The sequence below is a fragment of the Gobius niger genome (assembly GCF_951799975.1).
Source record: "Gobius niger genome assembly, chromosome: 5".
NCBI classification, from domain to species: domain Eukaryota; kingdom Metazoa; phylum Chordata; class Actinopteri; order Gobiiformes; family Gobiidae; genus Gobius; species Gobius niger.
In genome coordinates this window covers 16699548-16843726 of record NC_136856.1, presented here as the reverse complement: position 1 = coordinate 16843726, position 144179 = coordinate 16699548, and the positions used below count along the sequence as shown (strand labels likewise).

Genomic DNA, 144179 nt, shown 5'->3' with positions numbered 1-144179 from the left:
GAGTACATTTTTAAGTGACAAAACTTAATTTTGACACATAAAATAAATGTAGTTTGTCTTTTATGTAGCCTTTTATGTAGCCTCTGTATTCTGCGGGAAAGAATCCATTCTCATTCTCTGTATTCAACATCAATTAACAAAATTGTATGTATTAACAATACTAGTAGTTATTATTTTTGTTGCTGTTTTATTATTATTGTTATTGTTATTATTATTATTATTGTTATTGTTATTGTTATTATTATTATTATTATTATTATTATTATTATTATTATTATTATTATTATTATTATTAGGCCCGAGCGGCCTGGCAGGGCTCGGGCCTATTGTAATTGTACGGCAGTGCGCGGAGCGCACTGAAGAAAGACGTGCGCGTAGCGCACGTCCCGAAAAGAGCGCGCAGCGCTCAAGAAACAGAGCGCGGAGCGCTCCCCATGCATTAGACAGTAATGGGGGGACTCCCGGCACCACGCCCTGTCCGGTGAAATAGGCGTGTGCCGCGAAAGCGGCACATTTGTAACTGCTCGTGTGAAAAAAGGTGAAAAATCCAGGCAAGGCGCAACATTGACAAGAAAGTAGTCGATGACGAGCGCAACGCGCTCGTCATCGACCATGGCCACTTCCCAATGCCCAAAACACTACTAGAGTGACTCAGGGCATTAAGGCCTATCCAATGATATAGGTGTTTGCCGCGAAAGCGGCATATTTGTTGTTGCTCGCATAAAAATCTGAAAAAAAAACGCATTAAGAAATATTGACAAAGAAGTGGTAAAATACGAGCGCAACGCGCTCGTATTTGACAATGAACCTCACGGGTGGGTTACTGGACGTGAGACCTTTCCGACGATATAAATATGGGCCGCCGGAGGCGGCGCTATATTGTTATTGTAAGGGTTTTTCTTATTATTAGGCCCGAGCGGCCTGGCAGGGCTCGGGCCTATTGTAATTGTACGGCAGTGCCGAAAAGAGCGCGCAGCGCTCAAGAAACAGAGCGCGGAGCGCTCCCCATGCATTAGACAGTAATGGGGGGACTCCCGGCACCCCGATCTGTCCGGTGAAATAGGCGTGTGCCGCGAAAGCGGCACATTTGTAACTGCTCGTGTGAAAAAAGGTGAAAAATCCAGGCAAGGCGCAACATTGACAAGAAAGCAGTCGATGACGAGCGCAACGCGCTCGTCATCGACCATGGCCACTTCCCAATGCCCAAAACACTACTAGAGTGACTCAGGGCATTGAGGCCTATCCAATGATATAGGTGTTTGCCGCGAAAGCGGCATATTTGTTGTTGCTCGCACAAAAATCTGAAAAAAAAAACGCATTAAGAAATATTGACAAAGAAGTGGTAAAATACGAGCGCAACGCGCTCGTATTTGACAATGAACCTCACGGGTGGGTTACTGGACGTGAGACCTTTCCGACGATATAAATATGGGCCGCCGCAGGCGGCGCTATATTGTTATTGTAAGGGTTTTTCTTATTAGGCCCGAGCGGCCTGGCAGGGCTCGGGCCTATTGTAATTGTACGGCAGTGCGCGGAGCGCACTGAAGAAAGACGTGCGCGTAGCGCACGTCCCGAAAAGAGCGCGCAGCGCTCAAGAAACAGAGCGCGCAGCGCTCCCCATGCATTAGACAGTAATAGGGGGGACCCCGGCATAACGCCCTGTCCGGTGAAATAGGCGTGTGCCGCGAAAGCGGCACATTTGTAACTGCTCGTGTGAAAAAAGGTGAAAAATCCAGTGAAGGCGCAACATTGACAAGAAAGTAGTCGATGACGAGCGCAACGCGCTCGTCATCGACCATGGCCACTTCCCAATGCCCAAAACACTACTAGAGTGACTCAGGGCATTAAGGCCTATCCAATGATATAGGTGTTTGCCGCGAAAGCGGCATATTTGTTGTTGCTCGCACAAAAATCTGAAAAAAAAACGCATTAAGAAATATTGACAAAGAAGTGGTAAAATACGAGCGCAACGCGCTCGTATTTGACAATGAACCTCACGGGTGGGTTACTGGACGTGAGACCTTTCCGACGATATAAATATGGGCCGCCGGAGGCGGCGCTATATTGTTATTGTAAGAGTTTTTCTTATTCTTATTCTTATTATTATTATTTTTCATCTATCCGTGTTTTTTTGGAATAACTCGACGAGTCGTCGACGAAAACTCACCATTTTTTGCCCAAAATTAAAAATCCCGGCGATACACAGTGTCAATGAATCCCAATAAAAAATGTTGAAAAATGGCGCGTCAGCGCCCCCTGGAAAATCAGGATTACATTGCGCCTATGGAGAGACTCGAAAATTTAAGTTCGTCGTTTTTGCCCAAAATTCAATTAGGTGAAAAGAAAAAACTTCACATCTCCAAATTTCAAAAATTCAAAAAAATGGCGCGTCAGCGCCCCCTGGAAAAACGACGTTAACATTGCGGCCTATGGCCAGACCCCCCAAAATCCCGAAAACCCCGAAAATTTTAGTTCGTCGTAGACGAAAAAAATTCGGCACAGGGATTGGTCACGTGGAACCAAACAAAAAAACATATTACGCGGTTGCTAGGCAACCAACTGTATGGCGGCCATATTGGCCAGAAGAGCGATCTGGCGCCAAAGGCGCCTTTTCGTGCCCTCGCATTTGAACGAACTCGTCCTAGGGCGTTGAACGCAGCGACTCCCCGGTCGCTCCAGATCATCTACACATGTGGGGCATTAAAAGTTATTAAAAACTTTCTAATAGGATTTCCGGTTTTGTCATGGCAACACCATGAATTTGGCGTTCGTTTTCGGCGTTCGCCGTCACCTTCAAAGAGTCATAACTCGCACATACTTTGGCCGATTTTAGTGAAACTTGAATCGATGGTCGAGTCGTCGGCCCCGGATGTTTTGATATGGGAATTTTGAAAATGGGCGCGATAGCGCCCCCTGCAGAGCACCAAATTAAAATGAATGGAGAAAAAAAGTAAACTTTGTCGTAGACAAACAAAATTTGGCACAGACGTCCGTCACGTGACTTCGAGCAAAAAGTAAATTATGGCCACGCCCATTTCCCCACCGTGTTGCCATGGCAACGACCTGATATCAAGTTTGGCGTAGCCAAACCAAAATTGGTACACACCTTCGTTGTGACGTTCCGAACGAAAAAGTACATTACGCGGTTGCTAGGCAACCCACACAAAGTCGGCCATTTTGGGAAACATTGCGTGATCTGGCGCCGAAGGCGCCGTTTCTTGCCTTTGCTCTTTTATAAACTCGACCGAGGGTGGCAGGGATGGCATAACCCCGTAGGGCGCGGCAGCGCCCCCCGGTTATTGCGGTGGCGTGCGACGGCGTGCGCCAACCGGCCAACGCTGCTCGCGAGGGCCTCTAAATGCCGCTTGCGGCTTTAATTAGGCCCGAGCGGCCTGGCAGGGCTCGGGCCTATTGTAATTGTACGGCAGTGCGCGGAGCGCACTGAAGAAAGACGTGCGCGTAGCGCACGTCCCGAAAAGAGCGCGCAGCGCTCAAGAAACAGAGCGCGGAGCGCTCCCCATGCATTAGACAGTAATGGGGGGACTCCCGGCACCACGCCCTGTCCGGTGAAATAGGCGTGTGCCGCGAAAGCGGCACATTTGTAACTGCTCGTGTGAAAAAAGGTGAAAAATCCAGGCAAGGCGCAACATTGACAAGAAAGTAGTCGATGACGAGCGCAACGCGCTCGTCATCGACCATGGCCACTTCCCAATGCCCAAAACACTACTAGAGTGACTCAGGGCATTAAGGCCTATCCAATGATATAGGTGTTTGCCGCGAAAGCGGCATATTTGTTGTTGCTCGCATAAAAATCTGAAAAAAAAACGCATTAAGAAATATTGACAAAGAAGTGGTAAAATACGAGCGCAACGCGCTCGTATTTGACAATGAACCTCACGGGTGGGTTACTGGACGTGAGACCTTTCCGACGATATAAATATGGGCCGCCGGAGGCGGCGCTATATTGTTATTGTAAGGGTTTTTCTTATTATTATTATTATTAGGCCCGAGCGGCCTGGCAGGGCTCGGGCCTATTGTAATTGTACGGCAGTGCGCGGAGCGCACTGAAGAAAGACGTGCGCGTAGCGCACGTCCCGAAAAGAGCGCGCAGCGCTCAAGAAACAGAGCGCGGAGCGCTCCCCATGCATCAGACAGTAATAGGGGGGACCCCGGCACCACGCCCTGTCCGGTGAAATTGGCGTGTGCCGCGAAAGCGGCACATTTGTAACTGCTCGCATGAAAAAAGGTGAAAAATCCAGGTCTGGCGCAACATTGACAAGAAAGTAGTCGATGACGAGCGCGTTGCGCTCGTCATCGACCATGGCCACTTCCCAATGCCCAAAACACTACTATAGTGACTCAGGGCATCGAGGCCTATCCAATGATATAGGTGTTTGCCGCGAAAGCGGCATATTTGTTGTTGCTCGCACAAAAATCTGAAAAAAAAACGCATTAAGAAATATTGACAAAGAAGTGGTAAAATACGAGCGCAACGCGCTCGTATTTGACAATGAACCTTACGGGTGGGTTACTGGACGTGAGACCTTTCCGACGATATAAATATGGGCCGCCGGAGGCGGCGCTATATTGTTATTGTAAGGGTTTTTCTTATTAGGCCCGAGCGGCCTGGCAGGGCTCGGGCCTATTGTAATTGTACGGCAGTGCGCAGAGCGCACTGATGAAAGACGTGCGCGTAGCGCACGTCCCGAAAAGAGCGCGCAGCGCTCAAGAAACAGAGCGCGGAGCGCTCCCCATGCATTAGACAGTAATGGGGGGAATCCCGGCACCACGCCCTGTCCGGTGAAATAGGCGTGTGCCGCGAAAGCGGCACATTTGTAACTGCTCGTGTGAAAAAAGGTGACAAATCCAGTGAAGGCGCAACATTGACAAGAAAGTAGTCGATGACGAGCGCAACGCGCTCGTCATCGACCATGGCCACTTTCCAATGCCCAAAACACTACTAGAGTGACTCAGGGCATCAAGGCCTATCCAATGATATAGGTGTTTGCCGCGAAAGCGGCATATTTGTTGTTGCTCGCACAAAAATCTGAAAAATTAACGCATTAAGAAATATTGACAAAGAAGTGGTAAAATACGAGCGCAACGCGCTCGTATTTGACAATGAACCTCACGGGTGGGTTACTGGACGTGAGACCTTTCCGACGATATAAATATGGGCCGCCGCAGGCGGCGCTATATTGTTATTGTAAGGGTTTTTCTTATTAGGCCCGAGCGGCCTGGCAGGGCTCGGGCCTATTGTAATTGTACGGCAGTGCGCGGAGCGCACTGAAGAAAGACGTGCGCATAGCGCACGTCCCGAAAAGAGCGCGCAGCGCTCAAGAAACAGAGCGCGGAGCGCTCCCCATGCATCAGACAGTAATAGGGGGACTCCCGGCACCACGCCCTGTCCGGTGAAATAGGCGTGTGCCGCAAAAGCGGCACATTTGTAACTGCTCGTGTGAAAAAAGGTGAAAAATCCAGGCAAGGCGCAACATTGACGAGAAAGTAGTCGATGACGAGCGCAACGCGCTCGTCATCGACCATGGCCACTCCCCAATGCCCAAAACACTACTATAGTGACTCAGGGCATCGAGACCTATCCAATGATATAGGTGTTTGCCGCGAAAGCGGCATATTTGTTGTTGCTCGCACAAAAATCTGAAAAAAAAACGCATTAAGAAATATTGACAAAGAAGTGGTAAAATACGAGCGCAACGCGCTCGTATTTGACAATGAACCTTACGGGTGGGTTACTGGACGTGAGACCTTTCCGACGATATAAATATGGGCCGCCGGAGGCGGCGCTATATTGTTATTGTAAGGGTTTTTCTTATTATTATTATTATTATTTTTCTTCTCCCCCCCAAAATCCACTTTCCCACCGATGAAAAGTCCTGAATTTTTGCCCAAAATTCAATTAGGGGAAAAAAAAAACCTCCACATCTCCAAATTTCAAAAATTCCAAAAAATGGCGCGTCAGCGCCCCCTGGAAAAACGACGTTAACATTGCGGCCTATGGCCAGACCCCCCAAAATCCCGAAAACCCCGAAAATTTTAGTTCGTCGTAGACGGAAAAAATTCGGCACAGTGATTGGTCACATGGAACCAAAAAAAAAAACATATTACGCGGTTGCTAGGCAACCATCTGTATGGCGGCCATATTGGCCAGAAGAGCGACCTGGCGCCGAAGGCGCCTTTTTGTGCCCTCGCATTTGAACGAACTCGTCCTAGGGCGTTGAACGCAGCGACTCCCCGGTCGCTCCAGATCATCTACACATGTGGGGCATTAAAAGTTATTAAAAACTTTCTAATAGGATTTCCGGTTTTGTCATGGCAACGCCATGAATTTGGCATTCGTTTTCGGCGCTCGCCGTCACCTTCGAAGAGTCATATCTCGCACAAACTGTGGCCGATTTTAGTGAAACTTGAATCGTTGGTCGAGTCGTCGGCCCCGGATGTTTTGATATGGGAATTTTGAAAATGGGCGCGATAGCGCCCCCTGCAGAGCACCAAATAAAAATGAATGGGGAAAAAAAGTAAACTTTGTCGTAGACAAAAAAAAATTGGCACAGACGTCCGTCACGTGACCCCGATCAAAAAGTAAATTATGGCCACGCCCATTTTCCCACCGTGTTGCCATGGCAACGACCCGAAATAAAGTTTGGCGTAGCCAAACCAAAATTGGTACACACCTTCGTCATGACCGTCCGAACAAAAAAGTACATTACGTGGTTGCTAGGCAACCCACACAAAGTCGGCCATTTTGGGAAATATTGCGTGATCTGGCGCCGAAGGCGCATTTCTTGCCTTTGCTCTTTTATAAACTCAACCGAGGGTGGCAGGGACAGTAGGACCATGTACGGCGCGGCAGCGCCCCCCGGTTATTGCGGTGGCGTGCGACGGCGTGCGCCAACCGGCCAACGCTGCTCGCGAGGGCCTCTAAATGCCGCTTGCGGCTTTAATTAGGCCCGAGCGGCCTGGCAGGGCTCGGGCCTATTGTAATTGTACGGCAGTGCGCGGAGCGCACTGAAGAAAGACGTGCGCGTAGCGCACGTCCCGAAAAGAGCGCGCAGCGCTCAAGAAACAGAGCGCGGAGCGCTCCCCATGCATTAGACAGTAATGGGGGACTCCCGGCACCACGCCCTGTCCGGTGAAATAGGCGTGTGCCGCGAAAGCGGCACATTTGTAACTGCTCGTGTGAAAAAAGGTGAAAAATCCAGTGAAGGCGCAACATTGACAAGAAAGTAGTCGATGACGAGCGCAACGCGCTCGTCATCGACCATGGCCACTTCCCAATGCCCAAAACACTACTAGAGTGACTCAGGGCATCGAGGCCTATCCAATGATATAGGTGTTTGCCGCGAAAGCGGCATATTTGTTGTTGCTCGCAAAAAAATCTGAAAAAAAAACGCATTAAGAAATATTGACAAAGAAGTGGTAAAATACGAGCGCAACGCGCTCGTATTTGACAATGAACCTTACGGGTGGATTACTGGACGTGAGACCTTTCCGAAAATAGGAAGATGCGCCGCCGAAGGCGGCGCCATATTGTTATTGTAAGGGTTTTTCTTATTAGGCCCGAGCGGCCTGGCAGGGCTCGGGCCTATTGTAATTGTACGGCAGTGCGCGGAGCGCACTGAAGAAAGACGTGCGCGTAGCGCACGTCCCGAAAAGAGCGCGCAGCGCTCAAGAAACAGAGCGCGGAGCGCTCCCCATGCATTAGACAGTAATGGGGGGACTCCCGGCACCACGCCCTGTCCGGTGAAATAGGCGTGTGCCGCGAAAGCGGCACATTTGTAACTGCTCGTGTGAAAAAAGGTGAAAAATCCAGTGAAGGCGCAACATTGACAAGAAAGTAGTCGATGACGAGCGCAACGCGCTCGTCATCGACCATGGCCACTTCCCCAGTGCCCAAAACAGTACTATAGTGACTCAGGGCATCGAGGCCTATCCAATGATATAGGTGTTTGCCGCGAAAGCGGCATATTTGTTGTTGCTCGCAAAAAAATCTGAAAAAAAAACGCATTAAGAAATATTGACAAAGAAGTGGTAAAATACGAGCGCAACGCGCTCGTATTTGACAATGAACCTCACGGGTGGGTTACTGGACGTGAGACCTTTCCGACGATATAAATATGGGCCGCCGCAGGCGGCGCTATATTGTTATTGTAAGAGTTTTTCTTATTCTTATTCTTATTATTATTATTTTTCATCTATCCGTGTTTTTTTGGAATAACTCGACGAGTCGTCGACGAAAACTCACCATTTTTTGCCCAAAATTAAAAATCCCGGCGATACACAGTGTCAATGAATCCCAATCAAAAATGTTGAAAAATGGCGCGTCAGCGCCCCCTGGAAAATCAGGATTACATTGCGCCTATGGAGAGACTCGAAAATTTAAGTTCGGCGTTTTTGCCCAAAATTCAATTAGGTGAAAAAAAAAACTTTCACATCTCCAAATTTGAAAAATTCAAAAAAATGGCGCGTCAGCGCCCCCTGGAAAAACAGCGTTAACATTGCGGCCTATGGCCAGACCCCCCAAAATCCCGAAAACCCCGAAAATTTTAGTTCGTCGTAGACGAAAAAAATTCGGCACAGTGATTGGTCACATGGAACCAAAAAAAAAAACATATTACGCGGTTGCTAGGCAACCATCTGTATGGCGGCCATCTTGGCCAGAAGAGCGACCTGGCGCCGAAGGCGCCTTTTCGTGCCCTCGCATTTGAACGAACTCGTCCTAGGGCGTTGAACGCAGCGACTCCCCGGTCGCTCCAGATCATCTACACATGTGGGGCATTAAAAGTTATTAAAAACTTTCTAATAGGATTCCCGGTTTTGTCATGGCAACGCCATGAATTTGGCGTTCGTTTTCGGCGTTCGCCGTCACCTTCGAAGAGTCATAACTCGCACATACTGTGGCCGATTTTAGTGAAACTTGAATCGTTGGTCGAGTCGTCGGCCCCGGATGTTGTGATATGGGAATTTTGAAAATGGGCGCGATAGCGCCCCCTGCAGAGCACCGAATAAAAATGAATAGGGAAAAAAAGTAAACTTTGTCGTAGACAAATCAAATTTGGCACAGACATCCGTCACGTGACCCCGATCAAAAAGTAAATTATGGCCACGCCCATTTTCCCACCGTGTTGCCATGGCAACGACCCGAAATAAAGTTTGGCATAGCCAAACCAAAATTGGTACACACGTGCGTCGTGACTTTCCGAACAAAAAAGTACATTACGTGGTTGCTAGGCAACCCACACAAAGTCGGCCATTTTGGGAAATATTGCGTGATCTGGCGCCGAAGGCGCCGTTTCTTGCCTTTGCTCTTTTATAAACTTGACCGAGGGTGGTAGCGTCATTTTAACAGTGTAGGGCGCGGCAGCGCCCCCCGGTTGTTGCGGTGGCGTGCGACGGCGTGCGCCAACCGGCCAACGCTGCTCGCGAGGGCCTCTAAATGCCGCTTGCGGCTTTAATTATTATTATTATTTTTCTTCTCCCCCCCAAAATCCACTTTCCCACCGACGAAAAGTCCTGAATTTTTGCCCAAAATTCAATTAGGTGAAAAAAAAAACTTTCACATCTCCAAATTTCAAAAATTCCAAAAAATGGCGCGTCAGCGCCCCCTGGAAAAACAGCGTTAACATTGCGGCCTATGGCCAGACCCCCCAAAATCCCGAAAACCCCGAAAATTTTAGTTCGTCGTAGACGAAAAAAATTCGGCACAGTGATTGGTCACATGGAACCCAACAAAAAAACATATTATGCGGTTGCTAGGCAACCAACAGTATGGCGGCCATATTGGCCAGAAGAGCGACCTGGCGCCGAAGGCGCCATTTCGTGCCCTCGCATTTGAATGAACTCGTCCTAGGGCGTTGAACGCAGCGACTCCCCGGTCGCTCCAGATCATCTACACATGTGGGGCATTAAAAGTTATTAAAAACTTTCTAATAGGATTTCCGGTTTTGTCATGGCAACGCCATGAATTTGGCGTTCGTTTTTGGCATTCGCCGTCACCTTCGAAGAGTCATAACTCGCACATACTGTGGCCGATTTGAGTGAAACTTGAATCGTTGGTCAAGTCGTCGGCCCCGGATGTTTTGATATAGGAATTTTGAAAATGGGCGCGATAGCGCCCCCTGCAGAGCACCGAATAAAAATGAATGGGGAAAAAAAGTAAACTTTGTCGTAGACAAATAAAATTTGGCACAGACATCCGTCACGTGACCCCGATCAAAAAGTAAATTATGGCCACGCCCATTTTCCCACCGTGTTGCCATGGCAACGACCCGAAATAAAGTTTGGCATAGCCAAACCAAAATTGGTACACACCTTCGTCGTGACTGTCCGAACAAAAAAGTACATTACGCGGTTGCTAGGCAACCCACACAAAGTCGGCCATTTTGGGAAATATCGCGTGATCTGGCGCTGAAGGCGCATTTCTTGCCTTTGCTATTTTATAAACTCGACCGAGGGTGGTAGCGTCATTCTAACAACGTAGGGCGCGGCAGCGCCCCCCGGTTGTTGCGGTGGCGTGCGACGGCGTGCGCCAACCGGCCAACGCTGCTCGCGAGGGCCTCTAAATGCCGCTTGCGGCTTTAATTAGGCCCGAGCGGCCTGGCAGGGCTCGGGCCTATTGTAATTGTACGGCAGTGCGCGGAGCGCACTGAAGAAAGACGTGCGCGTAGCGCACGTCCCGAAAAGAGCGCGCAGCGCTCAAGAAACAGAGCGCGGAGCGCTCCCCATGCATTAGACAGTAATGGGGGGACTCCCGGCACCACGCCCTGTCCGGTGAAATAGGCGTGTGCCGCGAAAGCGGCACATTTGTAACTGCTCGTGTGAAAAAAGGTGAAAAATCCAGGCCTGGCGCAACATTGACAAGAAAGTAGTCGATGACGAGCGCAACGCGCTCGTCATCGACCATGGCCACTTCCCAATGCCCAAAACACTACTATAGTGACTCAGGGCATCGAGGCCTATCCAATGATATAGGTGTTTGCCGCGAAAGCGGCATATTTGTAGTTGCTCGCACAAAAATCTGAAAAAAAAAAGCATTAAGAAATAATGACAAAGAAGTGGTAAAATACGAGCGCGTTGCGCTCATATTTGAAAATGAACCTCACGGGTGGATTACTGGACGTGAGACCTTTCCAACGATATAAATATGGGCCGCCGAAGGCGGCCCATATTGTTATTGTAAGGGTTTTTCTTATTATTATTATTATTATTATTTTTCCTCTCCCCCCACAAAGTGCCTTTTCCCTCTGACGAAAAGTCCTGATTTTTGGCACAAAATTCAAAAATGTTAATGGTTCAAAATTTGCTATTCCCAAATTTCAAAATTCAAAAAGATGGCGCGTTAGCGCCCCCTGGAAATCAGGATTACATTGCGCCCATAGAGAAACCCAAAAACGCAAGTTCGTCGTAGACGAAAAAAATTCGGCACAGTGATTGGTCACATGGAACCAAACAAAAAAACATATTACGCGGTTGCTAAGCAACCATCTGTATGGCGGCCATCTTGGCCAGAAGAGCGACCTGGCGCCGAAGGCGCGTTTTCGTGCCCTCGCATTTGAACGAACTCGTCCTAGGGCGTTGAACGCAGCGACTCCCCGGTCGCTCCAGATCATCTACACATGTGGGGCATTAAAAGTTATTAAAAACTTTCTAATAGGATTTCCGGTTTTGTCATGGCAACGCCATGAATTTGGCGTTCATTTTTGGCGTTCGCCGTCGCCTTCGAAGAGTCATAACTCGCACATACTTTGGCCGATTTTAGTGAAACTTGAATCGTTGGTCGAGTCGTCGGCCCCGGATGTTTTGATATGGGAATTTTGAAAATGGGCACAATAGCGCCCCCTGCAGAGCACCAAATAAAAATGAATGGAGAAAAAAAGTAAACTTTGTCGTAGACAAATAAAATTTGGCACACAATTCCGTCACGTGACCCCGATCAAAAAGTAAATTATGGCCACGCCCATTTTCCCACCGTGTTGCCATGGCAACGACCCGAAATAAAGTTTGGCGTAGCCAAACCAAAATTGGTACACACGTTCGTCGTGACGTTCCGAACAAAAAAGTACATTACGTGGTTGCTAGGCAACCCACACAAAGTCGGCCATTTTGGGAAATATTGCGTGATCTGGCGCCGAAGGCGCATTTCTTGCCTTTGCTCTTTTATAAACTCAACCGAGGGTGGCAGGGACAGCATAGCCACGTACGGCGCGGCAGCGCCCCCGGTTATTGCGGTGGCGTGCGACGGCGTGCGCCAACCGGCCAACGCTGCTCGCGAGGGCCTCTAAATGCCGCTTGCGGCTTTAATTATTATTATTATTATTATTTTTTTTTTTCTTCTCCCCCCCCGGAGGCCGTTTCGGCCACTTCCCACTGATGAAAAGTCCTGAATTTTTGCCCAAAATTCAATTAGGTGAAAAAAAAAACCTCCACATCTCCAAATTTCAAAAATTCAAAAAAATGGCGCGTCAGCGCCCCCTGGAAAAACGACGTTAACATTGCGGCCTATGGCCAGACCCCCCAAAATCCCGAAAACCCCGAAAATTTTAGTTCGTCGTAGACGAAAAAAATTCGGCACAGTGATTGGTCACATGGAACCAAAAAAAAAAGATATTACGCGGTTGCTAGGCAACCAACAGTATGGCGGCCATCTTGGCCAAAAGAGCGACCTGGCGCCGAAGGCGCCTTTTCGTGCCCTCACATTTGAACGAACTCGTCCTAGGGCGTTGAACGCAGCGACTCCCCGGTCGCTCCAGAGCATCTACACATGTGGGGCATTAAAAGTTATTAAAAACTTTCTAATAGGATTTCCGGTTTTGTCATGGCAACGCCATGAATTTGGCGTTCGTTTTTGGCGTTCGCCGTCGCCTTCGAAGAGTCATAACTCGCACAAACTGTGGCCGATTTTACCGTAACTTGAATCGTTGGTCGAGTCGTCGGCCCCGGATGTTTTGATATAGGAATTTTGAAAATGGGCGCAATAGCGCCCCCTGCAGAGCACCGAATAAAAATGAATAGGGAAAAAAAGTAAACTTTGTCGTAGACAAAAAAAATTGGGCACACACATCCGTCACGTGACCCCGATCAAAAAGTAAATTATGGCCACGCCCATTTTCCCACCGTGTTGCCATGGCAACGACCCGAAACAAAGTTTGGCATAGCCAAACCAAAATTGGTACACACCTTCGTCATGACCGTCCGAACAAAAAAGTACATTACGTGGTTGCTAGGCAACCCACACGAAGTCGGCCATTTTGGGAAATATCGCGTGATCTGGCGCCAAAGGCGCATTTCTTGCCTTTGCTCTTTTATAAACTCAACGGAGGGTGGCAGCGATAGCAAAACCACGTATGGCGCATTAGCGCCCCCCGGTTATTGCGGTGGCGTGCGACGGCGTGCGCCAACCGGCCAACGCTGCTCGCGAGGGCCTCTAAATGCCGCTTGCGGCTTTAATTATTATTATTATTTTTTTTCTTCTCCCCCCCCGGAGGCCGTTTCGGCCACTTCCCACTGATGAAAAGTCCTGAATTTTTGCCCAAAATTCAATTAGGTTAAAAAAAAAACTTTCAGATCTCCAAATTTAAAAAATTCAAAAAAATGGCGCGTCAGCGCCCCCTGGAAAAAACACGTTAACATTGCGGCCTATGGCCAGACCCCCCAAAATCCCGAAAACCCCGAAAATTTTAGTTCGTCGTAGACGAAAAAAATTCGGCACAGTGATTGGTCACATGGAACCAAAAAAAAAAAGATATTACGCGGTTGCTAGGCAACCATCTGTATGGCGGCCATCTTGGCCAAAAGAGCGACCTGGCGCCAAAGGCGCCTTTTCGTGCCCTCGCATTTGAACGAACTCGTCCTAGGGCGTTGAACGCAGCGACTCCCCGGTCGCTCCAGATCATCTACACATGTGGGGCATTAAAAGTTATTGAAAACTTTCTAATAGGATTTCCGGTTTTGTCATGGCAACGCCATGAATTTGGCGTTCGTTTTTGGCGTTCGCCGTCGCCTTCGAAGAGTCATAACTCGCACAAACTGTGGCCGATTTTACCGTAACTTGAATCGTTGGTCGAGTCGTCGGCCCCGGATGTTTTGATATGGGAATTTTGAAAATGGGCGCAATAGCGCCCCCTGCAGAGCACCGAATAAAAATGAATGGGGAAAAAAAGTAAACTTTGTCGTAGACAAAAAAAATTTGGCACAGACATCCGTCACGTGACCCCGATCAAAAAATAAATTATGGCCACGCCCATTTCCCCACCGTGTTGCCATGGCAACGACCCGAAATAAAGTTTGGCGTAGCCAAGCCAAAATTGGTACACACCTTCGTCATGACCGTCCGAACAAAAAAGTACATTACGCGGTTGCTAGGCAACCCACACAAAGTCGGCCATTTTGGGAAATATTGTGTGATCTGGCGCCGAAGGCGCCGTTTCTTGCCTTTGCTCTTTTATGAACTTGACGGAGGGTGGCAGCGACAGTGCAAACACGTAGGGCGCGGCAGCGCCCGCCGGTTATTGCGGTGGCGTGCGACGGCGTGCGCCAACCGGCCAACGCTGCTCGCGAGGGCCTCTAAATGCCGCTTGCGGCTTTAATTCTTATTATTATTATTATTATTATTTTTCCTCTCCCCCAGAAATCCACTTTCCCACCGACGAAAAGTCCTGAATTTTTGCCCAAAATTCAATTTGGTGAAAAGAAAAAACTTCACATCTCCAAATTTCAAAAATTAAAAAAAAAGGCGCGTCAGCGCCCCCTGGAAAAACGACGTTAACATTGCGGCCTATGGCCAGACCCCCCAAAATCCCGAAAAACGCGAAAATTTTAGTTCGTCGCAGACGAAAAAAATTTGGCACAGTGATTGGTCTTATGAAACCAAAAAAAAAAAGATATAACGCGGTTGCTAGGCAACCATCTGTATGGCGGCCATCTTGGCCAGAAGAGCGACCTGGCGCCGAAGGCGCCTTTTCGTGCCCTCGCATTTGAACGAACTCGTCCTAGGGCGTTGAACGCAGCGACTCCCCGGTCGCTCCAGATCATCTACACATGTGGGGCATTAAAAGTTATTAAAAACTTTCTAATAGGATTTCCGGTTTTGTCATGGCAGCGTCATGAATTTGGCGTTCGTTTTCGGCGCTCGCCGTCACCTTCGAAGAGTCATAACTCGCACATACTGTGGCCGATTTTAGTGTAACTTGAATCGTTGGTCAAGTCGTCGGCCCCGGATGTTTTGATATATGAATTTTGAAAATGGGCGCAATAGCGCCCCCTGCAGAGCACCGAATAAAAATGAATGGGGAAAAAAGGTAAACTTTGTCGTAGACAAAAAAAATTTGGCACACACATCCGTCACGTGACCCCGATCAAAAAGTAAATTATGGCCACGCCCATTTTCCCACCGTGTTACCATGGCAACGACCCAATATCAACTTTGGCATAGCCAAACCAAAATTGGTACAGATGTGCACCATGACTGTCCGAACAAAAAAGTACATTACGCGGTTGCTAGGCAACCAACCTTGGGGCGGCCATATTGGCCAGAAGAGCGACATGGCGCCGAAGGCGCCATTTCATGCCCTCGCATTTGAACGAACTCGTCCTAGGGCGTTGAACGCAGCGACTCCCCTGTCGCTCCAGATCATCTACACATGTGGGGCATTAAAAGTTATTAAAAACTTTCTAATAGGATTTCCGGTTTTGTCATGGCAACGTCATGAATTTGGCGTTCGTTTTCGGCGCTCGCCGTCACCTTCGAAGAGTCATAACTCGCACATACTGTGGCCGATTTTAGTGTAACTTGAATCGTTGGTCGAGTCGTCGGCCCCAGATGTTTTGATATAGGAATTTTGAAAATGGGCGCGATAGCGCCCCCTGCAGAGCACCGAATAAAAATGAATGAAGAAAAAAAGTGAACTTTGTCGTAGACAAACAAAATTTGGCACAGACATCCGTCACGTGACCCCGATCAAAAAAGTCAGAGTGTTGCCATGGCAACGACCTGATATCAAGTTTGGAACAGCTAAACTAAAATTGGTACACACGTGCACCATGACTGTCTGAACAAAAAAGTACACTACATGGTTACAAGGCAACCAACAGGAGGTCGGGTAAATCCTCGCATTTGAACAAACTCGTCCTAGGGCATTGAACGCAGCAACTTCCATGGTCGGTCCAGATCATCTACCTCAGTATTAAAAAATATGAACTTTGTCATAGACAGGAATAAGTTGGCACAGACATCCGTCACATGACCCCAATAAAAAAAGTAAATGATGGCCATGCCACCTTTCCCATTGTGTTGCCATGGCAACGACCTCCAAACCAACATTTGCCAATCCAACAACCCGTTGTTAAGGTTTGGCACAACCAAATCAAAATTGGTACAGACGGGTCTCGTGACAGTCTGAACAAAAAAGTATATCAAATTGTTGCTAGGCAACTAATAGGTCGGCCATTTTGGGTAAATCAACCGACCTGGCCGAAGGCACCATGTCTTGCCTTTACTCTTTAATAAACCCATCCTTGGGTGGCAGTGACATTATGACCACTCCACATCATCCATGCAAAAAGATGATGGTGAGTGGTCTCCCAGCCTCCGAGAGTAAACAAAACTAAAAAATAACGTTTGTCGTAGACAAATGAAACTTGGCACAGACATGATGGACAATTATGGTCACGCCCCATCCCTGAATAAGTTGCCATGGTAACATCCCAAAATCTAAGTCAAGTTTGGTGCAAGCAATTATATCAGAGGCATCCTGTCATTTGCCTTGATTTCTGCTGTCAAGAAGAAATCAGGAACTGTCCATGGTGCTGAATGCTGACAGACATTTAAGCTACAAATGTGAGCGCTGTCCAGTTCAGCACCACAAGACAATGTGGTGTATTTGTTTCCCAGATTGTTCATATAACATCTTAATTTGAAATCTTTACATTGCAATAATAAAAACACAACAAATAACATGAAAATGTGCTGATATGCGCCAACCCGTCCAGACCTGAAATTATTGAAATATGGCTCAAAACCAAGGAGAATCTAATAATCGTTCTAAAAATTGTGCAAATAACGTGGCTGTTTTCCTGGACATAACCAGGAGTAAAGAAACACATCACTGCATTGGCACATTGCTTAAATAATACAAATTCTGATATTTCGGAGCCAATACACATCTTTAGAGTAACAACACAGGATTCAATGAATGGCATTATTTTCTATGTAAAGGATTGATTAAATAAAGGCTTAAAATTCCCACATAACTGAATTAACCCTGTATGTTCCAGACCATAGCTTGACTTTTTTTTTTATCTGGACCTCAGTTAAATTTAATTCAGGACCCCTGACATAAACTAATGATCATTTAGCTTTACACCTTCAACAAAACAGTTAAAAAAGGAGGAAAAACATGAGCAAAATTACACAGACACATATCTTTTTATAGATTTATTTACTTATCATTCAGGTAATGAATTGAAATACAGCACATGAAAAAATAAAGAAAAGACACACATTATATAGTTTTCATAGCAATATTTAATTAAAAAAAAAGTATGAATTAGAAAACAAACACAAAGATACATTGATTGCAAATAACTTTTAATTTTGGTTTTAACAAAATAAATCACCCAAACAATATGAACTATATACATCTAAATTGTAAATACATGTAAATTGGAAAATGGAACGAGATTTAAGTAAAACACTAAAGAGAACAAAATTTAGTTGATTATTTTATACACCTAAGAAACATCAATAGTAATCAATTAAAGTCTTTTAGAACACCATATTTAATCAAAGTATTTTTTTTTACAGTAGATTACAATTAATTTAAATTAGAACAATTATAATTACGGTTACTATTATATACTATTGAAACTTATTACAACTATTATTTCTAGTATAGCTATTATTATAAGAACTATTATTATTATTTTTATTATTACTACTATAACTATTATTATTATTTTATTAACGTGTTAAAATTTAGTATTAGATTAACCTAAATGTTTTATTGAACTAATTTATCCCTCTCTAAGCTAACCTTGAGCAACAGTGGCGAGGAAAAACTCCCTTTAACGGCCAGAAACCTCGGACAGACCCCGGCTCAAGGTAGGTCGTCTGTCTCGACCAAGGACAGACCAAAGGGTCTAAAGCTGGACCAAAGAAGGACCACATAGAAGAAAGGAAACAGAGAAAGGACTGAAGAAGACTAAAGAGTCTAAATGGAGCCAGAAAAAGAAGAAAGGACAACATTGAATCAGGAACAAACAAACAAACATCAGACCAAAGGGTCAAAGCCGACCCATCCAGACCAAAGAGTCTAAATAGGGCCACACTAAAGAGGAAATAAATAGATCTAATAAGACCAACACAAACACCCCACCAGACCAACACAAACACCTCACCAGACCAAAACAGCACCACACCAGACCAACACAAACACCACACCAGACCAACACAGCACCACACCAGACCAACACAAACACCACACCAGACCAACACAAACACCCCACCAGACCAACACAAACACCACACCAGACCAACACAAACACCACACCAGACCAACACAAACACCACACCAGACCAACACAAATACCACACCAGACCAACACAAACACCCCACCAGACCAACACAAACACCCCACCAGACCAACACAAACACCACACCAGACCAACACAACACCCCACCAGACCAACACAAACACCACACCAGACCAACAAAAGCACCACACCTAACTAACAAAAGCACCACACCTAACTAACAAAAGCACCACACCAGACCAACAAAAGCACCACACCTAACTAACAAAAGCACCACACCAGACCAACACAACACCCCACCAGACCAACACAGCACCACACCAGACAAACACAACACCCCACCAGACCAACACAACACCCACCAGACCAACACAAACACCACACCAGACCAACACAACACCCCACCAGACCAACACAACACCCACCAGACCAACACAACACCCCACCAGACCAACACAACACCCACCAGACCAACACAAGCACCACACCAGACCAACACAACACCCCACCAGACCAACACAACACCCACCAGACCAACACAACACCCCACCAGACCAACACAACACCCACCAGACCAACACAAACACCACACCAGACCAACACAAACACCCCACCAGACCAACACAAGCACCACACCAGACCAACACAAACACCACACCAGACCAACACAAACACCCCACCAGACCAACACAAGCACCACACCAGACCAACACAAACACCACACCAGACCAACACAAACACTACACCAGACCAACACAAACACCCCACCAGACCAACACAAGCACCACACCAGACCAACACAAGCACCACACCAGACCAACACAAGCACCACACCAGACCAACACAAGCACCTCACCAGACCAACACAAACACCACACCAGACCAACACAAGCACCTCACCAGACCAACACAAACACCACACCAGACCAACACAAGCACCTCACCAGACCAACACAAGCACCCCACCAGACCAATACAAACACCACACCAGACCAACACAAACACCACACCAGACCAACACAACACCCCACCAGGCCAACACAACACCCCACCAGGCCAACACAAGCACTACACCAATCTAACACAAGCACCACGCCAGACCAACACAAGCACCCCACCAGACCAACACAAGCACCCCACCAGACCAACACAACACCACACCAGACCAACACAACACCCCACCAGACCAACACAACATCCCACCAGACCAACACAACACCACACCAGACCAACACAACACCCCACCAGACCAACACAAGCACCACACCAGACCAACACAAACACCCCACCAGACCAACACAAACACCCCACCAGACCAACACAAACACCCCACCAGACCAACACAAACACCCCACTAGACCAACACAAACACCCCACCAGACCAACACAAACACCCCACTAGACCAACACAAACACCCCACCAGGCCAACACAAGCACTACCCCAATCTAACACAAGCACCACGCCAGACCAACACAAGCACCCCACCAGACCAACACAAGCACCCCACCAGACCAACACAACACCACACCAGACCAACACAAACACCCCACCAGACCAACACAAACACCCCACTAGACCAACACAAACACCCCACCAGACCAACACAAACACCCCACTAGACCAACACAAACACCCCACTAGACCAACACAAACACCCCACTAGACCAACACAAACACCCCACCAGACCAACACAAACACCCCACTAGACCAACACAAACACCCCACCAGACCAACACAAACACCCCACCAGACCAACACAAACACCCCACCAGACCAACACAAACACCCCACCAGACCAACACAAACACCCCACCAGACCAACACAAACACCCCACCAGGCCAACACAAGCACTACCCCAATCTAACACAAGCACCACGCCAGACCAACACAAGCACCCCACCAGACCAACACAAGCACCCCACCAGACCAACACAACACCACACCAGACCAACACAACACCCCACCAGACCAACACAACACCCCACCAGACCAACACAACACCACACCAGACCAACACAACACCACACCAGACCAACACAACACCCCACCAGACCAACACAAACACCCCACCAGACCAACACAACACCCCACCAGACCAACACAAGCACCCCACCAGACCAACACAACACCCCACCAGACCAACACAACACCCCACCAGACCAACACAACACCCCACCAGACCAACACAAGCACCCCACCAGACCAACACAAACACCCCACTAGACCAACACAAACACCCCACCAGACCAACACAAACACCCCACCAGACCAACACAAACACCCCACCAGACCAACACAAACACCCCACTAGACCAACACAAACACCCCACCAGACCAACACAAACACCCCACCAGACCAACACAAACACCCCACTAGACCAACACAAACACCCCACCAGACCAACACAAACACCCGACTAGACCAACACAAACACCCCACCAGACCAACACAAACACCCGACTAGACCAACACAAACACCCCACCAGACCAACACAAACACCCCACTAGACCAACACAAACACCCCACCAGACCAACACAAACACCCGACTAGACCAACACAAACACCCCACCAGACCAACACAAACACCCGACTAGACCAACACAAACACCACACCAGACCAACACAACACCCCACCAGACCAACACAACACCCCACCAGACCAACACAACACCACACCAGACCAACACAACACCCCACCAGACCATCACAACACCCCACCAGACCAACACAAACACCCCACCAGGCCAACACAAGCACTACACCAATCTAGCACAAGCACCACGCCAGACCAACACAAGCACTACACCAGACCAACACAAGCACTACACCAATCTAACACAAGCACTACACCAGACCAACACAAGCACCACGCCAGACCAACACAAGCACTACACCAGACCAACACAAGCACTACACCAATCTAACACAAGCACCACGCCAGACCAACACAAGCACCACAGTAGACCAACACAAGCACCACAGTAGACCAACACAAGCACTACACCAATCTAACACAAGCACCATGCCAGACCATAACACAAGCACTACACCAATCTAACACAAGCACCACGCCAGACCAACACAAGCACTACACCAGACCAACACAAGCACTACACCAATCTAACACAAGCACCACGCCAGACCAACACAAGCACTACACCAATCTAACACAAGCACAACGCCGGACCAACACAAGCACTACACCAATCTAACACAAGCACAACGCCAGACCAACACAAGCACTACACCAATCTAACACAAGCACCACGCCAGACCAACACAAGCACCACAGTAGACCAAAAGAACTACACCTGACCAAAAAAGCACTAAACTAGACTAACAGAAGCACCACACCAGGACGAAACAAGCATCAGATCAAACCAAAACAAAAACCAGACCAAAAGGAAGCACTACACCAGACCAAAAGGAAGCACTACACCAGACTAAAAGAAGCCCTACACCAGAATAAAAGAAGCACTTCACCAGACCAAAAGGAAGCACTACACCAGACTAAAAGAAGCACAACACGAGAATAAAAGAAGCACTACACCAGACCAAAACCAGGACCAGACCAGACTACACCAGAATAAAAGAACTACACCAGACCAAAACAAGCACCAGACTAGACAAAAAGCACTACACCAGACCAGAAGCAGAACACAACAGCAGACCAAAACAAGCATTACACAAAACGAGCATTACACCAAAACTACTCTAACCCTGATCAAATCAAACCAACCATAATCCTCATTGTAATAAAAATTGTCCATAATCGGCAAAATCTAGATAACATCACCTTCAAAGCACCAAACTCCAAAGGCTTTCACATGATAATGTATAAAAATGATGGTATATAAACATGATAATTATAAACATGATAATGAATAAACATGATAATGTAATCAATATCTACTACTCAAACATCACCATGCGTGATAATGAAAAAACATGATTATGAAAAAACATGATAATGTAATCAGTACCTACTAATCAAACATGATCATGCATGATAATACACAAACATGATAATGTATTAAGGCTCATTCATACTTCACAAGATGCAAGAACTTCTTGTTCTTGCACCCTGAGCTGCAGAACAAAATGATGTCATTATTGCCTTGTCGCCGTGGAACTGTCCTCAGTTAGAAAACATTTCCATGGTTTCAAGGCAAAAGTGATTTCATTTAGTTCTGCAGCTCAGAGTGCAAGAACAAGGAGTTCTTGCCTCTTGTGAAGTATGAATGAGCCTTTACACATGATAATGTATCAGTATCTACTACTCCAACATGATCACGCATGATAATGTATAAACATGATAATAAATAAACATGATAATGAATAAACATGATGATGTAATCAGTATCTACTAATCAAACATGATCATGCATGATAATGTATAAACATGATGTATAAAGGCTCATTCATACTTCACAAGACGCAAGAACTTATTGTTTTTGCACCCGTAAGCTGCAGTACAAAATGATGTCATTATTGCCTTGCAACCGTGGAACTGTCCTCAGTTAGAAAACATTTCCATGGTTGCAAGGCAAAAGTGACTTCATTTTGTTCTGCAGCTCAGAGTGCAAGAACAAGAAGTTCTTGTGTCTTGAGAAGTATAAATGAGCCCTTAGACATAATCAGTATCTACTACTCAAACATGATCATGTATGATAATGAACAAACATGATTATGTAATCAGTGACTACTACTCAAACATGATCATGCAGGAAAATGTATAAACATGATAATGAATAAACATGATTATGTAATCAATATCTACAACTCAAACATGATCTTGCATGATAATGTATAAACATGATTATGTATAAACATGATAATATAATCAATATCTACAACTCAAACATCATGCATGACCAACAGCAACACATAATCTAGTCAGTCAAATACTTAAAAGAACAGGCAATCCCTTCGTGATCAGAGAAATATGTTGGCACAACTACAGAGTGAACTTCAAACTGTGTTGTTTTGACATATATATGGTCAATTAGGGTCCCTCTCTCGGTTGTAGGAGAGTCAACATACTGAATATAGCCTCTATCAAGCATCAATTTGGACAATTTGGAAGATTTCAGTATGTCCTCATTAAAGTCTCCAACAATAACAATGGTTCCGCTCTTAGACTGCAGCCAATTAAATAGCCTCTTCAGGTTTTTGATGAACAAAGACATGGCATAAGATGGGGGACGATAAATCACAACAACTAAAATATTGAAAGCCTGATTATTATATGCTATACATTCCAAATCAAAATGAGGTACTGTGACATCATAAGCCCCATTTACATCACAGTACACGCCAACTCCCCCATGTTGTTGGCCACATAACTCTACAAGTGCTGGATTGGTGCTACTATTGTAACTATCACTACGGGACCGACTATGAAATAGGAAATTATCTATTTGCACCGTGTCTAAACACGAGTCAGCACTTAGCCATGTCTCTGTCACAGCAATGCAGTTAGGCCGCCAAAGCTGTGTGCACCGTGTCAAATCGGACACATGCCTACTTAAACCTTGAACATTCATCAAAAACAACACAAAAAAGGGTTCATTGTAGATGGGCCGAGACACACTTTCTGTCAAGAAGGGAGGCATAAAATGTAGAGCAAATTTAACCTGATCATTGCAATAAATGGCTTTTTCTTTGAAGTCTTGGATGGTGAGACCAGACAGGGTTCTTACTCTACTTAATGCTACATATGCTTGACCAGCAGAATCAATTTGATCAAGGGACACAACTGCGTTATCAACAGAAATGCCTTGGACCTTATGAACAGTACAGGCCCACGCAAGTCTAAGTGGAAACTGACGCCGAATGCCACCTTGATTGTTTGCACGTTCCTCCTCCGGTTCAATACGTGTACATCCAGCTAGATCAGGGGACGGGTGTCTATAACGTTGCCTTTTTTGAGAACCAGCAACGCTATCATCAAACAAAATGTAAACTGCTACTGGGAATGTTCTACCTGACCAAATAATGTCTGTAATTGTACCGCATATGCCATTAACAAGGCCATCATTAACGTCTATATTTTTACATAGCATAATGCGTGCTCCGTTACCCAAAAATACCTCCTCTGGCAAGCATGTATGCTCGGTATTTAACAGAGGGGTCATTCTATCCTCCAATTTCCCTGTTTTCTTATTGCGACTATAATCCTTTGCAACTATCTTTACAAAATCTGGGCAGGTTTCACAAAGTTTCTGGTGATTAAAGTCGTCAACTTGCCTATTTCTGGAATAAATATGCAAAGCCTCAGACTCTTCCCCGGTTTCACAAAGTTTTAACAATTCAATATCTGAATTTAGCAGGGATGTAGTCCTAGATCGTGTTCTCAAACGGTTCAGCAATTGGGCAAAATCCTCATCTTTCTGACGCATGATCGTCGTCAATTCCACAAATGAGAATTTTGCCCACAAGTCTGAACTGTCTCCATCTCTATAGAGGGCTGTATCTTTAATTGGCCTTAACTGATAAAAATCCCCTACAGCTATTACACAAATATTACCAAACCGGGAAGAGTCACCTGATTGTTTGATTTGTGTCAGTCTACTGTCAATATATAGCATTAAATTATGGCCGACCATGGAAATCTCATCAATAATCAAAATCTGTAAATCCCTAAATCTGACACGGACAGTATTTGCCTTGTCTTCTAATAATGTTTTGACTGGCTTTGTTGGGGGGACTGGAATGTGAAGAGTATTATGGATAGTAGCTGCTTTTAAATTGTATGCTGCTACCCCTGTTGGTGCGGTAAGTAGGATGCTGATGCCATCAGGATCCCGGCACAAAGGTGCCAGCAACCTGGTCGCTTCATACTGTATTGCTCTAATCAGGTGACTCTTCCCGGTTCCCGCCCCACCCGTAATGAATACATGAAATGGCTCTGGTTTGGTACCCGCTACTTTGTTCAAACACCATGCCCGGATTTTGTAAAAAATGGCCATTTGCTGTTCATTTAATGAACGGACTAAAGCTAAACCCTCTTGCCTACTAAGGATATTATTTTGTCTTTCTATATGGGCTATTTCCTCGTGGCGTACGGCCAACTCAGGAATGGGAAGAGGCTCCTCTTCTTCAGGGCATTGGGCTCGTTGCTGTTCTATTTCCTCGATGCAGTCTAAACGTTCAGATTCCTGCTCGGGACACAACGAAGCCCATCCGCTCTCCAGGACTTCGTCACAGACGATTTCCTCCTGGAGCTTTTCGATGTCTTCTTTTATGACATCAAATTTGCTTCTATTCAATTTAACTATTGAACGTACACTATGTATTGAACCGTCGGAGAACTCAATCCTGCCATTTTTATAAAACAGCAAAAACGTCTCGCAAGTATCCGGTTTCAATTCTGTACGATAGGGCAAATACAGTTCAATCAGGACCCTATAGTACAGTTCTGGATTTTTGGTTTTTGAAGGACGCATATGATCGATTACGGCAGCTTCAGATCTCGTTCGTTTAACAATATATCCGCAATCATTTTGAAGTTGAATGGACTTCTTAGATCTTTGGCTGTTTGAAAGGACGCGATACTCTGACGCAAACGTCGCAATACACATATCATTAAACGCGCCATCGTCAGGACGGTTCTTATACCGGTCCACAATGTTTAGCATCCATATGTCCTCCTCTCGATCTGTTTCCTCAATGGTGCTTAACGGTTTGCTCATTCTAACTATGTTTTCTCCCGTTGGAATAAAAACGAGCTTCCTAGAAGACTCCATCAAATGCATCCCCGTTAATAAATAAATGGCCTCCTGAGCAGATACTTCTCTATTATGGAGGAAAACTGTACCCACTTTTTTCAATGCCTCCTTGGCGTCTAGATTCCCTTTCTGAGCTTCCTTTTGAGAGTTAGCCAATAATAATCCTATCTCCCGTTCCGATTTGCCCATATATGATATTACGTACACAATGCAAGCATAGGGATTGCAAACATATTGAATATCAAAATTTGCATTCCACAATTTGGCGATCCCCCTACTAAAATTATTAATCCAAATCGCGTTGACTTTCCTCATCAAAACAATATGTGTACGACCACCCAAAGAACAATACGCTATTTCAAATACTTCCTGATTAAACCCCAGAGAATCAAACAGATCTTCGGGGAGGACATATGCGCAATCTTTGGCAGAACTAGCTTTTTTGACGGCAGCCACAAGCGCTGCAGCTCGTTCAGCATTTATGGTCCTATGGCATATACATGGCACTTCTCGGGCTTCATCCTGGGGGTTATCTTTATTATCTTTGTGACACTTGGGGCATCTAGGTTTACTAGATCGTTTTATAAAAGTGCGCGCAGACGGGGGACGGGGGAAATTAAAACGACAAACAGTTTTGTTTTTCCTGCATGATTTGGAGTGGTTCTCTGAATGTTTCTGCACAGAGGTGACGATTTCGTGTAACGCATCGTCCTCTGGTGGCAGCTCACAGGTGACGTATTTATCTATAAACGCGATCACCTCTTCATCTGTGTTAACATCTAATTTAGGTGCTCCTCGAATCCACAGAAGTACATGGACATGTGGGGAGCCTCGCTGTTGGAACTCAACGCGGTAAAAATAGTCATCTATTTCTCCTACAGGATGTGCTGGGGACATTAAAACTTCCTTGAGAAATATACGCCAGCGATAATCAAACATCCTAGCCGCGGTAGCCGGATTACGCTGCAAGAGTTCACAACGCTCTGCCCACTCTAAGTCCTCTAAAGTTTGATCACGGCCTTCCTGTCTAAGAACAGTGTTAATTAAGTTTTTCCAGCGCATATCTGCGCTGGAAAAAGAACAGAACCAGGTCGGGTTTTCACGCTTGTGCAGCAATGCCATCATGTGTCTCTTACCACCGCCCCAATATGGTGGAGAGCCTCTAATCGGCCTAAGAAAACGATAGCCACAATCGCGCTCTACCATCTTCTTAAGTGATTCTTTTAGATCCGAATCATTGCTGCCGCGATCGTGAGGTCGGTTAGGATTAGTATCACCCTTCCGAAGTGCGATGGATACACTAGAGACCACTTGCTGAAGAACCGATAAATAATATGCATAAAAAATGAACGATAAACACCGCGCAAATCGGCCATCGGCATGCATTATACGATTGTTTAAATAACGATATAAAGTTATACGAATCAGCCTTTTGTCAAGAAATGTACCGCGGCCTTGTGGAAACAAACAAGGAAAGCATTTGGCTTCATTTCCCTTATCTGAAAGTAATTTGATAGGGTTGTTACCCTCAGTAGGAGCTAGATTTAAAACACCATCCAAGTACTGATCTAAAATGTGTTGCCCTAAATTCACGGGCAAAGAACAAGTATCCTGAAAGATGCAGTATCGCTGTTGGTCATGCAGGACTTCGTCATCAAGGTTCACCTCAGGATGTTTTCCATCCTCTTGATGTGAATTTGATGACTTGTCCTTACCTTCATCTAAAGAAACATCCATTTCTTCAATGTCAGATTGATCCTGATCTTCTCTAGAAAATTCATTAATCCAAGTTTCATCAAAATTAATATCAGAAAAATACTTATTAATGCTTTTTAAACGCTGAATTGCTAACTTAATGCGCATTGTGTTGACAAACCTATATTTATAATGGCCTTTATATGTTAGCTTACGCTTCAGTTTAATTGGCAACACAACTCCACCCAAATCTGAACGGGGCAATAACTTGGCTGTTTCTGCTATATTTGAAGGGACACAGGTGACTGGCCCGTGAATTCCCTTTTGGCCTCCCTTAGGTAATGCTACCATCTTCATCAAAGCTACATTGGGCGAGACCAAAAGTTCCTCCACATCGTTTAAAAATGCCAATTCTTCTGGGATGGGATCAAGTTCCAGGTTGTTAAAAGAACTTTCCGGTGGAATGCAACCCCTAAGTATCTTACGATGACAGGTGAAACAAATCCACAACTTACCTCTGGCCGTTTTCTTTACTGCACATGGGCGGGCACAGGCTTTGCTACATTTATGTAAATATGTGTCTTTAATGCACGTATTAGCTACATCTAAAACTCTGTCATTCTTTCTATAGTTATTTAAGCTACAAGGTTTTACAGATTTTTCAAAGAATAACCTATGGCAAACAGAACAGATGTATTCTGGCCCTTTTTCAACTTTTGCCAAGAAACACTGTGCAACATAATCAAAGTCCTTTAATTTGAGTTTATGCTGTTTTTTAGAAGTCTCTTGAATATGCTTTTTATTTTCCTGAGTATGATATCTTGTTTTACTGCTCACTATTTTACCTTCCCTATGAATTGGATTTTCATACTTACTTTTACTTGCTACTTTTAAATTCTCCCGAAATGATAGACTTGTTCTGTATTTGTCCTTACTAAGTGATTTCTTTTTATCTCTATGTAACTCATCTGTACTATATTTCACTTTGCTGTAAGCTTTAACGCTTTCTTGATGCAGCTTATCTTGACTATATTTTTCTTTGCTGTAAGCTTTAACGCTTTCTTTATGCAGCTTATCTTGACTATATTTTTCTTTGCTGTAAGCTTTAACGCTTTCTTTATGCAGCTTATCTTGACTATATTTGTCTTTGCTGTAAGCTTTAACGCTTTCTTTATGCAGCTTATCTTGACTATATTTATCTTTGCTGTAAGCTTTAACGCTTTCTTTATGCAGCTTATCTTGAGTATATTTCTCTTTGCTGGAAGCTTTAACGCCTTCTTGGTGCAGCAAATTTGTTCTATATTTTATAATGCTCAATGCCTTAAGTTTTTCTCTGTGTAACATATTTTGCCTATACATCTCTATACTTCTTTGCTTTAACTTGTTTCTTGACAAAAGTTGCTGTCGGTACCGGTTTCTGTTAATTTCTTTTTTATAGTGTTTATACACAGATTGCTGTGTATATTTTATCCTACGCAGTTCATTAAATTTCTCTTTAAACCCTCCCTGTGCATACCGTTTTCTAAATTTCTCTCTTTCTTCATATTTATTGGGACTACTTACCTGTGCAGCTTTTGATGGAGAGTCCTTACGAAATCGGAGTCTGTACCCGGTTTTATTACCATTGATTTGGCAAACGCCGCAACAACCCTGCCCTCCAGAATCTTTAACACATATAACTACCTCGTAATGATTTCGATTGCAGTTTTCTAAGTAAATAGATTGACTTGACTGTGCTTTACCCTTACATGTGTATTCAAGCCAATTCCCATCAAAGAAAGTAAATATACCTACCCCTAAAAGGTCAGCCGTTACCTGTATCTCCACCTCTGTTGCCCAACTACCTACATATTTCATTCTTTTAGTTTGAATATACTCATAAACTGAGGGGGAATAGTGACACCATAAACTCTTATATTTCAAAGAATTCTTTTCGAGTTCTTTTACAACCGAAATCCTAATTCGTCTATGATTCTTTTGAGTTCCACTTACTGCAAGGGAGATTGCACGGAAAAAACAATTCCCATCAGCAACAATGGACTCATTTTTGCATGGGGCACCTAATGACCTACTGGTGGTAATTTGGGACATATTAATATGTTCAAACTGTATTTCTAACTTTCTACACAAAGATTGGCTAATATCCTTATCTATGGGGCTGAAATATCTAGTCCTTTGAGTGTGGCTAATAAACTCTAAACCAGCATCAACCTTTTTAGAGAGGATAGATTTAGATTTCTTTGATGTGTGAATGCCCTTGGTGTTTGGAGGCTTTGCATTAACCTTAGGCACACTACAACCAACTGACTGCATCTGCTCGCTAATGTTAGCATGCTCGCTGATGCCAACATCCTCGCTGATGCCAACATCCTCGCTGATGCCAACATCCTCGCTGATGCCAACATCCTCGACGATGGCAACATCCTCGACGATGGCAACATCCTCGACGATGGCAACATCCTCGACGATGGCAACATCCTCGACGATGGCAACATCCTCGACGATGGCAACATCCTCGACGATGGCAACATCCTCGCTGATGGCAACATCCTCAGATGCAACAGTTACAACAACACCAGTCAGCTCAAACTGTTTCTCCGCACGCTTATAACAACGTGCTAAACGACAAAAGTGCCCATACAGATCTTCAATAGACCTAAAGAACACCACAACACTTTTGCCATGAGCATCGACCATCCCACTCACACTCCGAGAGTGAGAGTCGACCACAGCGTACACACCGTTATCATGAATGATGGCACAAGTGCTGCCACACATGGTGAACAGGCAGGTGTCATACAGTGCCAACATTCTTTCTAAACCACTGCGCAGGCTGACAATGATCATGTTATCAATAAACTCCCCACTGTCAACACCAACTGCACCGGGAAGACCTTCAGTGAACTCAAAACAAACCTTTTGTCCCTCAATGTCCCACTCATGTGGGAGCTCTGGGACCAACAACATACTTGACCCGGGAGCAATCCTGCCACTAACTTTGCAGTATCTATACAACTCATCACCCAAAAGAAGAGTCCGGTCCAAGTCCTGCTTCTGCCACAACGACACACGACCCACAGTGTGCTTAGCAAGACTCATCAGTGCAATCCCCATACACTGAGAGCCAGCAAACGCGAACCGATTACTCCCCTGGTGAAAGGAGCCACGGATGTTCTGTGGAAGAGTGACCGGCACCGACTCACCTTGACTTACCTCAGCAACACCGGGGCCGTCTTCTTCTCTTCTACAACCTGCTTTAACCGGTACATCAAGACCAAAACCAACAATCTCAACATCACCATCATCTACATCGACAACAACATCACTCCTGGTCTTCTTGGTCCTTCCATCGGCCTTCCTTGGACTGCGGATGTGACGCTTCCTGTTCTTCCTCCTCTTCTGTAAAAAAGACAATAAATATGCTTGAGCAATGTATAATACAAAGAAAAAATCAATACTTGATTTATATTTATAAAGCTATGAGATAATAGTGTGGGGGAACCAGGTTTCCTTCATCACAAAGGTTTGTTGGACTGAGAATATAGTAAAAATAACTAATTCTGTTTTAACAGGGAATTACCTCCAAATAAGGTGGTAAAGCACTACTTCAAACTAAATCTAGAACATGTCATTTTATAGTAAGTTTGAAGTGATATCTCACTACAAACTGTTTTATATTATTAATTGCACAAATCTGATAAACGAGTGTGACAGACAACGGCACCTGAACTTTAGATTTCAGTTTAGTACATCAGGCTTTAACCTCTTAACCCCCACCTGAACTGAGCACATTTCTCCAGTTTGACTTTACCCAAATCTAAAAGCTTTTTGGAAAAGGTGTCAAAATAGAACAAAAAAGTGGATGAAAATGGAACAAAAATGTTACAGAAGAGCAACAATAATATGACAAAAAAGTGACAGAAATACAACGAAAAAATGATTAAACGTTCACAAAAATATAACAAATGCGACAGCAAAAGCAGAAACTAAAAAGCTACAAATAAAAGGCCACACAAAGACAAAAATGAAGCAAATATGTGCCAAAAAAGAGACAAAGAAGCAATAAATGAGCAACAAAAACATGCCAAAAAAGCAAAAATAACACAAAAAGTGAAAAGAGTGTAAAAAAATGCGGCTATACGACAAAGCAGTTGGGATCAGTTTTGTAGGTCTTAGCTTTCAAATGAAGTGTAACACTGTTGCTCTCCAGTACAGATGCTTTTATAATTGGGTAAAGTCAAACTGTAGAAAATGCACTTGGCTATCAGGTAAAGTCACAGAACATTCACACTATACAGACCCTTTTTACGTTCATCAAGAATAACACTTTTTGACTTATAATACCTATAATGATAATACTCAAATGAACACTCCAATACCAACCTGGCCTTTCACCAGAACATCAGCGTCGTTGGCAGGCGGTGTTCCAAGTGGCCCAGCTCCGGGCTCCGTCTATGTGGTAAATAAAGTCATATAATTAACCAAAACAATAACCTCCAGAATTCACTCACTGAGCTTCAACTCTCGGCTGCACTAGCACTAATTAGGGCTTGATTGGGCTTATTGTGAACTACAATTGAATAAATGTCTTTAAGGGCTTAAAAAAAAGTATATGTAAAACATTAGCGTGTAGAGTGTTTTTGTAATTGTAAATAATATCACAATAGTCATCAGTAAAGCCTATATTTGCTTTAAACAGACTTGGGAACACAGACAGGTTATGCATGTAAAGTATGCTTTTAAAGTTAGAGACACCAACCTGGTCCTTCTCCATCACAGCAGGAGAAACACCGCCCACATCAGCACTGGCAGGTGATGCTCCAGGGGTCACCTTCACAGCTGGCACCGCCTGGACAGTAAATGAATAAAACACAATGAGCATAGTATTAATATATAGTAATAAAATAAGTTCACATCAAAGACACCGACCAGGTCCTCCAGCAACGAGTCCAGGATCTTCAGGTCATCAGTGGGTGACTGGTCACTCTTGGTCCTAACAAGGAGTTTCCTTGGACCGCGGTTGTGACCCTTCCTCCTCTTCTTCCTGCCCTATAAAAGATATAGGGGAAAGCATAATGATACAGCAATGTGTAATAGGGAAAAAAACAATACTTGGTTTATTCATAATGCTATGGGAAAAACTTGAGAGGGGAACCAGGCTTCCTTCATGGCAAAGGCCTGAAAGTTTATGTTTGGTTGAGAATATACTACAAAATAACTAATTCTGTATTAACAGTGAATTAACCTCTACTAATACAAAAGATGATTTACTAATGCAGGAGGTTAATAGCAAGCACTACTTCAAACTGAAACAGGGACATTTCACAGAATGGTACAAGCTATTCATCAGTAGAAACCTTTTTATATTACTTGTGCAAATCTGATAAACAAATGTAACAGACAGACTTTAGATTTCAGTTTAGTACATCAGGCTTTAACCTCTTAACCCCCACCTGAACTGAGCACATTTTCTCCAGCTTTACCCAAATCTAAAAGCTTTTGGGAAAAGTTATAGCAACAAAAACGAGGATGAAAATGTGACAAAAGAGCGATGAAAACATAAGAAAAAGGACACACAAAAAAGAAAGACCATGAAAAAGTGACAAAAGCTAAGCAAATAAGTGAGAAAAACAGCGACGAAAACGTGCCAGAAAAGAAACAATAATGCAACAAAAACATGACAAAAACAGGATCAGTTTTGTAGGCCTTGGCTTTCAAATGAGGCGTAACACTGTTGCTCTACAGTACAGAAGCTTAGATTTAGGTAAAGCCGAACTGGAGAAAATGTGCTCGGTTATGTTGGGGGTTAAGAGGTTAAATCACACTGCATGTACAGATGCTGGAAGTTTTGTTAATGAAAACAGATTTTTACCATAATATAGGCAAGCATAAGCTTAAAGGAATAGGCCACCGTTTTTCCATACTGAGATATCTTCATACCTGAGCTTAGGAGTTCTTTTGTAGCTGGTCTTCACAGGTGCAGGTGCTTCACAGAGCACGGACGGCTTTAGCATTTAGCCTCTCCCCCTCTCCTCTATAGCTCCAAAGAAGGTCAAGTTAGAAGCGACCAAGCTCTTCCACGTTTCCCCTATTTACATACGGTTACATGAGCCTTTACACAATCCAAGTATAGTTACACAAAATTAAACATGTGCATATTCTGAGCGGATAAAAAGATATATAAACTATATTGCAAGGCGTAGTAATATCACCACGCCTTGCAATATAGTTCCCTTTTTATTCGCTTACAAAATCGTCATGTTTAATTTTGTGTAACTATACTTGGATTGTGTAAAGGCTCATGTAACCGTATGTAAATAGGGGAAACGTGGAAGAGCTTGGTCGCTTCTAACTTCACTCCTGTTTGGTCCCGTAGAAGAGGCTAAATGCTAATGCCATCTGTGCTCTGTTTACGTGACTGAGCGCACATAAAGACCAGACAGCTACAAAAGAACTCCTAAGCTCAGGTAAGAAGATATCTCAGTGTGGAAAAACGGTGGCCTATTCCTTTAACCAAGCACATTTTTTCCAGTTCAGCTTTACCCAAATCTAAAAGCTTCTTGATTGGAGACTTCACAGCCTGTAGGCCAGTGTAATGCCTCATTTGAAAGCAAAGACCTACAAAACTGCTCTAAAATGTTCCCAATGTGGACACAACCGCCGCTGTGTTGTGGACATAACCCGTGACTTTTTTGTCACCTGTTATGCTGTGTTTTTGTCGCTATTAAGATATGTTTTTTTCAAGAAGCTTTTACATTTGGGTAAAGTTGAACTGGAGAGAATGTGCCCGGTTAATGCAGGGGTTAAGAGGATAAAGGTCATGCTGGAGACACTAACCTGGTCCTTCATCTCATCAGGAGAAACGGCGCCCACATCAGCACTGGTAGATGACGCTCCGGGTGTCACCTCCACAGCTGGCACCGCCTGGACAGTAAATGAATAAAACACAATGAGACAAATATTTAGATAGTACGGGTCGTTTTCTTTCCTGACCCACTGTAAATCAAACCTGACCCACCCGACCCGAAAAAAAAGAGTTTGCCAACCCAACCCGAACCCGCACACATTGAAAAACTGCAACATGAGTCACGTTGCAGCTGCTCTGACTTAAAGGAATAGGCCACCGTTTTTCCATACTGAGATATGTTCTTACTTGAGCTTTGACGAGTTCTTTAGGACCTGTCTGATCTTCACCCGTGCCTTCAGTCACGTAAACACAGCACAGACGGCGTTAGCATTTAGCCTCTCCCTCTCTCCTCTATAGCTCCAAAACAGGTCAAGATAGAAGCTACCAAGCTCTTCCACGTTTTCCCTATTTAATTATGGTTACGTGAAGTGTTACACTACAAAGTATAATTACACAAAATTAAACAATGTGGATTTTCTAAGCGGATAAAAGGGGGAACTATATTGTAAGGCGTAATAATACCAGGAGTAGTTCGAAATCCGCGCAGTAATCTTCACTTTACTGCGCGGATGCCAAACTACCCCTGGTATTATTACGCCTTACAATATAGTTCCCCTTGGGAACTTGGTAGCTTCTATCTTGACCAGTTTTGGAGCTATAGAGGAGAGGGGGAGAGAGGCTAAATGCTAACGCCGTCTGAGCTGTGTTTACGTGACTGAAGGCACGGGTGAAGACCAGACAGGTCCTAAAGAACTCGTCAAAGCTAAGGTAAGAACATATCTCAGTATGTAAAAACGGTGGCCTATTCCTTTAAACAGGAGCGCGTCAGTGGAGAATTAACACTTGATGCTTTGTTTTGCTACTGCACCGCTGAGGAACCTTTGAAATCGCTTATCATGAAACAAGGAGCAGAAACTATCATGAGGCTTTACTTCTATCACGTTATGAACATCTCTTTCCGTCAAACTAAACAGAGTTTGGACTAAAGTGGAGCAGCCTTTACCTAACGCTACAAGGTGTTGCTCTCCTCAGGTTAACAAGATGCTGTGTCTTTTTTATTTTAGTTTTATCTTGTGTCTTGTTGATGCATTATTTTAATCACATGTGTGTTTCCCGTATGTGCTTGGGCACTGCTAATGTGCCGCATTTGTAGTGGTGATCAAAGTTATACAGAAGTGATAGGCCAGGTGACATCTAAACAAAAACACTAATGATACATTTACCCCATAAAACTAAACGTTCAACAAAACACTGCGGGTGTCGGGTCGACCTGCGCATCAGTATTAGGTAGTAATAAAATAAGTTCACACTAAAGACACCAACCTGGTCCTTCTCCATCACAGCAGGGGAAACGGCGGTCACATCAGCACTGGTAGATGACCTTCCAGGCGTCACCTCCACAGCTGGCACCGCCTGGACAGTAAATAAACAAAATACGATGAGACAAATACTTGAATACTAATAATGTAAGCCCACACTAAAGACACCTACCCGGTCCTTCAGCTTCAAGTCCAGGATCTTCACGGCACCGGTGGGTGACGGAGCAGGTGTCACCACCACGACCTCGGCGGGGGGCCGCTTAAGAAATGACAAAATGAAAAGAATGTTGTGGTTCACGTCTGAAAGGCTTTATAATAATAACATGCACATTGTTTACATTCTAAAACACTTACCAGGTCTGGCACCGCAGGTGCTGTAGGAGTGGGAGGTGAACTGGCTTTCACCTTCACTGCCTTTGCTGCCTTCACCTGAAATGTATTTAAATATTCAGTCTTTAATCTCTTTACCCCCACCTGAACTGAGCACATTTACCCAAATCTAAAAGCTTCTTGACCAAAGTGTCAAAATGGAGATAAAAACGAGAATGAAAACGCAACCAAAAAAAAGTGTTCAAAAAAACTGCAAAAGACTGGAAAAAACATGCCGGAAAAGCAACAGTAACACAATAAAAAAGGCCTGAAAAGGCGACTAAAGAGTCATGACAATGAAACAAAGAAGCCACAAAAATACAATGAAAATGACAAAAAGCTGTGAAAAATCATAAAAACACAATGAAAACACAGCAAAAGCGCTTAAAAAAACGGGGTAAAAATGTGACAAAAAAGTTATGATCACTTTTGCAGATCTTTTAAATGAGCTGTTACACTGGCCAAGAAGCTTTTAGATTTGGGTAAAGGTGCACTGGAATAAATGTGCTCAGTCAAGGTGGGGGTTAAGAGGTTAAATATACAATATATCAAGCAGAAAAAGGTACAAACCTTCCGCTGGGGTTGGCTTGGCTTTGAGGCAGCAGCTTTCTGACGTCTCGCACGTGACGCCTAATAATTAAAGAACAACAAAAAAAACATTAATACTTCATATTTGTACACAAGGCAAATCATCCACTTTTACTTCAATTATTTCAACATTGTGTTGCAAAGCACAAGAGCTCACCTTGCACTCCACAGAGCCAGAAGGGACAAGCTTGTCCATCTTCTTAAGCATGGCTCTGCTGAAGAGAACGGGGGAAAGCGGGATGGAGAAGACAGACTCCACCTTAAAAGAATAAAAATAAACACAATCATTAATATATAACAATTCAATAATACAAAGATGCCAAATGGTTTAGAAATATTACAAACCTCCTGCTGAACCAGCCGCCTCTTGGGACCCCTTTGGGAGTGCGCGGGGCTCCCCAGCTGGCTCCTCTGTAAGGACAGTATCCACAGTCTTAATAACATGCACTGATGGAGCAGAAGCTTTGAAAGTAGAGGCAAGTCTCACCTTGTTCCTCCGTCTCCTTTCCACCAGGGTGAAGGCATCAGGATCTGGTGTTGGATCACTGATGACTGGTGGGGGGGGGGGTGGAGACACAGGGGGTGGACTGGGATGTGTCTCCATGTGGATGTAGGACACTTGGTACAGCAAGTCAGCGTACAGCTTCATCCCCCCATCAGTGTCGCTCAGATGGACCTGTGAAAGATATGGGACAAAAACAGTCATTCTGGGCACCATTTTACTGAGTTAATTATTTCTACTAGACTTGTAATGCAGATGAACTTGCATCTGATTCAAACTATATCAGAGAACTTACACCGTCATGGCACCGCAAGTGCTGTTCTTTCAGCGGGAAGTACTCAGCCGCAGGGTAGAACTTGATACCTAGAACATAAAAATACAAACATAGTATTAATGTCTATGAAAGCTCAAATAAAATTAAACATATATGGTGATCAGACTCTATAGTTAAATGTATCCCTATAACACTCACCCATGCGTGCTGCAACACGGTGGTACTCCTGCCGCAGGTGCTCTTGCAGGTAAACTGGACTATCACCGCGAGGTGGAAAGTCCAGGACACAGACCTCAGGCCAGCGGCTGCAGACGGATGCCAGGTAGTGGGCAAAGTCCACACCAGCCTCAGAGATGGTACGGCTGGACTTGAGGTTGTTGGAGGGAGCGGTCACGACCACGAGCGATGGCCTGCGATCCATGAGCGATGGATGGCGGCTGTCGTTCGCGAGCTCGACCTCGAGCTGCGCGGCGCTCGCTCCAGGGGTGCAGCTGATGCCAAACGATACCTTGTTGCCAGGTATCTTGACATAGCCATCTACGAAGTGGCGCAGATGGCTGGCCCCAACAATCAGAACAAACTGGAAAAACACAGCACAATAATAGCAGTTAATAACAACAACATGAAAAGTTACTAAACCAAGTCCAATTTTCTTTAAATAATATGATGTAACATAGATTTGAGTAGATAGATAAAATCATCTGCCAATTGAGTACAATTTTTTACACTTAAAATAGAGGAAAATCAGTTAGACCTATAATATCACAATGCACAGTCATTTCAGTTCATAAGGATTATTGTAATGTTTTTCTTTAATAATAAAAAAAGGCAAACCTTCTTGCTGGGGCTCGGAGGAGGGATGGCCAATTTGTGCTGCTTTCCCGTCAGCTTGGACATTGGCCATCGGCGGACTTTGTGACGGAATCCTGTTCCTTTCGCTAATAAGAAAAGAAAACAAAGAATTCAATTATTAATCTTTATGTTGTACATGTATTTATTTTATATGACTGTACAGTTTACACTTAAGATAGTGACACAAATGAGTAACACTTACGGTAAAGTTCCGCATCATCAGCTGTGGGAGGCTGCACAGGAGCGGGGGTCCGCTCTGCCAACCTCTCCCGAGCTGCCTGGGAACGACGGAAAGACTTTCCACGAGGCATCTGAAATATGAGAAAACATTTAACATGTTATAGAAAAATGTAAGCAAAGATATAATCTATGTAAATGACCAAATCAATGTTTTTGGGCTCATAAACTGTATAAATGAGTGTTTAATAGTACTGTGTACAATGAGTGTTTAATAGTACTGTGTACAATGAGTGTTTAATAGTACTGTGTACAATGAGTGTTTAATAGTACTGTGTACAATGAGTGTTTAATAGTACTGTGTACAATGAGTGTTTAACAGTACTGTGTACATGTGTCATTATTTTGGCACTTGAGTATTTGTCTTAACCTGAAACTCCCTCTTATGGTTAAAAATATACTTTGTTTTAATTTTGAATCATTGGCTCTGCTGTGAGCCTCACACACACATAAACACCCCCCTCCCCCGCCTGTCCCAGCTCCTCTAGGAAACGCCTCCTCAGGTGCATTTTTCAAATATTTTTCCTGCCCCTACAGTCTATACTCGTCACCACGGCAACAGAACTTCAAAAGTGGCGCTGCTGGACAGAGGAACTTCATTGGCTGACTCCACCCTCAGCTCCTCTGATTGGCTCTAAACTCTCACTCTACACTAACTGTGCTGCACATGCAATAGCCACTTCTACCAGAAACAAGTCATAATTAGCTTTAACAAGTTAGAACCAGAACCAAACCAGGACTACATGAGGTCTAACAGTGAAAGACTTGGTCTAACCTAGAACTCCAACAGAAAAGTCCTGCCTTACACAGTATACCTGCTCCCTGAGTCTCTCCCCCTGCTCTGAGCAACAGCATGGCAACGGCATAGCAACGGCATAGCAACGGCATAGCAACGGAGCCACTCATTGGCTGTCCCCCAAGCTTCCCGCGCACACACAGCCAATGAGCGCGCGGCACCATCTCCCGCACACACTCTCCGGGACTTTTCAGTATTTAGCTTTCTTTATACCCATAAAAAACAAATAAAATAAAACTAACAATCACCTTATGTGACTAAAACCACCACAGGCACACACATCTAAACACATGCTCTCAAGCCACGGACTTAAATAACACGAGCAGCTCAAAGAAACCATTTAATTTCCACCATTTCTCAGACATTACATCAGCCTGGCTGTGGCAGCAGCGCACAAAACCAAGCTTTCCCCTCGTCACCACGATAGAGCTCGATATGTACGCTTAATAACGCTCGAATATACAGAAAATATACTTATTACAGCCCCGGGCAGAGCATACACATGTGGCTACTGCTTTAATGCAGCGTTTAGCTTAAATCAGAGCTACTACAGAGAAGAAAAACAGTTCTTACCTTAAGACGTTTTCAGAGATGAATCCAAAAAAGAATCAACTCAGAATAGTCAAAGTAATCCACAGGGAAAAGGCTCAGAAAGGGCTGAAAAGGGCTTCTCGGGGCTTGGTCCAAAAAGGATTAGGCTCAGAGACGCAGAGGGAGAAAGTTATCGGCTCTTGAAGAACTGAAAACTTCCAAAGAGGGGCGGGTCCGCGGAGTTTATATACCGGTCCAACGCGTGACGTCACTCACGTTTCATAGTGCTGATAGGCTGAAAGGTCAAACCATATAAAAACACACGTAATCACGCTTGATTCTCTCTCTCTCTCTCTCTCTCTCTCTCTCTCTCTCTCTCTCTCTCTCTCTCTCCCTCTCTCTCCGCGTGCAGAGCTGTTCGTGACAATCCTCCGCGTGGCCTCCTTGTTTACACCGCGGTGCCTTAAAGCCACAGTACCCAATATTTTTGATAATAATAATGGAAGAGGAGGCCACTATATGTGGTTCATATTGAATAACATATTAAACACATAACATATTTGTAGCATCCTGATTCTTCACAGGGGTGAGTTCACAGCTGCATTTCACTGCACAGACTGCAGAGTCACTTTCACAGAAAGACTTAGTGTCAGTGGAGCAAATATCTGACTTTACACAAAAATAAATGTGTGTGGCCTCTGGCCCTGATGCATGTGCTCAGTTACTTTCTGTAACTCTGGGTCTATCAGTGAATGGTTTGAAACGGAAATGCCATCAAGCTGGGAAAAAACAGTGGCATTAGGACTAAAAATAAAAAAGTGGCATAAAACTCCAAGAAGTTTTATTTTATTAGCGACACATTTGCACAAGATCTGTTTTGTACTTGCTTTGATCAGAAGTTCAGTGGGCAAAAAGCAAAAGCAAAAAGTTAACTTGAATTATTAGTTGCTACAGTCCCCGACCCCGGATGTTTTGATATAGGAATTTTGGAAAATGGGCGCGATAGCGCCCCCTGCAGAGCACCAAATAAAAATGAATGGAGAAAAAAAGTAAACTTTGTCGTAGACAAAAAAAAATTGTCACAGACATCCGTCACGTGACCCCGATCAAAAAGTAAATTATGGCCACGCCCATTTTTCCACCGTGTTGCCATGGCAACGACCCGAAATAAAGTTTGACGTAGCCAAACCAAAATTGGTACACACCTTCGTCATGACTTTCCGAACAAAAAAGTACATTACGTGGTTGCTAGGCAACCCACACAAAGTCGGCCATTTTGGAAAATATTGCGTGATCTGGCGCCGAAGGCGCATTTCTTGCCTTTGCTCTTTTATAAACTCAACCGAGGGTGGCAGGGATGGCATAACGACGTACGGCGCGTTAGCGCCCCCCGGTTATTGCGGTGGCGTGCGACGGCGTGCGCCAACCGGCCAACGCTGCTCGCGAGGGCCTCTAAATGCCGCTTGCGGCTTTAATTAGGCCCGAGCGGCCTGGCAGGGCTCGGGCCTATTGTAATTGTACGGCAATGCGCGGAGCGCACTGAAGAAAGACGTGCGCGTAGCGCACGTCCCGAAAAGAGCGCACAGCGCTCAAGAAACAGAGCGCGGAGCGCTCCCCATGTAAGACAGTAATAGGGGGGACTCCCGGCACCACGCCCTGTCCGGTGAAATAGGCGTGTGCCGCGAAAGCGGCACATTTGTAACTGCTCGTGTGAAAAAAGGTGAAAAATCCAGTGAAGGCGCAACATTGACAAGAAAGCAGTCGATGACGAGCGCGTTGCGCTCGTCATCGACCATGGCCACTTCCCAATGCCCAAAACACTACTAGAGTGACTCAGGACATTAAGGCCTATCCAATGATATAGGTGTTTGCCGCGAAAGCGGCATATTTGTTGTTGCTCGCACAAAAATCTGAAAAAAAAACGCATTAAGAAATATTGACAAAGAAGTGGTAAAATACGAGCGCAACGCGCTCGTATTTGACAATGAACCTCACGGGTGGGTTACTGGACGCGAGACCTTTCCGACGATATAAATATGGGCCGCCGGAGGCGGCGCTATATTGTTATTGTAAGAGTTTTTCTTATTCTTATTCTTATTATTATTATTTTTCATCTATCCGTGTTTTTTTGGAATAACTCGACGAGTCGTCGACGAAAACTCACCATTTTTTGCCCAAAATTAAAAATCCCGGCGATACACAGTGTCAATGAATCCCAATAAAAAATGTTGAAAAATGGCGCGTTAGCGCCCCCTGGAAAATCAGGATTACATTGCGCCTATGGAGAGACTCGAAAATTTAAGTTCGTCGTTTTTGCCCAAAATTCAATTTGGTGAAAAAAAAAACTTTCAGATCTCCAAATTTCAAAAATTCAAAAAAATGGCGCGTCAGCGCCCCCTGGAAAAACCACGTTAACATTGCGGCCTATGGCCAGACCCCCCAAAATCCCGAAAACCCCGAAAATTTTAGTTCGTCGTAGACGAAAAAAATTCGGCACAGTGATTGGTCACATGGAACCAAACAAAAAAAGATATTACGCGGTTGCTAGGCAACCATCTGTATGGCGGCCATCTTGGCCAGAATAGCGACCTGGCGCCGAAGGCGCCTTTTCGTGCCCTCGCATTTGAACGAACTCGTCCTAGGGCGTTGAACGCAGCGACTCCCCGGTCGCTCCAGATCATCTACACATGTGGGGCATTAAAAGTTATTAAAAACTTTCTAATAGGATTTCCGGTTTTGTCATGGCAACGCCATGAATTTGGCGTTCGTTTTCGGCGTTCGCCGTCACCTTCGAAGAGTCATAACTCGCACATACTGTGGCCGATTTTGGTGTAACTTGAATCGTTGGTCGAGTCGTCGGCCCCGGATGTTTTGATATAGGAATTTTGAAAATGGGCGCAATAGCGCCCCCTGCAGAGCACCGAATAAAAATGAATAGAGAAAAAAAGTAAACTTTGTCTTAGACAAATAAAATTTGGCAGAGACATCCGTCACGTGACCTCAATCAAAAAGTAAATTATGGCCACGCCCATTTTCCCACCGTGTTGCCATGGCAACGACCCGAAATAAACTTTGGCGTAGCCAAACCAAAATTGGTACACACCTTCGTCATGACCGTCCGAACAAAAAAGTACATTACATGGTTGCTAAGCAACCCACACAAAGTCGGCCATTTTGGGAAATATCGCGTGATCTGGCGCCGGAGGCGCATTTCTTTCCTTTGCTCTTTTATAAACTCAACCGAGGGTGGCAGGGATGGCATAACCACGTACGGCGCGGCAGCGCCCCCCGGTTATTGCGGTAGCGTGCGACGGCGTGCGCCAACCGGCCAACGCTGCTCGCGAGGGCCTCTAAATGCCGCTTGCGGCTTTAATTAGGCCCGAGCGGCCTGGCAGGGCTCGGGCCTATTGTAATTGTACGGCAGTGCGCGGAGCGCACTGAAGAAAGACGTGCGCGTAGCGCACGTCCCGAAAAGAGCGCGCAGCGCTCAAGAAACAGAGCGCGGAGCGCTCCCCATGCATTAGACAGTAATGGGGGACTCCCGGCACCACGCCCTGTCCGGTGAAATAGGCGTGTGCCGCGAAAGCGGCACATTTGTAACTGCTCGTGTGAAAAAAGGTGAAAAATCCAGTGAAGGCGCAACATTGACAAGAAAGTAGTCGATGACGAGCGCAACGCGCTCGTCATCGACCATGGCCACTTCCCCAGTGCCCAAAACAGTACTATAGTGACTCAGGGCATCGAGGCCTATCCAATGATATAGGTGTTTGCCGCGAAAGCGGCATATTTGTTGTTGCTCGCAAAAAAATCTGAAAAAAAAACGCATTAAGAAATATTGACAAAGAAGTGGTAAAATACGAGCGCAACGCGCTCGTATTTGACAATGAACCTCACGGGTGGGTTACTGGACGTGAGACCTTTCCGACGATATAAATATGGGCCGCCGCAGGCGGCGCTATATTGTTATTGTAAGAGTTTTTCTTATTCTTATTCTTATTATTATTATTTTTCATCTATCCGTGTTTTTTTGGAATAACTCGACGAGTCGTCGACGAAAACTCACCATTTTTTGCCCAAAATTAAAAATCCCGGCGATACACAGTGTCAATGAATCCCAATCAAAAATGTTGAAAAATGGCGCGTCAGCGCCCCCTGGAAAATCAGGATTACATTGCGCCTATGGAGAGACTCGAAAATTTAAGTTCGGCGTTTTTGCCCAAAATTCAATTAGGTGAAAAAAAAAACTTTCACATCTCCAAATTTGAAAAATTCAAAAAAATGGCGCGTCAGCGCCCCCTGGAAAAACAGCGTTAACATTGCGGCCTATGGCCAGACCCCCCAAAATCCCGAAAACCCCGAAAATTTTAGTTCGTCGTAGACGAAAAAAATTCGGCACAGTGATTGGTCACATGGAACCAAAAAAAAAAACATATTACGCGGTTGCTAGGCAACCATCTGTATGGCGGCCATCTTGGCCAGAAGAGCGACCTGGCGCCGAAGGCGCCTTTTCGTGCCCTCGCATTTGAACGAACTCGTCCTAGGGCGTTGAACGCAGCGACTCCCCGGTCGCTCCAGATCATCTACACATGTGGGGCATTAAAAGTTATTAAAAACTTTCTAATAGGATTCCCGGTTTTGTCATGGCAACGCCATGAATTTGGCGTTCGTTTTCGGCGTTCGCCGTCACCTTCGAAGAGTCATAACTCGCACATACTGTGGCCGATTTTAGTGAAACTTGAATCGTTGGTCGAGTCGTCGGCCCCGGATGTTGTGATATGGGAATTTTGAAAATGGGCGCGATAGCGCCCCCTGCAGAGCACCGAATAAAAATGAATAGGGAAAAAAAGTAAACTTTGTCGTAGACAAATCAAATTTGGCACAGACATCCGTCACGTGACCCCGATCAAAAAGTAAATTATGGCCACGCCCATTTTCCCACCGTGTTGCCATGGCAACGACCCGAAATAAAGTTTGGCATAGCCAAACCAAAATTGGTACACACGTGCGTCGTGACTTTCCGAACAAAAAAGTACATTACGTGGTTGCTAGGCAACCCACACAAAGTCGGCCATTTTGGGAAATATTGCGTGATCTGGCGCCGAAGGCGCCGTTTCTTGCCTTTGCTCTTTTATAAACTTGACCGAGGGTGGTAGCGTCATTTTAACAGTGTAGGGCGCGGCAGCGCCCCCCGGTTGTTGCGGTGGCGTGCGACGGCGTGCGCCAACCGGCCAACGCTGCTCGCGAGGGCCTCTAAATGCCGCTTGCGGCTTTAATTAGGCCCGAGCGGCCTGGCAGGGCTCGGGCCTATTGTAATTGTACGGCAGTGCGCGGAGCGCACTGAAGAAAGACGTGCGCGTAGCGCACGTCCCGAAAAGAGCGCGCAGCGCTCAAGAAACAGAGCGCGGAGCGCTCCCCATGCATTAGACAGTAATGGGGGGACTCCCGGCACCACGCCCTGTCCGGTGAAATAGGCGTGTGCCGCGAAAGCGGCACATTTGTAACTGCTCGTGTGAAAAAAGGTGAAAAATCCAGTGAAGGCGCAACATTGACAAGAAAGTAGTCGACCATGGCCACTTCCCAATGCCCAAAACACTACTAGAGTGACTCAGGGCATTAAGGCCTATCCAATGATATAGGTGTTTGCCGCGAAAGCGGCATATTTGTTGTTGCTCGCACAAAAATCTGAAAAAAAAACGCATTAAGAAATATTGACAAAGAAGTGGTAAAATACGAGCGCAACGCGCTCGTATTTGACAATGAACCTCACGGGTGGGTTACTGGACGTGAGACCTTTCCGACGATATAAATATGGGCCGCCGCAGGCGGCGCTATATTGTTATTGTAAGAGTTTTTCTTTTTCTTATTAGGCCCGAGCGGCCTGGCAGGGCTCGGGCCTATTGTAATTGTACGGCAGTGCGCGGAGCGCACTGAAGAAAGACGTGCGCATAGCGCACGTCCCGAAAAGAGCGCGCAGCGCTCAAGAAACAGAGTGCGGAGCGCTCCCCATGCAATAGACAGTAATGGGGGGACTCCCGGCACCACGCCCTGTCCGGTGAAATAGGCGTGTGCCGCGAAAGCGGCACATTTGTAACTGCTCGTGTGAAAAAAGGTGAAAAATCCAGGCAAGGCGCAACATTGACAAGAAAGTAGTCGATGACGAGCGCAACGCGCTCGTCATCGACCATGGCCACTTCCCAATGCCCAAAACACTACTAGAGTGACTCAGGGCATTAAGGCCTATCCAATGATATAGGTGTTTGCCGCGAAAGCGGCATATTTGTTGTTGCTCGCACAAAAATATGAAAAAAAAAACGCATTAAGAAACATTGACAAAGAAGTGGTAAAATACGAGCGCAACGCGCTCGTATTTGAAAATGAACCTCACGGGTGGGTTACTGGACGTGAGACCTTTCCGAAAATAGGAAGATGCGCCGCCAAAGGCGGCGCCATATTGTTATTGTAAGGGTTTTTCTTATTATTATTATTATTTTTCTTCTCCCCCCCAAAATCCACTTTCCCACCGACGAAAAGTCCTGAATTTTTGCCCAAAATTCAATTAGGTGAAAAAAAAAACTTTCACATCTCCAAAATGCAAAAATTCCAAAAAATGGCGCGTCAGCGCCCCCTGGAAAAACGACGTTAACATTGCGGCCTATGGCCAGACCCCCCAAAATCCCGAAAACCCCGAAAATTTTAGTTCGTCGTAGACGAAAAAAATTCGGCACAGTGATTGGTCACATGGAACCAAAAAAAAAAAGATATTACGCGGTTGCTAGGCAACCATCTGTATGGTGGCCATCTTGGCCAAAAGAGCGACCTGGCGCCGAAGGCGCCTTTTCGTGCCCTCGCATTTGAACGAACTCGTCCTAGGGCGTTGAACGCAGCGACTCCCCGGTCGCTCCAGATCATCTACACATGTGGGGCATTAAAAGTTATTAAAAACTTTCTAATAGGATTTCCAGTTTTGTCATGGCAACGCCATGAATTTGGCGTCCGTTTTCGGCGTTCGCCGTCGCCTTCAAAGAGTCATAACTCGCACATACTTTGGCCGATTTTACCGTAACTTGAATCGTTGGTCGAGTCGTCGGCCCCGGATGTTTTGATATGGGAATTTTGAAAATGGGCGCGATAGCGCCCCCTGCAGAGCAACAAATAAAAATGAATGGGGAAAAAAAGTAAACTTTGTCGTAGACAAATGAAATTTGGCACAGACGTCCGTCACGTGACCCCGATCAAAAAGTAAATTATGGCCACGCCCATTTTCCCACCGTGTTGCCATGGCAACGACCCGAAATAAAGTTTGGCGTAGCCAAATCAAAATTGGTACACACGTGCGACGTGACTGTCCGAACAAAAAAGTACATTACGTGGTTGCTAGGCAACCCACACAAAGTCGGCCATTTTGGGAAATATCGCGTGATCTGGCGCCGAAGGCGCATTTCTTGCCTTTGCTCTTTTATAAACTCAACCGAGGGTGGCAGCGTCATTTTAACCACGTACGGCGCGGCAGCGCCCCCCGGTTGTTGCGGTGGCGTGCGGTGGCGTGCGACGGCGTGCGCCAACCGGCCAACGCTGCTCGCGAGGGCCTCTAAATGCCGCTTGCGGCTTTAATTATTATTATTAGGCCCGAGCGGCCTGGCAGGGCTCGGGCCTATTGTAATTGTACGGCAGTGCGCGGAGCGCACTGAAGAAAGACGTGCGCATAGCGCACGTCCCGAAAAGAGCGCGCAGCGCTCAAGAAACAGAGTGCGGAGCGCTCCCCATGCAATAGACAGTAATGGGGGGACTCCCGGCACCACGCCCTGTCCGGTGAAATAGGCGTGTGCCGCGAAAGCGGCACATTTGTAACTGCTCGTGTGAAAAAAGGTGAAAAATCCAGGCAAGGCGCAACATTGACAAGAAAGTAGTCGATGACGAGCGCAACGCGCTCGTCATCGACCATGGCCACTTCCCAATGCCCAAAACACTACTAGAGTGACTCAGGGCATTAAGGCCTATCCAATGATATAGGTGTTTGCCGCGAAAGCGGCATATTTGTTGTTGCTCGCACAAAAATATGAAAAAAAAAACGCATTAAGAAACATTGACAAAGAAGTGGTAAAATACGAGCGCAACGCGCTCGTATTTGAAAATGAACCTCACGGGTGGGTTACTGGACGTGAGACCTTTCCGAAAATAGGAAGATGCGCCGCCAAAGGCGGCGCCATATTGTTATTGTAAGGGTTTTTCTTATTATTATTATTATTTTTCTTCTCCCCCCCAAAATCCACTTTCCCACCGACGAAAAGTCCTGAATTTTTGCCCAAAATTCAATTAGGTGAAAAAAAAAACTTTCACATCTCCAAAATGCAAAAATTCCAAAAAATGGCGCGTCAGCGCCCCCTGGAAAAACGACGTTAACATTGCGGCCTATGGCCAGACCCCCCAAAATCCCGAAAACCCCGAAAATTTTAGTTCGTCGTAGACGAAAAAAATTCGGCACAGTGATTGGTCACATGGAACCAAAAAAAAAAAGATATTACGCGGTTGCTAGGCAACCATCTGTATGGTGGCCATCTTGGCCAAAAGAGCGACCTGGCGCCGAAGGCGCCTTTTCGTGCCCTCGCATTTGAACGAACTCGTCCTAGGGCGTTGAACGCAGCGACTCCCCGGTCGCTCCAGATCATCTACACATGTGGGGCATTAAAAGTTATTAAAAACTTTCTAATAGGATTTCCAGTTTTGTCATGGCAACGCCATGAATTTGGCGTCCGTTTTCGGCGTTCGCCGTCGCCTTCAAAGAGTCATAACTCGCACATACTTTGGCCGATTTTACCGTAACTTGAATCGTTGGTCGAGTCGTCGGCCCCGGATGTTTTGATATGGGAATTTTGAAAATGGGCGCGATAGCGCCCCCTGCAGAGCAACAAATAAAAATGAATGGGGAAAAAAAGTAAACTTTGTCGTAGACAAATGAAATTTGGCACAGACGTCCGTCACGTGACCCCGATCAAAAAGTAAATTATGGCCACGCCCATTTTCCCACCGTGTTGCCATGGCAACGACCCGAAATAAAGTTTGGCGTAGCCAAATCAAAATTGGTACACACGTGCGACGTGACTGTCCGAACAAAAAAGTACATTACGTGGTTGCTAGGCAACCCACACAAAGTCGGCCATTTTGGGAAATATCGCGTGATCTGGCGCCGAAGGCGCATTTCTTGCCTTTGCTCTTTTATAAACTCAACCGAGGGTGGCAGCGTCATTTTAACCACGTACGGCGCGGCAGCGCCCCCCGGTTGTTGCGGTGGCGTGCGGTGGCGTGCGACGGCGTGCGCCAACCGGCCAACGCTGCTCGCGAGGGCCTCTAAATGCCGCTTGCGGCTTTAATTATTATTATTTTTCCTCTCCCCCAGAAATCCACTTTCCCACCGACGAAAAGTCCTGAATTTTTGCCCAAAATTCAATTTGGTGAAAAGAAAAAACTTCACATCTCCAAATTTCAAAAATTCAAAAAAATGGCGCGTCAGCGCCCCCTGGAAAAACGACGTTAACATTGCGGCCTATGGCCAGACCCCCCAAAATCCCGAAAACCCCGAAAATTTTAGTTCGTCGTAGACGAAAAAAATTCGGCACAGTGATTGGTCGCATGAAGCCAGAAAAAAAAACATATTACGCGGTTGCTAGGCAACCATCTGTATGGCGGCCATATTGGCCAGAAGAGCGACCTGGCGCCGAAGGCGCGTTTTCGTGTCCTCGCATTTGAACGAACTCGTCCCAGGGCGTTGAACGCAGCGACTCCCCGGTCGCTCCAGATCATCTACACATGTGGGGCATTAAAAGTTATTAAAAACTTTCTAATAGGATTTCCGGTTTTGTCATGGCAACGCCATGAATTTGGCGTTCGTTTTCGGCGTTCGCCGTCACCTTCGAAGAGTCATAACTCGCACATACGTTGGCCGATTTTACTGAAACTTGAATCGTTGGTCGAGTCCTCGGCCCCGGATGTTTTGATATGGGAATTTTGAAAATGGGCGCGATAGCGCCCCCTGCAGAGCACCAAATTAAAATGAATGGAGAAAAAAAGTAAACTTGGTCGCAGACAAACAAAATTTGGCACAGACATCCGTCACGTGACCTCGATCAAAAAGTAAATTATGGCCACGCCCATTTTCCCACCGTGTTGCCATGGCAACGACCCGAAATAAAGTTTGGTGTAGCCAAACCAAAATTGGTACACACCTTCATCGTGACGTTCCGAACAAAAAAGTACATTACGTGGTTGCTAGGCAACCCACACAATGTCGGCCATTTTGGGAAAAATCGCGTAATCTGGTGCCGAAGGCGCATTTCTTGCTTTTGCTCTTTTATAGACTCAACCGAGGGTGGCAGCGACAGTAGAACCACGTACGTCGCGGCAGCGCCCCCCGGTTATTGCGGTGGCGTGCGACGGCGTGCGCCAACCGGCCAACGCTGCTCGCGAGGGCCTCTAAATGCCGCTTGCGGCTTTAATTAGGCCCGAGCGGCCTGGCAGGGCTCGGGCCTATTGTAATTGTACGGCAGTGCGCGGAGCGCACTGAAGAAAGACGTGCGCGTAGCGCACGTCCCGAAAAGAGCGCGCAGCGCTCAAGAAACAGAGCGCGGAGCGCTCCCCATGTATAAGACAGTAATGGGGGGACTCCCGGCACCACGCCCTGTCCGGTGAAATAGGCGTGTGCCGCAAAAGCGGCACATTTGTAACTGCTCGTGTGAAAAAAGGTGAAAAATCCAGGCAAGGCGCAACATTGACAAGAAAGTAGTCGATGACGAGCGCAACGCGCTCGTCATCGACCATGGCCACTTCCCAATGCCCAAAACACTACTAGAGTGACTCAGGGCATCGAGGCCTATCCAATGATATAGGTGTTTGCCGCGAAAGCGGCATATTTGTTGTTGCTCGCACAAAAATCTGAAAAAAAAATGCATTAAGAAATATTGACAAAGAAGTGGTAAAATACGAGCGCAACGCGCTCGTATTTGACAATGAACCTCACGGGCGGGTTACTGGACGTGAGACCTTTCCGACGATATAAATATGGGCCGCCGCAGGCGGCGCTATATTGTTATTGTAAGAGTTTTTCTTTTTCTTATTATTATTATTATTATTATTTTTCCTCTCCCCCAGAAATCCACTTTCCCACCGACGAAAAGTCCTGAATTTTTGCCCAAAATTCAATTTGGTGAAAAGAAAAAACTTCACATCTCCAAATTTCAAAAATTCTAAAAAATGGCGCGTCAGCGCCCCCTGGAAAAACCACGTTAACATTGCGGCCTATGGCCAGACCCCCCAAAATCACGAAAACGCCGAAAATTTTTGTTCGTCGTAGACGAAAAAAATTCGGCACAGTGATTGGTCGCATGAAGCCAGAAAAAAAAAGATATTACGCGGTTGCTAGGCAACCAACAGTATGGCGGCCATATTGGCCAGAAGAGCGACCTGGCGCCGAAGGCGCCTTTTCGTGCCCTCGCATTTGAACGAACTCGTCCTAGGGCGTTGAACGCAGCGACTCCTCGGTCGCTCCAGATCATCTACACATGTGGGGCATTAAAAGTTATTAAAAACTTTCTAATAGGATTTCCGGTTTTGTCATGGCAACGCCATAAATTTGGCGTTCGTTTTTGGCGTTCGCCGTCGCCTTCGAAGAGTCATAACTCGCACAAACTGTGGCCGATTTTACTGAAACTTGAATCGTTGGTCGAGTCGTCGGCCCCGGATGTTTTGATATAGGAATTTTGAAAATGTGCGCAATAGCGCCCCCTGCAGAGCAACAAATAAAAATGAATGGGGAAAAAAAGTAAACTTTGTCGTAGACAAATAAAATTTGGCACAAACATCCGTCACGTGACCTCGATCAAAAAGTAAATTATGGCTACGCCCATTTTCCCACTGTGTTGCCATGGCAACGACCCGAAATAAAGTTTGGCGTAGCCAAACCAAAATTGGTACACACCTTCGTCGTGACGTTCCGAACGAAAAAGTACATTACGTGGTTGCTAGGCAACCCACACAAAGTCGGCCATTTTGGGAAATATTGCGTGATCTGGCGCCGAAGGCGCATTTCTTGCCTTTGCTCTTTTATAAACTCGACCGAGGGTGGCAGCGATTTCAAAACCACGTAGGGCGCGGCAGCGCCCCCCGGTTGTTGCGGTGGCGTGCGACGGCGTGCGCCAACCGGCCAACGCTGCTCGCGAGGGCCTCTAAATGCCGCTTGCGGCTTTAATTAGGCCCGAGCGGCCTGGCAGGGCTCGGGCCTATTGTAATTGTACGGCAGTGCGCGGAGCGCACTGAAGAAAGACGTGCGCGTAGCGCACGTCCCGAAAAGAGCGCGCAGCGCTCAAGAAACAGAGCGCGGAGCGCTCCCCATGCATCAGACAGTAATAGGGGGGACTCCCGGCACCACGCCCTGTCCGGTGAAATAGGCGTGTGCCGCGAAAGCGGCACATTTGTAACTGCTCGTGTGAAAAAAGGTGAAAAATCCAGTGAAGGCGCAACATTGACAAGAAAGTAGTCGATGACGAGCGCAACGCGCTCGTCATCGACCATGGCCACTCCCCAATGCCCAAAACACTACTAGAGTGACTCAGGGCATTAAGGCCTATCCAATGATATAGGTGTTTGCCGCGAAAGCGGCATATTTGTTGTTGCTCGCATAAAAATCTGAAAAAAAAACGCATTAAGAAATGTTGACAAAGAAGTGGTAAAATACGAGCGCAACGCGCTCGTATTTGACAATGAACCTCACGGGTGGGTTACTGGACGTGAGACCTTTCCGACGATATAAATATGGGCCGCCGGAGGCGGCGCTATATTGTTATTGTAAGGGTTTTTCTTATTCTTATTATTATTTTTCTTCTCCCCCCCCGGAGGCCGTTTCGGCCACTTCCCACCGACGAAAAGTCCTGAATTTTTGCCCAAAATTCAATTAGGTGAAAAAAAAAACTTTCACATCTCCAAAATTCAAAAATTCAAAAAAATGGCGCGTCAGCGCCCCCTGGAAAAACGACGTTAACATTGCGGCCTATGGCCAGACCCCCCAAAATCCCGAAAACCCCCAAAATTTTAGTTCGTCGTAGACGAAAAAAATTCGGCACAGTGATTGGTCACATGAAGCCAAAGAAAAAAAGATATTACGCGGTTGCTAGGCAACCAACTATACGGCGGCCATATTGGCCAGAAGAGCGACCTGGCGCCGAAGGCGCATTTTCGTGCCCTCGCATTTGAACGAACTCGTCCTAGGGCGTTGAACGCAGCGACTCCCCGGTCGCTCCAGATCATCTACACATGTGGGGCATTAAAAGTTATTAAAAACTTTCTAATAGGATTTCCGGTTTTGTCATGGCAACGCCATGAATTTGGCGTTCGTTTTCGGCGTTCGCCGTCACCTTCGAAGAGTCATAACTCGCACATACTTTGGCCGATTTGAGTGAAACTTTAATCGTTGGTCGAGTCGTCGGCCCCGGATGTTTTGATATAGGAATTTTGAAAATGGGCGCAATAGCGCCCCCTGCAGAGCACCAAATAAAAATGAATTGGGAAAAAAAGTAAACTTTGTCGTAGACAAAAAAAATTTGGCACAGACATCCGTCACGTGACCACGATCAAAAAGTAAATTATGGCCACGCCCATTTCCCCACCGTGTTGCCATGGCAACGGCCCAATATAAAGTTTGGCGTAGCCAAGCCAAAATTGGTACACACCTTCGTCATGACCGTCCGAACAAAAAAGTACATAACGTGGTTGCTAGGCAACCCACACGAAGTCGGCCATTTTGGGAAATATCGCGTGATCTGGCGCCGAAGGCGCATTTCTTGCCTTTGCTCTTTTATAAACTCAACCGAGGGTGGCAGCGTCATTTTAACCACGTAGGGCGCGGCAGCGCCCCCCGGTTGTTGCGGTGGCGTGCGACGGCGTGCGCCAACCGGCCAACGCTGCTCGCGAGGGCCTCTAAATGCCGCTTGCGGCTTTAATTATTATTATTATTATTATTTTTTTTCTTCTCCCCCCCCGGAGGCCGTTTCGGCCACTTCCCACTGATGAAAAGTCCTGAATTTTTGCCCAAAATTCAATTAGGTGAAAAAAAAAACTTTCACATCTCCAAAATGCAAAAATTCAAAAAAATGGCGCGTCAGCGCCCCCTGGAAAAACGACGTTAACATTGCGGCCTATGGCCAGACCCCCCAAAATCCCGAAAACCCTGAAAATTTTAGTTCGTCTTAGACGAAAAAAATTCGGCACAGTGATTGGTCGCATGAAGCCAGAAAAAAAGACATATTACGCGGTTGCTAGGCAACCATCTGTATGGCGGCCATATTGGCCAGAAGAGCGACCTGGCGCCGAAGGCGCCTTTTCGTGCCCTTGCATTTGAACGAACTCGTCCTAGGGCGTTGAACGCAGCGACCCCTCGGTCGCTCCAGATCATCTACACATGTGGGGCATTAAAAGTTATTAAAAACTTTCTAATAGGATTTCCGGTTTTGTCATGGCAACGCCATGAATTTGGCGTTCGTTTTCGGCGTTCGCCGTCGCCTTCGAAGAGTCATAACTCGCACATACTTTGGCCGATTTTAGTGAAACTTGAATCGTTGGTCGAGTCGTCGGCCCCGGATGTTTTGATATGGGAATTTTGAAAATGGGCGCAATAGCGCCCCCTGCAGAGCACCGAATAAAAATGAATGGGGAAAAAAAGTAAACTTTGTCGTAGACAAAAAAAAATTGGCACACACATCCGTCACGTGACCTCGATCAAAAAGTAAATTATGGCCACGCCCATTTTCCCACCGTGTTGCCATGGCAACGACCCGAAATAAAGTTTGGCGTAGCCAAACCAAAATTGGTACACACCTTCGTCATGACCTTCCGAACAAAAAAGTACATTACGTGGTTGCTAGGCAACCAACAGGAGGTCGGCCATTTTGGGAAATATTGCGTGATCTGGCGCCGAAGGCGCATTTCTTGCCTTTGCTCTTTTATAAACTCAACCGAGGGTGGCAGGGACGGCATAACCCCGTAGGGCGCGGCAGCGCCCCCCGGTTATTGCGGTGGCGTGCGACGGCGTGCGCCAACCGGCCAACGCTGCTCGCGAGGGCCTCTAAATGCCGCTTGCGGCTTTAATTATTATTATTATTATTATTATTATAGGTTCTCTTCTGTTGCTCATAAACAACTATGCCAGTGACAGCAGCGCATTCATTCCCCACACTGCACTGGGGATACTGCTTCTCATCACTGCAGCCTTGTTAGCTTATGCAGGTTTGTAACACTATCTTTTTAAAATATATTAGTCCGATATCATATTATGTATGTTGTATTAAACGTTTTCTTTTTTCCCCACAGCGGTCAGCCGCTGCCTGAGTCGTGCACAGTTGTTTTCCACCCTGTGTCTGACCCTCTCAGCCCTGTGGTGTGGTTTGGGACTCGTCCACATTTTGATGGGACAGAGGGTGCTGGAATTTGATGAGCTTAGACTGGCTCTGATCCCCGGTTTGGCTGCATTTAGTTTAGCCTTGTTCCTCATAGGCTTCATAGCAATAATTGTAAAGAAAGTCGTCTTGTTTATCATTGCGATCAGCATTAGTTTGGCTTGTGCTCATCAAATAGCCGATTTGTCAGTGGGAGGTTTTGGCCACACTGCCACTGCGGCCAATTACCTCCTTGCATTTCTTGTTGGTGTTTATTTTGGAGTTGGATGTCTGCTGTCCGTCATCACTCATGGGAAAGTGAAGCTCCCAGGAACAGGTCTAAAAGACAAAGTGAGTCAGAAACCAGAGCAGGGCGAACACTGCAGTGATATAGTCACCGTAGGTTTGGTCATGAACTTGCTCTCTGCCGCTGTGGTAGCCTGCCCGCTGTTTGGCGCGGTGCTTAACCCCGGACACATCTGCTGGCTATGGACTGCAGCAGTTTACCAGTTTGCTATGTGTGTACTCCTCTTCAGAGCCATGGACACTTTAGCAGCAACTTTCTTTGCTTTCATGACGTTACTCAAATTTACTGAAGGCTTCTCTGTCCTTCTGTATGGAAACCCTCCTATTTTCCCTCTGGCTTCCCCAATTGTCTTCTCCATCCTTTTTTCAGTCCTTGCTGTCTTTAACTGTTTAAAAAGCCTGTTGTATGGAGTCTACCCGTTGTTCTACGCAGCTTACTGCATTGCAATAGCAACACAGTCTATTAAAGGTGTTCAGGGTGTACAAGCAGCTATATTCATTGTTACGATAGGTATGATTTTATTGCACTCCTTCGCTAAAGTCCCTCCAGGGCAAGAATGTTTCAAGATTTTACTCAACAGAATTAAATGTGTTACTTTTAAGACCAAAGACAAAAAACAACATGTGCCTTATCTAGGGTTCTCCAAATATGCTGATGCAGAAGTGTTGGGGCACGCTTGCAACATTCTGGCTGCCTTTGGCCTCAGTAGTTCTGGTGGAAGCCCTCTGTCCTCAGTTCTGCCCTGGGTAGTTGTGGGTGGTGGCCTTCTTCAGCTACTCTGTGGCTCAGTGGCTTTTTCCAGAGGCAAAACATTTGAAAGCACTGTTTTTGTCTTCTATGGAGTACTGTGGACATTCTGGGGCTCGGTCAGATACGGCGGCGTCTATGGTGACGTTAGAGGCTTCGGTGTAGCAGTTGGCATCATCAGTTTTATGTTGTTTAACTGTTTGGTGACAATTGCAGCACTGTTTCTCAACGTGGCCTGGTTTGTATACGCTCTCACCTTCCAGCTCATACTCATTAGCTTCCTGTTGGATGCGGTGGGAGCGCTGCCTCATGGGTACGACATCGGGGTCTCTATTGTCTTTGGCCTTGTCAGTTTTTATTGCTTCATGGCCAAGATGCTTTGCAGCACCTTCCAGTCACCGCAGATCCCTTTGGGGAAACCTATTATTAGACTGAGTGGGGTTGGTGGAGGCGTGGATAGCTGCCCACATGTCCCCGCGCGCAAAGCCACATCTGTGCAGCAGATTGCAGGTGAGAAAATACAGCATATAGAAAATAATTAAGAAACTTTGATTCCTTTGAGTAATAATAACTTTGGTCTGCCTGTCTTAAAGATATAATGAAGAATGGAGGTATATGTGGAATGCCTACAGACACTGTTTATGTGTTAGTAGCAGCTTGCAATCGTCCGGATGCAGTAGTCAAAGCTTACAAGTAAGTTTGATTTATTTCTTTTTAGAGCATCATTACTTTTCCACTGATATAAAAGTGCTAATTAACTTAATTTATCCGACTGGCAGAGTGAAAAAGCAGGCAGAGGGCCGGCCCATGTCAATGTGGATCTCTTCTATTAAACAGCTGGAGCCAGTGCGACACCTGCTGGGCCCCCTGCTGCTGGACTTTATGGAGGCAGCGTGGCCCTCCTCCATCAGTATGGTTATTCCCAGAGGTAGGATATTTCAGCTGACTGTGTGGTGTTTTGTTTTGTCATAGCATGTGTCCGTTTAATATCCTTTATTAAAACTTTATTAATAATCCTTTATTTATTTTGATGGACAGGACCGTGGATGGACGTTTTTGGTTTAGGGGATGCAGCCACACACATTGGGACACCACAAAGCATTGCCATCAGGATCCCAGACTGTGCTGTTGCAACTCACCTCATAAATTTGGTGAGAAGTCCTATGCGCATTCATGCCTCATGTTGAACACCAGAAAAACTGTGTGCATGTACTTCTCAAAACGCCATGTCAAAGTAACCAGATCAAATGTCTTTCTGAACGGAGTACACCTTGACCTGGTCTCAGAATTTAAATACCTTGGGGTAGTCCTGGATCCAACACTTTGCTTCAAAAGTCATGTAAAGAAAACAGTGGCACAGGTAGTCCAATTTGATCTTCAAAATTTCCGGCATATGTGCTATTTTATTCAATGATTATTTCTCAATGTGACTATTGCTTGACTATCTGGTCTCTTGCTTGCCCCACAACACTTAAAACCATAGAAAGTTTCTATAAAAAGGCATTAAAAACATAAACAAAATGCTATCAAACCACTACTGTCATGTTCTACCCACCACTGAAGGACACAGAGGACCACGTGAGCCTCCACCAGAGGAGACTTGATAAAATCCCACAGGCGCACCCTCGGTCAGACGGTCCTGTCTGTCCGAGGGTGGGAACCTGTGGAATAGTCTTCCTCTAACACTGAGAGAATGCCCTACATATAGCTCGTTTCAATCCCAGCTGAAAAAAAGGCTGTGGGTAAACCAAAGTTACACACGTTAAATTTATTCTGTAATTCTGTTATTCTGTAATATGAACATTAAGATAAGTGAACATGGATGAGTGTTTGTAAAGCTTAATGAATTTGTAGGTCTAATGTGATTATTGTGTTTAGGACTTTTGATGATTTATTGATAACGATGTACTTATTGTAGGTGAACATTTTATTTTGCAATGTTTTGTGACCCCTGTGTGACCCTAGCCTTTGGGACTACGGGTCAAAAAAATAAATAAATAAAAGTATATTTCAGGAAGATTATTCAGAAATTGTGCACTTATGCCGGACTGATGCCACTTACAGGACATGTTTTCTCTTCTAATTTTTATTCCCGTCATTTAAGATGTTTTAGCTTGAAGAATATTTACAATTAAGGAAACATCATTATTATTTTTTGACCAATCTCTCACAATTATTGTCTTCTCAAAGGTTGGGCCCATCGCAGTGACATCAGCCAACCCGACAGGAGAAGCAGACACAACTCACCATAACCAAGTTTTTGCAAAGTTGGGTGACAAGGTAAAGCAATTGTTGATTAATGAAAGGCAAACACTACTGTGCTGAATGTAACATAATGCACATTTGTGATCAGGTGGATGGTGTGTTGTGCGACGGAGCCTCTCCTGAAAACATAGCGTCTACAGTAGTCGACTGCACTAAGATCGAGTCGGGACAGATTGGTTTCTTCAGAGTCGGTCTCATTCCTAAATCCAAGGTAATCGACCATAACCTGTACTTATAACTACATTTATTTTGTTAAATTCTGTCCCATACTCACATGTCTTTTTGGTGTATCTTGAAAAGGTGCTGCAGATTTTTGAGGAGGTTCAGAGGCGGCACAGACAGGGGCAGACAAATCCTGCTTTTGAAAATGATGTTGATTCTGCCTGAATCTGCCCGTGATGGAGGAGAGCTCTTCTGAATCGGGACATCGTCTGCTGCTAAATAACGAACATACATTTTATACTACAGCATAGTGTGATTGTTATTATTATGTTTACTTTGTACTGGTATTTGATTGCACTATTATTTTTTATTTAAGACAATAAAAGTGTTTAAAACGAAACAATGGGCTTCAACCTAATTGAATGTACTCTAGAAGATACTCCGGTAAACATTACTCAAAACTAACTCTACAGTTTTTAATAATACATTAACACACACACACACACACACACACACACACAGACCATTAAGACACTTGAAAGGATACAGAAACAACTGTGGTATTTGGAAACTCGTGATGCCACTGCTCAGTAACTATTGCCACGAGTCTGCTAGAAATCTCGGGGTTGTTTTGGATCGTGTGTTTAACTTTGACAGACATATAAGTTCTGTCGTCAAGAAAGCTTTTTTCAGCTGCGTTTGCACAGCAAAGTCAAATAGAGGTGTCTTATTTACAACTACGACAAAAAATGAGGGGGCAAAAAGTATAAGTAAGATAATAAGATTAAAATAAACAGATTATAAAAAATGGCAACATGGGCTGTGCAGGTTTACAGTCAACGTGTAAGTGGCTGATAAAATGATGCAGATAAAGTGACGCGATATAGAGGTTATTGCGCATAGTGTCGTACAGTCTGACAGCAGTGGGGTGTCTCAGTCTGCCACTGAAAGAGCTGCTCAGCTCCTCTACAGTTCTGTGCAGTGGGTGGGAGGTCCATGATGGAGGTGAACTTGGCTAATACCCTCTTGTCCCTCACCTCCTCCACAGAGTCCAGGGGGCAAGCCAGGACGGAGCTGGCCCTCCAGACCAGCTTGTTTAGTCTGTTCTTGTCCCGCTCTGTGTTGCCTGGGACCCAACACAGCAGCGTAGTGGAGAGCACAGAGTCTTAAAAAGCCCTGAGCAGAGTCCTGCTCACTCTGAAGAACCTCACTCTCTTCAGAAGGTGGAGGTTTTCCCCTACTTAGGAATGTAAGTTTCTTAAGAAGATGTTCATAGATTAGGCCCATTGTTTTCACCTGGCCCTCACAATCTCATGCAATTGTAAATCTATTGCGTTTTAGTCATAGTACTATAAGGAAATATCACTGTTTTCTTGGTTGTATAATAAACTCAGTCTATAGTTACTGGTATTGAAGGTCTTCCTGCTGACAGTAATATCCCGCTTTACAGATTACAAGTGTTTAATGAAATACGTGAATAAGGAAGTTGTGCAGTAGAATTTCTTTGAACTGACTAAACATACACACTTGGAAATACATCCAAAGTATTTGCTTTGATCAGATTCTACACGTAAACTGAGACAGAGATGAGATAAGCCTTTCATGATCTTCAAGATGGAAAAATTCACTTGTTACATTCAACTGTCAAGAGATCACTCAGGGCATGCAGAATAGACAGGAAATGTGCAAACAATTAAATAGTAAATAGAGGTATCTTATATACAATGACTACAAAAAATGAGGGGGCAAAAAGTATAAACAATGAAATTAAAATAAACAGATTATAAAAAATGGCAGCATGGGCAGTGCAGGTTTACAGTCAACGTGTAAGTGGCTAATAAAGTGACGCAGATACAGAGGCGCAGCCTCAGTCTCCTCAGAAGGTGGAGGTTTTCCCCTACTTAGGAATGTATCATGAATCTTGTGCAGTTTCCCGACATTGCCTTCAACTGTTAATCTATTGCCCATTAGTCATACTGTAGTACTATAAGGAAATATCACTGTTTTCTTGGTTGTGTATTAAACTCAGTTTATAGTTACTGGTATTGAAGTTCTTCCTGCTGACAGTAACATCCCGCTTTACAGATTACAAATAGCTGCTCTGTCTTTAGAGGAAACGTTTAAGAAAGCTTTTATTTGTTTAATACAATACTTGAATAAGGAAGTTGTAGCTACATTCCACATCAGGCGTACATTGTCACAAAAAACACAAAAAACATGTACAATAGGCCAGGATGACTGATGTGTGTGAGTGAATGAATTTTAGTGGTCAGATGTGTGCTGTCACTACATCGCTTCTGTCAGTCTCCCCAGGGGAAACTGAAGCTAAAAACTTACCACCACAGAGTATGGAGTGAATGTAAAATTCTCTCATGTAAAGCACTTTTTGATCATGTTTGTGAAAGGCGCTTTATAAATAAAGATCTTCCTCTTCTTCTTCGCAAATTTATGAAGATTACTGTACAATATTTGAGTTATACATCTATACAAGCATCATGACTACATCTGTATCAAGAAGTTCTTCCACAAGGCATTATGTTGTGAAGGATAATATTAACACAGCATCCTGCAAATGTTAGCAAATGCCAATCATAGCTGACATAACTGACATGACCTGTCACCATCTTTAGTTAGCACTCACTCCTTTCAATTATTGCTATTATTATTATTATTATTATTATTATTATTATTATTATTATTATTATTATTATTATTATTATTATTATTATTATTATTATTATTATTATTATAGATATTATTAGTTAAATAGGGTTGAAGCAACTAATTGATTAATCGACAACTAATCGATTATTGAAATCGTTGTCTAGTTTTCTAGAAAAAACACAGACTTAAAAAGAGCAAAAATGACATTAACATGTTTTATTTTTGATGGAAACCTACTTTGTTTTTCAAGTTAGGATCTTTAGTGTTTTGTACATTGAAAATTTAATAAATATCTGTCTGTGTCTCATCCAATCATAAAGCAGAATTGGCACTAAGAGCCTCCAAAAACACTCACTTTAAGTTTACTCCATCAACATGTCCTCAAGTGATGCCACTATAGCATTATGTGATTAAAAAAAATGAAAGCATACCATTTTCATACACCATTCACAGCTAAGCGATTAATCGATTAATCGTAAAAATAATCGGTAGATTAATCGATTACCAAAATAATCGTTAGTTGCAGCCCTAAAGTTAACCATATGTGTATTGTGCTTTGATCAATTCATCTTTTTTTTCTTTACAGATTTTATCTGGTTGTCACTACCATCTCCACAGCAACTGTGTGTACATTCACAACATTCATTTTAATTATGATGTGTGTTCTGGAAGGCCAGTCTAAAAAGGTGAGTCTTTAGTCTAGACTTGAACAGTGGCAGGTCAGTGATGACTCGCAGCTCCACAGTTTGAGCCACTGCCTGGACCGAGACCTGGGCACATCCCAAACCATCTGAGAGTGACGAACGCAGGGCTCGTCATGGGCGGTGAATGGACAGAAGCTCAGACGATGTACATTAAAATGGACCCACCCCCAACAGTCGGACAACATCTGGTTAGATTTAGAACAGATACATAGTCACAATATTTCACTATCTGTCTTTTTCAAATCAGTCTCTATTTCTTCAGCTCTGGCATGGTGGAAATTTTATTCTCAAACTCAAACTCAAAACTCCCTCCCTCAGAAAGAACCCCCATCTGGAACAACCCAGACATACTAAGCAACAGCAAGACAATTCGTCTTCATAGCTGGTTGGAAAAACATAACACATCTAGGACAGATCTTCCATAATAACACGCTTGTTTCCTTCAAACACCTTGTTCAGGGGTGCGGCATTGGGAGTAACCAATTTCTCCAGTATCTACAAATCAAATCCTCCCTAATAGCTGCGTATAATAGTAATCATTTAGACCTAAATCCATCACTGACTATCAGTCTCCTCAAGTTAAAGCCAAAACACCAACTTTAAATCAGACGCCTCTTTTTGCATTACAACAGCAAAATGGGAACATGACCTGACAGTTGCTCCTGGTGCCGACTTCTGGGCGCAAATCTGCAGCAACATGTACATTTTGACTAATAACTAATAATATAAAACTCTTCATAGAACACACTACACTGGACAAAGACTATCAAAAATGAGCTACTCCTGTAAAAACTGTATTCAGAACAGCCCGGACACTTATATCACAGAAGCAATGTAGGAATTATGGGAGGCCTGGGAGCTTGAGGGTTCTGGAGCCACTCTGTTGGTTTGCATGTTTTTGTGTACAATAAAATTAATAAAGTATAAAAAAAAGTTGTAACATGGAACTTTCTCTGCAGGAAAAAAAAACTATACTTGTGCGTATTTGACCTTTTAGTGCTCCATCGGCTGTATGTGGGTTTAGTATAGCACCGTTACTTTCGATCATGGTGCCCTCTGCAACACTCCAGGATCAATTGTTCTGGAGATTTTCTGGTGAGAGGATCCGTCAGTTGAACCTCTGGAGCGGTGTAGAGGCCACCGTGACTGACAGTAAAGGCGCCATGCAAGTCACCCACTGAAAATACAAACAAATAAAATAAAACCATAATGCACCTTTTAAAGTTTAATTTAGGTGAAGGAGAGGCCACAGAAAGAGAAAGCCAAAACCTGATTATGACAATGTTTGCTCTAAAGATAATTGATGTTGACCAATGTAAATTATCCCATAACGCTATGTCAACCCAGTTTTTATTTGGAGTAAAATTTAGTTAATTTCCAGTTAAAAATGTGATCGTAAGTTTTAATATTTTTTTTGCATTATAGGGAACATAATTAAACAGTATTGTTATGGTTGGACTCTCTTTAATCTCTAACACCAGACATGTTCACTGAAGTGGTCCCCCAAAGTCTGCTCAGATAGTTAATATAAATACATTTGAAATGCAATACTAACAATAATTCATATTATTAAGAAAATATGGATATAAATGTTTAAATTATTGTCTGTATGTGTAATGTTTTAAAATTATGAACTGAAATACTAACTTAAATATGACACATTTGACTCCAAAATCAAAACAGCATGTCTGGTTTATTTACATTAGTAACATCATAAATACACAATGATCCATGTATAACGTTCACATAAATAATAAAAATAGAGGAAAACACTTGAAGCATTTGCTTGCATACACATCTGTTACATTTAGGAGAAAGAATCAGATACGTATGAACTGGGAGCATTCACACCATGTTTGCTTTGACTCTTTCAAAGATCTGAAGGACTTTGACTGCAGGGACACAGCCTTCTCTCACAATACTGATGTTTCCTATAGGGGAAAAAACATACACAATGCATTAGCGTAAAGTCCTGGAAATAAACTTTATATACTTCATAAGTCACCTTCATCAATCTTTATGCAGTTGACAATGGTAGACGCAACAGTTTCATTGGACTCTCCATCACACAGGACGCCTTGGAGCTTGTGTCCCAGTCGGCTGCGTCAAAGCAAAGTACATGGTCAGTTTGTGACTTAAACTCTGGACATGCCATTCATTAACAGCAGCATTTGTTTTACCTGATGACCATGTGGTGGTGTGTGCTGTCCGTCTCTCCGCTGGGATTGGCTGAGGTGATGGCGAGTGGCCCGGTGATGTCACACAGGTGTGCCGTCACCGTGTGGTCAGGGACTCTTATCATGATGCTGTCTTTGGTTCCTACTCGGTCATACGCGGGTCCTACCCCTGTGGGCATTGATTACACTTATAGTTCCCCAAAATGGTTCGAGATAAATGGACTTGAATGATTGCCGCGTGCAGCTTCATCCTACCTAGTTTACGGAGCCATTCTCCTTTACTGACGATGCAGCTGATGCCTCCTGGATACACGTTTCTCATGAACTCCCACAGCAGCGGACTGAAGGGAGGACGTGCGGCTACCAACTGCTCCACATTCGAGATGCAAATACAGATGGGCTTTTCTGCTGGTCTTTCCTGATATGGAACAAAATGGCAATTCAAAATCCGACTTCTGCTTCAGACAATGCGTCGTTTATTATGCGTCGGCACCTTGATATGGTAGATTTTCTCTATGGCTTCGGGGCTCTTGCAAGAGGCAGCCAGCGCATACACAGTGTCGGTGGGAATACCGCACACGCCTCCCTCTCCCAAAAGAGCGGCCATCTTGAGCAGGCCGCTGGTGAGTTTGGAGTCTGCCACAGGACACGGGAGGACAGTGGTGTTCTCACGTTTAACTTCCTCCTTTAAAACACACCACAAAACATGTTGAAATTAAGGGAATTGTATATGTTTATCTACTGTATATTTTACCTTAAATAATGGCGGGCCAAGGGGGAGCAATGGTTGAGATAAGGCGCCATTTATCAGTGACGCCAGAGCCCCATAAAGACAAGTCATAGAGAACAGAGCAAGCATGGCCACTGTAACATGAATAGTGGTAAGTGATCAAGTGATTACACCTATGAACATGTGAAAATGCTCTGATGCTCACTTTCTAGTTGGTATGGCAGTGACTGTAACGTGGAAAGCAGGAAGCAGACCAGTAGCACCTCCATGATTATTGTAATACACAGCAACACCAGGTTCTTATAGGCAGCTGAAAAAGAACAATGTAGACACGTATATTATTGATAAATATTGAAAATAATAATAGATATTCATGTTGCTCTCCTTAAGCTGAAACGTACCCATTAGAATAACGAAAACATTGACAACCAAGAGTGCAATGGCCCCCGCTGTGAATCCATAGACTTGCCGTGAAGAAAACCAAAGCATCTCACCTGAAAAAACACAGAATTACTTTTGTCTTCACCATAGAAACTTAAATGTTACACATTAGGCTCAACAAGTTACCTGTAAACCTAAACCAAGTCCATGTGGCCCACACTGCGACATAGACGGATGAGGTGACTGATCCAAAGCGGCCACTGTTAAGTTGCAGTCGGCCAATGTAGGCTTGAATCACAGCTCCGGAGATGAGGACCCAAGGCAGGGAGAGGTGGTTGAAGGAAGGAATTCTACTGGCCACCTTTGTGTGGAGAGCTGATAGGCTAGCGAGGCCATTCAGAAGATAGAAGAGGGCCTCAGATGTCTGGTTGGTATTGCAATGTCCCTCTGAGTGTTCCTTATTCTTCTTGCACTTGAAGGCATTAGTGATGCGCTCGGTGGAGACAGGCTGTGGGCCAACAGGGATGAGGGACTTCTCAGCTATAGTGTTGATGAGACGAGCAAAGGTGCCGTAAAGAGAAACCGCAGCAAACAGGCAGCATGTTATGCCAAAGAAGATGTAGTACGCATGAAAGGGGATTTGAGAGATAGTGGACACAGTGACCAGTAGGAACAGCATGTTATGGATCAGTTCGAGCAAGTCTGTGTTCAAACTTCCTGCGCAAATCACCAAGGAGGCCAGAACAAAGAACCAGTCACCAATCATTGCTTCTCTGCCCACAGACACCTCACTGTTTGGCATTGTAGATGCCACAAGCTCGTCCCACGCCTTGACAATCCAGTATGTTGCATGAAATCCAAATTTAGTTGTGTGGTAGCAATCTTGGCGTAGATTAGCATAGTAACTTGAGAAGAGTTGAGCGGTTGAGATAATAGTCACCCATATCGCTCCAAGACCGAACAACTTAAAGTATCCAAAACAGTAGAAAGTGAAGATGACAGGAGAGACCGTATCACAGAAAAATCCTAACGCCATTGGTTCAGCGTATTTTGTGTTTTTATTCTTTTCTTGGCCAATTTTCTGCGCGCGGGCGGAAGAGGCTGTGCCAAGTAGAAGTACGTTGAAGAGAGGTGTACCAAAACCTTTCAAGATCAGCCGCTGGGTCAGGCCTTTCAAAAGCAGGGCGGCTGAACCATACATTGCACAAATCAAAATGAGCAGTTCCAGTACGCCAGAGACGATCAGGGCCCAGGACCCGGCTACCAAAGCAACAGCTTCAAATATAAGGGTGAAAGTAATTGCCCCAAAGACAAAAGGCATGATGTAGTTCACAGTGGCTGAGCAAAACGCGAGCAGTAAGGAGAGAATGATGTAAGGGATGAGGCCAGCTATAGCTGATTCTTCGACGTAATGGTTTATAGTTGAATTGAATATCGCGAATGATGAATTATAGTCTGGTGTTGTGTTATTGAATGAGTGAGGTGGCGGGAGAGAACCAAAGTAGATTCGGGTGGCACCATAGCTGCTCCAGAGGGCAGCATAACCAATGAATGCGGTGCCACTGAGATGGTCATATTTTCGGAAGGATAGCAGACCAGCCACCAGCTGACAGATACCACCAATGAGAATCAGCTGAACACCTGAAAAGATGGTATAAATGTTTGGGGATTGTTACTTCAGGACAAGTCGAGCACAAAACAGTGGAATAATTAATGACACAACCGATTTTTTCCATGTGGGGGTGGAAAAAGCTATTGTGTGTAATAAGTGAAATACTGTCTTAGTGGTTTTTGGTATATGTCCATACAGACAACAGCGTGAAATGACAGCATTTGAAAACAAGTATTTGTAGCAAAAATACTGATGTTTAAATGAAATAACAGTACATAAATGAAAAATACCACAATACCAAGCCACATTATTAAGTTAAAGCGTGTACCTGCCAACACGTTTTCCACCCCAGTAGCTGAGACGCTGCTTCTGGCTGAATGAAAGTTCTGTAGAAGCACAAGGAAAGCGCTGATCCCGTTGGACAACATGCCCAGGACGCCGGGCTCACCATAATAACTGGCTGGAAAACCGTCTGGTCCTGACATAGTGTCTGTTTTTGACTGTAAAGAAAACAGAAAGGAATTTGGGTAACGCTTTATATTAAGGTGTGCTCGTGAAGTATTATAAGATACTAATAAGCCTTAATAATATGGTTGTAAAGCATTAACACACTGCTACTACTTTTATCTGTTAACATACTAATTAGTCATTAATAGGCCATTAATAATACGCTTATTCAAAGCCAACCATAAACCTAACCTTAACCGTTACCCTAACCCTAATGCTTATCAATACTTAATGTGCACACCTTATGCAAATGTTTCAAGGAAGCTATTTCAGATACCCTTTGGCTTTGGCCAATAACTTCACTTCAAGTATGGGATTATTGCACTGAAATCAATGCTTGTTTTTATAGCAGCTGTCTTTTCATGAAAAAAAGAATATTACTGCCAACAAGATAAGAAATACTGAAAAGAGATTAAAATGCAGGCAAATGAACATACTAAACAATATGAATAATATAAACATAAACATACCAAAATGAATGGCTTACCTGCCACGCTGGAACAGGTGTAATCTGAGGATTGTCTGAAGGTTTGACATAAATAAGGCTGTAGAGCTCGTGGGAGGAGTTCCTGAAATCCCCCACCACACAGAGAGCACAACAGATACTCAAGGGGCCACTGATGCCACGTAGTGACACAAAAATCACAAAAAGTCCACACCCTGGAAAATGACGATGAAGGAAATTCTACTTCTTTACAATCAGCTCAGGATTTTACTTCCCTCTGGCCTGGTTTTATGTAACTCTAAGGAGTTTGGGACTATATAAAGGAGGCGGCTGGTCAGTAACTTTACACATGCTCTTAACTGCACCAACAACACTTGGAAAGGACGAGGCTCTGTACAGAAAACATGATCTCCACTCTACAGGTAAGCTGGAAAGGCCCAGGGTCTGATTTTTTTCACACATTTTTTTTAAATGCATTTTTATCAGTCATGAATAGCAGGCAGTTATTGTTGCTCCTTGACACATGTGAAACGTGCTTATGAATTGAAATACAATTAGAGTTAGTCAGGAGGTTGTCATCTGTCAGAAAAACAAGACAAATTTAGCTGATATTTTATTAACCTGTACTGTGATAACTAATGGATTGTGAGTAGAAATTAGAGTAAAATAATAAATTTCAAAATGCAATGAACAATTCTTGACCATTTAGCAAAACCCTGGGAAAGAAGACGTTTATAATGGTCAAAGGCCAACTCATAATGGGATTTCAGACCAATGCGCAAGGCATTTGATCTTTATTCTATTTCAATAAATGGAAATGAAAAAAATAAATAAAAAATATACATGTTTCTTTGCTGATTGTCTCTCTAAAATGTATTTGTTGAAAGTTACAATCTAATAAAGACAGTAAAATAAACTGTGCTTATTCTTTTCCAGAAAACCCTTCGACCTGTTAATGCCATGAGAGCACTGCACATGTCTGCTGTGAAAGGTGTGTCTGAGTTTGCTTCACAATCCTGCGATAATCAGATAATCGGTCTCTGTCTCTTACCTGACTGTGTCTCTCCTTTCAACAGTTTTGGAGCGCCCTTCCCCTGAGCCCACGGTGACAAAGAGTTTTGGTAGGTTTATCAGTGAAGTGAAGCCCCGACACCTGTCCCCCCTCCTTCTGCAGCGCAGCAAGAGGATGGTCCTGGACAGCATTGGTGTCGGGCTGATCGGGACGACGACAGAGGTGTTTCAGCTGGCGCTGCAGCACTGCCAGGTCAGAATAGGTCTTATTTGAAATGAAAATTACAATATATTATTTCTGCACTGTGTAAATCAGTAAGTGACAAAAGCTCCAATAGAATTAAATAACTATAATTATTCAAGAAGCTAGTTATTAAAGTTTGTTCATGCTATATTTGTTTAGCCAGTCATTGTCATATAAATAGAAGTTCTTTGTTTCTACAGCACATGTACGGGCCAGATGGGGTCAGCTCTGTGTACGGATGTAAAGGGACCAGACTTTCCCCAACATTGACAGCCTTCGTAAATGGAGTTGCAGTGAGTAATAGCTATTTTTGTATTTGTCCAAAAATTCTTGTGGGAATTATGTAAAAGTTAAAACACATTGATTCATATATGTATCTAAATTATATATATTATCTAATACTATAAGAAACAGTGCTTTGTTACAGGGCACAGAATGTCCCTTTCGTATATTAGAGCAAGCTGCTGATGTTTGTGTTGTGAAAAAAAAAAAAAAGTCTCTCTGTGTTGTCCTAGACTCATTCCATGGACTTTGATGATACATGGCACCCCGCCACTCATCCCTCTGGAGCGGTCCTTCCTGCTGTGTTAGCGCTCAGTGACATGATGCCAGCGAGCAACAAACCCACTGGCCTGGACCTCCTGCTGGCCTTCAACGTTGGCATCGAGATCCAAGGGCGACTTATGAGATTCTCTAATGAGGCCCACAACATTCCCAAGAGGTGAGTCTATTTCTAAACTGGTCACATCTTAATTCACAGTGGACATGGCACATACATCATCCCTCAATCAAGATGATGTTGATTGAGAGGCAGCAAGTTAATTTTGTCTCCAAAAATGTTGTGCTTCAGAAGCATCACCAAGTATTTAGCAGTCAGTTTGTGGATTTGTTACACTTGGGACTGAATATAATATACATGCTGTTGTTATTATTAATGGTGGAGGTTGTCATTTTGATGCCAAGTCATGTGACACCTATAAACACCCAATCAGCTTGATATAACCAGGATGTGATCCTACTTAACCAATAGATTCTTGTAGTGCATTGCATTTAAATGCTCTCTACTAGATTTCTTTTCCTCTATAGCGTTTCACTTGTCTTCTTTCTACATTTGCAGATTTCACCCTCCCAGTGTGGTCGGGACCATGGGCAGTGCTGCAGCCTGTGCTCGACTTCTGTCTTTAGATGAGTCTCAGTGCAGTCACGCTTTGGCTATAGCAGCCTCCCTGTCAGGGGCTCCCATGGCCAATGCTGCGACCCAGTCCAAACCTCTTCATATTGGTAATGCAGCACGTTTAGGCCTAGAAGCTGCTTTGTTGGCCTCTAGCGGGCTGGAAGCAAGTGCTGTAGTGCTAGATGATACACCTGGGGTAGCAGGGTTCAGTGCTTTCTATGAAGATTATGCCCCACAGTCTATAGAGATGCCAAATGAAAACAGCAAATTCCTGTTAGAGGAGCAGGACATGGCTTTTAAGCGCTTCCCAGCTCATTTGGGGATGCACTGGATAGCTGATGCAGCCGCCTCCATCAACAAGGTTTTGGTGGGGGCAGGTCCTGGTTCAATATTACCAGATCAGGTAGAGGAAATCCTTATTCGAGTTCCCAAATCTAAATACATTAACAGACCATTCCCTGAATCAGAGCATGAAGCACGGCACTCTTTCCAGTTCAATGCTTGCACTGCCCTCCTCTACGGGGAAGTGACGGTCCAGTCGTTTACGCCTGTGTCCATTAATCGTCCCGAGCTGCTTGCTTTACTGAACTGTGTCCGAGTAGAGCATCCCCATGACAACCCGGCTAACTTTAACCTGATGTACGGAGAGGTGCAGGTGACTCTCAGAGGAGGGGATATCCTGACAGCCCACTGTGACACGTTCTACGGTCACTGGCATAACCCCCTGACCAATGAAAGTCTAAGAAGGAAGTTTAGAAGCAATGCCGCTACAGTTCTCCCATCAGAGCAAGTGGAGGGGCTGATTGAAGTCATAGAAGACCTGGACAGAATGGAAGACTGTACCCCTCTCCTGACAAAACTGCAATAAACATGACAGTATATTTGTTTAGTAAAAAAAACAGATTTGTATATAAATTATAATATTGATATTCTGTTGTATGTTATGTGGAATTATGATCAACTATGTTGTTTAAATAAGAAAGAAAAGGTGAAACTCAGAAAGTTAATTTATTTCTGGAACTTAAAATGTGAAACTAATATATGACATAGACTCACGGCACGCTGCATTAAGGAATTATTCAAAAGGGGCCCAAACCAATGCATGATTGTAGTTTTCAGAGGGCCAACATTTCGCTCTTAAAAATCTTTTTTTATTCATTTCATGTAATATTCTAATTTTCTGAAATTTTGATAGTGGGTTTTTTACAAGCTGCAAGCCATAATTTTCCAAATTAAAACACATAAAGATGTCACTTTGAATGCCATGGGTCTATATCATATATTAATTTCACAATTTAAGTTGTATTACAGAAATAAATGAACTTTTTCACAGTATTCTAAGTTTCCGAGTTTCACCTGTATGCGCTTTACTTTTCATTATATGTTCAAAGATAGAAACCTGCAAGGTCAATGTCTTCTGTTGTTTTTTGTTTTGAGCCGATGTAACGTCGAGATGCACTTCTTTGTTGAGCGGCACTGAAGTTCCACTGCGCATGCTCCCAGTGTTGTGTGTGTATATACGTTTAAACTTTGTATTACATTATTTATATAAGCCTAATCCTAACCTTAAGGTACTTTGATTATAATCAGTTTGAATGAAAAATGCAAGTTGGAAAATGTGGCGATAGTTCTGCACATGCACAGTATGGGTGAATGTAAAATTGTCTCATGTGACTTTGTGACTATGTCTGTGAAAGGCACTATACAAATAAAGTTCTTCTTCCTCCAAGCCTACATAAAGTGAGCTGATCTGTCACAATTTTTGCAAAATTTACCCTTGAGACAAACAAATGAGAAAGTGCAGTCCAAGGTTTCGCTTTGCTGGCTACACCTTTACACCTTTGACAAATGTACACAAAGAGAGTAAATATTATGCTGAGCCTTTTACCGTACATAGATTATTTTTTCCCTTTCCCATCAATATTGAAGTGAAATGGAATAACGTTTGAAGGACCCGACTTTTCCCGGTGGTGAAGGTGAGACTTAAAAGACTGTATTGTGAGACTGTGTAAATTACACAGAATGTCATAATTATTTACATTCTACTGAATATAGTTAATTATTCAACATAATTTAACATCACCGAAAAGGTAAAGGCAAATGTTTTTGTTCACATGCTGCTTAATGTTAAATCAGACTCTCAAAAGTGATTTTTAAGTACGTTGATACAGTCTCAATCAAACTAGTACTCAGATTGCATGTATTTGACAAGTGTGTAAGGTTTAAGCTGATGATACCTAGATCAAAATTAAAGAGAAGGAAGTGGCACCTTTTACATATCACATGCTGTGGATCCCAGCATTACATCTACTCAGAAGGACGCTAAGGAGAACCAATTTGCCTTTTTAGACTGTATGGTGTTCATAGGGGAAAACAGAAAACCTTTGAGCAGCTAGTGAAAAGGCACATAAATAACAACTAATGTGCCGAGGTTGAGCCACTACAATTTTACAATTTGCGTAGGCTACAAATCCAACAGAGCTGTGGATGATGCTGTCTCATTGCCCTGCACAGTCACACAAATACATAAGTCAGGATGCTCTTTGTCGATTACAGCCTTGCTTTTAATACAATCATTCCATTGTAACAAAGCTATAAGCCTATTCCATCTGCAAGTGGATACAAGATTTCCTGACAGGACGGCCACAGACTATGAGGCTGGGCAACACTTATTCATCTTCTGTGGTTTTTAACACTGGGGCACCACACTGATGTTGTCTTCATCCCTTATTGTATAGTTTGTATACTTATGACTGTGTGGCAAAACATCCCACAAACATCATACTTAAAATTTGCAGACGATACGTTCCTAGGTTTGATTTCGGACAATAATGAGCCGCACTATAGGGACGATCTGGCCCTGAATGTCGAAAAAACTAAAGAGCTCATTATAGACTTCAGGAAGCAGAAATCCCCTCACACGCCTACCCAAGTTAATAGAACTCCCCTTGAAATTGTGAGGAATTTTAAGTTTCTTGACATTCATGTTTGTGAAATTCTCTCTTGGTCTCTTTATATCAGCTGTGCAAATAAAAAGATGTACAGTTGAAAGTGTTCTGACGGGAAGTTTGCTGGTGTGGTTTGGTAATGTTACATCACATGACCACACCCGTCTGATAAGGACAGTTAAAACCGCATCTCTGATTATTGGATCCCCTCTGCCTCAGATACAGGACTTGTACACTAAGCGCTGTGAGAAAAAGGCTCTCAGTATTATGGAGGACTAGAGTCCATCCATCCATTTTCTTCTGCTTTATCCGGAGCCGGGTCGCGGAGGCAGCAGTCTGAGCAGAGATGCCCAGGCTTCCCGATCCATGCACACCTCCTCCAGCTGTTCTGGGGGGACCCGAGGCGACATCTTGCCAGCTCGGAGACATAGTCCATCCAGCGTGTCCTGGGTCCTCCACAAGGCCTCCCAATAGGACATGCTCACCTCAGCTGGCTCCTCTTGACGTGAAGGAGCAGCGACACTACTCTGAGCTCCTCCGGGGTGACTGAGCTCCTAGCCCTGTCTCTAAGGAAACTGCGAAGGAAACTCATTTTGGCCGCTTGTATCTGCGATCTCTTCCTTTCGGTCATTACACATGACCAAAGGTGAGGGTAGGAACATAGATCGACGGGCAAATTAAGAGCTTTGCACCAATTAATTTTGCTCTTTGGACCAAAGTCAACCCGCACATTCCCTCTCCTACCTCCCTACGGGGAGACGTCTGCGGAGCTTAGAACGCAGAAATCTCATTTGTGAGACCATTTTTATCCTCAGGCGGTGAGACTCATGAACATTAACCTAAAGGAGAGCTGAGGTTTTGGCGTTATATTGCTGGAATGCTTTGTTTGTTTGCATTATATACATGTTTTTATATGTAGAATCGTTTTCTAGTTCAGCGGAGAGAGTGCCAGGGCAAAACACTTTTAATTGCTTTGGGAACATTGTACTTGACACATATAATAAATAAACTTGAACTTGGAAGAGAGCGAGCTCCTCTGTGATCAACCCTTTAGCAGAAATACAAAATATCATAGACATTAATTCACTAAAATAATATTTATTTTATTTTGCATTCATTTTAAGCAGGGAAGCCCAAACATTTGACTTGAATATTTGTTCAATGATTGTAGTTTGACACCTCAATGAGATTGTCATCAGGATCTCTAAAGTAAACAGAGGTAATTGGGCCCATCGCTCCACTCCTTTCAACTGGACCTTCTTCAATTTTAACTCCACAACCCTACAAGTCATAAGACACACATAAAAATCTGACACTACATTAGGAGAAAACATAACATTAGCAGGCATAATACTTTTAAGTGTGTGGCCACAGTTGTCAAAGGGGTTTTAGTGATGAGACAAAGATCCGCAGAGCCTGAAGTTGGATGCTTGGCTTTAGGCTCAAACTCTTGGCCCAGCTGATGGAGGTTAAACTTCTGTTGTCCAAATCCTAAAGCCTTTCGGTTACCCTGCATAATGGCAGAAAAATACAGCGCATGAAAGCTACATAATCCAAGAGGGTTTGAAAGCAGCTGATGGAGAGTCACGTGGGTAGTGGAGCTCCACTTCTCCACGTGTAACGGCGTCACCTCACTTTGGTAAACTTCACTATCCTTAAGGTTAGGTTTAGGGTTAGTTTGGATTCGTTTATTTATTTATTTATTATTATTATTATTAATTGTATTTTTTTTACATTAAAGCATATATACATTATGTATATTATAGTTTGGATTAGTTTGATCGTTGTCCTGTGGAGGTGACGTAGGCTATACTTTCCTGTGAAGTGGAGCTCGACTGATCATGTGCCCCTCCATCTGCTGCATCCAGACCCTTCTCAGCCACACCGCTTTTACGAATAATAGCCCGGGATGGTGTTACATACCTTAAAAGTTATCACTTCCATTCCAAGAACAGAGGAGTAAAACTGGATGGTGTCAGGCACACTTTTCACAGTGAGCACCAAATGGTCGAGATGGCTCACTTCGACAGGACAGCTTCCCTTGCCAGCACTGCGACTTTGAATAAAGGCCTGCTGTTTGGAGTCAAGCAAATACAGTCCCGATCAAAATGTTAAGACCCCCCATCATCATCAGGTATAGCGGCGTGCCATGAGTCATGAGTTTCACATTTTAGGTTGTAGGCTATTAGAGAAATAAATTAACTTTCCGAGTTGCATAGTTGGATCTTATCAAGGTTCCAAGTAGAACTTCATTATTATGACACAAGAAATGGCAGTGAGACAAAACATTATTTTTTTTGAAAACAACAAACAAACGTGCCGTTTTGCCGTTGATCAAAAGTTTCGGATCACATTGCCTTTTCAATTGCCAAATCTGTGCAAAAAGTGGCTTCAGTGTGATTTTCTGTCAGGTATTCACACTGTCATGACGTTTTGAACGTGTTCTGGTTGTTGAGCTGCATAAGTAGCAGGGCCTCTTGTCGCGTGCCATCGCTGCTGAGGTGGGCTCATGGTGGGCTGCAGTAAGACAGACATTTTGAATTGGCAAGTCTATAAAATTGGACAACAGTTTCAGACAGTAGATGTCCTTCGTGAGGTTGTCTTCACAACTTGAAGAAATGTTCCCATCATTGATCACCTGGAAACGCTTGCATCAAGCATGCCGCAACAAACTACTTATCATCAATGATGGTGGAGCTACTCATTGAGTTAATGTTTGCAACTTTGATTTCGTTTGTTTGTTTTGGGATTTTTATTTTTTTCATAAAATGTCCATTTAAAAAGAAATTGTCTCACTCCCAATTTCTTCTCGTTGCAAATTGAAGTTCTAACATTGTGAAGATTCAACAATGCAAAATTTGAATTTTTGCCATCTTTCCACTGGTTTTAAACTTCGGGATTAGGCCCATCTATGGGCCCATCATAAAAGATTTAAATTGTGTGGAGAGCAGCGTAGCCTTGTGGCCAATAGGTAGTATAACAAGGTAAAGCAGTATACAAAAAAACCTCGTTAGGTCGTGACTACAGGATCTTTACAGATACACACCTAAGGTCTACATGTATTATGTATTCATTTAACACCCTTGCAGCTCACTTGATAGTCGTCACGTGATCACAAATAACCCAACAATCACGCAGGTAACTTAAACTGGTCAATCCCCATGACACCCTCACTCTTCATTTTCCTCGTATGCAATCGGGTTTCTGTGTTTCGATTAAAACAATTAAAGGACGTTACTTACTTTTAAAAAGCATCTCTGAAAAAGGCACAAACGAGTCGCCACTTTCACAGGCGTCATGATCGCCTCGCTGTCCGTCACGAACACTTCCTTGTTTAGACCTAATACATCCATGGCCACTAGTGGTACCAGCTGGGTTGGCAAGTTGTTACGTTATTGACAACAAAATATTTACATGGTTTTATTTATTATATGGGAACCCAGTTTACACATTATGCAGGGCGGGTCGAACAAAGACAATCTTGGCATAAGAAGATTTTTATATTTTGCATCATTCAGGGGTTAATAAAGTTAATCGGTCACCTAAGGTGTCAATGAATAAGACAGATGAACTTGGCTGAAACTGCTGAAAAACGTTTTATTCGCTCGTGTTTGCCTATTAACATTAGCAGTGCTTTTCAGAACATCAAAAAATAAACGTCATTATCAGCTCTAAAAACTGTTATTCCTTACGATTTTAACAGGTGGCAAACACTTGAACAAAACACAAAAAATATGATCTGGTGCAAGAGTCCATATTTTCACTTCCGCGCACGCACACACACAGACAGACACACAGACAGACACACACACACACACACAGACAGACACACACACACACACACACACACACACACACACACACACACACACACACTTTGACTAAAGGATTGATGCTCAGCCTTCAGTCATCTACAGCAATCATGTAGCCTACATTAAATTTTGTTTTCATGTTACTGATTGAGAAATTCCTAATTTCATGCATTTCATCAAACCAATGAAATGTAATTTGATCACATTTGGAAAACAAACAATAACAATTTTGTTCAATGTGTTTAATAGCACGTACATCATAAATTTGAGTGAACAAAGGAAAGTACATAACTGTAAAATACCGTAAATAAAACACATCTTCTATATGAGAACCTTTATATTTATGACAAAAATTACTTCTGTTATTATTATAAAATAATCAAGGCCCATTAGTAAATTATGTGTATCTCATCCAAAACCAATTCATGGGTTCCCAAATTATTTTATAAGCATATTTACAGCTAATACTTTGAACAATACCAACATTCACCTTAAATAAGGCGTTTAAGGGAAAAATATAAAAAGCAGACAGAAAGCCTCAACACATAAACCTCACAGATCCTGTGTGATTTGTCTGCCTGTGCAGGTGACTTCTGAGGTGCATTGCTGCTTGGTTACTACAAGTTGATTTAGAGACAGCATGCGTATCTTGAGATTAGATGAGAGTTATATTATTAAATGTCTTGTAGAGCGCAGCAAGTGCCATGTTGCAAAAACACCCCAAACCAAATTGTATTACTACATTATAATAAACGCCTAAAGGTAAGATAGAAACTTCAAAACTGATAACACTTCTTTAAAGCCTCTGATGGAGGTTGGATACTACATAATTTAATTTGAGATTCAAAGACTCATCCTAAACTTAAACCACACTTTCTCGATTAGCAGATACTAGGACAGCTCTGCGGCAAATGGGACAAGTGGAGTTTTCAGACAGCCAACGATCAATGCAGTGAACATGATACTCATGAGAGCAGGGCAGCTTTCGGAGCTTATTGCCTTCAGCATATTCTGTTATGCAAACACTGCAAGTTTTCAGGGCATCACTTTCTCCAAAATTGCGCATGGAGAGGTTATCTATTTGTTCTTTGGTAAGTCCTTGGGGTTGGTCTTCGTCATCATCATTTAGAAGGAAAAAGTGGGCAAGCCGGAGGAAAGGAAGAGAACTAGGCTCCTCAAAACTGATTGGGGGCCTTGATCTTGGTCTGCCACCAGCAGCCGGTGGAGCATCGCCTTCATCGGAGTTTCCCTCAACTGTCTGTGCTCCGGCCCCTCCCGGAGCAGACTGCAGGTCACCATCAGTGGCAGCAGGAGCCCCAGTACTGGGCGCCTCACCATTGTTGAGAGCAGATTCAGCCACATCTGAAGGAGTGTTGGTGCCACGATTTGAATCTGAGGACTCAGAGTCAGAATCCATGAGGTAGCCAAGTTCCCCAAAACCGGTCATAATTTGCCGGATCATAGACTGAAGTGCCATCGATGTAGCTTCTCCTAAACCTGCATCAGAGATGCGCCTGATAGGGATGCGAATGGTGCTAACATAAGTCCTCACACCAGCACGCTCAGAGCGTGAGAAAGTCCGGCGGAAGCCACCACGCTCGCTTTCATAAAGAAAGGTATTGTTAGAGTTCTGAGAGCGGGAGCGAGTACGACTTGCAATGCTGTCTCTTTGGCGGTACTCTCCGGGACGCACACGCCGCACCTGGAGATCAAGCATGATAGTGGGAGGGCGGCGGCCAGCTGCACTCCCATCCCCTGCAGCAGCCTCCCCATCCTGAGACTCAGGGGGCTCAGTGACAGGCTCTGCCGAAGCCTGCGGCGGCTGAACATTTTCTTCAGGAGGAGTCTGTCTGGCAGAAATGTGTTGTCGAGTCCGGGAACTGCCCTCCGCTTGAGGGATAGGTGGATTAATATGGGCAGAATTTGAGTTTTGGGAGCTAGGGGGATTATGTAGAGTTGGAAGAACGTATGGCAACTCAAGAGTGAGAGGTGAGCGACTTCTAGCTGTTCGAGCCCTTGTTCTGCGGGGCTCAGGACTGCGACTGCGGGGTCTTCTATGTCCTCTGCGTGGAGATGGCGATAACGGAGGTTGTACTACTGGTTCGTTGGGTGATGAGGGTGATTCTTGGAGAATATCTTGAGGAACTTCTTCAGGTTCAGGTTCTGGTTCTGGTTCCACGATTACAGCCAACTCCTCCACCACTGGTTCTTCTACGACATCCGTCTCCATTGGTGCTGGAGGATCCGCATTTTCCACTACCTCTTCACGACCCTCTGGAGTGACCTGCTCACCATCCACAGCCAAGTTACGGTTTACACTGATTTCCAGACTGAAGCGAAAGTCGCCACTGTTTGGATTGGTTTGACTTACAGCTCGCCAGGACTGATTCCCACGATGACCAGTCCTTGTAGTGTTGCCTGTGCGCCTCACAGTGTTCAGCCAATCTAAAAGGCTATCTCCATTAACAGGCTCCTCTGCGTTCTCTGGTGGGTCTGCAAACACGACAAATATTATCATCAATAGTGGCATAAATAGTATAACACTATAACTGCATGAGCAGACAACATATTAACCTTACCAGCGACATCTTCTCCTGTCTGTGAACTTGTAGCATTATTCTGTTGTTCTGGCCCATCTTTTATTTGCTGAAGTCTACTGATCAGCTCATCTTCGGTTAGCTCCCCTAAAACATACAGCATTATCTTTAAATTCTTAATTGAGTTTAACAAGGACATAATACAAAAGAGGAAAAAAAAAATCTGAAAAAGAATCTTGATGATGAAAAACATTAACAACTGATGTATGTTGATCAGTATGTTTGGGTTGCAAATAGCCAAATAAATCTTTGAGCTGAACACAGTAACAGGACAATACTGAAAACCTCCACACTTACCAGGGCATGCCACAGTCCGTTCAATGCCCTCTCCCTGCAGGATGCTCCGCTAAAGGACGCTCCACTTACATTTTTCCTCCTACTCTCCTGGGACAGAAACGGATTGGACGCTTCAGTTGCCCATTGTGAGCTGCATGCCGAGCATTTTTATAAATTACATTAACAACAGCTAACTAATCTTAAATGCTTTTGACCTCGTAAAGGTGACATAGTTTTTGTAGGAGGGGTTACACATAATTTACAGCTGTAATATTTTTTACTAAAACTATATAAAAAAATGTGTCGAGTATGTTTATATACCTGGATTCCCCAGGAGATTATTGTCTCTCATAAGTCGGTAGTCCTCATCACTGAGATTATTTACAAACTGGTAAAAGGCTTCTTCTCTGTCCAGGCGGTCGAGCTGACTTCTCCGTTGAGACTCCGTTTGGTCACTGCCACTTGGATCCGTGCTGTCTGATCCTTCCATTGATGCAAAAGCGGACAGCGCTTGAGAGAAAATTCTACAGCTGTAAGAAAAGGTGACCGTTAATAATAAGCCTATGAATGCTGGAAGATTCACAATTCATTGAGAAAGCTGACTGAGGTGCTGTTCAGTGACACATTTACATAGCTTGATTGAACACTTAATTTTGAATACGTAAAAATAGGATTTTTTAGTGAAAGGAACAACAGATGGTAAAAGGAGTTGGTTGAAGTCAAGACTTATCTACTCCTACATATAGTAGGGGTGATAATGTTAAGTAAATTTATGATTCATGCAGCCACAGTGAGGAACATTGTTCTGCCCTCAACGTTGTGGGTTCAAGTCCTGGCTCTGAATGTCTCCCCCTTTCACCCTGAATTGCCCAGTCCAGTAAAGCCTACAGGCCAAAAAGATTTTCAGACAAAACAGTTTTAAAAACACGGTTGTGCAGACTGTGGAGAATATATTATCACCTTCTTCTAGTTATTTTTTTTTTTTTTACATTAACACAAACCAAAAAAGCAAAGAATACAAATAGAAAACACATTTTACTGTGAGATTTTAGAATATGAGGGGCCACTAAAGACCCGTGAGAAGAGAAACACTCCTAATTCTAATATTATTGAGGTCTTAACTGCTGGGCTTGCAGTTAAAAAATAAAAAATAAACAGGATAATTGTGTCGTCTGCAGACTGTTTAGGGGTTAAACAACTACAGCCAGTTTAAATTGAGATGTCGCTCAATTTTGCAGGATTTATTACGTGAGACGACAAATCAGAAGCTAACTTAAATGCTGAACAATTTTAGAATCCGGAAAGTAAAGGAAAAGAGCTAAGTAGTATAGCAGGAGGGGTTAAGCAGATATCATTAGCAACGTTAATCTAAACTGCTAGGGCGCATTTGAAAAACACCGCCTAGTTAAAATGGATCGTGCATCCTAACAATTAAAGCTAAATTAAATGTGACAAATGATACTCGCGTAACTGTCTATGGCAAATTTCTAAAAGCTAGCTACCATCCATTTTATCAGATTAGCTACAGTTAGCAACGCGAATAATGCTGCCACCGAACACACTATATGCGTCAACTGTAGCATCTTTCCTTGCACTACAGACACTTCGTTTTTTTGTTGTGATAAGGTAGTACGTTTATTTATAAATAGAAAATATACATCACACATATAAAATGGGTTAGCATTACCGCAGGCTAACAAGGCAAGCGACGTCAAGAAATGACGTTCACCGAGTAAACATTCCAAAATTACCATCGCCAAGTAAAGAGTTAAGAAAAAAATGTTTGAACACACACAAATGTGGTCGAATACTGTACCGGTCTTATGCTGTTTGGATCACGATGTTTGTTAAACTACTCTATACAAAAGCGTAACTGTTTGTCTAAGTACGATTGGTTTCCATTTTCTTTCTTTAGGAAACGGGACCATGGATGCAGTCTTCCGGATAGTACGTTACATCATTACACCCTGTGTTTAAACTTGCAGGCACCAGCAATTCACTCGCCTTACGATGAAATGTGATCCTCGTCTTATAAACGCATAAACGGTGATTTAGAAATAAAATAAACAATCGGCACTAGATTACAATGTGTCTATGTACCTCCGGTCAAAGAAAACAAAAACAAGATGTTGCTTGTAGGGCATTTACTCTAGGACGTCTAGAATTGACAACAACAAAAAATGGTGATACAAGATATTCCAGTTTGTGTTTGTTGTGCAGTAACTAACCTTAGCATCATATATCCTACATTATATAAGTGGACTTGATGTTTGAAACATACAGCCAGCAAAAAATATTTTGTATAGAGCCTGGAAGACTAAACCCCGGGTTTAATAATTGTTGTTTTCAGCTGCGCCGTTCTCGGCTGTTCTTAGCTGTAGCGTCACGTTGCGGTACTGCGTGCAACTGCGTATACACAGGGTTTTAAATGAAAGTGAATGTTCTTTGTTTATTCCAGTTTCCTTCTATCAAACGCAATACGAATAACCCCGCCCCCTACTGTCATTAGGAGCGGCCACTCGCTCTTTCGTGTTGAATGCATGGAACTATTATTTATTAGCCTACATGATACATCGATGTTTGCACGTAAGATATTGTTGAAACCACAGGCCCAATACAGTTGACACCTCCCCTGTAACCAATATTCGGCTAAAACAAGAAAACCGCCATTCAATTGTGTTTTAATCTATTTGGATGTAAATATAAAGAAGAAAAAACAAGATGAAGATGACGAGATGTCAAGAGCAAGTCAAATAGGCCATATATCAGTTAATAACTTACAGTCAAGTGTAGAAAAATTATAATCTCACTATCTAAAACAAACTAAACAAGAGCTTATTTGTCTATAGCCATAGGCTTACCCTTTTCCCTTCCCAAATTGTTGTGTAGGCCAATACTCACTGTTTTAGTAAGAGGACAAAAATAATGGTCCTTTAAGCTTTTTTCTTCCTGAGGGGGGAAAAAAAGTGGATATAATTGTTTTGGAAATTTGAGCAGTGTCCAAGCAACTGGGATCTTTAATAACCACAGGTGAATCTGCACTAGACATTCTGTATATGCCTATAATTTGCTAGCGCCCTAGTATGGGTGACTAAATAGCCGAACAAAAACAATATTAATACCACCTGACAATTTTAGAGGCATATATCACAAGATCTGTTTATGGTGTGAGACAGTCTCTCCAGCTCCAATTAAGCATGCCAGAATGAGTTGCAGTGCGGACCACAGCAGCCCGCTCTGAGTTATGGATGAGCAGTCACTCTGGTGATGCCTGACCCTGAGTGCTAATTAGATATGACATTAAAATAACATGAGCTGAAGCTAGACTTGAACAGAAATCAAAATGCCTTTCATTGAAGGGTTTCAATATAATTAACAGAAAGGCAGGCAAGTTGGGGAAAAAAATGCCACTTGTACTTTCACATAATTTTGAGGTCAAGCAAGAAGTGTTTATGTGTACATGATCTGAAGAAAATCCTAAAAATATGTATATAGTTTTGTTGGAGCTGTGAGCTCTGAAATTATTTTAATCAAATAGACCCTATATGCAATTGTCCTAAGTAAAGACTAACAATATTAGTGTGAAATGTAACTATTAATATTAATTAAACAATAATGTTGAACTAGCACTACTTTATGCTCAGAACAGAGGGGAAAAAATAAATACAGACCAACTCTCTTCGGAAAGCAGCATTCAAAATCTTATTTTAATTCGTATATTTACTCCATAAACATTATTACAAAACTCAGCAAGTTACCAATATTACATTATCACCATACAGGCTTGATCACAAATATTTAAAACCTTTGCAACAGTTACAACAAAACAAAAACAAAAATAATACTCAAATAATTTACATGAAAATCTATAAAACAGCAAATTGTTCACAAATTATATTTTTGAAGTTTTCATTTTTTCTTGCTTATTTGTGTTTTGCACAGTAACACAACACTCCCACAACAAGATCATGGTCTTAATACAAAACTCCCAACAAAATGTAAATATTTCTAGTTTTCTGTTGATACTCTCATATTTTGGTTTTTAAAACCAGAAACTTGTCGCTGTAATATCCTTTCCATTGCCCAGAGGCGCATAAAAGGTTACTCACACACACAAATACTTCACAGCACTTTCTAAGAAAAATATACACTTACAAAATATGTTACAAATTGGCACACAAAAAATATACAAGATTTTGTAGTGTCAAGAGTTCATTAAGATTCCTTCAGGTAACAACTCTAGACATTATATATAAAGCTCAGTAATCTTTTAATGGAAACAGAAAAGTAATTTCCAATGTCAAAGAATCATGAAGTGAAAACATCCAACAAAACAGTTTAATATACATTCATAAAGAGGGTTAGGTACCTATATATTTTGCATTTCTTTTTTGTCAACTCTGGGAAACAAAAGATGAAAACAGAACAAAAGAGGCTTTCTTAGCACCATTAACATGAGGCAGCTCAACAGTGGCACATTTTATAACAATAAAAAGAAAAACAAGATCCAAAACAACTATGAACTCAGAGAAGTACATTCAATTTGACAATAGGCAGACATGAGAGAAGGCAGACTAAATGGGCAGGCAACCCGTGTGGAGCTTCCCAACAGCAGCTTGTCTTGGTCCTAACCCTGATACACTAGAGAACTCAAACTAATGATATGGCAAAGAGGATAGAGAAGTGATTCAATCTTGCAAAGTGCAAGCGTCAACTAATGTCAGTTGTGCAGTAGGATTACCATACCGAGTCTGAATAGGTTTGTCCAGTAATCTTCAATATCAAAAAACAAAAAAACTGGGCCTTTAAGACTGCATGTGTGAATATAATTATAGAGTTGGTTAGTTTAGATATCTTTAAAGACATTCAAGAATAAAATTGTTTATTCATTTCCTTTATAAAATCTCAACATAATAGTTTTCATTTGACCATTACTGGGCAGTAATGCAGTAAATGGTTATGTTTAGGGCCATATGACTGATTTTGTTTTACTTGTGGCAACAAACATTCTGCCAAAATACTGTATCACATAAAACATGAAAGTTATGCTTTGCTGTAACCATTTGATTTGGACATAATAAAAGAAAAATGGACTAACGGCAAATGAAACATTAATAATGATACATGTATGTAAAAAAAATAAGGATATCAGTGTGGAGTTATGTTAAAACATGCTTTCCTTCATATACAAGAGTACTGATGCCAACCTACTGCTTTCACATTCACATTTCTTTTAACTGCAAAATGTTATGTCTTATGCCCATACACTACTGAGCTGTGCACAATCTCTACTTGTAAGAAACTGCCTTGAATTTACTGTACAAAACAGCTTTTGAGCGAGGCGCAGCCCCGACTGTAGACTATTTTCTTGCTTGTACCCTCAGACATCTGCTCGACTTGGTCCAAAAAAGCCTTTTGCTTCAGTGCAGATCCTCCCTTTTCTTTTGTTGATGCTTCTCAGTGCCAGGCGATGTTGAGGTAAATTTAATTTGGCAAACAAAGTGGGGAATTGAGGAAAATTTATAGTCTTTCTGATTTGGTTTAGTAAGTGGCAGAGTACCACTGCTAGCTGTTGGTGCCTTTCAACACAGAAGAGGTGAAGTGTCCCAAATAAAATACTCCTGTCTTTATAAGGATCTCCATCCCGAGCAGCCAATATTCCAGTGGATAGAAAAGAGAGGAACAGCCAATATTCACACATATATAAGAGGTCATTTACACAGCATTGTTACTTTTGGCACATTGATTTTAAGATTATAATAATCTTTTTTTGCAAATATTGCATGTCCCTGTACAACAACATTGACAAAAATACTCTGAGGGTGGAGCTTTTATGAATTTGCAAGGCGTAAAAATGTAAATTTAACCAGTCCTCTAAACTCCAGAGGAAAAAACAACAACTCTTGAAAAAAGAACAAAAGTCATTCCAACTTTGAGGGTAAAATACATAGGTCTGATATGTCGTCAATACAAAATGGTCCCATCTTGTGTTTTCAAGATGTCTTGGGCTTAATAATGGCTCATTTGTGGTAGGTTTCCCTCTTGAAATGAGCCAGGCAGTGTATGAAGGACAGCAACAACAGGACATCCATATTCTGCATACAAAAACAGATGGGGAGGGGGTGCGTAGATGTCACTTAATGCATTTGTGTAAATAGCTACATCTTTAGGGAAAAGGGAGGGGGAATACAGAATTCAGGGGAGCTAGTTCTGCTGAGAAAATACCAAAACAAAGTTTCTCCAAAAAAGGCGACAAAACTGTTATCAAGGCTTATTCTTGTTTTGTTTTTTTTTCCTTTTCAGACAAAATTAAAACAAACGACTATAGGAACAAACAAAGCAGAAACAACAAAAGCAAGAAAAAATGCAGCCATGGTCGTTTCAAATCTCAATCAAGCTCGACACAATCACTCGATAGGTAGTTTGCAAAGTACAAGAAAGTTTTTCATGCAGATATTAATTTCTTCTTCAGGGGGTCAAAGGAAGTGGGAGTAGTCAGGGGAAGGAAACGTAGTCATGCAGCTCTGTCATAGCGCCGGTGAAGGTATGCATTGGGAGGGAGTTTGAGCAGGTACTGAAGGGAGAGTGAGAAAGGGTGCGACAGCCGCTGATAAGAAAATATTACCTCAGTTTCTCAAAAGAGGTCATCAGTGCTATGTCCTTATTTGGGTCTCTATCAGCTCGTTTCCCCTTCAGCGTCTCAATGCGAGGGAACTTTGCACTGGTTTTGTGGCGGTACAGTTTTTTGTGTGCGGGACCAGGGTTAATAAAGTTGGGTTTGTCAAACATGTTGCAGCCGAGAGCGAGCTGAGGGAAAAGGGGGTGGGACGGGTTGAACTTGGCCTGGTTTTTGCCCCCTTTGCCCCCAGCCTTTCTACCTCGACCAGCCCCTGCAAGCATTGCTCCCTTCTTCTTCAGGTCCGCCTCGGTGCCAGCCAGGATCTTGAGTGTTTTGAGGTTGAGACTGTTGGCCTCAGAGGGCATGCAGGCTTCGGACATGGGATTCCACAGTGGCTCTATGGAGGCCATCATGAACCTCTGGACCTCCGCCATCCCAGAAACGATGTTTGATAGGATATTGGATGGCTCCTCGAACTCCCTCTGGTCATCCCCCACCAGACTGTTGCTCTCGGACCAGCCTGTCCCAGACCAGTCCCCAGTGCTGCTACTGTCTGTCAGGCCTGCACCCTCTGCCTGGTTCTTTGCGGCCTTACCTTCTAGCATGGCCTTTATCTTTTTAGTGGAGCGTGAGTTCTGTTTAGATGTTTTGACTTTTTCAGACTTAGGAGCTCTGGGGGTGCGGGCTTTCTTTGGGCTCTGTCCTGCAGGCTGCTTGTGATTACATTTTTTCTTTGACTTTATACTTTTGGCACCGGTCTGTTCATCGAATTCTTCATCTGGCATCTCTTTCTTATCCAGGTCCAGGACATCCTGACTGTTGAAGTTGTGCAGAGAGAACTGCCTGTCCTCTGCTGGAAAGGTGTTTGTAGTGTGCTCTTGTTGCTGCATAACTTCACAGTTCCACTTTACATCTCTATTACAGTCCATATTAATGTCATTTACATCTTGATAATCTCCACCATTTCCAGTCATTTTCAGTTCTCTGCCTACCACCTGGGGGGATAGGTTTGGGGTCTCAGGAGGGGACAGCTCGGACAGTGATGAGTGTCTAAACTTGTCAGGGGTGAAGTTGGAGATATCCAGCAGGTCTGAGGACTCCCTGAGAGGGGTAAGAGCATTCACACTTTGCTGAATCACCACTTTAGGACTGCAGTGAGCTAAGAAAGTGTCTCGGCCCTCCTCCTCCTGCTCACGTTCACAGGACTTGAGGCTCAGGGAGCTGTAATTGCTGGAGGAGGCTGACAGAGAGCCCACTGAGTCATAGCTGATGAGCCTGCCATTGTCTGTACACAGAGAGCCTCTCTGGTGTTGCACCTGGCCCTCAACGCAGCCTGACTGACACACTTGCAGATCTGCCCCAGGCAGCAAGCCAGCCTCAGTCAGGTAGCTCTTGTCATAAACCAGCCTGTCAGCCTGCGGGCTCAGCTGGGTGTAGTTAGACACTGGCAGGCTGTCATTCAGTGGCACAGCAGCGGGGAAGTTGTTGGGTAAGATTGGCGTCTCAGGGGTCTCGGGCCCAAAGCTATGGCTATGACTAGCACAGAGCTGTGGGTGCCACACAGGGGTAAAGCTGGAGCAGTTCTGTGGAGACTGCTGGAGCTCAGACTCAGAGGGAGGGGACAGGACACAGCTCTGAGCAAGCTGCAGAGTAGAGAACTGCTTCTCCTCCAAGGACAGCCCCAGAGGATACTGCTGCCTGGAGGGCTGCTGGGGGAAATAGGGGAGGCTGGCAGTGGCAGAGGAGTCTGTAGCATCTAACAGGGTCTGCAGGTAGCCCCCTGGAATGACAGGGACACCCGCCTCTACCTCCTCTGTAGAAGGGGCTTTGTCAGAGGAGCACGAGGATGACACAAAAGGGAATTTCTCCTCATCAGATGTGTGAACTGTGCTACTGTTATCAGGAAAATGGGGTTTGACTGTTGCTGAGCTCTTTGCTACCTCCAGCTCAGCAGTGGGCTGCTCTATCTGTGCCCCTACAGCACAGGCATCCAATACATTTGTCATGCTCCTCCCCTCCTCTCCTGCCTTTTTCAGCTTCTGGCTCCTCAGCCTTGCTTCGCTTTTGAATTTTCTTATCCTGATTGTTTTATTTCCTCCCAATCGCCTCCCCTCTCTCTCCTCCATCTCCTGGGAGCGGCTCTTGGCTGTGACTGTGTATGTGATAGGGTTTGTGTCTATTGTGGCTGTGAGGTCTGGGGCTGCAATTATTCCCAGTGCCAGTGTGGGGGTGACTCCTCCCTGGCCCTGATCAGAGAGACAGGAGCCCTGTGCAGTTACTGATTGCTCCACAGCATGAATCCTCTGAACCTTAAGCCTGTTTGCTATCTTGTATTTCCTTTTGAGATGACTAGCATTAAAAAGACGATGATGGCGTCCATTTAGATGAAAACCACATTGTTGTTTATCTTTGCCAGCCAGCTTAAGCTGTTCCTGTCTCTCCCTTTGCTTCTGCTGCCAGAAATCCTTCAGAGGAGCCTGTGTCTTATATTTGTTTACCGTGTCTGCATCTAAGCTCACAGTAGCTACAGGGTCCAGCTTGCCCAGCTTCACTGACATGAGCCTCTCTCCCTTAAACCTGTTAATTATGATGTACTTAATCACAACAGGAGGCTCTTTACGACAGGATTTCCGTCGCTTCTTGGGACACCAGTCTACATCCTCCTCCTCTTTCTGACCTGCAAGACCTTTCTCCTTTTTCTCTGCATTTTTCTCACTTTCCAGTGAGTCAACATCATATAGGTAATCATCACTGTACCTAACCTTTCTCTTGGAGCGTAAGCCATAATTAAGAGGGTTGGATGGGCAAAGAAAACTTGTTGAGTGACCCTTTTTATATTTCCCTTCATGCAGCGTATCAGAGGAAGAGCCAGTGCATGAGCTGTCGTCACTGAACTCCCCTGACTCCTCCGTAGAGTTGAAGTCCATTAGGTAAGTCACTTTGGGAGTGGACATGGGTGACCCCTGGGAGCCATCAAGAGGGCTCCTGCCACTGCAGTCCCCAAGCTTGGCTTCCTGTCCCGTCTCCAGTATTAGTTCATCACCTTTAGGCTCATCAACATTCCTCCTCAGAACAGCTGCAGCCTCTTCTTTTTTGGCACAGTTGGCCAGGACACTAGGGAAAAAGTTAAACTGTGTCTCCTCTTGGAGCACATTTGTTTTTTCCCTCATATTATCCTGGAAAGACTCGTAACGAATCTTCAGAGAACAAACATCACTGCTTAAAGTAGAGTCATCATCTTCATCATCAAAGAGATTGTCAACATCTTCCTCAGAGAAAAGATTGACAGACAGTTCATTTTTTGAACAAAGGTCGAGCAATTCCATTTTGCTCTCGCTAATAAAGGACTCAAAATAGCCCCAGTCCTGGCCCGCATTGGCCAGGAGAACCTCCTCTCCGCTCACTTTGTCTAACAACAGTCCTTCGTAAAGGTTCTTAGCCGTTGCCTCATCCTCTGGGTCGTCACAGTCCTCTGTTGTTTTATTTCCATCTGCCCTTTTGCCCTCACCTGAGGCCTTAGGCAGAGGGAAGTTAAGTAGCTGGTCAGAGAGGAGCTGTTCTCCGTAGTGACTCACTGCCTCCCCCGCATGGCTCAGGCACTGAATGTTGATGTTGTTTATGTCTGAAAAGTCCTCTCGGCTCACATCGCCTATCCTCAGCACTGTGTCTGTGTCGGGGCCTGTAGTTTGCTCGTGAGGGGGGTCACCTATCGGAGCAGGGTCAGTGGCGTCGCGTGTTTCAATGAAGCAGCCCATGCAGGTGCGCTCCGGCTGCAGCAGACACTCCTCTGTGAGAGCAGGAGCAGCTCCAGGCTCCATCATGACAGCTGACATAGGAAGGGTAGCAGGTAGAGGGACTTTACTTTCCTGGGACTGTCCTGACAGGCCCCAGGAGCTGAGAGCAGCTGTGGAGGGAGGAGTGGGGTGAAGGTGGGGGGTTACACTTGGAGCGTCATGAGTGGAGGGACGGGAGGGGGTTGCCGTCAGGCCCAGGGGCAGGGGGTGGGGCAGGGAGGCTGCAGTCCTCTGGTGCGCTGGAGCCCCTTGTGAAGTAGCAGGTGGAGATGTGGATGGAGGGAGTGCAGCAGCATCAACAAGTCCGCACAGACTCAGATCACCACTCTGCTCACATACCCCTGCAGAAAAACACACACATTTCACAGTTTTAGAAAAGAGCTTTCACAAATGTCAAACTTAAATTCCATTGTCTCTGTTCTGGAATTATACTGACATTTCTTCAACACTGCTCAAAACATTTAGCGACAATTAACCCACTTTCACTCAAAATGTCATTTTAAGATGCCAACTTCAGATGGTAATTATTCTGGTTCGGTTTTAAGTTTAGTGGTTTTAGCAATGCCAGGTTGTAAAATGATTAGACTCATTAAAAGACAGCCAATGCTATCTCACTATTTGACAAATAAAAAGAGCATTTTGAAGTGTATGCGGACACATTTATTTGGTAGCCTGTTTCATATTGTGACAGTCGATACATAAGTAAAAAAAAAAAAAACCCTCATATCCAAGAAACCCGCATATAAATATATAAGTATAGAAACCATGGCTGAAACGGAGAAATAGAATCAAAGTAATTATGTACAGGTCAAATGTGACAATATCTTAATCAGTGAAAGATGTGCAACAATCAAAACCCACAGAAGCCGGCTGTAGCAGCAGGCTGATAGCTTTGTTTGCTCTGCATAATTAGATGACAGCAGCCGAGGCAGGTACGTTACACATGGGACACGGCAGGCCCATATGTTGGAGACTGTATCACCGATATTATCTACACCTGCCGTCTCATACACTTTCAACAACCTGCTACTGCCGTACACTGTTCTGGCGGAACAAAACTGTAATCTGAAACATAATTACGATGTGAGGGAAATGTGCAATTCAATATTTATTAAAAACGCTTTTTGTGATCCAAAAAACGAATTTCCTTGTTATATGGATGCCATTTGGGATTATTGATCATTCAAAACATCAAATATTCAGTTTTGAATTCCTAATTGAAAAAGTTCTACTCAGACACAAGGATATATCTATTGATAAAGTCTGTGCTAAAATGGAAAAATATTAAACCAAGACTAAAACGAGATTTAAAAAAAATTTAATTTAGAAAATCTTGGCCAAATCAGTTCCAAATCTCGGTTTAATCTGTGAACTAAATTCCACTGTGGTAAAATTGAGCATTTGCTGAAAACCCTCACTGATTTTATGGTCTACAAACAAGTTCCCAGAAAACAACAACAACAACAACGGCAACCCGTGGCATGCATCTGTGCCACAGCCATCTCTAATAAAGGATCCCTCTGGAGAAATAGATCTGTTTTTGCTCTTAGTCAGAAAACTGTTAGCAGCGAGTTGTCAGTGGCTCCAGGAGCATCACAGTGAGGAAGCAGCTCTCTCAGTCTATGAGCCCAAATGACCTCCAGCGAAAGCGTGTTAGTGGCACATGTTCAGTGCGAGAGGAGAGGCATGAGGAGACCACACTGAAACACAAAATGATCTGGCTATCACGGACATGTTCACATCTGAATAACAAAGTTGGGTAGTGTGATGAATTTAAGTAGAACTCATCTGTCAAATAATTGTTTTTAAGTAGCTGTTTTTATTTTGCCAGAGTAGCTCATGAGCAGGGAAATGTTGGAGACCCCTCAAGTAGAGAAATACTTAATTAACTAATACTTGTGTATTTACGTATATTCTCTATCTCTTGTATTTCTATTATATCAAACACATTTGAAAAGCCTTCTCTGTTACTTATTACTGAAGCAGTTTACTTACTACCTACTTTTATTTCCACATAAACCTTGCATTAGACTTAAACAGAAAGTAGAAAGGCACAAGAGAAAAATAACTTATGAAAACTGGAATAAAATGTGATTTGGCATGTCACCTGGAAAAAAAAAAGAGGCATGGCACTAATACTCACACATTCAAAGTTGAAATTTCTGCAAAGCAAGGTTTTTTTTTTTTTTTTACAGGTTTCACTGGTGTCTAAGGTCTGCGCCGTGCATGGGCTTGTGAGCACGCACGGTGTTGGGACAGAAAGAGCGAGTATTGGCTCGGGGGTATAGTGTTATGGAGAGGCCATCTGTCTCCAGCTGGACCATTAGCTCCTCAGCTGTTCTGAAACTGCCACAGATCAGGCAGACAGATCAGGCAGGTATACGCACACATGCGCCCTTACAGTCATGACAAATCCAACTTGACATCAGAGGTCAGAGGTCATCCGCAACCTCAGATACACTTAAATAGCATTTGAGTGCCATGCCAAGTTTTCATACTATACCGCTATTGCAGTATGAGTGGAACAAGGGTAATATCGACTACTGTATCAATAGGGTACAAAAAACTATCCTCTTATATCAGAAAGGTCAAGTGTATTGACTTTGCTCTGTATTTGTATTTACCTTTAATGTAACTATGTACAATGGTATGCTTTATACAGTAGCACCATAGCCTACAGTACCTATCACATTTTTTTTTTTACATTTGTGCGGCCCTACAATCAACCGAAACTAAGTTGGCAAAGCTTCACAATAAACAGTCACGAAATTGCTGCCAAATTTTAATTTCTCACTTGCATAAAAATCACAGCTCGTCTCGTGTTCAAAGCCTCACACATCAATATGACACAGTTGTAGCGGTGTGTGTACGAGGAGCCCTCTTGGTTGGACTAGACCGGAGCCTGGATGTGACACCGCGAGCATGCCCAGTCTCCTACTAGCATATGGAGGGACCCCGGCTGCTGGCAGGTGCTGCTGATCTTCTGGTGATGCCAGGACCCTGCCAAACGCTGCCATGCTAGACAGCCCAAGCGCTGCCAAACCAGACCAGACTAGACTGGACCAGTTAGCAGTCTGAGGTCCTTTCTGAGCTCTCTCTCTCTGTTTCAACTGCAGTTTGTGTGCTCTGCAGTGCGTCAGGTAGAGCTATGTGAGTAAAGTAACAAGAACATGAGACTAGCAGCGACAGTGTCTCCTTAAATATGGGAAATTTGTATTCTTCCATCTTCCAATTGCACAATTACCTTTCAGGGTTTATCTAACAAACATTTTTTTACTATCTGTACTTTGCTATGTATTAAGAGCTGCTGTGACAACTACATTTCCCAGCTGTGGAATCAATAAAGTCTGAACTGAGAGAACTCTTTGGTAAGACTGCATGTACTTACTGCACGTACTGTAACAGAAAAAAACAATATAAATAAAAGTTATGTGCGTTGGTTATATGTATTGCAGCACCTGCATTCTCGTATGTTTGTAAACTCACAAATATTAAGCAAAAACATTTGCTTAATAAAAATACAAATGCTCTCTCCTCTGGTTGTATGCATCAATGGGCTGGGAGGATATTTCTTTACCTTTTTGTTTTGTGCCCCATTTCATTTCATTCAGTCACACATTTTAAGCTCATGATATTTTTCTTTTCCTAACTCATCCTTGTTATAAGCTTTAACGTCTATTAGCTGTCGCGTTAGCTGCCACAGAGCTCAGGCACCTCGGGCATTTGCTGTCCTGACCGCAGATGTGCTTGCTATTGCTCTGTCTTCATATGACATTTTGTGAATGGTGGGGGGAAATCAATCCGGCCAGCACAGGATGTTCATAATAAGTGGTGAGTAAGTGCACCATGATTCATGGCTGGTCTCCTCGGAGAACTGGCCTATTGCTGCTCAATAGAGCAGCCTTCACCTCTGATACTGCTTTTTATACATTTACTCTCTCTTCTTTTATTATCATCCCCTGTCTCTTTCTTTCCGCAGGCTGCTGTTTGATTGTCACAGTGAGGACTGCCTACTGAGCATGACCACAGCTCGAATGAGATAAATCTTATCCAGAGATTATAGATGGAAACTAGACACATGTACTATTCTTCTCAACAACTGTGGCATCAACAGAAACCAACTGTAAAGTGGGAGGATTCAGGTAATAAAGCATTGAAGGGATGTCACACTTAAAAGTCAAGAGATACATCCAAAGTGACAATAGCAATAGGTCTGAAAGATTTTCTTTTTTGTCTTCATTTTTCTTTTTAAAAGTAGTCATGCATTTCACGTCCTTGATAATCTTTTTCAAGAGCTTAAACCTGAAGATAAAACATTAATTAAAAGTTCTGCCATGAGTTCTATTGCTATTTATCTTTCAAAGCACGGGCTGACAGAGCATTTAATATGAACTGTAATTTCACCCAGTGTTATTTTAGTATAATCCTTTGTATGTGCTACAGAAAAGGGGTTTTTACCTGTGATTTGTGCAGAGTTAGCAGTCTGGGGTTTGGACGTCTTCACGATCAATGTGAGACTGCTGTCTGTTAACACATCCATCAATACAGGCTGGAGCTGCTCTTCCTACGCATCATTTTGACTGTTTCACCTGTTGAAGGCAGAGGGAGAAGAAGTTAACACATTATTAATATCCACTGTCCAGATATAACAAGTGGATGGTGGTCATAATGTAGTTTGTTATAACTGCTGGACAATATGCAAAAAGAGAAAAAAAAACTGGCACCACTGAATCAAAACTTATTCACCTCTAATTCCGTAATGCTGTGGAGTTTGCACGTTCTCCCTGTGCTCCAGTTTCCCTAAGCAACACAAAACGTGCACAATAGGCTAATCCTCCAGCCTAGGAACTCCTGACCATGAACCAACAGCTCACAATTTGTAGACGGATCCCAGACACCTGCACTGTGGTCAACCACTGCCCCCAGTGGCACTGATAACGCATAGGACACATTCAAATAACTTTTTTACTTTTTGCTTTTTTTGGATCAAACCTTATATGTGCACAGACCAAAGACATCCACTTTCATCTGCTAATTGTTGCAAATGACATATCTGCATCTTAGGATCAACTGAAACTTTACCGAGCATCTGCATAATGAGATCTCTATAGCAACTGTAGGTTACAATGCCCTATTTTAAGCTTCGTTACACATTTATAGCACGTGTTGCTAACCTGTGCAAACCTCACATAGGTGGCTCCAAGCTATTGTTTGTTGTAATTAAATAATGCCATTCAGCTGTAGCGTCAAGAAAATAACTCAAACATCGACGAACTTTATTAATAACGAGTAATTAATAATGAGGTATTTCAAGTTCTGCAATTTACGAGAAAAGTGTTAATACAACAATGGAGACAGCCTTGCATGCCCTTGTTTAACCTGGGTTTACTGTCGAGCGCTCGTTCACACAGGCTTGGGGACTGCCACAATGAGTAACGTGGTTTGTGACCCCCTGTGGCCCTGGATTAGGACACATATGGCTTTATAAACAGACTTGTGCTTGGCCTCTAGGTTACCTACTGTATATTGTTTTCTCTTCGTCCTGTCCTCAGCTCCTTCTCAGGGAGGGGTTGGTGGAGCCGAGAGATGACAAACGAGGCAGGGAGGGGATCTAATAACCTGAGCTTGTGTCGCGGAAAAGGGTGAGCAGCGAGGAGATTAAGACAGACAATAAGACAAAGGTAGCGCAACTCACTATACCAAACATCTGCTGTTCTTTCATGCCATTTCCTTGTAAATGTCATTAGCTGCTCACTGACCGCAGAGCAGAGCTACCTGACGGGCACCCCGCTTTAGGTTACACTGGCACACGCGGTCGGATCAGTGGGTAATTACCTTATGAGGCGTTAGATGTGCTCATGTGTGCAGCAGGTACAAGAGGCCTGTAGCGCCAAAGCCCTAATCTCCACCTGAGCTTCACCCCAACACGGACACGCTGAGAGAGACGGCTATGAGGTCACAGGAGCAAAAGGAATCTTTTTCTTTTGAACATGCAATGATCAGACTGTCTCCAACAAAGTAGAGCTTGGGATTGTGCCGCCACTGCCGCAAAGAATTTTGGGGATAGTGGCACAAACATATACAAAACCAATTGGTTTTAAAATGTAAAACACTGATGCATGTCAAAATAAATATATTATATATATATATATATATATATGTATATATAAATATATAACACGTTTTAAAATCATTAGTTTTTACACTAAAACTGGAAAGTTGATGCTTCCATTTGGAATGAAAATCATGGACGTGCACACCCCATACTGTATGTCACAGCACTCTGTACAGCACTAAAGAAAGACGAGATAACTGGACATCTCACAAAAAAGCACAAATAAGATATTCCAAAACATTTCTTTGGCCCCGACAAACATATAAAATCACATCCCAATGTTCTCTCCGACAAAGCCGGTTGAATTTAGTTTAGTTCCTCCTGACCCAAGTGACCCAGATGAGTCCTGTTATTTATTTATTTTTCCGAAATACAAGATTCCTCTCACTGGGGCAGCCCATTAAATCTTGCTGCTGAGCGGTGCATGTCCACACAGCAGCAGTGATGGTCAGACTACAGAGGGCCAAAACCTCAGCGGCCAGAGCTGCCAGTGCATCCCAGATTGTTTACGGCCAAATGTATGTGTGCTGAACAGAAGCCCCAGGGCTGCGTATCCACAGCATCAGCATCCACGGGCATCAACGGTGCATCTGCTGCATCCCACACCCGAGAGAGAATCAAAACTCCTGACTGCCAGCCACCGCTGATACTTCAAAATGTATTTAATTCACACAACATTATAGATATATTTTCTCCCAAGTCTTTACACACACACATATAGAGAACAAAAAATAGTATATGTCCTGTATTCAAGTTACAAGGGCATCAGTCCAGAGATTGAGGAACAACCTTCAGTGTAATGTATTATAAAAATTTTAAAAAGTCATTCAGCACTGTTTTCCATGACAACAAAATACAACCATTGCCAGCAGATAATACAAGAGCCCGTTCTCTACTGCAAAGAATGAAGCCGTTTGAATAAGACTAAAAGCAATAACTACTGTGAAGTTGGATGTAGTGGGCAATATAAATTGTTGTGAAAGCAATTTGAAGCCTGGAAGTATCAGAACGAGACCAATAAAGATCGATAAAGACATTATAAAATCACAAAAAGATACACAACAAACAAAAAGCATTTCAAGTAAATCTGTGAGGTCATTTACAGAGAAGGGTGATGGCTGATGGAACAAAGTGATGTTGTATGGACTTTAAAAATAGTAGGGAGCTTTTCCTTGATCAACACTACTTGACATTGATGAAGCTTACCATGAGTGGATGAATAATTAACCTAACTGTAATTCTGTGCACATAGCACTGAGACCTTGCATTGTTAATTTAAAGTAAAAGTGACTCTTTATCCCCCACCTCTGACTGATTGTACTGATCTCGATTCGTGTGTGCATCATTGTTCCTTCACAGAGGGCACAAGCATTCATATCCGCTTGAGAAAACCACTGTTTAAACACCGGTGTATTAAGAGCCATGTAATTACAGCACAATCAGTTCTCGAGGCTTTGGCATTGCAGGTGTTGAAAAATGACGGCTATACCCTTCTGACCCGCTATTGTTCCTGCCAATTCATTGGGGTCGTTTTTGCGCGCACATACAGTAGAAGTACAGAAAAACAGTGGGGGGCGCACAGAGTGATTAGGATTTGATTTCTGCCTTTTTCAAACCTCCCCTCTCCACTCCGCATCTCCTCAATGTGTTAATGTGCAAGCTGGATAACAAGATAAGAACATGTTTACAAAGCTCTATATGGAACTTATCAGCAGCCACAATCTAATTCCTGCAAGCCTTTTTCCCAGGTCGTTATTTTCCCCCCCTCCTGCAATACCCCTCGATTTGATTGCAATTCTCCCCAGTGAAGAGCGATAGCTGGAGTGGGATTGGCTGTAATTGCAGAAAAAAATACAAATCAAGGTGCACTGCTGCACTGCAGCTACTTCAGAGCATACATGTTTATACAAAAGGCCCATTGTGTGTCGAAGGAACTAGGGACAAAACGTCAGCGGATACCCAGCAGAGGAGCTCTCAGAGAGGGCAGAGCTCCACAGGGACAAGGGCTGATCTAAACAGACAACAGTCGAAAATGGTGACTCAACTTTTCAGCACAAGTTTATGGTTACAGAGCCAGTGCCATCATCAGTGCCAGTAGATGATGGCACTGCTGTTAGAATAAGCAAAAAGACAGCAGGACAGTAAAAGGATTCATGCATTGAAGATAAAATGGGAGATAAAACATTTGTCAAGAGTTTATGGTATAGCTACCTCCATTTGGTTTTAGATTCAGAAAACTGTATTGATCCAAAAGGGCAATGCATTTGTAGCAAACCTCAGAACATTTCACAAACACATCACAGTCACTGTGTGTCAGTCCCAACAGTTCAGACAAGAGTAGAGGTTCAAGATAAACAATAGTACTAGAACAATAATAAAATACAGCACATTTCAAATCGTCTTACTTATTTGGTTTGGTGAAATTGTTGATTTGTGGGGACAGTCCATGTTAATGAACACACATGGGACTCACACATTCAGGATGCAGTAGGATTTAGTTGGGAGGGGGTCTGACCAACTTAAATTTGCTATGGTGCAATAAAGTCCAAATGTTCTTAATGTCAGTTTTTATTTGGGTCTCCGCTTTGCATGTCCCCAAAATACACCTACCCTTTATTCGTCTTGTTTGCGAGTCAAATCTCATCTATTATTTTTGCTGATGCTTTTCTGGTCTTTGCGTGAATTAGGTTTTCCCCCTTGTCCCCTTGTCCCCCCCCCCCTCCTCTCTCTGTCTCTCTCTCTCACAAACAGGAGCATTGTTGTGGTGAAGGTCAACAGGCATCCTCACTGCTGATATGTCACCGCTCTCCTTCTCCGAGGGCCTGACACATCCAGCCCACCTCCCAAGCGCGAGTCGACCAGATAAAGCGTGCACCTACACTTCACATACTCACAACTTCCATGGAAATCTTTCATCCTTTGGTGAATATCTGAGAGCGAAGCAATGAGAGAGAGATGGGGGGAAAAAAGCACTTTGGACTTATCTATTGTTATTCCAATCTCGCAATGTTAAAGACGTACTCAAACCAATTAAGCTCGGTAGTATTCTATTTTAACCTGCAATCATTTTAACGGGAAAAAGAGATTGAAAAAAAAAAATCATCACCATTATTGACCTTAATCAAGTTATCAAAATTATGTTGTGTGCTCTCTTAACAACAAATAAAGAAAGACGTTAGAAGCATTGACATTTAGAGTAAAGTTAAGTGGCCAAAAAATAATAATAATTGCAGCCTTTGTGATTTGATGATTTTATCTTTCAGCCTTATTCCCTCGAGCAAGGCCATATTTCACAATATGGCACAAAAGCAACAAGCCAATACCAACACAACCTTGTCATGGAGCCGAGAATCCTTTCAACAATTCTGTTTCACAAGCAGACAAACCAAACCCCCTATCCGTACATCTTAATTCAGGATGCCTCTTCCGGCTGCGCTCTGCCCTGCATCTTCTGTCAGCTGTTTGCCTCTGTATTTGATCCCAACCCCTCACCTGAAATCCCCGACATGGCCCCACACCGATCGCCGAGATACGCTATCCACTCCAGATAATCATTGTCAATCACGCGCTGCTTAAGAGCCCAGGAAGCGTCTGATAGGTGGAGATTCACTGCGGATCGGGATTAGAGCTGGATTTTTATCAGCCCCGCGCAAACCAGCAGAGGTGATGTAAACGATTAGGATGCTGTTAGCTCACAGGCACTGGCAGGTTAGAAACTGCAGTTTACAATAAACTGTACCAGGCGAAGGTTGTTCTCTTCTTGGATTATGGCTTGTAACTATTGGCAAAATCAATTTATTTAGACTACACACACACACACGCACGCACGCACACACACACGCACGCACGCACGCACGCACACACATACACACACACATAACAGCATTATTTCAAAATGACCAAGACATCATTTGAATGTTTGTTCTGTGACATACGCAAGAGATAACACTGGCAAATGGGAAGATCATGTAGAACTTTAAAATGAAGTTGAATTTGTAGCTGCAGTTATTATAATACAATAATACTAACGCCAGACTAAAATCACAAGTGATATTTAGGACCACCAATTTATTTTCTCGTAGGAGAGGTGTGGTTTACGATTGTCCATAGATACAGACGGCATCTCGTCATAGAAGGGGGCGTGGCTTTGCCGAGGGGGAAAATAGAATCTTTTGGGAAACACAATTTTCCACTCTTTTCAGACATATTCTGGTGGAATATGAACTTATTTGCCACACATAAATAAAGTCAAGTGTAAATCGAGCCCATATGGATATTTTCTCAAAGCAGATTGTTCAGTGGAAGTGGAAAACCGGCAGTTGTAGCTAGTGCTAGCTAACTGTTAGCATTAGCGCGATGCTAACATGAAGCATCAAGTTAGCACTCTCCGTTATTTATGTATTTATGGACTGTTGAACCACTCGGCTCCTCTCCATGTCTTTGTTTATATCTTTATTTAGTGGAAAACTACATTCCTATTTCAGCGTATTTTAAAGTAGTTTTTGAATAATTAAAAAAAGTTTTGATTTTTCTCCAAATTGTTTTCTCCTTTAACTGTTTTCAAACATGACCACATATGGGCGATTCCAGAGATGCCGTCTGTATCTATAGCCATTTATTGGGCACTACGAATGTCTATCACAAGCCATAGCCAATCGTATCATCGTATCAGATGACGTGTGACGTACCCGCTGTAAACTTTCGAGCTAAACGATTTAGAACACGGCCTAAATCTTGATCGAAAGATGGCGTCGCGTCTGCTGCTGTCGCGTTGGATCCGTAAATAAACTTTTTTTTAAATACATCCCCAAACAAACTACAAGCTTCCGTATGTCGAATAGCGCATCATCGTCTTGCCGTCCCTCCTCGTTCTGTGCTTGGTCCCTAAATCCATGTGAAGATTTTTGGCCATGGTCCCCAGGCTGTTGTGCAGTTGGAAATGATTTAAGCGCACACAGCAGTCTGGCTAATACAAAGCAACGCTCTCAATCATTGCAAGGACGTATAAACTCACTGATTTACTGAAGAAACAAATTATTACATGTGGTCCACTCTGAGCAACAATGCCTGTGAGAATATGTATAAAATTACAATGCTTTTATGAAAAAACTTTGAAAGAACATTTTTCTGGAGCAAAATTAATTCCTTTTTCTAAGCGTTCATTATATTATCTCAAACTAAACACAGACGGGATGAAACTTCTATTAGAAAGTGCAGTACTGTGAGGTTTCTATAGCGACAATGTTGTATCTCCCCTCTTCATACTGGTGTTTTCAGGGTTTGCACGTATGCGTGACTATAAATAGTTAACCTATCCTAGGTTGACAGACGGCACAGTATAGACTGGAGGGAACGGATGAGAGTTTCATCAAAGTCTCTAACAGGTGGGTGGATTGGTTATTAATTACTATCGTCACTTTAGAGAAGACTAAAAATGTCTATGATGCACCTCGACTGTGCATCCAAGTGATAGACGACAGCTATGCACCATGTTTATTTCAGAGTAACTAATAAAACACTGAAGTTGATTCCATAGGAAGCTCACAGAAACTCTATAGTTGAGACCAGGTGACCGCCTCCATTTACCCATCTCACCCGGAGAGCCTCATGCACCCATCCCAGTCTCTTCAGTGGGCAGCCGTCAGGACGCTCCAGACTCTACGGGCCAGGTCCAGCAGACTTAAAGGAATATTTTTCCATACAGAGATATGCTCTTACCTTAGCTTAGACGAGTGAACAACATCTTTGGTCTTTTTGCGTGACTGAGCAAACACACAAAGACCAGATGGGTACGAATCACCTCGTCTAAGCTAAGAGCATATCTCAGTATGGAAAAACGGTGGACTATTCCTTTAAGCTTCCTCCATCATGCTGTTGTAAACCACGTGTCTTTAAAGCACTGGTTCAGTATCCAGCTCTATAGGTGAAACTGACAATAAATGCATTATAATGTGACATGAATTTAAAAGAATTAATCAAATGTTTGTGTAAACTCTCAGTCATACAGGGGTTTCCATCAATCACCAAAATTAGGCTGTCGTCTAGGCAAGGCAAGGCAAGGCAAGTTTATTTGTAGAGCACAATTCATACACAAGGCAATTCAAGGTGCTTCACAGTTGCATAAATACAAGAAAACAAATAGAATCAATAAAAACATCAACATAAAATTAATCCATTACAGTAAAAGGCGAGAGTGCAGATAAAATACTTTCAGTCATATGCATGGGTAAAAAGAACTGTTTTCAGCCTGGATTTGAACACCGTCAGAGTTGAGGCCTGTCTCACACCCTCATGAAGACTGTTCCAGATTTTAGCTGCATGAAACTGAAACGCAGCCTCACAGTGTTTATTACTGACTCTGGGAACCACCAGGAGACCCCTCCCTGAAGTTCTCAGGGCCCGAGATGGTTCATACGGCTCTAACATGTCAGAGATGTACTTTGGTGCTAAACCATGAAAAGACTTGTACACAAGCAGAGCTGTTTTAAAGTCTATTCTCTGAGTGACAGGAAGCCAGTGCAGAGACCGGAGCGCTGGACTAATATGCTCGTATTTCCTGGTTCTTGTCAGGACTCGAGCAGTCTATACTTAAACAACCTAATAAGTTTTGTCTCTGAATATAAATATGCCTTTATGAGCTCCTGTACCTGATTTGTAGTTAAATTAAATTTGTTTTACCCTCCTCTAGTATATTGAATATGCAGTTGTTTGCAGAAAATAGACGGTACGTTTAATTATAAAGCATTTTGTCGATAGTGAGCTTGCCAGCAAGTTTTAGTTAGAATTACTGTGACAGTAAACCTGAAAAGTGGCCTTGAAGTTAAAAACGTAGCCTTGTGCAGAATTGTAATGTAACAAATGCGTTTGAAATGTTGGAAATATGTTTGTACACTTCGCTGTTGTTAACAAACAAAATAAAAAATAGGCATAGGCCTTTTAAACACAATGCTTGCTTTGCATCATAGCAACATAAAACAGCTATTCTTGTGAACAATAATGTTCAATTTGCAGATATACAGATACCACTAATGGATTACCTGCAGAGCAACATGTTCAATGTGTACAAAGCTCCATCGACAGAAGAAGGTCATGAATGTGAAGACAAGTAGACCTTGCATTGTAATTTTATTTTATCAAGCTGCATTTCAAGAGTGCACACTCAAACCTTTGGGCTGAGACCTCAGGGCTCAACAAGCCTTCTACATAGAAAAATACATCTGGAGCACGCTTTGTGCTGATGTAAACTGTATTCTGACAAGAACTGCCACTGGTTTAAATGGCTCATCCAACCTCATGGAAGCACTGCGTAAAAGTAACCGTATAAAATAATAAAATAAAAGTATCAAATAGAAGAGAAAAAGGCGGACTTTTAGCAGTGCAGTGGTGCATCAGCAGTCACACTTACGGTAGAGCTTTTCACAAGAGTCATTAAAGTAATGGTTCTCTGATATTTATCGATACTAAAACGCATGTATTGGAACTGATTATTTCAGATTCTCAAAACAATTAGTATAACTGTAACCCGTTATGCAGACAAAAATCAATTCAATAGGCACAAATGAGTATTGTAATTGTTTAAATTAAAATAAATTGTCAATGAACACTCAATACAGATACATGACCCAATTTTAGTCCAAATCTGTAATTGTCATACATTTAAGACAACGATCAAACAAATGGACTTGGACTACACTAAGTCGTCACTAAACACGCTACTTATGTTCCTTACTGCGATAATGAATGAGCTTAGTATTTAAATCAGTATCAGATGTTTTACATTTTAGTCTGGCTCCCATTGTACTTGTCACTTTCTTTAATATCTGCATGTGCAAATATTATGTAAACAAAATGAACATAAACTATACTTTAATCCATGCAACCCTACACTTATTGATTGACTGCGGAATTCTTCCGCAGTCAATTATTGGTTTTCATGTTCTTTATTATTATTCCTCTTCCATCTTTTTCCCGATTTTCTAGAGCTTTCAGCACCTTCATGCTTTGTGCAATTTATGCAAGTTATGCATCAAAACGTTCCGCATGTTGAGGAGAAGGGTGCTATTACTTTTGGGACTTCTGCAACTTACGGTTTTTCCGCAATCGGCCGAAATGTCAGAGATTTTTCCCATTGACTTATAATGGGGCTGCCGCAAATCCATGCTTTTCTGCACTTTTTTCTGCATTTTCTGCAATTTCTGCACTTTGTGCATGTTCAGCTTCTGCAACTTGTGGGTTTTGAGAAAAAATTGGCCTTCTGCAGATTTCCAGTTTTTTTATACAGGAGTTTGAAATGTTTGCATTGGTGTGTATGGGGGAATCCAGCCAATGGGGAGACTCCAGGACTTTCAGCCATTTGTGCAGCTTCTGCCAATCAAGCACTGAGGCCATTTCAACAGTTTGACCAGTTTATGGAATATAAAAGTTTATGCAATATTAATAATTTATGCAAAGTAACCACTTTATGCATTTTAAACCGTTTATGCAACTTAAGAGTCTATGCCATTTAGGATTTATGAATTTTAAAGAGTTTATGCAATTTACATAATTTATGCAAATTAACCCATTCATGCATTTTACCACTTGCAGTTTATACAGTTTATGCAACATGACATTTTATGCATTTACCAGTTTATGCAAATTAGATTATGCAAATTAAGCAATTCATGCAATTTGAAACTTTATGCAATTTCTGCATTCGCTTCCCGCAATTCCGCAGTCAATCGCAGCCATTGCATTTCTAGTTTTAATATTGTTACTGTTTTTAGTTTTATCTATATCACCAGATGTAATCGACACTTAATATAATAGTAAATACCTCTGCCAATGCACCGTATTGACATTTACTGCTCAAAACCATCTAAATGAAGTCATAAGACTGCGTTACGCTTTCTTTAAGGTCATGTTAAACGTCCTCATGTTAATGCATCAGTTGCTGTAATTTACAAAAGGACAATTTCTTCAGGTTAACTGCTTCCATTAAATGCCAAACATGTCACCCGGAAAGAAAACAAAGCCCAGCCTCAGCAAGCCAAGATTTACTCCGTCTCATCCAATGTAGTTTCATTTATTTTACAAAGCTGTATCGCGGCACTGTTTTGGGAGTAAAGCAAGCTGGGTGCTGGCTGAGAAACCTACCGCAGTGTGCGCTACGACTGCAGCTACTGGCATGTTTCAGTTTGTATTTGCATAAGTCAAAATCAGAATTAGAAGAAGAGAAGAAAAGGGAAGGTCAGGAGGGAGCGGGGAGGCAGTGGAAGATAATAATGATGTGCCTTAAAGACTGCAGCTGCTGTGTGTGAGCGTACAATTGTGCTCTGTTTATACGTGTGCCGTCAAAGATTAGGGCTGCAAGCTTCTGGGGAAAAAATATCTATCTGTGATTTTTCTGACAAACGATTGCAATCAAATTTGTAATTATGTTTTCATATCAAGACACAGCATAACATTTCATCCAATAATACAGTAAAATACTACAGCATCAAGTGTCTTTACTGGGAGCAGGCTGGCCTCTGCTCAGACCTGACTCGTAACTTTTCATCAGTTCATCCTCGCGTTGCTGTTTTGGTTTGACTACACTTAGGTCATCTTCAAATGCTTTGCTTTTGTAACAGTAAAGCAATAAGAGTGAAGAGGCACATTTACTATCACTGGCATTGTTTATGTTTTGAGTGTACAAAGTTTAGACGTAGCAGCATGTAACTTATGCTATAGTTTATACTGTGCACATTTCAAACCTATCTAGGAGCCTCATCTTTTGTTGTTGTTTTTAATTATTTGTTTATTTGAGCAGCTCACATTCTTATAATTTTACACAATTACACAGATAAGGGAAGTCTAAAGGACAAGGCTGAAGCAAAAAGCTTATATGCTCATAGTCAATGGTATACATTACAATGACATTAGAAGTAAACATTTCTTCCTGTACCTGTTTGAGTTACCTTTTATCATATTGCAATTACAACTAGAAACTTTTGCAATGTCTGACTGCGGAATTTGCACATGCAAATGCTGAAATTGCATAAACTGTCGAAATTGCATAAGTTGGTTAATTTGCATAAATCCTATAAATTGCACAAACTGGTTAAACTGTTGAAACCGCTGAACTGCTGAATGGCTGCAGTCCTATTAAAATGAATGGGCTGGATTCTATACAAATGAATGGGCAAAATTCCCAATCCCATAGAAAAACTGGATAACTGCAGAAGGCAGAATTTTCCTGAATTAGGACAAGTTGCGGAGCAGAACATGCTCAAATTGCGGAAATTGCAGGAAAAAATGGCTGAAAACCATGAATTTGCAGAAACCCCATTATTAACCCCAAGATAAAATGGGAAAAATTGGTGTAATTCTGTACATTTACGGAAAATCCGTAATTGCAGATTTTTTTATTGGTCAATCAATTATCAACCATTCGATCAGCAGCATTAACCTTACGAGTATTTGAGAGAGGACTGACATATGAATTGCTTAACCAACACAAGAATCCCATGTATTTGGGAACATTTTGAAGAGGTCTTTGCAACAGGATTTAAGATTAGAAAACCTAATGTCAACTGTGTTCTTAACTGCCTTAATTGCAGTATTTGACACTCTCTATTTACAACCATTCCGATTGCACTTTCTATTGTGATATTTGTTGTGCAGCCTATGCCGATGCTCTAAAACCAGGCTTCTGTCTAAAACAATACGCGGGCCCTGAGAGTGAATGGCAGAGGGAAGACGGACAATAAGGCAGGCAGTAGGCGAGGTGTTAAAAGTTGATTAGGCCGTTAAAGGTCACGCAGTCAGGCCTCATCAGCTGTCCCAATGGAGCGGGAGAAAGCAGCTCCGGGCCGCAGCTCTTCTGGTAATGAGACACAACCTGGGTAACGTATGGATGTAGCCCGATGCCTTTTATTGCACATGGAAGTCCACACAATTTACTGTATGTGGTGATGTCACATTGAAACAATGGCATAATAGCAGTAAAGTCAGATACGGTGGGATCAACAAGGATTTTTGAATGGTGGATCTTCAAGGGCAAATGATCTGTTCGTTTAGTCACACAAAGCATTAATACTGCGCCTCACAATGCGAACAGACCTTGTGTGGGTGGAGTCAGTATAATTGCCTCATTCATGCAAAAGCTCAGATTTGTGAAATCCAGGATGCAGGAGTTCCAGATCTGTTCACCATTGTTGTGTGCAGATATATGAGCATGTCAGCAAAAGCAATCACTTCACAAGTTTCACAAGCACTTCACACTTTCTTTTTTTTCAATATCATTTTCAATGATATTGAAGTTTTAAAGTCACACGCATTTCAGAATATGTAGGTAGAAGTCTAAATGAAAGGATTAGCAGCACATTTTGTTTGGAAAGAATATTTTACTGCCTAAATAACTGCAGCTTTTGAGAATATTTTATTCCCACCATTCAAACTGTTCAAACAATTTGATTAAATGTATGCAGTCCTGCCATGGCCCTTTATCCAGTGCAGCATCATGAGCCAAAGTCCAAAGCTCATTATAATATTAACTTTATACTTAACATCGGTGAATCTGTGAATCTCCATGTTAATATATTCTGCAAGCTTCTTATTTAACATAAATGTCCTTGCATAACTGTGTTACTGTGGTGATATTCACTCACTGCATTTAAAATCCATAGTCACTCTGACAAGTGCAGTCAATGCACCCAGGCCAAACTGCCCGGGTGCACGTGAAAGAAGTGAGCCCAGCAGCACATGCAGCACATGCAGCACTCTAAACTTCCACATTCATTTGCACAGAGCAGGATTTGGTCCACCCACCGCTCTTGAAGGGTCAGTCTTGAAACGGACTGTGTTTTAATGAGGCATACAAGCAGTTCAGCGCGCACGCATATTCACCATAGACATATTGCAAACAGTGCTCCCACTCACTTACAGTTTAAAAAGATGCTGATGTATGAGTAACTGCTGATAAATACAGAAAGAGCATCCACCCCCAAGAAACATGGAGCTAAAACTACCATCCCTTTTGACGCACTCGAGAGGCCGACACAACGTCAAATAATCTTTACGGAATGGAAAAAGGTCAGCCAACTGAATTACCATGATCATATTTTCAACAGGTCCATTTATTAGCACTATGCTTCATTTGCTTTGCAGAATCTAAATGAGGCAGTGGGGGCAGGGGGGCCATTACGCTGCAGTGATCAGTGCTAATACAGTGACATAATGTCCTGCAGGTTTACAAGCTCGCAACAGCACTCCGTCAATGCCTGCTTCTGCCACAACAAAGCCTGTCAGACACATTATTGGCTAAGGCGATCAATATTTTTTATTACCACTACTTGTTTCACGTCGCTCGCATAAGCACCAGAATAATTGACATTTATGCAATTTTCAGGGCCAATGCTTTTCTGTGTTCTGTTCATTCTTGAGCAAATGTGCATGTGAGTCCTTCTCTTTACAAGTGAACAGGCTTTCACTGCTTATGTCTGACTGTGCACAAACAGGGTGCATTATGTTATTTACCAAGTGTACACTGTGTTCATGGGTGCTCATGACTTAATCTTGAACTTTTCCATGACATCAGAGACCCTTAAAAGTGTTAGATCATGGGTAAAAGGGCAAGTGGTGAAAAAGTGATGATGGTCCCTATGGCTCTGGCAGCACATGTAATGACAGTGTCATACAGTAACCATTTTTAATTCAAGATGCCACAGCTGTGACATGAACAGACCTGCCTAGTGAAAGGGCAGGAGCTGAAAAAAATTCGCAGTCTGTATCAGTGCTGGCTGTGACCATCAGTGGCTAATCAATGCAGTAGTGTACCTGTGGGAGGCATGTTTCATTAGGAGTGTGGGTCAATGTGTTGGCCAACAGATAGGCCTGCTTTACTTCCTTGACACTTGTCCCTGTGCAAACCTATAGCACATGCTTGATTAGCTGCCCTGCGTGGCTCCATTGATGTGTCTCACTGTTCACCCTGGAGTCCTATCAGTCAGCGACTTCCATCAGGCCTTTCCCTGGTGCACAGAAACACATGAACTGTGACCTCCACACCCTGACCTCAGGTGACCTCACGTTAATTAGGAGAGTGTGTATTTACCAAACATCTATTTCTCGTGTTAAACTTTAAAAAACGGTCATATTTTGGCAAATAAGGACATAGGGCGTTTTCATAAACAAGCAGAGAAAATAATGAGAAGGATTTTGCACAACAGCAGTGAGACAAGCCAAATGTAAATAATTATTAGGCTTCACTTAACTATTGTTGGCAAATGTAATATTTGTCACATCCATTTGTCACCACACACAGAGCATCACAAAGTCAGAAGAGAGAGTGTGAAAACACATGCAATACAAAAGGCAGTAATTAATGGAATGACCTCTGAACGGTGCAGCAGCAGCAGCCTGCTTTCATCGCACTCAGACACATGCATGCACACACACTACAATAGCGCGGCTGTCTGGAGCCGCTGGAACCTGCCAATTATTCTGTACTTTACTGGACCGCCGCTGCATCAGAGGTGTGATTGGAATAACAACCATTCTCCAAACTCGGCAATTCTCTATTCCCTGTAGAGCAGCATTGAACCAGCAGGGGGAAAACAAGGGACTGCAATGAGATGCCAGTGACATAGAAGAAGAGGATGTGCAGAAGACAGGAAAATAAATACAGGAAAACCCAGGAAAATGTAGAAAACAAAAACAAAGACAAAAAACCACACGATTACTTGATGACAGAGAAATGGGAGGAGAGAAGGAGTGAGCAGGGGCTCCCTGGCAACATGCAGCGCAGCACTGCCTGAGTGACACTCGCTCTGATATCCCCCCCTCTGGGGAAATAACCCCCTTAATCCAGCATGCTCTTTCAGATAGACAAGATCCCCTTCTTCTCTCAGCACGGATATGAAATGCTCCCCCTTGTGATTCAAATACCGGGAATGAGCGATAGAAACCGAATAGGCAACAATGTGACGTAGCGCTGCTAGAGAGAGACATCATGCTCTCCTTTCAGCCTGCTACTTACTCTCTGTCACAACAAGAAGGCACAAGTCATTGGTTAAACCTGGAGGAAGTGGCCTGCAATTGGCTGTTTTTTGGGAGGTGGCGTTACAATAGCTGCAGAGCCACAACATCGAATGAAGCCAGGTGGGTGAGACAGACAAAGCTGTGTTCATGATCCAAACTCAGACATTTTCACATATTTAAGAGGTGCTTCACTCGTAGAATAAACAAGCAATTGTGATTGAATTGTGAAAGAATGATGGCATTGATGCAACAGATCGATTAGAATGAAAATATCATTGTCATAAGCAGCATTTGACTGATCAGTTCAAAGACAGAAGAGTTTACATTGAGCCTATGTGTTAAACGGGAAACATCAGTCCCAGAAAATCCCCTCAATTTCCAGCTGATTTAATGCTTATATTCCTTTGGTAATATTATTTTGCATAAGCTGCACACAATGTGACAAATGCTTTGAGACAGAGTTAATTAACAGCGTACAGGGCTGGTCGGAGCGGAATCAATAAAGTCAAGGCGGACCGGCTCGCAGCAGGCCGAGCCGCAGGACCCACGGACCACGCAGCCTTTTCACTGTGAGCCGAGGGAGGTCTTTTTCTCTCCATACTGGTAAATCACTCCACCGCCATGCTGCTTATACACAGAGCGGACGGCAGAGCTAGGCCGACACAGTGTGATATTATATTAGCATTACAAAGGCTTTCCCACCATCTGTGACACGCACTGAAAAAAAAAAAAAAAACACTTTTCTCTTTCCAAGCGCTGAGTGCTGATGTTTCCATAGGTTTAGTGAGTGATGGTAGACTGGCTTCAGATGACAAACGCTACATGCATTTATTATAACCTTTCTGACATGTACGCTGTATAATATAGACCGCCATTCCTGTGACACCGTACTTTGACTTTTCACTCAGAATTCGATCGGAGATGGAAATAGAGATCTGCTTTGAGATGAGGAATCCTTTGCTTATATCATGTACCGGTAATATCAACAGGTAATGTCTTTTTTTGCTTTCTCATATGTAAGAGACAAAAACATGCTAATTATCATTTGTGCTGAAGAATAATTCTAAATGATGGGTATTTTATCTTTCACTTGAACACTTTTTGAATCATCTTACATCCAAATATACTATACCGAGTGTTGCTTTAAGTAATTTCTACCAAAAGCATATGATAAAAGCGTCCATAAAGCCCTGTGTTTCCCTCCGCGCAGAGCGAGTTTTGTGGCTCTGCGGGGAATGAATAGACTTGGCTCCATCACACAGCTCTCTCCTTGCTTTCCACTGTAGCCTGTTGTCACTAGCCCCTGGTCCAACGCCAGTCGCCTACTTGGCAGCGAGAGGTGCCGTACAAAGCAACTGGCAGGTCTGGTAAATAATGCTGATGGAGTGTGATAGAGAGAGAAGCATCTCCTTTTATTCAACACAGCTACACTATCTGTTTCAGCCGGGGAGAGGACAAATGCTGCCTTCTCTCATCCAATAAAAAATAGACCTACCTAGCTCCCTTTTTGTGTTATCTTTCATGATGGTTGCCAGCTTAAGGAAAACCAATAGCCCTTTATAAAATGGCTTAAGAGAAAGTGCAGTACAGAGACCTGCCAACCGCTGGGATTTGCAGGCGAAAAACTTCATGCATACAATTACGCAGATGAAGGAGCGACAAGTGGACAATAGCTATGCAGCGTCGAGGAGAAACACTCAACCAGGCAATCATGCAAAGCCCTCTACTTAGTGAGTGCAACAGGAAAACAGTGTTAGGGAGAGAGAGACATCATTATGACTGTGTATGAATAGCTCTGCATTTTAGCATCAACAAAACAAAACCAGGTCGGTAGTTTGAACAAACAAAGAAATGTGAAAATAAATTTGAGTTCAACAAATAAATACAATGACTTCCACAATAATTTTAAATAACATGCCTTTTCACTGCTATGGGCTTGGCTGAGTAAGATCAATGCACTAAACTTAACTGTTTCTCTGTCCCAACCTTCAGGCCCATCTAATATTCCCCATCCATTCTGTATAAAAATGCTGCCTGTCAACAAAGTCCTTGAATTGCTAGTAGCTTGAGTGTTTAACCAGTTGTGCATTTGACAATAAGAGCAAGAAGATGCTAGATAAAGATTCAACACAGTCCAATCAACTATATAGGAAAACTGCTACTATGAGGGACCTTTATGAGTTGAGAATATCTATACAGTATGTGGGTTTTCTCCTTGTACTCCAGTTTCAAAAGGCTAACCCTGCTGCTTGGTACTCGTCCAAGAAGACATACGAAGGTGCATCGTTTGATGCAGCTAACAACACATGACTGCCAACCTGGACCCACTTCACAGCATTTCTCATTATAACAGTTACCTTTAGCCACCAAAATCACAAAGAATAGAAATGGCCGTCCAAAATCAATCATGTGTTTGATTAAAGGCTTTAAGATATTATTATAGAAGGCATATAATTGATGAAATATCGCAATTCCTTGCAGGGACAGGGATTTGAGAGATAAGACCAAGAATATACATCCATAATGGGAAACCATGGAAATGAATACATCGTTTTTTGTGGATTACACACAATTGCAAGCAGAATATTTCAGCGCACCATATCTTGGCCATTGTGAAATTCGGCCTATACTCTGCAGAAGGTCTATAAATGACTGCATGTAGCTCTGAAGCTGAGGTGGAACTAAGGCGAGCTCTATTTATTTTCGACAGCGATGGGGCCGTCCTTTAAAACGACACAACATTATCCATCATAGAAGCTTTGTGCCAGCATGTAATTCATACATTAGGCCACTGTGTGCCCCATCATGACGATATCAACACAATAAAGAGTGCATATAGAGCTCGGTGGCAACACATTCACCCTGTCCCCAGTGGGACGTCCTGAGGTCAATGAGGTCCGCTGGGCTGTGTAATATCCCTGTCATTGTGGAAACACCTGTAGATGCATCTCCTTTTTTCTGTGAGTAATACACATTAGCATATGGCCAGGAATACCCGACAGCCCAGGTAAGCGGGGTGAGCTCGCTTGTCAAAAGCAATACCTACATCTTTAAGACCAGACGATGGGAGAGGCAGCCGAAATTACCTGCATAACGGAGAGGTACAGAAATCACCGCTCATAAAGTACGACAGGGGAGCTGGTTAACGCGTGATGAAAGGAGGAGAGCCCAGCGCAGCTCTCAGTATGCCGATAATCAAACAACCCCAGCGCTAAAAGCATGGCATTCGAATCCAATTGTGAGTCTAGAGGAGAGGAAAGAAGACGCAAGAGGGGGAAAAATTACGCTCCTGTTGTTTTGAACTAAGAGCGTCAAAGATGTGTTTTATAATGCCTCCCATTAGAACTAAAAACCCAGCCTCGCAAACTGTTGACAGTAGGCACACACTATAACACACTATAAGGTGTGGAGAGAAGACATCAATTATGTGTCAATTACACATCATTATGAGTGATGTGGTGAAAACAATAAAGATGTATTAAAGTGCACAAAGGATCTCCTGATAATGTAAGCTGGCAGTGAGACAGCCTCAGCTAATCCTCCAGGTAACAACCAAACAAATTAGGAGTCACATATGACAATAAATCACAACACGTCAATGCCAGATATATGCTTGTTCAACTAGGATTAGAAATGTACCTGTCAACAAAGAGGGAAAAGTCTGAAAAATTAGTCTTAAAACTGTTTCTGGGGGGTTGGAGGGGGAGGGGACACACAAACAGGGTGATGAATTGGCAATGGCAGATTTGAAAACATATTAAAGGGCAACTCACATGTCATATAGGTATGTAAATCAAATCAAGCAATGAACACAAGTCAGACAACAGTGGCGTCTTTCACTGACAAAACAGTGATCTTTTACTATGAGAGTAGTGGTGCAGTAAAACAGCAGAAGCGCCAGAGTGAGTTTGAATGCCTTATTACCGAGTCAGGAGTGAAGTAGGAGCAGGCTGCAGCTCAGCGACAGAGGCTGATGAAAGACCCACAGAGCCCATGACACGGATGATAACTGTTCACCAGCCAATGCATGTAGCCCTTGCTCATGTATATTTAAACACGTCCACAGCAATCTGGGCTCAAAACGCTTGCTTTTCACAGTAAAATAGGGAGAAGATATACAAAGCAATGCACAATGTCAAAGGGAATTGCAGTCACAAAAGGTCACACAGTACAGTTGACCTGCAAACATCAAGTCGTGAAGTTGCTTTTAGGTTTGCAGTTTATTGTGAAGAACATTAACATTGGAGAGAAGATTGAAACTGCTAAACTAATACAAAAATCGCATGTATTTCCAAACATGCATTTATAGTGGGATCTTTTATACATAATAAGAAGATCCCACAGAGTCAAAATATTATGTTGCTCGCAGCCCTTTTATTTGCCCTATGGTTTAGACTAATATAATATAATAAAATAATAATAATAATAATAATAATAATAATAATAATAATAATAATAATAATAATAATAATAATAATAATAATACTGTAATATCCAAATAGCCTGCAATACTTCCTCATAAAGTTACATTGTTTTAGGCACCCATCTCTAACTCTGACCAATTGAGCAGCTGAGAACCATGGCTATAGTTGGTATTCATACTGGATGGGAAACTTTTATTAGGGAAAAATAAACATTTATCCAAAACACCACTGCAATTTGTAGAGAAAACGTTTTACACCAAAGAGAGGATATTTTCACTTTATAACGGGGAGATTGTAATACAGCAACATTCCTAACAATAGCGCAGAGCAGGCTATGGCCCGCATGCCTTGAAGCTTTCTGGAAACTACTGTAGTACTGCATTGATCTCTAATATCAAAAGTACACATATAGCCCAATTAATAAGAGAAAAAAAGCAGCATACACTGGCACTGACACATTAAGAGTGTGTGATCTGCGCACTCGGGCGTATCTTCAAGGCCTCTGCTCTGTTTGTGCATGTGAGAAAGCGCGTGGGCGTATTTGCTTGACTATATCTTTGTGCGGAGGAAAAAGGCGAGTGACGTGACGACGAGAGAGGGTGGAAGACAGAGACGGGATGACGGCAGTGGGATAAAGCAGAGGGGTCTTTGGATGCGGCCCCGGGGGGTAGCTGAGGTTACCCATGTACCCACACACACACAATGTTCTGAGTACAGGCCAAAGGGCTGAATAACACAGTGTGCCCCGCGCCGCTCCATGAATCCCCCCACCCCCCAGCCGCAAATCTCATATCCCAATAACATCGATGCTCCGACTGCACTGTTGTTGATGAGGTCTTAAAAAAACACCCGGCGCACAGAAATCCAAGGAGAAAGATTGCATTTTGGCACTTTATTTGTCATCAGCAGAGGGCCCTTCTGAGTGCACTTCCAGCTGGTATGCCCCTTTTATAACATAGTTGGTGGCTGGCTGGCTTCTTTTTCTTTTTTTTTTGTACACTGAAGTGTGGGGACGGCATGTAATTGCGCCTGTTTAGCCCCAACTTCCATTGTCATTAAAAGCAGATTAAGGCGATAGTGCATTTTATTAGAGCCGCCATGTAAACATATGACCTCGCGTTCTGTAAATGAAGGTAGGAATAAACTGATTAGCCAGGATTACACATCAAATCCAGTGAATCAGACTGGCATGTATAGAGCTTAATAGCACTCACTATGGTGGTCTCCTATGTGCTAATATTGGCATAGGGCTAACATGAGGAATAAAGCTGTTAAAGCCACACTGTGGAACATTCCAGGTTATGTGAGTGAAATGTTAAGCAGCATGGCTTTGTGTTATTTATCAACCACACATTGGCTGGGAGATATAACTTCTCGAGTGCACTGCCTTATTAAAATAGATCAACTATAGGACGATTTGGAAGCTGCCCGTATTATTTTCAACCAACCCACTCATAGCTGCACTGCAGATGTATCAACCTCTTTGCGGAAATTGAAAGGCCAATGCAGTTAAAAAAAAAAAAAAAAAGGATATTGACATCATGCTGAACTGTATTTAATTTGTCATTTCAACCCAGACGCTTGAAGTCAGCTATATGAATTTGCGAGCTGCAGACAATAGAAAAGTCAAGCTTTTATTGTGCAGGTGAAAAGTGTCAGTCAAAAGAGTTTCTATGTGAATGCAAGAAGTCATTTCTAAAGACACACTGAAAGCACAGTGATCCTATACAGCAAATACTTTTCCAACAAAATCCAAATAATCTTTGTTCCCATTGTCAGTGAACAAGATTTCCAAACTAGAGATTCTCTTTGTTAGTTTGGTGTGGCCAGCATTACGTAATAATAATTATAATATTAATAATAGGAGGAGGAATATGTAATAATAAGTTATGTTAAAGTTAAAATGTAGAAATCTTATTCCAAAAGGTGCAATATAGACAAAACAGTGGCCTAGTGCAGTGCCCAATCTCTGAAATAAAACCCTACAGCTGAACTTGCCTCTGAGTAAAAACAAGGATTTCCAACAAGCTCCCTGTAATAGAGGCGGCTTTGAATTCCTTTAAGAAAGACAAACTCCAGCTACAAAACATGCCAGTTCCAAGTCTTGATAACGGGGTAAGGGTTACTTAAAGAAGGGCATTCCGCATAAAGGGAAACTTGCCAACTATTATGTTATATCAACATGTTATTTACTTCTTTTCATGTCTCTAAAATAAGGGCACATGGTCGGACGTTGGATGTATCTGATGGAAAAATGTCAAGCCAGAGAAAACAAATATAGGGGGAGAAGGAAGTCCTCAGAGGAGAAGGAGCTTTTAGGCGGCCAGAGTGTGCCAGCTGTTTCAATCACCGACTGAAAACATGGAGCCGTGTGCCAACAGGAACCAGCCCATCAGCAGGTGTTACCGGTTAGCACAAACCCCCATGTTTGATAGGTGTATGCACAGGGGATTTCAGTAACACTGCACTCTGAACAAGTGCAGTATAACACAATAAAAATGCACATCAAATAACAGTAAACAAATCAGAATCATCGGTCCAATCACGCACCAAGAAATGGAAGTTGTCACCTGTAACCACCACTAACCACTCTTCCAAAACATTAAAGATGGTGGCGTGGCGATCGATACACTGTTTTCTTCTGCTCTTTCGTCTGTTTTAAATCATTTGGAAAATATTAAATCCCTAAAACTGGAGCAAGAAGCAATGTTCCTCGCAAAAAAGACGTTTTTGGAAAGGCTTCCTGTCGCATGTTACTGCGACGTATTTAGCGTTGCTCTAATTGGTTGATGTCGTCTGTCAATCACGCCCACTGGGAAATCGTTGAGATCACGCTTGCTCCCAGACTATGTCTTTGAAATATCTATGAAAAAGTATGTAGTTTGGCAGGCCAGGCAAGTAAAGTACGCCAAAAATCAAACTATTGTCGATTCCTTTGACCGTCAGTACTGTTGAAAATGGTGTTTCAGTTTGGAGCCATCGCTTCATTTGAGGATAGAAAAAACACCCATCCAAGAGTTCCCTTTAAAAAAATATGTAAATAAAAGAACTATACCAACCCACACATTTATAAATGATATGACAAAGAAACAAATAAATAAAAAACAAAGACGCATGAGAATACTGTCGCGACAGAGCTAATTGTTGATTTAAAGCAGTACTAAGTAACTCATGCCCCTAGAGAACATAAGCGCCACTGCAGGTGTTGTCATTAATTGTCTGTGAGAGTAAACACTACGCTGACAGAAAAGACAAAGGGAGAGAGGGATATTGTACATCCAATTACACAATGGAGATAATATTTTTCACTCAAACCTGGCTGTAAATACTGTTTAAGTGGCGCTAGCCCGCAGTTAGCTTTGCCCGTTAGCCTGTTAGCTTCTTTTTCGTGATTCCATTAGTGTGGTTTTCTGGCCAGAGACACCAGGGGGAGACAAACACTTGTATTACCCCCAGCGGGACTAAAAAAAGGATTTAGGTAAACAAGGATTTAGGTAAACACCGGGGGAAATAATTGACATTTTCTAATGATACTTCGTAATTTCTTTATACAACGTGACACATTTTCAGTTTCTACACTATCATGCCAAATGTATATTTGAGCTTGCCATCTCTGCTGTGTGTTCGTTATTACACACAAGGATGCAGCAGCTCCGAGGGTCTTCTATGACACAGTTGGGTAAGCAAGGACAGTACATCTGTGGGGGAAAAACACAGTTCAAATGGATTTGCGAAGATTATAGATAATGATTGGACATTGTCCCCAAGAAAAATGGAAAAAAATGGAAGCTTGGCCATCACTGTCAAACTATTAGCATTTAGGTCTATTGATAAATTATGGTGGTTGTGGGGATTCAACGTTTAAGCCAAATCAGGGTCACACACTGCTCTTCTGCTCAGGAAATTGTTTACTTTAGCGGCAAAGAGAGACATAATACATTTGAATAACCTATATGACAAGTACTGGCCTCTGACCCAGTGCTGATGATTAATATTTATGAATGAAAAACATCATCCCCGACCAGAGCTTGAGGACCTTGGACGTACATTATTGTCACAAAATCATAAAACCGTGACCTACTCATTATGGGTCTGGGTCAAATAAGTTAAATAACCATCTATATTAAGCACAATGTGATATATAGCAAAGGATAAAAACAACAACAGTGACAGCATATTGCAAAGTCCAAATGCATCTTCTATATTGGCTTGTTATTTTATTTGGCTTTCAGTACGGTCAATGCAATAATATTAACATGATTATATTGAAAATGAGCTGATGGGATCTTAGCTGTTCAAACTCATAACATCAGCTTTGTCTTTCATTGTTTACGGCTCATTAAATTTAGCTAAGTTAGTGATGCAGCGCACACAGACAATGGTGTGAAACATGGGCGTTCAAATTGGAGTGGTATAATATGCATAGAGAGTAATTATCAGCGGCAGCAGCGGTCGCCCGGTGAACGCGACGATCAGAGGGAGAGAGGTCAAATGCAGGTGGAGCATGTGTTCATTATCCAGTGACGAACAACACTTGAAGGTCAAAGCAGACGCGAGGAGATGCGCATGGACAAACAAGCCACACTTTTAAATTGGCGTTTCTTTAGCACGAACTTCCGAGACCTCCTGTTGCTGCCTTCGCATGTACTACGCGTTTTTTTTGTGACATCATGGCCCTGGTGGTTTTACATAAAAGGTGCTGCTACCTTAAAAATATATGAGACACAGCACATGCAGCTTAAGCAATCACAAAGCCAAATCTCAGTTTGAATGGTTAGCAAATCGCAAAGGCTGCAATTATTTGTATCCAACAACAAAATATCCTCGAGGTGTTTAAAAAGTGCATAGTGAACCAACTTGTTTACCTTAATAAATCCTTTCCGTTGTACCTCTGGGGGTAATACAAGTGTTAATGGGACGATTGGAGGGTCTTTCATCTTCCTCTGGTGTCTCTGGCCAGAAAACCACAATTGCAACTTTCCCTGCCTCTGGGTCGGAATCACCAATACACACTAGTGGAATCACGAACAAGAAGCTAACAGGCTAACAGGCAAAGCTAACTGTGGGCTAGCACAACTTAAAGAGTATTTACAGCTAAGTTTGAGTGAAAAAAATAATCTCCATTGTGGGATGGACAATATCCCTCTCTCCCATTGTCTTTTCTATCAGCGAAGTATTTACTCTCGTGGACAATTAATGAGTAAAAAAACATGCTATGACATCTGCAGCTGCGCTTATGGCCTCTAGGGGCATGAGTTACTTAGTACTGCTTTAAAACATAAAGCTAAAACCTAATCGCAACCTTTATCTGTTCGGCTGGTTCTGTTTTGCCAGTGTTTTTAGAAGTCATGTCATTCAATGTTTATGTTTTTCGCTTGTGTTTTAATGTAAAGCACTTTGGTCTGTAAAGTGCTCTCGAAATAAACTTTGATTGATTGATTTGTGCCAAAAGCCAGCATGTCAACAAACATCTTCTGCAGGAACCAATAATGCGATACTCTTTTGTCCAAGCCTGAGTCACGTGTGGGGCTATGCCGTACAGCAGCTGTATACTCTCTGCAAACTCTTAGTGTCAAGGAATCATTCACCATTCACACAGACAGTTAGGAAGGAAAAGGTGTGTTGCTCAAGGACACTATGACAATGTGTGCATGTAGGAGCTGTAGAGTATTATTTGTGTGTGTGATTTTCACCTTTGCATTCACGCTTTTTTACACTTCTCTGGTCCAATGTAAATCAAATTGTACTTTACCAAAACCGGGGCCTACTTCACTTTGATAGGTCATAAATTGGAGCACATACATAAAGCCACAAGGTTTTCTAATAATATGTAATCCCGATTGTTTTGTGGGCTGACAACAAATCAATTACATGTAATGTCAAAGCCTGATTTCAAGTCGGAATACGTTCAATATGCAATTACCATTTTAAATTAGCAAGTAAGCTAAAAGCTTCATGGAAACTGTCAGTCTTGTAGAGGTAGAGTAAAGCCAAAGATAAACCCTTTAATTAGCACTAATATGGCAGAGTATTATCAGTATTTACAGCACATGCATCTGCGCCAGAGCTGATCACACCAAGGCTTAGTACGTTGTCAGTCGCAGTGCATCGTCGTCGCCATAGTGCTTCTCTGCGACCTTGTTACATGGCTTTTTTTTCTTCCCCAAACAATTACGAGCCAGTATTAAGCTTTTGTCCCGCGCTGCGCCGTGCTGGCCTTGCTGCCTCTCCAGCTTCTCCCTGCGTGAATGACAGCTCATAAAAGCCCCTTTTGCTTCAGCTTGCGTCACCGTCACTATGTAATTCCACTGCAGGGGTAGTAGTGTGCTTTTAGCCCTGAAGCCCAAAGCCACCGCAAGTGCTCTAAAGACACAGCCACAAACCGTCGCCAAATTGCCCTCATGCTTCCAGACATTCCCCCTGACATTTTATTGACAGAGATGACTGTTGCTATTTGAGCCATCTGTTAGTTATTCTATTGTGGCAGCGCTGCAGAGCAAAAGTGAGAGGAGAGAATGGCACATTAACAACACTCAAGGTTTGCATTTCAAGACTAAAAATGGCAATATGATCCTCTGCATGATATCTGAATGAATAAAATCCATTAGCTAAACTACAAAGCGTTGTGTAGAGCGGATCATGGCCAGAGCAAAAGTTTGTTTTTACAAAAAATACCTGGTTATGGACATAATGGACCAAACTCTTCAAGGTCTAAACCAGGACTACGCCAGAGTCTACACTAAAACAAGGCAGGAGCCGAGTAATTGTCAAATAATAGGTCTAAAATATGTCTACATCTCACTAGTACGTATAGTTTCCAACAGTTATTTTGATTGAAACTAGATTTGCAATGTGTGTTTTAGGTCATTAGCATTTTGAGAGAAAACATGAAAACATTGAAAATATGTGCTAAATGCAAAACTGAGAAAAGAAACCACTCAAACCGCATAGAGACCGGGTATTTCGTTGTCCACAAACGCTGCAGTCTTTCAATTTCGATTTGATTCATTGTGCCTCCCTTTTCCAAACCAATATTTGCAGTTTAAAAATCCAGCGTTCTATTTCTAACTATGCACATCTACGTCCGGAGAAAACACATTATCATCCCTCCTCCTACGGACGTAACCAATGTTGCAAAAGCTATCGTTTATCAATTTCCCGACGCTACTCCTGAGTCAATAATTCAACTCAATAAAAACATTTTCCACGAGCCAAAAGCTGTGGCAAGACAGTGAGCACGTCTTGTTTTCCTCTGTAGAGCGAGAGGAGCGGCGCGAGACCTTGAGTGAATGGGAGTGGATGCTGCAGCACTACAGCGTTCGCAGTGTAAGCAGAGCTAACTGTGAGTCAGACAGTGTTTTCCTCTGCGCGCTTCGACCCTGTACCTCCCTCTCTTTCCAATTCCACTCTGTCGCTCGGCCTCTCGTAGCACTTAAGCAGCTGCCTCCACTTATGCAGGCCACATTTTCAGATGACAGGAGGGTGGGGTGAGTGGCAAAAATGAAAAAAAAAAAAAAAAAAAGAGAGAGAGAAAAGGGGAGAAAACACAAAACAGGGGGAGGAAGGAGGGATGATGGAGAAGCTCTTTGGGGGGTGGACAAAAAGGTCGCACAATGATTGCACAATGATTCACAAAAAAAAAAGGGAAGGCATACTAAAAACGTCCCGGGTTTACAGGCTGGGCTCTCCTCCTGGCTATTTTGTGAGCTTAAATAAAACAACAGGGCTATACATCACGGTAGAGAAGGTTAACTGCTCACCACAGCAACCCCAGTAATAGGACCAATTTCTAATGACCATCGAAAAACTGTTTACGACCACTCCGTGATTGATAGCCACATGCGGCATATGGGGCCTGTTTCGCATCCTCAGCCTGTCTTTCACGCAGAGAGAGTGTGGCAGAGATTGGACATAGAATTGATATCCAGAGTCATTTTATACATTACAGTAAAGTCTCCGCTAAGTGCGTAATTACTGCGGTGTGGCGGACCCGTATGCGCACAGAATGTAATATGCCAAAGCAATTACTGTTTGTCGTTTGTCATCTAAAATTAGACTAAAAAAGAGAAGAAATCAACAGTCTCATTTTCCTCCTGTAACAAAGATCGCATCAACATTAAGTTCTTCATGGTTATATTGCAATGTTTGATCAATTGTATGGCCGGGCTTTGATGTTAAAAGCAGAGGAATAGGGCATTGATGTGACCAGTTCTCCGGAATGTTATCGATAAATAGAAACCATCTGCATTTCTTCTCTTCTATTTGGGGTAAAAAGCTTACTGACAGGAAATTATTCAGAACAATTATTTTTCTTTTTATGGTGCGGTGTACAAGTAGGGTTTTTCTTAAACCATAGTAGCTTATAATAGCTAGGGGGATAAAGGTTTAAGATGTGTTGTATAAATAGGGTGGATATTAGTATGAGCCCAATGTTCACCTTTAGTGGATTTTAAAGTAATATCGTTATAAATGTCAAACTATTACAACATGCAAAACTTAATGCCATAAAATCTGTACTTTTATCATCATGTCATTTCGTCCTCAAACCCCTGACGCATGCAAATCCTAGGATGTTGTAATAAACAAAGAGTAAAACATTTTAATTCCCTATTGCACCGAGCTTACAGTACGAAAAAAGCAATTGTCAACACGATCACAAACTCAAAGCCATAAAAACGCGTGCACAGTAAACTGGTATAAATGTAAGTACATTTTCCAAAGCAAATCAAAAACACTTATGTACGCAAGCTGGTTGGTCCTTCCGTATACTGCATTATCACAAACAGAGAAGCACAAATATAAAAAGTGTGGGTTTTTCTAAGTTAGGCCTTAGCAGTAAATCAAATCAAATCACTTCATATTGTCCATGCTCATGAACCGTATTAAGGTAAAAAAAAAAAGAAAAAAAAATCGAATCAAAAAATGGGATGAATCAATATGAGGGAAATAATTGTTGAAAACATTTCTGCTGAATTGTTAAGCCCTCATTTGAATTGACATTTCTTTGATGCCTGAAACATAATGTCCCTCATACAAGGACAAAATGGACAGTGCATATTTTAATTGTTTAGCAACATTACTCCAGTCTTCGCATAATGTGCCTATAAAACACACTGTCCATGTCTATTAGCAACCAAAAGCTTTGGCGTTTCCAGACAAGAATCCTCCATAGCAAATAGCACTTGTACCAGAGGAAAAGGCTGTTATTTTCCATTACAGCTGTGTAAAAGCAGGTGTTTAGGGGGAGGAGAGGCTGCAGCAGTGATGCAGGACAAGATGTTGCTCAAACTATTTGTCTGCAGTACTGCACTGCTACTTACTCCCAGTGACCTCAAATCAACTGCACTAGCAACAACAACAACTATAGCTCCCAGATGATTACAGCTGAAGCACTTCAACAAAACCCATTTGCATTCATAATAATTACCATGACGCCCAAAAGCTAATTTCGGATTACGATTTTACAGGCTGAGAGAGTCCGCTTTGTTGTAGCCCCAAAATCGACAAATCAAAAATCAACTCTAAGAGGAGCTTGCATTAACATTGAAAAAAGAAGGGTGAGGCAAGCGGTGTGGAGCAGGCTGCAATCACAGTGCTCTGAGCAAAATTTGTCTCACTGCGCACCAAAAGAGGACTGTACCGACAATATGTTTAAAAAGGTGCAATTCAAACACATGGGTAAAGGGAAAGACTTTTGGATTTCTATAAAAACAGCAGACATTTTTCATTCCAATTAAAGAGCTTGCCTTGCTTTTACATGACTTTTCCCCCCCCTCAGCAGTGCACCTAACAGGTACTTACAACTAATTGCTAATGTTTTTTTTTTTGGTGAGATGTTAAAATGAAGGAAAAAAACTTCTCTAACCTTTGTATCCTCATTCTAGCGGTCTAAATGTGCGACTAAAATGTCTCACTGGAGTCAAAGACATAAGGGACTCATTGATAATGACTCAATAATGTTGCTTAGAGGTCCTTTGAGGAAGCTCAGGTCAATGCAAGGCCACCATTGATTGCAACATGGCACCCTGTGACGTTATGTTTTATTGCAGAATTTACTGCAACAGATGAAAGAACTCTGGATGTAATGAAATAAAACATGTGTAAAAGCATAACATTTATTGAGTCAAATATAAAGATCTCAATAGGTTTCAATAAGATTTTGAGATTTGGGGATATTACTGTCTTTGTTTAAACAAGAGCATGTCTCCGCCTCCTTCAAAAAACAAAACACATACTTATTTCCCAGTCACTTCAGAAGACTCCGTCACTGAGCTTCAAAGCCAACAGAAGGGGCCAGACAGGAAGGATGTGGGGTCCTGAGACAGGGGCAATAAGGGGCCAAAGAAAGAAGAGTGCAATTGAAAAAGAAGAAAGAAATCTGAAGAATGCATGGACCATGTCAGTCAACAATGTGTGTAGTGTCGGGGACAGCAGTATGCGCTTCAGAGCATCCCCAAACACACATCTCAGTATTCAGCCACTATCTGCAATCTCCAATGCATCCTCCTCCTTTGATATTTGTTTTTTCCATTTTAAAATCGTTGGTGTTATTTGCTTTAGAGCCTTGATGATAGGACATATAAATGGCCGCACACAGAACAATCACTCAGCACAAAAGATGTCAGAGAGTCCACACATCAGCAGCAGCCGCACTCTGGACGTAATGTTAAGCCAATTTGGTCTTTATCATGATAATAACAAAGATGCCGCATTCTGTGAAACACATGATCGTGCACGTGAAGCCACAGCTGTAACGCCTGTCTCTCGGTGGGACTGCTCTGATGCCACAGCTCAAAGTGGCACAATATCAGTCGCAACACAATGTACAGCTGCACAGTTTAAAACAGATGACAGGCTGTAGCTAGACACCAGAGAGAGAGAGTGAGAGAGAGAGAGAAGATAAAATGCCATTTTCTGCAGCCCTGTGCGTCTAAATGTTTTCTTTACAGCTGGGTCAGAGCAGCACATTAGTATTGACTCAGGGAAGCAGCATTTGTCTGACACCATCAGATCCAGTCGGCAGTGCACTGGGTTAGGAACCTTACTCAAACTCCCTTTTAGAACACAGTGAGTGGGGTTACCCAGATGTTTGAGGGGCATTTCTGCTGTGGACATATTAGAACAAAGGTGTATGCTCCCTCTTTGTAATCAGCTGTATTGATTGGTGCAGTGTGGGCCTGGGCAGTGGGTTGAGGTGCATATGCACACGGGTATTAGGCGTGCTTATTCTCAGGCCTATGGGACAAAGCAGGCTCTGAGAGAGGTGATTAAAACGCCTGAGCTATTGAGCTTCTCCAATCAATGCACTCTGTGCTACAGGACAGAGCTGGAGGCCACTTCCTCCACACAAGCCACACACATGCAAACTTCCCCCGTCCCATTAAATCACAGCACCTCTGTTAAGATGAGACCACCAGAGCTGTGCGGTCCTGATCACAACATGCTGCTGAGGGGCTTACGATTTTCATCATGAGCATCAGTCAATTAATACATTCTAATGGAGGAGAAGGGGGTGTGGGTAAAAGCAGGAGCCTTTCATTTATATGGATAAGGTTAATGAGTTATTTGTATGGCTGATGTATTCCAATGGTTTAAAAGGTTAGGCGCATCCACACTGCTGCCCTTTGAAGAGATCTTCTCGCTTTCACGCTTCCTCAAGCAGTAGTAATGACAGGTCACTGTACACCGGGAGGACCCTGAGATCCAGCCACTATGCAACCACAGCACCATCATATTATATTTTCTCCAAAATAAACAGGCCGACGAAGGAGCAGGTCATTGTGCCCCCCTTAACCTGTCCGCTCTCTCTCTCTTTCAATATCCTGACAAGAGGTCTGCTCTCAGCCGGCTCTGACTACACAACACTCCAATCTCTTGTTTTTGGAAAATCCACTTTTGTATTTTCAATAACAGCACAGCCCTATTTTTGCTTCATAATGGAGCCTCTCTCTTTCCCTCTCATGTTTATGTTAGAAATGCTGGACAACCTCATACTTCCAACTGTGCCATGCCTTTTCTCCAGCTATTTCAGTTTCATCAACACCTTGATAATTCCAGTCAAAAATATTGATAACACAAAATCTGCCTCAGAATAACAAGTCAATCATCTGATTTTGCTCTGGCATATGACCAATGAATGCATATGACTGCTTCACTTGCATTTGGAGGTTGGTGAAGCAATCACGAACACTGCACAACATTATAGCCATGTAGCAGAATATGTAAATAATGCCCTGGTGATGTCCAAGCTTTCTAGTAGTTGGTCAAACACCTAAACTATGATGTGTTGATTCTTTAAAGGTATGAATTTGGTGCTTCATGAATGTAAATACCAAAGCTGCCAGCTGTGGACAGTCCTATCAGTGGAACAGGCAGGCTGGTGCAGAGCTGCCATAGCGGCCAGGGAGAGTGGACAGAGGCAGTGGGCGCTGCTTAAGACAGAGTATTGGACAAACACAAACAAACGAGGCTGCAGCCACTGTGACTCAGTGCTCTAATGAACCAGCGTATTGACTTGCTGGCTTTCTCTTTCTCTCACACACATTTCTGCCTCTCTCTCTCTGTCTGCTGCATTTGTATGGATCCCAGCTGCTACTCAGAATACCAATTACGATGGGCCCAGGAGAGGGGGAACAGAGAGGGGGATGTAGTGAAGAAGAGAAGAGAGCTGCAGAGGAAGAGGCTGTTGTCAGTCCAGAGCTGGTCCTCTCTTGGTGGCCACAGCAGCAGCGGTAGACCAGAGAGCAGAGGGGCACCTCGCAAGGAGGGAAAATCAAACACTTAGATCCTGATGCTGCTGTGACACTCCTGCCGCTGACGCAGGAGGAAATATCAAAGAGGACCTTTGTGTTCTGCCTCAAATAGGAACAGCCTGAGCAAAAGAAGGCTGCACCGAGTCAAGTGTCTAACAAGCCCCAAACACGTCTATGTGACACCCAGGTCCTATATATTCTACCTGTTTACATACATCGTTTGGATCTTAGTTTATTTTATTGGCACAGTGGTGCAGCGGTTAGCACTCTGGCTTGTCTCACAGCAAGAAGGTATTGAGTTTGACTGTTTTCTCATATCTGCATAGCATTTCTCCTCCTCTGGCGCTCCGGTTTCCCCTGTTTATGAGGAAAGACACGCACATCAACCAGTGTGCTGGCACAAAAAAACAGTACAGTGAAAAAATGGCAGATAGATCCGAAGAACTATGCTCACCAATTTTTTATTACATAGAGACAAGAACTTCCCTGTAAATGTGATCCTGAAAGTGGGACTTTCCTGTTTAAATCTTCTATACACAAACAATGACCACTACAGTACAATAGTACACAAGCAGGTACATTGCTGTTCCCAATATTTCAAAAAACAAAACAAAAAACATGTCACTTGTGTACATCAAGCATTAAATATACAGGCATGTATAGTACCACAAGGGTCTCATATAATACAAGATACAATTTACCAAAGCCAGGAAGTCGTCTCCTTTGTTTTGATGGTGCTGTTATTACACTGCACAAGTCAAACTGGTCTAGTGAATAATCGCTGCATTGTCTTTCACAAAGTGTGTTTTTGGGCCAATAAGAGCTTTAGGTTTTCCGTCTTCGTCCTTTCCTACCATCCTTTCTTTTCTTCCATTGCAACAATTCTCATGACAACCATAATGAGCATGCTCACATTCTGCACGATACCACTAATTTGAGAAATTTCCAGCACAAAGACATAATTAGACAAACTAATTAGACGAAGACTTCGCAGTACAGAGATCCTCCGCAGTTCAACTCATACGCCTACCTGCCCATGACTAAAATAGGAAGCAGCCGTCATGCCCATCGATGCCTATTCCCTTCAGTTAGTGCGTTTGGCGAGATGTTTGTGAGATGGCACGCCGGGGAGGGCAACACTAAATCCCCCGAGGGCCACAGCCACTCCCCGCAGCAGTGTAGTGTATCTCTATTGTGGCTTTGGTGTCACATTGGCTGCACTCTATTTATATGCATACTGGATACTGCAAAGAAGAGAAGATTCATGGAAACGATTTATATTAAAGCTACATGTCAGGCTATAGACACATGATAAATCACAGAGCAGTACTCAAACATGAACACTTAAAGCTCACAGCAGAGGCAGCACCGGTTGGAGGTGTTTGGTCGTAGCTATAGGTGAAGTGCAGGGTTCCTAATGAAGAATATGCAGAGAGTACTTAGCGTTGGAGAGGTGCGGGAGGTAGAGAGGTAATTGATTTTCAAAGTGACGGGAAAAACCCACAGGTCTCAGGAGGGACGCTGCCTCAGAGGAGATCGAGGTCCCAGCCACCTTCACCGACGATGAAACAATTAATACGTGGCTTGAAATCTAAATACAGGAGTCAATGGAAAGTTAAATTAACTTTTAACAAAGCGTCTGCAGAGGATAGCTCAGACAGTGGCTCAGATGGTGAAGCAGGTTGTGTTATGACCGTAATACTTTTTTTTTTGCAATTCTAGAATATCATAAGAGAAACTTCATTGTTACTGATTTACAAAAAGGACCAATTTTATTTTGTTAATTTTGTCGACTAAAATATAAGTAAAAGTAATATTTTTGTGACTAAAATTAAATTAACCGTTTTTCATGACACTAAAACTATGGCTAAAATGTCCAGATATGGTCGTCGACTAAAACCAACCTAAATAAAAATGAAAAGAAGAGACTAAAATCATCCAAACTTCAGTGACAGTCTCATATCATTTAGATGCTAACAGCTCTGAGCTTTGTTCATGTGGGAGAAGCTCCGTGAAGCAGGGGACCTGGATTAAATATGACTGTAATAAATGTTATAAATGCAAAGTCGACTAAATTCATCTTAAATTTAGTCAAATCTTTTTACTAAATCTCGACTAAAATTAAAATACATTTTAAACAATAGACTGAAACTAAATAAAAAATATGTTGTTAAATTTCACACTGCCAGACACAGATGTCTGGCAGTTCAAATCCCAGCTCCCACAGGTGCAGACTGTCGCTGTGTCCTTGGGCAAGACATTTCATCCACCGTGCCTGTGTGGATGTAGTGTGAGTGGTTGGTTGATGGTGGTCCAGGGTGTACTCCGAATAAGTCCCACCTAGTATCCTCCACACAACACAAGCTCTCATATTTTCGGTGATCCGTGAACAGATGCGTACATCTTCTAAATACTCACGGTTCTGTGCACATTCTGTTTTGCCAATTCCTACCTGGGTAAGAATTCAATATTATTGTCAGCGAACAGAACTCACATTAATCTGAGATATTAGTCATTTTAGATATGTGCGCAGAATGTACTATTCAGAGCTTTTCCTAATAGCTGCATTTTTTTCCTTTTGTGTACAAGAGCCACCAAGATAATTCATCCAAGAATGCAGATTGACTCATGAATACACAAAAACAAACTTAATGCCCACATAAAGCTCTGGGGTCCAAATAAGCAGGAGCTCACACTGACACACACACGCACACACACACACACACACGCACACGCACACACACACACACGCAAGCACACACGCACACACGCACACACACACGCACGCACACACGCACACACACACACACCCACACGCACGCACACACACACACGCACACACACGCACACACACTTGTGTTTCTCACTCTTGGCAAGCTGTCACTGCATTCATGACACAGTCTTAACAGTTGTAGGCAGATTTGTGAGAAAAGGGTACAAGAGACACACGCTGCTATTGTTGCTGCTATTGTTTCTTGTAGGTCAGAAAATCAGGCTGGTATAAACAATTTCAGAGGCTGCTTTGAAGACAGGCAACTATTTGGTTGTCGTTGGACCTCGCTGTAGACTTACAACCACAGCGAACCTAAAATAAAGTTTGGTGAAATTCAAAATTGACGTCGTCTTCTGATTGTGCAGTACTTTTGTCTCTATAGCGATGCTATTGCTTTGGAAGCAAAAATATATGGTTTAAATATATCAGGCCGATATTTGGGGATTTTACAATATCGGCTATCGGCCGATCTAGAGTCGGAAAAAAAACCCGGATATTTCCAGGACTGAAAATGATAGAGACTTCCCGTTTTTTCATTGGAAAGAGAAAGTCAGGGCTTTAAATCAAGTCCTCCCAACTCCCTACGCCTCGGGGAGGTGAGAAACATCACAATGAAAACTGGTTAGCTTCAAGTTTGTTAAACACAAGCATCGCTCCATCAATATGGACATGCTGCATGTCATTTTGAAGTGCAGAATCTGGAGAATTTAACCTGAGCTGAGTTAGTTTTAACCTCCACTATTGTATTTTTGATTGCCGTGCACAATGCCGCAGCTAAGAACAATATGCTAATGCTAACAACAACTAATCAAAGCTGGGACAGAAACTATGATTGGATCACCTAAAGTAATAAAATAAAATCGGCCAGTGCTGGAGCGGCCAAGTATTTGTTTTTACAGGATTATAGACCAGACATTTGGAATAATCTGCCAAAAATATCTGTCAAAAATATCTTTGAAAACCCCCCCATATCGGTCGACCTTTAGTATTATGTGTAGTCCTGTTCCAAATGCTTTATTATGGAAATCCACTGCACAGTTAACATTGTCAGCAACTGTAGCAGATCCTTACGAGCATGTTATTGGTATTGCTGGCATGATGACGAACATATGATTTGTAATGGATTGTTCCCGACATAGGCAGCTTTAAGAAAGTTGAAACTAAAAGTAGATTCAGTTTGCTTCAGCACCATGACCTTTATAGTTACCAAGGGATTGCAACGTCTTTTGTTATGAATCTAAATGGTACCTATGTGGGTGAGATTTACTGGCCACTGTTCAGGGTGTATTGCTTCTCTAACGCCCAACAGGAATGGGCCATGTGGTCACAATATATAAATATATTCATGTTAGGGGGGGGAATTAATATTAACAGCAACACAACAGCACCAACCCTTGCATCTGAATTTATAATGTTGCTATTGTATATAATGCAAACATATGACGGGTCCCAATAGTCCCCACAAGTGACTAGAGATGAGCGCCTTCCCAGAGTAATAAATAGACGTAATAAGTGTGCGCGCACACACACACACACACACACACACACACACTGAGCAAACAGGCCTCTTCAAAGACCCTCCACTGCAGCAGCTACATCTTTGATACTGAGCTTAAAGCCGTTGGATCATCTGGCTGTACTGTATGCACGGCGGCTTCACGCCAGCGCGCATTCTGACAGAGACTCCCCCTCCATGGAATTACCTGCAAAAATACGCCACGCTCAAATCCCAAATAGTGCACAGAGTCAACAGTCATGGGCACTTTGTCGACGAGCAGGTGAGACAGAACAAGAATAATGTTACTTTCACTTAAAGAAATGTGCAAAGCAGTGGCCCAAATAATTACAAAATGATGTGTAAAATATGTAAGTTACAGTTGACGTTATTTTGATATGTCGAATCGAAACTGCTGCCTATGTTTAACCGCTTAACCCCCACCTGAACAAGTATATTTTCTCCAGGTAGGCATTACCCAAATCTAAAAGCTGCTTGAAAAAAAAGCAGCAAAAACTAGGATGAAAACGCAAACAAAAAAGTGACAAAATGTGACAAAAAATCCAACAAAGAAGTGACAAAGAAGCAATAAAAGAGCGACAAAAACGTGCCAGAAAAGATCCAATAATACAACAAAAAGGCGACAAAAGAAGCTACAAGAAGTGACAAAAATGTGGCGAAACCAAGACAAAAAAGCAACAAAGAAAATGATGAAAAGGCAACAAAAACACATCATAAACGCTTCAAAAATGTGACCAAAAAAGCGGTGCCAATTTGCGACAAAAAAGTTAGGATCAGTTTTGTAGGGCTTAGCTTTCAAATGAGGGACTGTTGCTCTGATTTGGGAAAAGCTGAACTGGAGAAAATGCACTGGGGTAAGAGGTTAAAGAATATACAAGTTTTAAAGGATGTCAAGTTGGCGTATAGTACAGGGCAAAGCTGTAGCATTATTTTGAGTTTTTTTTTTTTCTTATCTGTAGATTAGACGAGTGACGGCAAGCCCTAAATCAGTTAATTTTTCATTCTGTTGAATAAGTACAATTCTGCAAGTCCGTGAGTTTTAAAATGCTTCTTCAATCCAACCTACAGAGGGGAGAATTATTCAGCAAATCCAGATCTCTGAGAATCCGACCGTATACAAAATACTCTCTGCGGCTTTGTGTGACTAAGTGATGATTTAGCTCTTTTATCGTCTGCGGCTACGCTGAGGTGCACATCTGAGGCCTGTGCGCTGCGTTTCACTGAGAGATAGAAGCACACTGTTTCTGACACAGCCGCTGAATGATGACTTAGGGAAATGGGTTAAAAGTGTGGAGAGAGAGAAAGTGAGGTGAAAAATGTTTGGGAACCTTGTAATTTGGTACTGAGAGGCTTAAAAGCAAACGCAGACCTGGCAACTGTGGCATCGAAACCAGCACAAAGTTACAGGATTTTTTTTATCAAAAGGGCAAGGAAGTTTTCGAATCAGTGTTGTGTTATTGGGGAGGCAGTACCTCAGCAGTGAGAGCGATCACTCACGGATACAAAGATTGCATGTTCGAGCCCAGTTCTGGTCACGCAGACTAGACTGGCAGCTGCACTGCTGTCTAGCTCAGGATAGCTGGAGAGTGAATGAAAAATGTGACTTTGAATCACAAAATAAAAATGATCACACACACAAATAACTACAATGAAGGACAAAGATTCAGAATCAAAGCAATTCTGTTGATCGTGTTGTATGTGAAACAATAAGAAAAAATAACTTAACTGAGAGAAATGAAAACGGTTCATTACGCGATAAAATGAAAAGTCTCGGGAAACAAATAAGGTATTTGGTAAAATATGAACCAGACGTTTTGTGACCACAAACATACAAACCAAAAAACACAAAATAGAGCTCATCAGTCCTGCCACCTGTTTCCAGGAGTAAATTTCTCTTTTATTCTTCACAAAAACACAATTTTAAAGATTTATCTGAAGCAAAAGATCAAAGTTCATAGAAGCATTTCACCGTATTTTCAAGTACATGGGCTCTTCTTCCATTTGAAATTGTCATGTGCATCTTATTGTCAAGTAGTCAGCAGTTAAGGCTGCTGCACAGATGGTGGAACACTATTCTGTGGGTTCGAGTCCAAACCTGATTTGCTGAATTCTCTTACCACTTTTCACCACTGCAAAAAAATAAAGCCTACCAACAAAAACAAAAAAAAGATATAGTATATACCATATAGTATATTCTCTGGCTAGCCAGACGCTCCTCCTTTCTGTTCAAAAGAAGAACAATCTGGGCAGCTGCTGGCAGCCAACCATTTCCCGATTTTACCACTATCGGACCACGAGGACCGAGAGGCAGGAGTTCATCCTCCAAGAGACGGAAGCCGTCACCACACTCTTCCAAAACATTAAAGATGGCAGCGCAGCGACTGATGCACTGTTTTCTCCTGCTTTTTTGTCTGTTATAAATAATTTGGAAAATAAAAAATCCCTGAAACCGGAGCAGGAAACAGCGTTGGAAGGATTCCTCATGAAATAGGACGTTTTTGGAAAGGCTTCCTGATGCTTGTTCATGCGTCATATCCAGCTTTTCTCTAATTGGTTGATCCCGTCTGTCAATCACGCCCACCAGGAAATCGCTGAAATCACACTCGCTCCCAGACTACATACCTTTGAAAAAGCATATAGTTTGGCAGGCCAGGCAACCTTATATATACTATGGTCAGTCGTTAGCAGCACAAAGCTGATTCACCTCGCTCTTAATATTAATGTTTTTCAAATTCCCTATGAAGAAAAATATTCCTGAACCTCTAGGGATTTGCATTTAAGATTTTTGGTTAAATAATAATACATTATTTAATTTTCAGTTCGCAATCAAGTCCTCAATTGTTAAATTATTAAAAGTAATTTACTTTCCATCAGTTTATGGTAATTACAATGCCCCCACTGGCCTGGCATGCGCACTGCACCACCTCTCTATCACGACGCATAAACAGGTCCCTGAAGTCAAAGCTCGACAGTGCACTCTCGATGCTCTGTCTGTGATGCATGTGAAATGAGAAGTCCTAATTATTATTTCCATTGTGACCCACTCCGGTGACAAGGACCACTGGCTGTGAATGATTATAATTATTAGCCGTAGTAGAATGGCAGTCATGCTGTTCTATCATCAGCTACATCATCCAACAGATCAGGGTCACAAAACCAACTTGAAATTCATGCATGCAACCCCATACAGATTATGTGTTAAGGTATTCAAAAACATTTCTCATTTCACCTGCGCTCCTCTGTGTCGTGCATGAGTTATATTTTGCCTCTGGCGGGTGATAGTAAATGGAAGTGAAGACTGCATATGACAGAAAGGCGATTGCAGCTGCTCAACAGGCGGTGATCCTGCCTCTGTAGCAGCTTTAGCATGTGATAAAACAACTATTAAATTCAATTATCACTAATGTTTGATTAGAGGACAAATAAGACGGCATCCGCAAACAGCCACACAGTCAAACCAGGACAAATTGTGGGCAACGTCACAAAACATGGTCAGATTAAGCCTTTTAATCACTTGACTTTTACAAGGTGAAAAAATGTACGCTTGGGTCTGTCTTATTTTTCTACGCATAAATTCATAACAATGTTTAGCAAACGTGGCGGTCTTGAATGTGCGGTAATTATGTAGAGCAGCAAATAAAGCGTGGTTCTTTTCCAAAGCACTGGTGGCTTGTTAAGTGGTGCACAAACAAAACAGCGTTTAGGAAATGAAAGGTGCAGCTTTTCTCCCATTACAGCCAACACTGTCCATGTGAGGGGCGTCTGTTTGTTCCTATGGGCAGCAAGCAACCCCCCACACTATGTGCATCTGCTATCCTTCAAGTCTTTCAATGCATCATTAAAGGTGCATAATGTTAGAAGAATGAGCAGTGCCAGTGAGACAGCGATAAGAAAATCATAACATGATCAATCTCAACTTTATTTCTCATACTAAAATCAAATAAATATGGCTTTTACTAATATGGTTCATAAACATTAAGAGGTTCGTTACTCCAGTACTATATAACGCAATAAAATGTCCATTTAATGATTAAATGCATTCAATTTTAATGAGCTACTACCACAGGATTGACCAAACCTGTCAATAAAAAAGCACCATGCCGATGTTTGCAATCTGCAATCAGTTTGATTCGAAATATTTTAGCTTCACAGCTCAAGATGCAACGAAAGATCACTCTTAATGACAAACAGATAGCAGAAAAAAGGAAATCGAACTATGGTTTAATAGTACTCAAGTCCTTAGTGGATTGAAGCAAAACCAGAATCAGATTCAGTTATTTATTGTGCTGGTTATTAAAACAACAAAATTATATTAGAGTTTCATCAACCATGAACGAGTACAGTGACATCTAAGCCAGTGATAATCAGGGGTCACAGGAAAAACAGTTCAGACAATACTGCGATTTCTGGTATGTGAGTTTTGTTGTGTAATAATAACACTCTGCAGCCCTATAGGCTCAAGCTTCATGACAATTACAGATTTCCTAATGCCTCACGATATAATTTGCCTTCTCTTTCTCCTCACCTCCCGCCTCCTTTTTATTCAGATCCCTTCCCCCTATCCCTCTACACCACAAATGAAAGATAAGGCTAATGAAGGTTCCAATTTACTGGACATCCCTGGGCTAAAATACAACAAATAAAAACACATTCAGGCCACTGGGTCTAATAGTAAAGTTATATAACAAAGATGTTTCAGCCAATGTATGTCATTATAAAGAGACAAATACATGAGGGGAGCGTAGTGTGCAAAACCAATTAACTTACCCTGTCATATAGCTTGTGAAAATGCAACTTTCACACCGCACATGTCTGCACACCTGAGTTCACTGCATTAAGTCTCCACAAATGTAGCTTTCTTCTCAAATTTACACAAGCAATATGAAGAATAGGTTGTGTTTGCGTGACTGCTACTGGTATAGCTGCAGGATCCTCTTTTAACATGCCAGGAGGAACCACACAAGCTGTGGCTCCTATTTGAACAAACAATAAAAAAAAAACATCCTGTAGTTCTACAGTTTCAGTCATTTTCCACTTTTCGACGCCATTTGCAGGACTTTTTACCATTTAAAAAGATTTTGTTTTGAATTTTCAAGCAATGCAACAAAACGTCTCTGCTTTCATCACTGTAGCCCACACATAGTTTATAATAAACTGCAGTTTTTCCTCCGTGTTACATTGATTCAACTAATGTTCAAAAGACAGACCATCAAAACATTTTAGGAAAAGCAACTCACTGAAAACTGTGCCAATTCAGATCACGTGAGAATTCAGGGAAGCGTTAGGACCTATTCACATGAACCAAAACGGAAGATGTGTTCGGTGTGTACCGTGTTAGCAGTTAGCAACAGTGTGAATGTCAAATGAAAAAACGAATTTGTGATGCATTGTAGCTTCTTGCAAAAGGATATTGCATCAGCTAATACAGCAAATAACAATTGGCAATTTATTGGGCAGCCTTAATATGGCTGAGCATATGTGGATTTTCGAAAAACAAATAATCTCCCATAGAGATGCATAGGCTCATGCACATCATCTCGAATTGGGATATTGAATTAAAGAACATAGTGAACACAACCTATTGCAACAAGAGTTAAGTATACCAAAGGAAGGCCCGGCGAACCAGGTGGAAATTTCACATTATCTATTCATCTGCAATAGAAGGATCTGTGGGGGCAGGAAATGAGTTATGAACGTGCAGCCAGCGTATACTCGTGGTCCCAGCGGCCACCAACCTACACACAGCCAGATCAAATACACTGTGGGAAAAGAGCGTTAATAGGCCTCGCTGTAATTGGACTTTTATTTGTTAACGGTAGAAAGTCCTGATGCATCACTTTCATTATCCTAGCACCACTAATTCAGAAGAAAAACATACTTACAAGGACTTTGAATAACATCTACTGGGATTACCTTTTTTTAATGAATCTACGGCAACTTCCTAGCAGTTCGGTTTCCTGCTAGAGCCCGACAGCTGCCATAAATGAGAGTTTTCTTGGATCCTATCCTGATTATATGTTATATATTATATCTGTTTAATAAAGTTTTAAACATTAAGCTCTTTTTTTGACATACCCAAAAAATGGTTGTGTGGATTTAGTACAACAAGGTAGACCATGCACAACAACATTCCCTCAGCTCAGTGAACTGCAACACAGGATACTCTTTTTGAAGAACTTTTTGAACTGAACTTCTGGCTCTACTATCATTGCTCAAAATGTTGATTTTGTTGATTCAAATAAATTCATGTTTTGAAACAGTACGAATGACCACGATCATGTCCATTGCATTTGCAACTACAATTGCACACACTATATGACAAGGCCTGAATAACAGATAGTCTCTTAAACAGATAAGATAAGATGTAATTGATCTCACAATGGAGAAATCCACTTGTTACATCAGCTCACAAATAGACAAGAAATATGCAATCAAGTAAAAGTAACTAGAGGTATCTTATACAGAGACTCTCCAAATGTATTCATTCTAAATCTCTGTAAGATAAGTAAAATAAATAAAAACATCATGACTGTGAGCTTATTGTAACATTTGAATCTTTTAAACAAATACAATAAACAAATAGACATTGTCCAGTACTATCCACGTTATTTATATTGCGCATTTAAATAACAACAATGTTTGTTTTTTTACAAGTGCAAAGCATAATGGCATTGTCAGCAATGTGAATGTGAATATAAACTGCCTTGGCTTACACTGTGAGCTTACCATCTATTTGTTTTAGACATTGTTATAAAATTTACAACAAAATGGAAACTGGCAAACTCTTTGCAAAAATGTACATTCTATTACTGACCCTTCTCTTTTTTGGCTGAAGGCACTGCATCTCCAGTGAACAGGACTGACTGAGGATGCTCCTGATGTCTCGTTGATTGCTCTGTTTCTAATTCATTACTGACTGAGCTGTAACAGTTTTGCCTCAGCGCCTCTCGCCTCAAACTGACACACATTTCCCCCAAACAGGGCCACTCTATTGAGTAGATTAGCACAGTTTGCCTGTCAGCTACAGATGTAATATTTTTTTGCCTGCCTCAGCCCAGTGCATGTCTAGCGGCTGGCGGTGTATGTGAGCACAAACGTGTGTGTCTTTTCTTGAACAGCTCCTGTCTGGGAGGCATAGCAGGCAGCAAAGAGCTCAGCAGCAGCAGCGGTGCCTCAGTCCCTTAGGACACGCTGCAGCTCTCTCTCCTCATAGCCATGAAAAGCAATCAGGGCCCGGCCGTCTCCCTTGGACATACCTCTGCCTTTAATTACAGCATTGAGAAGAGTGACTATACCAGCGTGTCATGGCTCTTATGCAGGTCTCTATGCCCCACTGAAGCCAAATCAACAACTACAGCTGCATGTTAGGAAAATATTCTGCTTGTGTTTGCATGTGTTTCAATCAAGGTTTCTAGACTTGACAGAAAAAGTAAAAACTTGGCTGACCGTGGTATGTTTGTCTTCAAGAAAAAAAAAACTCTTCGTCCCGCAATGGAATTTTGTTTTTGTATTGTGGATATTGAATTTATAAAAAACAACAACGACCAAACATTGTTTTTGAGGCTCAGTACAAAACCTTTACTAACGTTTGAAAAAAATATACAATATTTCAAAACAACAAAGCTGTAAAACTGTTGCAAAACAAATTGGAATGGATCATTATTCAATTTTGAGCGCAACAAAGGCTAACGTAATAAATCGAAACATTACTTTAATATTGCAACATTCATCCTACTTCACTTTAGACCTTCGTAACAGCTAACAAGATCTGTGCCATTTGGGAATTACACTTCACAACAAATGCAGGTACGCGGCAAAACTGATTTAAAATATTGATCCACAAAGATGATTACCATATATAAATAACAAAGCAATCACTTGTCAAAAGAGTGATTGATGATGATTGTTTATTTGGCATAACTGAGAGTCTCTCCTATGAGCTTTCATGGAGGAAGCCTAAGGCTGTGGAGAGGCCACTGAGCACACATGGGCCCGAGAAGATAAGAGCCTCCACAAGATGCTCGTTTCCCTGCTGCAACATAACACCCAGATAGCATTAGACACACATCAACTGTATATAAAAAATAAAACTGGCCAGTGTTGTCTGGTAATGTGGAAGAGAGCCCCAGTGTCAAATTTCTCACCCAATTTAATCAGAATGGAGATCAGCATTTAAGCATAAAGCAATAGGGACGGACCTGGAGATGTGACAGAGATACAGCAATAAAAGAATGCAGTGCTGCTTCAAGTGGCCAATGGCAGAAGAATGTACTCAGAGATATCGTTTGCATCATGATCTAACACTCTTTGTAATTGCTTCCTTGTGGTGTATAAATGTGCAAGGACAAAGCTGAAACACTAAAATACAACCAAGAGAGCACGCTCTGGTCTGGGGGAAAAAACACAAAGATGTCAAACACACTTCTTGTTAAACATCAACTTTAACATGAATCCAACAAAACTCTCACTTTAATTCAAACACAATAAGTAAGTCTAACACCTCCACAAAGTGAGGACATAGGTTTCCAGGTCTGCAGGCTACAGCTCATTATTTCGATAGCACTGACTTGTCTGGGCTGCAGTGTAGGTGTCTGGGATATCCAGTAAACATCTGTCAGAAAGCATCTTTAACTGGAGCAGAGACACACTAAGCTACTGAACCAGTGACCTCACAGTGCAGCCATTCTCTCACGCCTTGCTGCACCGGGGTGTCCTCTGCCGTCAGGATGCTTGGACCAATTTAAGGACTTTGTGCTTATAAACTGTATATGAATCATTTATTAGCCTTATCACCGTGGAGGGGCCTAGCTATAGCTGTAGATGATGTGTTATCCCATTGGGTTTCAATGGCCCATTCATGAATCATTCATCAGTTTAGGTTATAGATTATTCCCATGCTATTCACCCTGAGCAGCTTTGCTCAGGGTGCACAGCACTGATTCAAAATGACATCCACAGGCCAATCTCCAAGACACAACATTCGGGCCATGACTGGCATCAGCAGGCGACCACGCGTGGCACGTGCACTTGGGCACTATTTATGAGTTTAAAGCTTGTAGCCTATTGTGGCTGTTGCAGGGAGAGACTAATCGATGGAGCAGAGACGAATGAATTGGCTACAACAGCTGTCCCAAAGAGGAAGGCTAGAGCTGCTACTACACCGCATGCTTGTGCGTGCGGAGGAATACATGTCCGATGTGATGAAAATGCGTGATATTAAGCAATGGGTAGACATTAGGCTGTCATGGATAATAGATCTGAGCTCATATTGACACACACAGGCTCAAATAGCAGGACAGTATGGCAGCTTACCTCCAGTGCGTGTGCGTCCAAAATGCGATGTTTTTTCCCCCCTCCTCTCCCCTCGTCGCAATGGGATCCTTCTCAGCAGCTTTTTGGACAGTCTCGGAGATGCGTCTTTTTTCCCCCGAAATGCAAACACTTCCCCTGCATGTTAACCCCCCGCCCTCCCCGCCACCGCTACAGCAGCAGCGGTAGCAGCCCGGGCCTGGCCTCCAGAAAAGAGCAGGTGGACGCGCCTCTCAGTGATGGAGACAGCGCGACGCTCCTCTCCCCCGCCGCTCCATTTTCAATTACGGGCCGATTCGTATTCCAGGAAACGCTCTACGGGGCAGTCCGCATGTCCTAGCGTCGCCACTTTTCTCGTGCCGTCGCCTGGTTGTCACGCTCCCAGTTCGCGCCGCCTCCTGGCCTCGTCTTTCTGTTACGAGCGGCTTGATGTTGCCATTGTCGCGGAGTATTTTCCTTTCTATTTTTTTTTTTTTTTTTTTTTTTTTTTGTATGCCGCTGGACCTCTCCTCCCCGGCGCGCAGTCTCGTAGGCGCGCTCTATGCTGCTCTCTCCTTTTCGTTTCTTCTCCTTTTGGACCTATGAGCGCGCGCACAGCCGACGCAGGGCACGCTGGCGTTTGCTCATGATGGACGACGCGTTGAGCAAATCAGGTATGGAGCCCACACCGAATAGCACTGTATCATAACAGGGCAGCTGCAATGACATGAATAATGAATAGGTTGCTCGTGTTTGTTTGTGCGGGGTGGTAAGCTTGCTCTTCGCACTTCACACCCATGCAGGCAACATTTGGACACTTTGTCTGCTCTATTTTAACTACTGGAGCCCCGTGTCCACTCCTGGCCAATCTACGTCACTGGATACACTCAACTAGGAAACATACAGGCAAGTAAACAAAATACCCAAAAGACAATTACCTGTTGGGACTCACTTAACATGCGATTAAAAAAAACAACCAACCAAACAAAGCAGCTGAAAAGGGAAAGAAAAAAGGCGACAAAGTTAAAGGAAAAAAGGCGACAAAGTTAAAGGCACTATTCCACTATTTTATTATTATTATTATTATTATTATTATTATTATTATTATTATTATTATTATTATTATTATTATTATTATTATTATTATTCCCAGTAGTGAACAATCCTTAAAGGAAAACATTTGTTTTGTCCTATTTATAAGAGAGCAACAGATACAAGCTCTCATCTCTCCCCAACTCTGTGTCTCTTCTAAATAAACTGAAGGATAAAGAGCAGGTGAAGAGGCGTCAGAACTAAGATGAACTTAAATGTTTTATTGTGATGTACTGGTTGCACTGACTTACTGAATTGTTTTATATGAATGGTTGTACTGTATGTGTGACAGCTGCGGGCAATGAGCCCAAGACAAATTTCCTCATCAAAAAAATGTATTTTTCATGAACTTGCAGGGTAGCATGTCTGTGAAAGTCACTCTGAAAAGTGATCCTGCAAGTTGTGAAAGGTACTTATGAACTCGTCCCTGTTAGGAATTGAGATGATACAAATATGTTAGGGAAGTTAGGAATGAGTTCAGACCAACATTTTAATTTAGTGGATTTCCCCTAATTTAATGGGTTAACCAATCATTAAGCTGCTAACCTCCCAAATGATTAGGAAGCATTCGCTCACTTATTTCGAAAAGTTAGTGGTTCAATTCCAACTCCAGCTAGTGTATTGCTGTTCTGTCCCCGGGCATTACACTTCACCCACCTTGCCTCCAGTGCCTGTGATGCTGGTCTGGTGTATGATTGATATGTCTGGTCATGGTTGCGGAAAAACTTGGGGCATTCAATGCAATATTTTACAACCTGCACATACTGGTCAGGGTAGCATGGTCATTTGCATTAATGATTTTTCAATTAATTTTTAAGTAGCGTGAAAAGAGGCCCTGGGGACGTATGACTTTTGACTGGTCTCTTGTCAATAAGTGAAAGCCAAGATACAGTGGAGGCTTTTGTTTAATTATAGTCTATTTTCTATGATTACTTGAGTGTGTTTGCGAGATGCCGTGTCGCAAAGCCATTTACAGTGAGCAGCATTTGAGTGAGTGTACAATTTAGTTTAAGTTAGTTAGTTTAAACAAGAGCAATGTTCTTCATTACTGTATATTGCAAAAGCATACATTTTGTCATTTCTTATAAAGCCTTCTTATTTGTCATGAGCTAGCAGGCACGTTGTCAATGTTGCCCCCTGAAAGATAAAAAAAAAAGTGCTTATAAACTCATCCCTGAGAAAGAACTGTGATGTTAGAAATGTGCTAAGAAAGTTAGAAATGAGTTTGTGCCACAATAAACAGTTTAAACTTTTTTTTTCATTTGCAAACAA

At 42.9% G+C, this 144179-nt stretch overlaps 5 protein-coding genes across 6 annotated transcripts; 2 read left to right on the top strand and 3 right to left on the bottom strand.

The window, feature by feature from the left end:
• Positions 1–56310: 56310 nt before the first annotated feature.
• Positions 56311–59591, top strand: LOC306963550 (uncharacterized protein; the record flags this gene model as incomplete). The annotated part of the gene is made up of 7 exons (XM_079557124.1): positions 56311–57334; positions 57418–57517; positions 57604–57752; positions 57863–57975; positions 59015–59104; positions 59178–59300; positions 59390–59591. 7 exons carry the CDS (start codon positions 56311–56313, stop codon positions 59474–59476), a joined length of 1686 nt encoding a protein of 561 aa, XP_079413250.1. The 3' UTR covers positions 59477–59591.
• A 9967-nt stretch (positions 59592–69558) lies between these two features.
• irg1l (immunoresponsive gene 1, like) lies at positions 69559–71768 on the top strand (the record flags this gene model as incomplete). The annotated part of the gene is made up of 4 exons (XM_079557495.1): positions 69559–69735; positions 69927–70019; positions 70242–70447; positions 70844–71768. The coding sequence occupies exons 1-4, from the start codon at positions 69658–69660 to the stop codon at positions 71766–71768; spliced, it is 1302 nt and encodes a 433-aa protein (XP_079413621.1). The 5' UTR covers positions 69559–69657.
• Positions 71769–74962: 3194 nt separating this feature from the next.
• Positions 74963–77192, bottom strand: glod5 (glyoxalase domain containing 5). Its single transcript, XM_079556899.1, has 4 exons — positions 77091–77192; positions 75772–75921; positions 75203–75358; positions 74963–75129 (listed from the first exon to the last, which is right to left on the bottom strand). Exons 1-4 carry the CDS (start codon positions 77145–77147, stop codon positions 75007–75009), a joined length of 486 nt encoding a protein of 161 aa, XP_079413025.1. The 5' UTR covers positions 77148–77192; the 3' UTR covers positions 74963–75006.
• A 729-nt stretch (positions 77193–77921) lies between these two features.
• rlim (ring finger protein, LIM domain interacting) lies at positions 77922–82486 on the bottom strand. 2 transcript variants are annotated; one of them, XM_079557351.1, is made up of 5 exons: positions 82350–82486; positions 80855–81063; positions 80240–80344; positions 80032–80153; positions 77922–79944 (listed from the first exon to the last, which is right to left on the bottom strand). In XM_079557351.1, exons 2-5 carry the CDS (start codon positions 81021–81023, stop codon positions 78523–78525), a joined length of 1818 nt encoding a protein of 605 aa, XP_079413477.1. In that variant the 5' UTR covers positions 81024–81063; positions 82350–82486; the 3' UTR covers positions 77922–78522. The 2 variants fall into 2 exon arrangements, with proteins under 2 accessions (XP_079413477.1, XP_079413476.1); XM_079557350.1 differs by having other exon boundaries at positions 77922–80153.
• A 4321-nt stretch (positions 82487–86807) lies between these two features.
• Positions 86808–142473, bottom strand: nexmifb (neurite extension and migration factor b). Its single transcript, XM_079557341.1, has 3 exons — positions 141840–142473; positions 95405–95535; positions 86808–91287 (listed from the first exon to the last, which is right to left on the bottom strand). Exons 2-3 carry the CDS (start codon positions 95484–95486, stop codon positions 87155–87157), a joined length of 4215 nt encoding a protein of 1404 aa, XP_079413467.1. The 5' UTR covers positions 95487–95535; positions 141840–142473; the 3' UTR covers positions 86808–87154.
• Positions 142474–144179: the final 1706 nt, after the last annotated feature.

Coding starts and splice junctions, on each gene's coding strand:
- glod5 (XM_079556899.1), bottom strand. CDS start 77,147: ATGACGCCTGTGAAAGTGGCGACTCGTTTGTGCCTTTTTCAGAGATGC. Junction 75,359..75,771: donor TGGAAGTGATAACTTTTAAG/GTATGTAACACC, acceptor GCCATTATGCAG/GGTAACCGAAAGGCTTTAGG. Junction 75,130..75,202: donor CTGTGGCCACACACTTAAAA/GTATTATGCCTG, acceptor TATGACTTGTAG/GGTTGTGGAGTTAAAATTGA.
- rlim (XM_079557350.1), bottom strand. CDS start 81,023: ATGGAAGGATCAGACAGCACGGATCCAAGTGGCAGTGACCAAACGGAG. Junction 80,345..80,854: donor TAATCTCCTGGGGAATCCAG/GTATATAAACAT, acceptor TGTATGTTTTAG/GGGAGCTAACCGAAGATGAG. Junction 80,154..80,239: donor GACAGGAGAAGATGTCGCTG/GTAAGGTTAATA, acceptor TCGTGTTTGCAG/ACCCACCAGAGAACGCAGAG.
- nexmifb (XM_079557341.1), bottom strand. CDS start 95,486: ATGGATGTGTTAACAGACAGCAGTCTCACATTGATCGTGAAGACGTCC. Junction 91,288..95,404: donor TAACTCTGCACAAATCACAG/GTAAAAACCCCT, acceptor GTTTTTCTGCAG/GGGTATGTGAGCAGAGTGGT.